The 144179-nt window shown below is 41.6% G+C and overlaps 3 protein-coding genes across 13 annotated transcripts; 1 reads left to right on the top strand and 2 right to left on the bottom strand.

Annotated features, from left to right (window-relative positions):
- Nucleotides 1-11457: 11457 nt before the first annotated feature.
- BHMT (betaine--homocysteine S-methyltransferase) lies at nucleotides 11458-29165 on the bottom strand. Of its 2 annotated transcripts, none has more exons than XM_003981100.5 (8): nucleotides 28959-29165; nucleotides 27425-27557; nucleotides 20864-20982; nucleotides 19725-19916; nucleotides 19218-19365; nucleotides 15449-15631; nucleotides 13834-14062; nucleotides 11458-12118 (listed from the first exon to the last, which is right to left on the bottom strand). In XM_003981100.5, the coding sequence occupies exons 1-8, from the start codon at nucleotides 28989-28991 to the stop codon at nucleotides 11932-11934; spliced, it is 1224 nt and encodes a 407-aa protein (XP_003981149.2). In that variant the 5' UTR covers nucleotides 28992-29165; the 3' UTR covers nucleotides 11458-11931. The 2 variants fall into 2 exon arrangements, with proteins under 2 accessions (XP_003981149.2, XP_023113573.2); XM_023257805.2 differs by lacking the exon at nucleotides 28959-29165 and adding an exon at nucleotides 28365-28496.
- Nucleotides 29166-57254: 28089 nt separating this feature from the next.
- BHMT2 (betaine--homocysteine S-methyltransferase 2) lies at nucleotides 57255-74138 on the bottom strand. Of its 8 annotated transcripts, none has more exons than XM_019835898.3 (9): nucleotides 74001-74138; nucleotides 72616-72726; nucleotides 68889-69021; nucleotides 67009-67100; nucleotides 65640-65831; nucleotides 63457-63604; nucleotides 63047-63229; nucleotides 62318-62546; nucleotides 57255-57877 (listed from the first exon to the last, which is right to left on the bottom strand). In XM_019835898.3, exons 4-9 carry the CDS (start codon nucleotides 67084-67086, stop codon nucleotides 57796-57798), a joined length of 912 nt encoding a protein of 303 aa, XP_019691457.1. In that variant the 5' UTR covers nucleotides 67087-67100; nucleotides 68889-69021; nucleotides 72616-72726; nucleotides 74001-74138; the 3' UTR covers nucleotides 57255-57795. The 8 variants fall into 8 exon arrangements, with proteins under 8 accessions (XP_019691457.1, XP_019691450.1, XP_044918464.1 ...); XM_019835891.3 differs by lacking the exon at nucleotides 74001-74138 and adding an exon at nucleotides 73742-73897; XM_045062529.1 differs by lacking the exon at nucleotides 74001-74138 and adding an exon at nucleotides 73198-73709.
- A 22-nt stretch (nucleotides 74139-74160) lies between these two features.
- DMGDH (dimethylglycine dehydrogenase) lies at nucleotides 74161-143437 on the top strand. 3 transcript variants are annotated; one of them, XM_023257800.2, is made up of 16 exons: nucleotides 74161-74293; nucleotides 75326-75500; nucleotides 84583-84681; nucleotides 86153-86317; nucleotides 88980-89184; nucleotides 96636-96884; nucleotides 99202-99400; nucleotides 106284-106453; nucleotides 107517-107670; nucleotides 109376-109541; nucleotides 110475-110605; nucleotides 111857-112074; nucleotides 113746-113903; nucleotides 116863-116922; nucleotides 136946-137080; nucleotides 142795-143437. In XM_023257800.2, exons 1-16 carry the CDS (start codon nucleotides 74199-74201, stop codon nucleotides 143008-143010), a joined length of 2595 nt encoding a protein of 864 aa, XP_023113568.2. In that variant the 5' UTR covers nucleotides 74161-74198; the 3' UTR covers nucleotides 143011-143437. The 3 variants fall into 3 exon arrangements, with proteins under 3 accessions (XP_023113568.2, XP_023113571.2, XP_044918443.1); XM_023257803.2 differs by having other exon boundaries at nucleotides 106260-106453; XM_045062508.1 differs by lacking the exon at nucleotides 116863-116922 and having other exon boundaries at nucleotides 106260-106453.
- Nucleotides 143438-144179: the final 742 nt, after the last annotated feature.

Below are 144179 nucleotides of genomic sequence, written 5' to 3'. Positions count from 1 at the left end.
GGTTAATTTACACAGCTCTGATTCATCCTGACAGTCATATGCTTCCGACAGGTGAATACCTCCGGGCAGTCACCTGGAGACACTTTTCTGTAATGATACGTGTTTCATGATGGTGCTATGTATCACCCTCATTTTCCAGGTATTAGATGTGACAGAGTTCTGGTTTCTTGTCCGATACCCTTCAAGATATTTGTATTTTTTTTTCGTGTTTCTTTTTATGCGTGTCTTAGCAATCATTTTTAGTTTTTCTAGTCTTCTCAATGATCCTCCAGATATTTCATTGTCCCTGTGGTTTTTTTCCCTTCTAGTTTGTAACACAATACTTTGTTGTTCTGGTAATATATTAGTCAAAGATGATTTCTGTAGGGCCACATAAATAAGTAAATAGTGAACCATGAAACCCTCAGGGAAAAATGGGGACATGACAGGAAGAAAACTTTAGCCAACAAGGAATAAGCTGGCTGAAGGCTGGGTTTAGGGCTGGCTGTATTTAGGTAGGTGGAGTGTATCTTTCAGCTTCTCTTTCTCTGTTGCTTCCTCATTCTTTCTTCCCTACCTGCAGCGTCCCTGGACCTCTCAGAAGCTCAGAATTCTCATGTTTCCCAGTTTCCAGGCAGGATGAGAAGCCATCTGTGGAGGACAACCTTTGGTGCATCTGCTATGCATTCCATATCTCCACCTGTTTTTCAACGACTCCCTCATTCACAGGGAGGCTACCTGGTAGCCATTCCTATATTAGACGACTCTCCCTAGCCATTGTTGATTGGGTCAGGACAGAACATCTTATCCAGACTGCAATTAGATTTTTGTCTCCACAAATCCTGATTCATTCTGAAACTTCGAGTTTGATCCAAAGCTCTCCCCTTCTTTTCAGCACACGTGAGGCTCACGGCCCCAATGGCTCACGTGTGATCTTGTGTGTTTGTGTGTCTGAGTGATGGGGGTGGTGCACTCTTTTCTCACAAAAGCCTTTCTTCCGTGATACACCCCCTCCAGCATGGGGAGAGGGAAGAGGGAGCAAGAAAAGATGTCTTCTGCGGCGAAATACTCTGCACTTCTACGGGAGTTCATTGTCTCTGAGAGGTATTCCTCAGCTGGCTGCTTGAGGTAGATTGGCAAGACAAGGGCTCACCAGCCACACAGTCCGGGCCTGAGAGGTAAGGCTTCTCCTTCCTTCAGATTCCAACCAACTTGGAGTGGTTCCCTGCAGTTCCCCTCTCTCAGCTTTGGAGAGGAGGTCAATCCACAGACCAGAGTCTCTTATCCAACCTTGTCTTTCTCCCCAAGGGGATAAGTCTTCTTTTTAGGCCTTTTCGTTATAGAACCTGGCAAACTAATCTAGTGTCTCTGGTTCCTGAGAGTATGGGAGTCTCTAGTTAGTAACCTCTCCTTTATTTCAGCTCCGAGGGTTTCTTAACTTTTTTTTTAATACAGCAGTGATTCCTGCATCCTTCTGCTCACTAGAGGGGCAGGACCAGCCCTCCAGCAGAAGCTCACATCCATGCTGCTGCCATAGCTCAAGGGGGCTTTTGCTACTTGAAACCAGAGTCTCAGCTATTATGCCATCAAATAAATTAATTCTTTTATTTTTGAACTTTTAAAAAATGTTTATTTATTTTCAAGAGAGAGAGAGAGAGAGAGAGAGAGAGAGAGAGAGAGAGAGAGCATGAGCAGGGGAGGAGCATAGAGAGATGGAGACACAGACTCCAAAGCAGGCTCCAGGCTCTGAGCTGTCATCACAGAGGCTGTCGTGGGTCTCGAACCCACCAGCCGTGAGATCATGACCTGAGCCAAAGACAGAAGCTTAAGCCACCCAGGCACCCTATGAAATAAATTAATTCTATTCATGACATGCATTTGGTAAGATTATTGCCTACAGAAGTCAATATGTGTCCCAGAGGAACGAATCTTTCTTGAAACTTTAAATCCCACCATGTTAGTGCCTTATGTGAGACTCGCTCTCCAGAGAAAGCTGACAGCTTCCTGATTTTTCCTCCAGAAGTCAGCAGCTTCCGTGTAGGAATAAAGAAAGTGTGCAGTGGGGTTGCTCCAAGGCTGGGCTTTTCAGGGAGCACAGTGGTAAAGAAGAGAATGAGGAGGTGAAGGTGGACGGTGGGGGAGCCGTTAAAGTGATGGCCCGTGAGGCCCAGGGTGTAGAGCATTAAGAGGTTCTCTCCACTTGGCTGTCATTGGAATCAGCTGCGGAGCTTTCAAAGCTTTGCGAGTTGAGTCTCTTCCCCAGTGCTTCTGAGGTCATTAAGGCAACTTACTCGTCCTGAGTGATCCCAATATTTAACGAAGGTTGCAAAACAGCAGTGTATGTAAGAAAAAGAAATGAAGGTAAGTAGGCACTGGCAGATTGAAAAGGGAAGGAAAGGTCACGGTATTGGAGATTCCCAGATGTGGGACTGAGACCTGGATTCAGAAGGGAGGCGGTTCTGAGGGTGGGATGTCAGATTGATGGTAATAACGAGTGTCTGGTGTGGCTCAGAGTGGCGGTCTCCTTGAAGCACGAGGAGGTGAGGCTGCGGGCTGGGTTACGTTTGTGGGTGCTTATCACTTTCTGGGGTACTGACCCGAGGCTGTGGGTGCAGAGACAGCGTGTGAGGAGGGGTTCACGCTCTTGCTGACTGGGGGTGGAAGATTGAAAAGCATAGGGATGGGAGGAAGATGGGTGTTTGGATGACACAAGCCGCAAAGAAGAGGCTTTTTGGGTGGCGAAGTGACGGTTGGGGGTCGGTTAAGCATTCAGAGCAGGTCATGATCTCACGGTTTAGGGGTTTGAGTCCCGCATCAACTCTCTACTGTCAGCACAGAGCCTGCTTAGGATCCTCTGTCTCCCTTTCTCTCTGCCCCTCCGCCCCCCTTGTGCCCACTCCATCTCTCTCAAAAATGAACATTAAAAAAAAAAAAAAGTGATGGTTGGAAGTTGCCAGGGGGAGTTTCAAGGAGCTGTAGCTAACCCCTTCCCTGCAGGCAGTTTAGGAGAAGGTTGGTGTATAGGAAAACTGTTTTCCACCTGTGAGTCTCCCTTTTCTTTGTGTCTCCACTACTCACACAAGACACTTCATTTCTGGCCAACAGATTGGGGGGGGCACTCTCCCCCACACCAAGCAGTTCTCTGTGACACCAGTTGGGTGTCCTATAACGTAACGCACTCCGCAGGTAGGTAGTGTCAGGTCACACAGGGTAAGGGGCTCAGTCCTACAAGACTGCCCACCCCCCCCCAACTTCTTTCAGATGCCAATAGCAAATCCAAGTTGTCACCTGTGCTTCTGACCCATGGGTTATAAATCAGAGGTAGCCATCACCCCCTCCTCAAGTTCAATTAATTTGCGTGAGTGGCTCACAGAACTCAGGGAAACACTCGTGTTTACCACTTTGCTAAAGGATATGATAAAGGATACAGATGAACAGTCAGATGAAGCAAAATAGAGGGCTAGGTCTGGGAGGGTCTCAAGAGTAGGAGTTTCTGTTCCCGTGGAGTTGGGGTCTGTCACCCTCCTGGTGGATGTGTTCTTCCACCTCTAAGCTCTTTGAACCCTGTGCCATGGGGATTTTATGGAGGCTTCATCATGTAGGCATAGATCAATCATGAACTCCATTTCCAGCCCCTTTTTCTAGGGTGGAGGCTGGGTAATGGGGTTGAAAATGTCCAGATTCTAATCAAGACTTTGTCTTTCTGGTGATCAGCCCCCCATCCAGAAGCCCACATCAATAGAACAAAAGAGGGGTGCCTGGGTGACTCAGTTGGTTAAGCAGCCAACTTGATTTCGGCTTAGGTTATGATCTCACAATTTGTGGGTTCGAGCCCCACATTGGGGCTCTGTCAGTGCAGAGCCTGCTTGGGACTTTCTCCCTCTCTCTCTGTCTCTCCCCTGCTCTCTCTCTCTCTCTCTCTCTCTCTCTCTCAAAAAAAAAAAAAAAATGCTCCTAGTGCTCTTATCATTTAGGAAATTCCAAAGGTTTCAGGAGTTCTGCACCGCCAGAAGCTGGGGGCAGAGACCAGTGTGTATTTTCCATGATCTCACAGTAGGGAAATGAACAGTTGTCATAAGACAGAGCTGAAGTAGAAGTGAGGTCCTGGAAAAGAGCCTGATTCTTCAATACTGTTGAGGGTATTACTGTTTTCCAGATGACTGAGGATTTCTGTGTAAGATTATACAGAATTGTGACTGAATAGATTGTTTAGGATGTGTGACTCAGCCTGGGCCACACAAGGGTCACAAACTGGCTGAATTCAGGCTCATTTTGTTTAGACCACACTAAGGTTTGGGAAAAAATTTGAATTTGAACGTCTTTATGTAGAGTCTATGGTCTCCAGTTTACCCCAGATCCTACCATTAAGTTTTATATGAGCTCCTTCATACATATATATTGCGTTCTTGGCACCGAGATTTTTTGCTTCCTTAATTTTTAAATTGTGTCATTTATTTTATTTATTTTTATTTTTCATTTCATTTTATTATTTTTTTTTAAGTAGGCTTCTCGCCCAGCATGGGGCTCAATGTGGGGCTTGAACTCATGACCATGAGATCAAGACCTGAGCTGAGATCCAGAGTTGGATGCTTAATCGACTGAGCCACCCAGGCACCCCCTTAATTTTTTTTTTATTATGAAAAATTCCAGAATACTCAAGAAAAGAGAATGGTATAATGAATCCCCCAATACCATCCTTCAGACCTGGAGACTGCTGTCAGGACCTTTGAGGAGGTAAAAAGAGCTGCATGATCTTTTTTTTGACAAAAACTTTTCCTTGGGGCACCATGCTTCACTCTCACCCGTCCCTGGCTTTCCAGTCGTCCTTTGTGTCTCTATGGAAGCAGTGTCTTTTTATATACTTTCCCACACAGTCATTCAATACATATTTGTTGAACCCCTTAGGTGTGCCACGCCCTCACATAGGCCTTGCAGCTAGGGCAGGGAGCAACACAAGTAACTCAGTGTCTAAGCAACGGGAAGGTTTTGAATTGAGGAGGGACATGATCTGCTTAGTTTTTGTTTATTTTTTATTTTTTAAATGTTTATTTTTGAGAGAGAGAGAGAGAGAGAGAGAGCGAGCAGGGGAGGGGAAGAGAGAAAGGGAAACACAGAATCCAAAGCAGGCTCCAGGCTGACAGCACAGAGCTGGATGCGGAGCTCAAACCCACAAACTGTGATATCATGACCTGAGCCAAAGTCAGACGCTTAACCAACTGAGCCACCCAGGTGCCCCATCTGCTTAGTTTTTAAAAGCATCACCAAGGATACTCCATGAAGAATAGATCTGAGGAAGCAGAGTGACTTCTGGAGACACTTGTGTGATGGTTGCTTGGTCCAGGGAGTAATGGAAGGAAGGAAGGAAGGAAGGAAGGAAGGGAGGAAGGGAGGAAGGGAGGAAGGAAGGGAGGGAGGGAGGGAGGGAAGAGGAGGGGAGGGAGGAGGAAGGAAGGAAGGAAGGAAGGAAGGAAGGAAGGAAGGAAGGAAGGAAGGAAGGGGTCAGATTTTGGATATACAGTATTTTGAGTAGATCTGACAGATTTTGTTGATGGATTGAAAATGAGTGTGAGAGAGAGAGAGAAGTGAAGGATGGCTCCAAGATCTTGGCTTGGGCAACTGGAAGATTGGAGCCACCATGTTTTAAGATGGAAGATACTGTGGCAGGGGCAAGTTTAGGTGAACAAGGGAAGAGCAGGACCTTGTCCCCACCATCAAGCTGGGCTCCCCCTAGGGTGTAGAGGGCTCTGGGAAATCTTTTTATGGAACACCTGTCTATATAAGTAATTTGATTTAAACAATGTATTTGATTTTAAAATGTATTTAAAAATTCATGAGCTTGGGGCACCTTGGTGGTTCAGTCAGTTAAGAGTCTGACCCTTGATTTTGGCTCAGGTCATACATCCCACAGTTTATGAAATTGAGCCCCACGTGGACGGCGTGGAGCCTGCTTGGGATTCTTTCTGTCCCACTCTCCCTCTCTGTCTCTCTCTCTCTGCCTCTCCCCCACTTGCACATGGGCGCGCTCTCTCTCTCTCTCAAAATAACTTAAAAGTTTAAAAAAAAAATTCATGAGCCTATGTGAGGTGTGGTGATCTGCCATGTGATTTAGAATAGTGGGTTGAAAAGAGGCACGTCTGTATTTGCTCCTTGTCCGACTAGTGTATGCAAAGAGTACCACCATCTCTTCCTGTTGAGGAACAGGGACCGTCTCTTGTAGTTCATTATTGTCACATGTGCTACCTTTCCTATTTTCCATCAGGAGAAAGAGATAGCCTGGTATTATTACTCTCAATGCCACGGTTCTTTGGAAACTCTTTGTATTGAAACAATATAGATCTTGTGTCTGCAGTTCCCTAATACCATTTGGTTAATGCCGATCTCATTAGTCTTCTTGATGCCACGTCACCCACAGTGCAGCCTAGGGATACTGGCTTCCGTGACCCTCAGAGATGACTCCTGTGCTTTGCGGATGACCACAAGTGCATGTCTTCCCCAGAATATGGGGAAACATGTGAACGATAATTCATTTTACGATAAATTTGCTGGTGGGAATTTTAAGGCGTAAATGTAAAGGAGTACATCTTGCAAACATGTTGTTAGGGTGTAAACTTCCTTCCCAGAATGTAATTGCTTCCCATCTTGACTGGGTTCCTGCCTTCAATACACATGCACCAGTAGCCAGAGCTGGAAGAAAGGTTCCATTCACTGAAGGCATGTCCATCCCTTGTCTGGCATGACTTAATACCAAGTTGGGAGACTAGGACAGCCCCATATTCATAAAGATGCCAGAGGACATTGATGGAAATAGCCTGTTGACATTGCGAAACAATTTCTGGAAAACCCTCAGAGGATGAGGCATGGCCACCCCTCTTGGAGGTCTGACCTTTGTGGCAGAGCCTGTGGAGAGCTGAGTTGGGCTGGGGGAAGTGGCAATGTCTGCGGAAGGATGCACAGGGTGATGAACAGCCATTGCCACCTCTGATGTTCTTGGCTTCTGTGCAGTGTGACTAGTGCTGAGGTGGGAACCCCAACAAGTGAGAGCCAACATGGGGCCCCTGCAGGCTGCTTAAATCAAGGGTTGGCAGAGATCTTTGATGGCCCAGAGCCCTGAACTTGTCCTGTGTCTGATATGAGTCATACAAAATCAGTGTTAGCACTATACTGGCCAGCCCATCTCACTTGATTCTGGGACATTAACACTGCATCTGCCAGTGGGAGCATCCTGTCCCCAGGTGCCACTGCTGGAACTGGGGCCAAAAAAGAGTCCCAGACCTCTTGAGGGACTTGGGTGCTCCAGGAGTGGGGTGGAAGTATGAAGAGGGGTACAGAGGATCACTGGGCACCCAACAGGGAAGAAACAAGGACCAGGTCCCATGTTGACCTGTCCAGGCTTGGGGCACCCCCCTCCTGGATGGCTCAGCTGGCCCTGACCAGTCTTAGCCACTACAGACGGACTTAAAAATTTAGGGGGAGGGCATCTCTGGTCACCAGGTCCAGTTTTGGGGCATCTTCCTGGACAACCATGGGTAGGGACCCAGGGTTCAAGGCCCAGGGCCCAGGTGAGGGACTGGCCTGGGTCTAACTGTCAGGCTGATGTCAAATACATGTTCTTGGGAATGGTTCCATCTGGATATCTAAATCTAGGAGCCATCAAGCTTCTGAAAATGGCTTTATGGAAGGAAAAAGTTCTGAGGCTTCTAGCTCCCAAACTCACCACTTGATTATAACATGTGAGAAGGCAGTTCTCTTCCTTTTTAGGTAGAGGAAAAACTCTAAACAAGAATTATTGACTTAACAGTTTCTAGAACTTCCCTAGCTTATGGAAACCTACAAAGAACTCTGAGTCCTGAAAACAGAAGCAGTTCATAATATGAAAAACCACAGACCCGAATCTCCCTAGGATGCAGTACCTGTGGGAAGGAATGACATTTTTCATTTCCCAGTGCCAGACCGAGTCTAGGCTAATAACATTTTCCCTGCCCTCTCAACAGTGTTATTTGTTTTAGTCTGCTGTCTGCGTAGCTAGGGGAATAATTAATTAACAGTTAAGTCTGCTGGAAGCACACGACCAAGTGGCACTCGGTAAATATTTGTTCACAATGATGAGGCTGTTGCTTATCTATACCATCAAGTTACAAAAATGAAATTGTGGTTTTTCTTCATGAGGTGGTAGAGATTTGTCATCTTATTGATGAGAAAATTGAAGGTCAGAGGAGTGAGGTGATTTCTCCAATGGTGTACAGTGTGACAGGGGCCAAGCAAGCCTTGTACCCCAAGCTCCTGATTCCAAATTTATTCATTGCTTTTTCTGCTACATTGCACTAGTGTTTTGGGGGAGATGGCTGAATTCCACTAAGCAAATTCACATGTTGAGACATTAACCTTTCCAAAGAACAGTAAAATCTCATTAAGTCAGAATAATTGGAAGAATGGCCAGGATGAATTGGGGGAAAAGTTTGAGCTATTTTCAGAGATTTTCAGCTTTTTCCTTTCAAGGCTGTGTAGTAAATTGGAGCAAATAACCACAAAAAGGGGCCAAATAGAGGTCACACTGAACCTGTGTGAAGGAACAAACAGGAATAATTTATAAATTGCATGTAAGTGATGACTACTAAAAATATTATAGGCATTTGGGGAAATAAATTTTGGTTAAAAATAAGCTAAATGTTTCCCATGAAATCTCCTTGCAAAAATTTACATAGGGACTTTCACAAATATGTCAAACCACGTGTTAAAATTGTTGTGCCTCTGATTTAGTGGCCTGTAAATCAACCGGTTTGATTTTGCTGTGCTCAAACCGGCATTATTTCTATAGCTCACAGCCGCACAAATGATGACATCTGTCTCTCGCTTTCCATCCCCTTGATTTCCTCCTCTATCCAAGGCCCACAGAATGCCTCCCGCTGCCCTAAAACTGAAGCGTTTTGTCTATTCCTTTCCCTGACCACACTCCCACCAATTTTCACCAAATGACCCTGCCCTTCCTGCCACCGCCTGTGAGAAGTCCTCATATGTGGCCGCGTTTCAGGTTTTCTGTTCAAACACTAACATGAAGTTGTTCCTGAAGGTGTTCAGAAGTGCTGGGCCTTGGCTTTCTCTAATTCTGTTGTTTATCAGAACTGTCAGGCATACTACTCCCTGACTAACGGGAGGCTGTTTGGGAAAACAGTCTGTAATGATTTCAGCCAAGCTATGTGCGAGCCGGGAAAAAGAACGATCTTGGGGGGAAATGGACACATGTTAAGGCTTTCTTTGCTGGGCGAGTTGTGCTGGATGGGATTCAAAGATCCATGCATCTTAGGAAAAAACTGACCAAAACAAAAAACAGGGCTCAAGATACCTCTGCCATGTCGTGCTCGTTTATTCTGATGCAATAACTTCACTTCAAAGCAAACTGGGGCTCCTCAGGCCTTCCCTGCCGGTGACCTGCTGCCCCCCTCTGGAGAAGTTGGAAACGGAAGCTTTTGATTCTTTCCCGTACATTTCGGTCTCCATTATGGGTCCGTTTTCTCAGGGCTTTCTTACCTAAAGTCACTTTGCTGCAGTGTAAAGAAGTGTAGGGCCATAAACTGCAAACCATATATTCAGTGAGTTTACAGTGACTCTGAGTAATGCAAGGATCTTTATTTCTGGGTTGGAGGATGGACTGCCTAATTTTGTGAGCTGTATGTCCTGGTTCCACCCTCCTCCCACCACCGATCCACGCTAAAACCGTCTTTCTCAGCAGTCTGGGACTAGCAAAAAGTCCTTTCTGACTTGGCATCCTACCTTAGGTATCTTATCCTTAAAAGGGAGAGTTTGGACTCCTGATCTTTAGGGTCCCTCTGGCTGATTCCATAAAAATACGTTTACCAGTGAGAAATGTCTTTAAATTTATCTTGAAGAAACTCCTAGGTATTATTAAACAAGCCTTCCTTTTAATGAGCAAGATTGTAGGAAATGAAACTAATACACTTGGTGCAAGGGTTGAATTTCAAAAAAATTTTTCAGTATAGGAAATATGCCGCTAGGAGGCAGTGTTGGCATATACTTTTATTCAAGCACATCCAGTATAGTTCCTTTTGAGGAAAATATTTTTTAAATCAAAGGATATAAGAATGATTAGAAATTATAATGTTTTGTGTGGCAATAAAGTTCTGAAAAGAGTACTAAAGGGTCATCTATCTTATACCATAATAGAACAGTAAGTTGAATAGAAGTTTCTATCATCTATGAATGAAGTATGAGATACTGAACCTGATTTGTGAGAAATGGTAGATAGCAACTTTTTTTTTTTAAATGACATTCATTCTCCTTTTATTTCACCTCAACCACATGCAGCCTCTGAAAGCCATATTCCTTTGGCTTTATTTCTATGCACTGGAAGATAAGGATGGATTACTAATTATCTTAGCAAGAAAATTCTGGAAATTTCTTTCCCCTTAAATACTGCTGCCTTCTCCTTTAAAACTCAAATACTTGTGAAGTAGGAAGGTTGTTATTTTTTAAAACAGATGAATAAACTGATGCATAGAAATTTCATGTAAAACTTAAGCAAATTAGAGAATGAAAATAAGAATCAAGGTAGTCTCACTGCTCTTCTTTTTAAATAGCTGAAGAAATTACATTTCAAAACACCTAACCCAAGAATGTGTAGAAAGCAGCATGAACTTTTCATACATTGAGAATAGCCATGTTTATGCTAATGTCTTGCATCTTCAGGGGTGAGGTCTCATGGGAGAGTAGATGTTATCATGTAAAAATATCATAGTTCTCAATCTAGGCAACTTGGATAAGAGTTTGGAGAATCCCTATTTTTTTCTTCATTATACTTACAAAAATTTTTTTAATATTCATTTGTTTTTGGGAGAGAGAGAGAGAGAGAGAGAGAGAGCACCAGCAAGGGAGGGACAGAGAGAGAGCGAGACACAGAATCTGAAGCAGGCTCCAGGCTCTGAGCTGTCAGCACACAGCCGGTTGAGGGGCTTGAACCCACGAACCGTGAGATCATGACTTGAGCTGAAGTCAGATGCTCAACTGACTGAACCACCCAGGTGCCCCTATTATACTTTTTTTAAACTAACCGATGTAATACAAGCTCACTGTTCCTCAGCCTTACTGACTAAAGGCATTTAGGTGGATCCATTTTTGAGCACGATGGAGAAAATCTAGATACTGATGCCTCCTTTCCCCTCCCCATTGGTCTATACATTTTTTAGCAGTAGAAATGGGTCAGGAAAGAGAGAGAACAACTCTGGAACTCTGAGAGCAGGATTCTGGTCTTTTGATACTTATTGATCAGGTCCCACATGAGTGATTTGCTAAGAACAAACTTAAAGAACTGGCAAAGTCCCCATATCTCAAGTGTTCCATAACAGTTGTTTTTCAAACCGTGGGTCAAAACCCACTAATGGGTCATAAAATCAATTTGTAGTGTCGCAACTAGCATGTTTTATCAGTGAGATAGGATGGAAAGGAATAGAATAGAAAATGCCAAAATGGATCTCACATTTTATTTCATTGGTTGTATAGTATGTGCTTTACTGGGTTATTCGAAAACTTTTGTTTCTTACTAAGGGTCATGTTCAAAAGGACTTGAAAGTCACTTCCCTATAGCACTTTATCTGTCATGACAGCTCCTGTCTCATTCTCCTTACTAGAATGCAAACTTCTTGAAGTAGGAATGAATATCTGAATAACTTTTCCTTGGCCACAGTGATTTCCCTAATACCTTATACATGGTATAAGGGAAACTGTTTAAGATGTACTTCTTATTTATTTTGCTTGCAAGTAAATTTCTAAACGATACTTTTAAAATCATCAAGTGCTATTTATAGTTCTGTGTTGTTCAGCTCCTACCAGTTTTATGTGTAGCCTAGCATTAACATAAGCATTGCTGTTAAACCGTCTTTTCCTGATTTGGGGGAACTGTGGCCCAAACATAAAAGTCACTAAAGATGGTTTCCACTGAGGTTACTGTGCAGATTTGAATTTCTGTTTTTCAAAGAGCTCTCTGAGCTGCTGCTCACTGGTGGCTTCTTTCTGCTGCATCAGCTCAGCTGTTCCTTTGGTCACCCCCCAGGCATCAGGCTTTGACATTGAAGGGTTGTATGGCCTGCCCGAGGCTATCCGAAGATTCTCCCAGTATTCCTTCCTGGCCCTGGGTGAACAAACACACATTAGACTCCTTCCTGAGCATCTGTATCTATGTCACTGAGCTAGAATATACCTCCACAGAGCAGTCTTTGGACTCTTGAGAGTATGTCCATTAAAACACATTTATTAATCTGAACTACAATTTTTTTAAGGCTCTATAGGCTAAAATTACTTTGAAATTATTTTTTTAAATATATGCATACAAATGGGGTGCCTGGGTGGCTCAGTTGGTTAAGCGTCCTATTCTTGATTTCTGCTCAGGTCATGATCTCACAACTGTGAGATCAAGCCCCGTGTGGGGCTCCACCCTCTGGCATGGAGCCTGCTTGGGATCCTCTCTTTCCTCTCTCTCTCTCTCTCTCTCTCTCTCTCTCTCTCTCTTTCCCCCCACCCCCCGACCCCTGCCCTCCTTCACTACCTCCCTACCCTGTTTGTCTTCGCTCTCAAAATAAATCAATAGACATTTAAAAAATAAAAAAGAAATTCTTCACCCTCCTCTGCCTTTTGCCCTCCTGGGCCATTAGCTCAGACCCCATAGCACCTGTGCATATCTTCATACTTGAACTTGGTAAGCCAGCTTGAACTTGCTAAGCCAACTTGAACTTGCCTGTTTGTCTCTCTACCTACTAGTCTGTTAACTCCTTGGGGACAGGCTTGTGCCTTGTTCTTGCTACTTCAGTGTCCACACCCGTGTCTTGACATAGTTGTATACAGTCAATATCAGTTGAATGGAGTGGAACTTCCCCTCTGCTTGGTACTCGTCCCCCACCCTCTTCTTTATCTCGTGGCTACTTAGCCCTTCAAAATACAGCGCCCCAAAATCCCTTCCTCTAAAATATCTTTCTATTTGGCAGAAATGGCCATTCCTTTCTCTTGTCACTTTCTAAATCTGTGCCTCTACCAAAGCAGTTACTGCAGTATAATACATTGGCTTTCTTACCCATTTTCCCCAGTAGACTGAGATTCTCTAGCCAGCTTTTCATGTGTATTTTCCCAGTGCCTTGCACATTGCCCAATGTAAAATATTTGTTTATTGTTCATCTCCCCCACTGGGGTGTAAGCTCTGAGGGCAAAGACCTATTTTATTCTCCACTGTATTCCCAGCTCCAAGATTGGGGTTGGCACAGAACAAGCACTTAATTAATATTTTTTACATTTAATTTATACTTAAATCTTTTTACTAAAACACTTTTTACGTTTATTTATTTATTTTGAGAGAGAGAGAGAGGGAGAGAGAGAGAGCATGAGTGAGCAGGGGAAGGGCAGAGAGAGAGGCAGAGGAGGATCCCAAGCAGACTCCATGCTTTTAGCATGGAGCCCTATGTGGGGCTTAATGCAAGGCTCAGCACAGGGCTTGAACTCACAAACCATGAGATGAGCTAAAACCAAGAGTCAGATGTCCAATGGACTGAGTCACCCAGGTGTCCTAACTTATACTTAAATCTTAACAACCAATCGGTTAAATGTTGTTCAGTGTCTACCACATGGTTCTAGCCCAGAACATGAAATCACACTTCATTGCAATTTATATTATTTATATTCTAAAGCCAGAGATCACTACATAGGCTATTTTATAAACATGTCTATGAAGAATTGAAGGAGGATAACATTATTTATCATCATGCAGCAAATTATCTATACTCTTTGTTGTGACCTCACTTGGACATACTCATAATCCAAATGAGTTTGGTTTGGCAAATACAGTTTAAAGGTTCTTACCTGGCTCTAATCCATGGTTTGGTGTGCATATCCAAACCACTTCCCCAGCTGCCATGCTTTTCTGAAGCTGGCGGCAAAAATCCCCTTTCTGGGGCCAGCTCTTCTGCAATCGCCCGGATGTGGTAGGGCTCAAATCCACAGCACCCGCCAATGTATCTGACCCCCAGCTTGTAGGCCTCTCTGGCATATTTCTGAATGTCCCATCTTGTTGCAACTCTGGGCTCCAGTCCTGTAGTAATGGAGTGAATTCTTTTTTTAAAAAAATATTCAAAATAAACAGCTATAATAAGTATGTAATTTTCAAGAACTGAATTAAGTAAGTTGTTAACATTCGCTTCTTTATTTTTTAAAATTATTAGCTAATTGGCGTTTACATGCCCATTTTTAAATGCTGTGATAGCCAACCTTCAAGATGGTTCCCAATGATTCCTGCCCTCTTATGTTTTTACCCTGTGTAGTCCCCTCTCATATCAGGTTGGTCTGAGAGACCAATAGAATAGGTCAGAAGGCATGGTTGGTGACTTCTGAGGTTAGGTTATACAAGGCATTACAGTTTCTGCCTCAGTCTCTCTTGTTCTCTTTGAACAACTGCATGTTGTGAGAACACTCAAGCATCACAGTGGAAAGGCCAATAATTTAAGGAACTGAGGCCTCTAGTTCTGTTTAATAGAACAGCAAGACACTAACACCTATTCCCAACAGCCAACAAAGGGAGCTTGGAAGTAGATTCCCTAGCTCTCATCAGGTCTTGAGAGGACTACAAACCTGACCAGTATCTGGACTGCAGCCTCATAAGGGATGCTGAGCAAAAACTATCCAGCTAGGCTGCTCCCAAATTCATGACCCACAGAAACTCTGAGATATAATAACTGTTGTTTAAAGGCACTAAATTTTGCGATAATTTGTTCTATGCCAATAACACAGATGCTTTGCCATTCTTTATCCATGGTTCTTCTAGATGGATTATGTTATAATACCTTACTTCTCTGAGGGTCCCTATAAAATATAGTATCTAAGGACCTTAGAATGGAGTAGAAGCTGGCCAAACTCTGGCCCTGGTGATCTCTCTGGCTGGATTTTCAGGTGGACACACTCGACTTCCCACACATGCTTGACCCCTTTTCCTAGACTGCCAAGTATTCCCTTCCTGCATCTGCTCAGCCTCTTCATTCAAAGTTGTTACACAGTAACCTAGTGATGGTATCTTCTCCTTGCCCTCAAGAACAGGGGAAAAGTAACTTGGACATAAACCGGTCTATCCTTTTAATTCTTCTGATGAGAAAATTAAGGTTTAGAACTAAGCGGTTTTGCTAAGGTTACATAACTCGGCGACAGAGCTGGAACCAGAACCAAAGTCTTTGCTGATCGCACCCGGAAGGGCATCCTTTTTACCAGCCTACAGCTAAAAGGTTCAGAGATCTTTTTTGCTTGTCGGTTCCATCTTTTCCTTCTACTGTGGTCAAATATCAAAGGGCTTTTGGCTGCAGGGAGAGACACTGAGGGCAAGAGATGAGATATGCTGCCATTTCTTTGCTGTGACAAAGCTCTATGGCTATAGATTTGGAATTTGTCAAACATCAAGACATTGATATAATTTATAAAATGTCTGTCTTACCAAAGGGGAATTCTGGTAGATCAATAAATCCCTGCTTGTTGCAGTCAGGAGTGTGGTAGGCCAAGGGCTGACTCATCAGGTGGGCTTTCAGTCGGGCAGCCTCCAAGCCTTCTTTCATGAGCTTCACTGTTTGTAAACTAATTGTGGGGTCAAAATGGCAGTTCACGCCAACGATGGAAGCTCCTGCAAGTGGGAAGAACAACTGAGCTTTAGGGATTCATCAGATAACCGGTGGCCCCAACTCTCCTCTCTTAATCAAGGAGTTTTATTTGAAACAGTGAATTACAAATACAGCCTTTGATTCTTGCTTCCTTGCGAACCTAGCTTACCTCTGCGTGGGAATGATTACTAACAGGCAGCAAGGGCTTTCTGGGAAAAGTGTTGTGAAGAATCTGTTACAACTGAAGTGTCATTTATGTACACTTGGCTGTCCATCTTTTTTCCAAAAAATCATTACTAAAGGTTGTTTTTTTTTAACTACAAATTTTAGAAGTCAACTTTTCAATCTTGACACAATAATTTTTTAACACTCCCAGCTCGTGGTTACCATACCACTCGAGGATCAGTGTTCCCTTTCATCAGGCCAATTTAAAAATATCACTAATCCAGATTCTGGGAGCAGCTAAGCTGATGCCATAAGCCACAGCATCCAGCGTTCAGGGGCAAGCATCTCAGTGGTTTTCACTGAGCTGGGTCTGCTGTTTGCTCCTTCATTCTTGTTCCAATCCTCCCTCCTGTTATTTCTCTGGATGAGTTTTTTGTCCAAGAGCACCAGTGACCCTGACCTTACCAAATCCAGTTGTCGTCCCTCTGTTCTCATCTGATGCAATGTCTGGGCAGCCTCATCCTAGTGGGCCATCCCCTCCTTCATCAACACTCCCCTTCTCTTGGCTTCTCATGCTCTCTCAGTGGTGCTCCTACCTCACTGGCTGCTTTCTTTGGGCGTTAGGTGCCGACCCCCTCAAGGTTGAACCTTTCAATCTTGCCATGTCCTAGGATCCCAGTGGGCCATCTTTTCTTCTCCTACATTTCCTTTCCAGTCCCAGGGCTTTCAGTATGATCTATATCCAGAACTCTCCAAATTTCTCTCTCTAACCGTGACCTCTCCTTTGGGTCCCAGACTTAAATATTCAACAGCTTACTTAATATCTTCACTTGGATCTTGACCACCTTTACTTTCTTTCTTTCTTTCTTTCTTTCTTTCTTTCTTTCTTTCTTTCTTTCTTTCTTTCTTTCTTTCTTTCTTTCTTTCTTTCTTCTGCTGCTTCTTTTCCTTCTCCTTCTCCTCCTCTTTCTTCTTCTTCTTCTTCTTCTTCTTCTTCTTCTTCTTCTTCCTCTTCCTCTTCTTCCTCTTCTACTTTTTCTTCATCTTCTTTTTTTGGATGTTCTGCTGCCAGAGTTTCCCTTTCCTTGTTTGACTTCATTACACTAATGAATTAATCCTATGTTGGTTACCACTTGGATATCTGTTAGGTATAAGGGTCCTTTTAAGGGATTATAGAGAAATATAAATATAGGACATGGTCCCTGACACCAAGGGTTTCATAAGGTTTGACACAAAGGGCTTCCTTAGGTTTGCTCCCTGAAAACAAAGTTCTATGATCACTTGTGAGGAAGTAGCTGTCTACTATATCCCCTTCTTGGAGACTGCTGCTATACACAAACATATCAAAGGCTCTGAGAAATTCTGTGTATTTTTCCAATTTTAGTATATGCGCCGCGTAAGCGAACACTAAGGCTCTGAGAAATTCTGTAGTAAAAGGACCTGTGTGACTTGGTTTAACACAGCACTTTCTAAATATATTTCACTACAGAACCCTAATAATGTTCTCACAGATTAGAAGATGCTGACTGAGGATATTCCAAATGAGTGGTGTAAGTAGAAAGTGTTCTAGTTGCTGAGAGGAGGGAGTGTTTACTTGGGGTATGTGTGGTGATGTATGGGGATGTGGAGGTAGAATGTGAGCTAACATTGGAAGATGGACTGGAGTTATTAGGCTGATATTAATTAAGGACCTATTTTGTGCCAAGTGCTGTGCTAGGCACAGGGCACTCAGTGCTGAGCCAGACAGACACAGTCTCTGCCTTCTTTGACCTTACAGTCTAGTGAGTCAGACATTAAAGTGATACACAAACGAGATAAGTGGCACAGTGATGTCAAGCACCGTGGCCACCTACCTTGAATGGAATGGTGGGGGAAGAATTAGACGCAGGCCACGAATCTCTGCCAATTAACAATAGGTGTCATGAAAGCCTCTTCTGATCTTTTTGAAACAAGTTAACATGCTTCTCCTCCCCCCCATTGTTACATTTCCCCCCCAAAATTTAGGATTATATAGCCTCATTCCTAAATCTAAATAATTGTTATTGTTAATGACAAGTATGAAGTGACTTTTATGAAATATCAGGAATTGGATAAAAATCAGAAATGAAACATGGCCAAACATAGTGTCTCTGTTCCTCAGAGTGAGTTGGACTCTTCCACTGATCCTGAGCTATGCCTTGCATTTAAAATGAGGCAGCTTTGAGGGGCTCCTGGGTGGCTCAGTGGGTTGGGTGTCCGACTTCGGCCTGGGTCATGGTCTCGCGGTTCATGGCTTCAAGCCCCACATCGGGCCCTGTGCTGACAGGTCAGAGCCTGGAGTGTGCTTTGGATTCTCTCTGCCCCTCCCCAGGTCGCCTGCCTTCTCTCTCTCTCTCTCTCAAAGATAAACATTAAAAAAAAATAATAAAGTGAGGCAGCTTTGAAAACATTTTGTGAGTTTTCCCTAATTGAAATGAAACCCAATGTTAGGAATGGAAATTATTGAAAAAGATAAGTTAGTATTTCATACCAAATTATTTTAAGTTCATTATACCAATTACAAAAAGCAAAGCATATCAGAAATTTATGAAAATGGAAAAACTCGGGGCGCCTGGGTGGCTCAGTCGGTTAAGTGTCCGACTTCAGCTCAGGTCACGATCTCACAATCTGTGAGTTTGAGCCCGGGTCGGGCTCTGGGCTGATGGCCCAGAGCCTGGAGCCTGCTTCTGATTCTGTGTCTCCCTCTCTCTCTGACCCTCCCCCATTCATGCTGTGTCTCTCTCTGTCTCAAAAATAAACGTTAAAAAAAAAAATTAAAAAAAAAATAAAGAAAATGGAAAAACTCTGGCAAAGAAGGCAACTGAACTTTTAAGTCCGTTATGCTTTGCTTTTTGTATATGTTTAAAGGCCTCAATTTAGGTTTAAAATAAAACATGTTTTTCTAATGCTCCTTTTGATTTACTGAAACTCTTCTCATTTCTAGGTATTAAACCTTCAGTGTAGGTCTAGTGGCCCCTTTGAAAAGGCAGGTGTGTGTACTTCTTACTTTATTTTACTTTTTTCTCTTTTGGACTCAATATTATTATCAATACTCCTAGAAGAGCAAATTTTTAGTTTTCCTTTAAGCAAAAGTAGTATATAGGACTAACAGGTGGACCTACATTTGTATGTAATTTTATTATTTGTTTATTTTATTTTTTGAGAGCAAGAAAGAATATGCGTGTGAAAGCCAGTTTGGGGGAGAGGCAGGGAGAGAGGGAGATGGGGGATCCGAAGCAGGCTTTGCGGGCTCAAAGCCCAGAGGCTCATGCGGGCTCCAACCCAGGAACCGCACAGTGAGATCATGACCTGAGCGGAAGTAGAACTCATAGGAAGTAGAACTCATAACCAACTGAGCCACCCAGGTGTCCCTTACGTAATTTTAAAAGACTCACTAATTGCAAACTGGTTAAAACGCGTCATCACCTGCTTTAACAAGGCGCACTGCACACTCGCCGGGGCTGATGCCATGCAAATCTCCCTCTGGGCCGATGCACATAGTAGCTGCCACAGGTTTCCCGGATGCTTTCAAGGCTTCGACTGCCCACACAGCCTCTTCCACATGTTCAAAATACTGAAATAAGATCAGGTTGACGTACTTTTAATCTTGTTTCTCCCCAGTTAGAAAACGTATTCTACTGCTTAATAATTATCGCTAGTTGAATCGTCTTCACGTTTTGAGTGTGACCCATTAGCATTTTTTAAATGCCACAGACGGTTGATGACTGTGAATTGCAGTCAAAAGGTTTGAAGAACACTTTATTAGATTAAGTGAATCAAATTCACTAGAAAGCTTAAATTGGAAAAAAGATTTTAATACTAAATATTGCCAGCCATGATTGGCACCTAATCTCACCTGCTCCCCACGAAAGCAAAAGGTAGAGAAAATGTACTAAGCATCTATGTCTCATCTTTGGTGATATCTTCGTTTACCTCTGCAATCAAGAAATCCACGTTCTTCTTCAAAAAGACCTCTAACTGTTGCTGAAATACTTTCTTAACTTCAGCTTCACTCTTGCAACTAAGGTACGAAGGCGTCTGGCTCACACCTCCTGCCACCAAAGCGTCTCCCTCGTCAGCCACTTGCCGGGCAATGTCACAAGCAGCTTCATTGACTTTCTGCCCCTAAAATGGATGATTATATGATATATCAACATTTTCACGTGAAGTTCAAACCAAATTATTATTCAAATATCCACATCTCAGTTGTATGTTACAATAGAGATTTTATTCTAGAAAATAACAGGGACAGAATAGTTCATATTACCAAGTTGAGCAATTTGCAATAACAACACCAATAGTAGTAATGAAAACAATAAATCCAATGATAGCATATAGGATATTACATACCAATGATCTGGGAGAGGGTAAAAATCTTAAATAAAAGGACCTGGTATCTTCTAATGCCTAAGCTACACTTAGAGAAATACCTAGCAAATAGTGGTGATGACAATGTTGATGATGACATCATTAAAATGATGACAGAATTCATGACTTTTTGTCATTATGTATTTTCTTAATTAACAGATAATCACAAGGTATTTTCTAATTACGTAGGCATTAAAAATTGACACTTGTCTTCACTAAACCCCGGTGCTGTAAGTCACACAGACTCATGGAATGTTGGAACTTCTTTTTCATTTTAGGGATCAAGAAGTTGTCGCTTTGATGGCATAGTTGAATGGTTTGCCCAACACAACAAGGTTGATTATAGCTGAGCCAGGAAGATTCCAGGGTCACTGCCCCCTTGTGCCTTTGACCCTTCCCCTACACTGTGCCACATTAAAAACCTTTAAGGGTGTAAGAATTTGTTAGGTTACCCTCTCAGCATCTTAGGAGACTGAGAGAATCTCTCATCATTAACCACCCCCTTCTTTGACCTGCTTCATTAAATGCTTTTCTGTCAATTCTGAGGACTCCAGCTAAAACCTAGAAGAGTTATTCACACATATCTCATTTCTGTATTATCTAAAAACCCTGAAGCGGCACAACATTTTTCTCTATAAGAACTTCTGTGATGACACATGTGTCTACTAGGCCCTTCTAAGAATGCCATGTATGGTTTTACTCACGGATATTTTCTCTGCAACATAGTTTCCCCTGTTCTCCAGCTTGTCTTCACTTGCATAAAAGGTGAAGGTTTGCATGACATTGGATCCAGCTCTGAGGAACTCTCGATGAAGCTGGCGAACTGGGAGATTAAATGAGGAGAGGTATTAATTACTATCAGTTTATCACCCGTGATGTTCTCAAAAGGCTATCACATAAACAGATGTGAAAACATCTGCTCACATTCCTGGTTGCTGGGCATTGGTGCATGCTGGGGGCTAATGAGAGGTAGCTCTGGGGTCTCTGGTTAAGAAGAAGAGATTATTTCTACCATGCACGTGGGGTGAAGGGAAGAGGGAGATCCCACAAGGGAGGAATCATCATTTGAACATTTTTGCTGGGCAGAGAAGGTGGGGAAAGGCATTCCCTACAGAGGTAAGGGCTTGAACAAAAAGGAGGCAGGACTAAGCTTGGCATTTGGGGGTGCAGCACGTAGTCTGAGAAGCTGGAGTTGAGGATGTATAAGAGAAGTAGTAGGAGAGGCAGGTGGAGAGGTGGGCTGGCTGACAGAGTACCAAGGGCCTAGAACATCATCCTAAGGAGTCTGGGCTGCAGACCACAGGTTCAGGGAAACACCAGCAGTTTGTAAGCAATTGAGTGATGTTATTAGTTCACTGTTTTTGAAAGATAATTTTGGTAGTAGGGTGGACTAAGAATTGGAGCAAGGTTCCCAAGCATAGGTCTGTGGATGAATAGTTTTTACAGGCTAAAGAAAATATGGGGCTCCCCCCCCCCATTTGATCAAATAAACTCATTTTAAGGAACTACCTTTGCTTTAAATAGTAGTCCTAAATTCTGGTTCCCCATTAGACACTCTGCAAGCTTTTTAAAAACAATGGATGCTAGGGCCAAATTCACAAATATTCTAATTTAATCGGTGTGGGGGCAGGGCATAGATTTTGTGTGTGTGTTTCTCGAACTGATTCTTATCTGAAGTTTTGTTGAAAACCACCAAAATGCTCTACTTTATTTTGGGAAATAAAGACTAGGACTGAGAAAATGCTCTATTTTATTTATTTATTTATTAAGCTGATATTTTATTTTTGAGATAGAGAGTGCACAGGGGGGTGAGGGCAGACAGAGGGGAGAGGGTGGAGGGTCTGAAGTGGGCTCCAGTGACAGCAATAAGCCAGATGTGGTACCTGAACTCAAGAACCATGAACCACGAGATCATGACCTGAGCCAAAGTTGAACACTCAACTGACACCCACCCAGGCAACCCTATTTGTTTATCTTAGAGAGAGTGTGAGCCAGGGAGAGTGGCAGAGAGAATCTTAAGCAGGCTCCACACTCAGCACGGAGCCCCAATGTGGGGCTCAATCCCATGGCCCAGGGATCGTGACCTGAGCCAAAATCAAGAGTTGGATGCTCAATTGACTGAGCCATCCAGGTGCCCCAAAATGCTGTTTTTATAAAATGATAGTGAGACTTCACAGGTGTTCGTTTTTGTCAGGAGAATCAACTGGGCAAAGTAAGAAGTCAGCAATCCTGTGTCAGCCCCTGAAATCTATTTTGACATTTCAGAGGCCTTTAAAAGTAAGAAGGTTAAAAGTCAAAAGGTCTGGGAGGGACTACATTAGAGGCTAGGAAATTATTAGGACACTGGAGCCCTTAGCCCTTTATGGAAGAGGAGTCTGGTGTCTTTGCATCCTAGCTACCTAGTAGAGGGCAGAGAACATAGGAAGCTCAGTTTTGTTTTTCAGTGAGCAAGAAAGTGAAGCAAAAAAGCTTTTGAATTTCAGAAAATGGGTTTCTAAGCCTGGAAACTCTAGTCCTGAGTGGGAACTTAGAAGCTTGCCTAAATGAGGAAACTTCAAACTTGTTTTGTTTTTCTTTTTTGTTTTTTGAAGTTTATTTATTCTGAGAGCGAGAGAATCCCAAGCAGGCTCCGTGCTGTCAGTGTGGAGCCAGACGGGCAGGGCTCCATGTGCAGATTGAACCCACCAACTGTGAGATCACGACCTGAACTGAAACCAAGAGTTGGAGACTTAAGCGACTTAGCCACCCAGGCGCCACTAAAAATTGTTTTAATTAGCAAAAGGCACCAATTAACAACACTTCATACACAGTCCCCGTTTATTACAAACACAGAGCTGTTGTGGTTGGAGCAGGGTGAAGGGCCTGTAGATGGGCTTTTCCATACACTAGGATGAGATGGCTTATAATTGGGAAATCTACCCAGGGGGTCCTTTGGTGGATTTTTAGAAACTCTGTTTAAAAACCCTATCTAGGGGCGCCTGGGTGGCTCAGTCGGTTGAGCGTCCAATTTCGGCTCAGGTCATGATCTCACAGCTCGTGAGTTCAAGCCCCGCATCAGGCTCTGTGCTGACAGCGTGGAGCCTGGAGCCTGCTTCGGATTCTGTGTCTCCCTCTCTCTCTGCCCCTAACCCACTCGCATTCTCTGTCTCTGTCTCTGTCAAAAATAAACATTACAAAAAAAAATTTTTTTTTAAATAATTAAAAAAAAAAAAAACCCTGGAATAGCGGGCAAATTGTGTATATGTATATCTTACACTGCGTTTTATACCCTTTTGTTAGATTTTTCCAGAAGGCAGTGACCCAACTCCTTGCTCTTAATCAATTTGATATTCTTCTATGCTTCTTAAAGCTGCAGAGCTTCTCAAAAGCATAACCCCACTTAGACTCACATGAGGGCAATTAATACGGATTCAGATTCCCTACGCCACTCCAGATCCAGCAAACCTTAATTCTTTGTTGAATTCTTTGCAAATTCCACTGGGTACAAGAACCACAATTTTTGGCATAGACTTTAGTAGGAGAATTAGTCCACTTAAAATAAGACAACAAAACTCAAGAAACAGAGGGCCAAGTGATAAACATGTTGTTTCTGCACTAATAAAAGTAAAATCAATATCAGAACAGTTTCTCTCGAACTCCTCTAATGCATAACTTAAAAAAAATGTGACTTATAAAATTGAAGCTTGTGGTTTAAAAAAATTTTTTTAATGTTTATTTATTTTTGAGAGAGACAGAATGTGAGCAGGGAAGGGGAAGAGAGAGAGGGAGACACAGAATCCGAAGCAGGCTCCAGGCTCTGAGCTGTCAGCACAGAGCCGGACATGCAGCTCAAACTCACAAACCGTAAGATCATGACCTGAGCAAGTCGACGTTTAACCAACTGAGCCATCTAGGCGCCCCTCAAAGCTTGTGGTTTAAATAAAAGCCTTATTTTATTTACATGGCAGAGTTTGCACAAAGGTAGCTTATCATTAATATCAGCTTGGCTCAAGAAATATTTCATTGAGTTTAACCCAGCAAGCTGACCTTAAGAAACAAACCATAGAGGGGCGCCTGGGTGGTTCACTCGTTTAAGCGTCTGACTTCTTCAGCTCAGGTCATGATCTCATGGTTTGTGGGTTCGAGCCCTGCTGACAGCTCAGAGTGTGGAGCCTGCTTCAGATTCTGTGTCTCCCTCTCTCTCTGCTCTGCCCCTGCTCGCACTCTGTCTTTCTCTCTCTCTCTTAAAAATAAATAAACATTAAAAAAAAAAAAGAAACAGACCATAGATATATTTTAAAACCTCATTCTTGTATCTTAATTATTCCATTGTGTTCCTTAAAACCCTTTAATGGCAATGCTTCCCAAAGCATGCTTCACCTTGCTATCACCTGGGGACAGTTATAAATATGCAGGTTCCTGGACCCACTCACAGACCTAATAGATCCAAATGTCTAAGTGGAGGCTGGGAACCTATAATTTTTAACCGACTGCTGGTACAATAAAAATTTGAGGACTACTGCTGTTTTAGCTTCCCGAGCCTACTGAATTCCTCCCTCCCTTCCTTCTTCCTTCCTTTCTTTCTTCCTTCCTTCAGGGTAGAACACAGCATTATTTCTACATTTATTTGGAAATATGAAAGTTGTATATATTTGCTGGGTTTAACAGTGTGACTATAGCTCTCTTCCTTTGAATACTATTTCAGGATAGTGTGATTTGAACACAAAATTTCTATACTCCTCTAGCAGAAATAGAGAAGTTATTATCTAGATATTATATAAGATATTATCAAGAGAAGAAACAATGACTTTAATAATAGTTAATACTTGTAGTGTTTAACATGCATTAGGCACTATTTTAAAGACTTTATATACAACTTATTTAATTCTTATAACCTTTGAAGTAGATGTCAATATTATCTCAGTTTTATAGAAGAGGAATCTGAGTCCCAGAGAAGCTAAGTGATTTCCCCAAGGTCACACAGCCTAGTGGCTGTCAAAATTTGATTCAATTAGCCTGAATCCAAAATCAGTATGCTTAATTGTAAAGCTGTACTGTCTCTCAGTTTATATGCTTTGTTAGTTTCTATCCCTTATCACTGAGTTCACTGAAATATGCTCTTTAATAAACATTGAAGACAACTGTTCAATGTGTATAATATTCACAAGAAATTTTCCTCCAGTTTCCTCTGAAAGAGTCCACTTCTTTCACAGTGTTGACTACTGATAGCTGTCCTCCGAGACCTTCTCTAGGAAGTGCCCTAAGCCAAAGGGTGCTTCTTTGCCCAGGGGCTAAGCTCTCTTTTAGAAGAGGAGAGGGTTGATAATTCGCATGCAAAGCTTGGTCTATTGGTAAGGAGAGAACAAAGATCCAGCTCCCTGGTCTCAATTTGGGAGTACTCTGAAGCACCTGTCCAACTCCAGAGCTTCCTGAGGAATTGGCCAAAGCCTCTGTTACAACTGCATTATAGTGTAATTCCTCCCTCTGCCCATTCCTGCTTCCCTCACTCCCTTAGAAGTGTTATTTCATAAATGCACTCCTCATTAAAACTCCTGAGCACAAATCTCCACTTCTGGCCAGCTGGTAATGAGTACCTAGCTCATCATGGGTGGCAGAGTTCCCAGCATGCTCTAGGGGTACAATTGTTTAAAAACTTTCACCTGTGGTGAACTAGAATGAGATGCCCTTAGAAGGGAATGTACTAGCAGGTGCACTATCTCAAATGTTTGAGAGGTTCAGAGGAAGTAGTAATTATAAAGACTTTAGAATCGGATGGCTATTGTTGGGTACCACCAACATACTGGAGAAAGGCAATGAAAGGTTAAGGGTGATTCATCACCAGTTTAAGACAACGTCTGAAAGTCTGAGGATCTCCTGGGTGGTATATAAAGAAACACCTCTTGTAGCCATAGGAAGCAGAAAAGCTGAGGATCTGGCCCAGGACTAAATTATACAGGGAGCAGAGAGTCAGAGAGGTTGAATCATCAACCACAGAAGGCTTCTACTGCCAAAGTCAGGGTCTGATCAGGAAGACATAGGACCCTGAGATTGGGGTGAAGACATATGGGTGGATTCACTCATAACTTTAAAAACCCAGATTCCTCCCTGAACTCTCTGGGACTGCAGAAGTGGCCCATTTCTCTCTTTTAAAGATTAATGTTTGGGGCACCTGAGTGGCTCAGTTGGTTAAGTGTTTGACTCTTGATTTTGGCTCAGGTCATGATTTCACGGTTCTGAGGATGGAGCCTCGCATTGGGCTGTGTGCTGACAGTGTGGAGCCTGCTTGGGATTCCTTTTCTCTCTCTCTCTCTCTCTCTCTCTCTCTCTCTCTCTCTCTCTGACCCTCCCCTGCTCTCTCTCTCAAAATAAATAAATACACATTAAAAAAAAAAATAAATGAATGCTTCCTCCTTGCTTTAGGTTGATGCAGAAGCCTTGTAAGACAGCATTATCTCCCTCATGTTCCATCTCACCTCCCCTCTTTGCATCTCCCTGTAAGAGATCTGTGGTCAAAAGAGTAAAGTGAGAATAAGGTACATGGGTATGGGTGCAGGGCAGGTAGATAGTTGAACTTAAATAGGATGGGGCTAGTATATAATGCATTTAACTAGTTGGCAAATGTACAATGGAGGAGGGCTTATCTACCAGACAGTGAGTGATGCTGTGCCATGGAACTTAAAGTGGGTAAGGAGGGGGGATGAACACGTGGGGACAGAATAGATAATAAATGCTAACATGGAAGGGATGAAGGACTGAGAATCTTGGTGAGGCTGAGGAGTGGGAGAATTAGAGTCGGCAGGAAAGACAGAAAGAAGGTGGTGGTTAGAAAATGGGGCCCTCGTAATTGAGATTTCCAAAGTAGACAGCTAGGGGTGATGGCAAGGTCTAGGAGTGCATTGCTGAGGTGGAAGGTGGAGGAAACATTCAACTGGAGATGAGATCAAGGCACTAACAGGAAGAGTTCTGGACAGATCATCTGCATGGGCACTGAAGTCACTGCAAGTGGTGAGGGAGGGAAGGGCAGAGAGGAAAGCAGTGAGCCAGGTTCTACACTCACCTAGAGCGAGGGGCAGGAACCAAGAGGCAAACACAGGTGACAGCCACAGGAAGGGCCGTTGTGATCATCCAACCTGTGACTCTGTACTTACATGCCTAGCACAGTGCCCAGCAGGCAATAATGAATGTTGGACAATGTGCCACGAATGTCTGTGTTTGATGGCATGCTCCTACACTGGTCGATGTCGCATTCTTTTATGAGAACCTAGAAGAGAGCTATATGCACCAACCTGCCTCTGGGTGTTCCACTGCGGCTTCTGGGGTCCAGGGGCCTGCCTTCACATAGCCCCTCTTCTCCAGTGCAAAGACAAACCCTCCATCTCCAATCACAACTTCTCCAGCATTTAAACGTTCTAGGATGCCCTAAAATTACAGATGGGGGTTGGGGGGTGAAGGAAGGGAGTTACTTGAGTTTGAGACAATTTTCTATTTTTAGTACTTTTGCTATGGTATTCTTGAGAAGTATGATTTCTTTAAAATTCACAGAAAGTACATGTATTTATAAATTCATGACTCTAAGGCAAACAACCAGAATGCTCATATAATGAAAATATGAAAATATGTGTATACATGTGTTAGGGGTGAGGGTCTTTCAGAACACAAGAGTTTTGAAGAATGTGGTGGGAGAATGTTATCTTTGAAGAAATATCTACAGAAGGATTAAGTGAAAATATTTTATTGTAAAGCCTCAAATGAATACTTAAGCACACATTCTTAATATGGTGAAAGCTAGTTTTATTCTAACAGCCCCTACAGTTGGCCTGGCCCCATCTGTCTGTCAGTCCCTGGGGCCCTCTGTCAGCCAGGCGGGGGCAGGGTACTTTGACACCCAAGGGTCAAGTATATTGCTTCCTCCCTCCAGCCCCAACCATAGTCCCACAGTCCGTCTGTTCCTCCATCCATCTATCCATCCACCCCTCCCCCCCCCCCCCCCCCCCCCACTCCCCAAACTAGCCCAAGGCAGACAGTCTGTACTGGAACGCTCATCCCAACTAGGAAAGAGATAGGCTTGTCGTTAATCAGGCGGTGGAGTTGCTGGGTTTTGGTTTTTCAATCTTTTTAACAGCCCTTACTCAATATCTTACAGTCCCTGTGCCCATTTTTTCCCCCGAGGCTTGAATGGTTCATTTTATTGTGATCGTAGCAATCAGACTGCGGGTGCAAACTTACCATGGCCCACCCAACGTGTGAGCCTTGGGGCTGCGGCGGGACCCGGACGGCTGCGTGCCCCAAAACGCGGCAGGTAGGCGGCCCCGGGGCCCCGCTGCACCCGTCGAGGCGTGGGCACGAAACGGTCTGGCAGCCGCGGCCGCGCGCCTCCCTGGCCTGCCCACGCAGGGCGCAGAGGGGCGCGCCCGGCGGCGCGGGCAGTGACGCGGGGTGGCCAGGGGAGCCGGAAGCCACCAGGAGCTCCCTAGTCCCGCCGCTGTCGGGAAGAAAAGTCGTGCCTGTGGGTCTAGGAGCCACACCTCTGAGGTAGTGCTCTGGTGCGGGACTCAGAAAACGTTGGGAGTCTTGGAGCTCTGGGGGTGTCCCCCCGGGTCACGTAGATCTAGGGCGCGCTCTGGATATGGGCAGGGGTGTTGGGGGGGAGCTCAGAGGCACCTTGGGGTCCCGCCCGAGAGATTCTGAGAGCACCTTTTGGTCACAGCCGGGCTCTGGGGACCCCTCTGCACTTCCTGAGGCTGGGGCGCGGGGCCGGTGGGTCGAGCCTCAGAGCCACCGCTGGGATGGAGAGCGCCCTCGGGTCCCCTGTAGACTCACCCTCTTGGCCTTTTTGCCCCCAACGGGTGCCATTTTCGAGGTGTCCGGTGGATAGTAGGCACGGATGCGGACAGACGAGGGGAGCTTTACCCCGCGCGAAACCGGGAGCTGCCCCACCGCCGCAGCCAGGCTCTTTATATCCTGTTCTGGGCGCGGGGTGGGTTTCCCCAGCCTTGGCGCGTCCAACGCGGGCCTTGCGCATGGGAACACGCCCCCCCCAGCTTTTTTATTGAGTCCCGCGGCTCGCTGGGAACTTGCCCTGTGGAGGAGAGGATCGAGATTGTTCTCTCAAATAGGTGAGCAAACAGACAAGTAAAATAAAATAACGAGGTTGCCACTCGCTCAGGTTTCTAACCTACCAATGCATGGTACCCCCCCCCCACCTCACCCCCCTCGCTCGCATCGAGGGGTTCCGACCCTGATTTATCTCTCTCTTGTCTGGGATCATGCACCGTTACCCACTTAAGTCACCAGAGTTGGCCCCTAAGAATTCCATTCATGCACAAATATTTGTCAAAGGCCAGGATACAAGGTTATTGAATGAGGAGGCGATGCCCTGGGAAGAAGTTCAGTCTGAGGTGTGATCTGGGCGAAATGCATCCGGGAGTTATGTAACGGAATACAAATATAGCATTTACAGAACGTCTAATACTAACTCTGAATTAGTGGGTATGTTCAAAATGACCTTCTGCCATTATATCCAAACATGCCGTGCAGTTCCTAATAACACAGTAGTTTTCTAGTAAGAATATCTTTGCAATATATAACCAGGACAGACTTTTAACATCTATATATGACAGTGGAAATATACCTTGGACATTTCAAAATTCAGTTCGAAAATTGTGTGTAAAGACATACAGGTACTAGAAGAACCGGGAGGAAATAGAAATGTTAATAGTAGTTATCTGATGATGGTGGAATTAGGGCTTGCTTTTATTTTATTATGCTTTGTTGTATTTCCCAAAATATCTCTACACTGAGAACACATAGATTTTAAAATAATAAAAGCATTAGTTTAACAAATGTACACCACCACAGTAAATATCTTAGAGCACAGAGTTAAAAATCCTGAAACAGAGTTCAGAACCTTTTACCCAAATAAAAGCACATAAGGAAATTTTGTATGTGGAACAGTAACTTCCATTTCAACACATGCAAAGAAGGAAATTATTGTAGCAAATGATGAGTTAATAGAAATTTAATTTTTAAAATGATGTGCACTTGAGATACAATTGAGAAAGTAGAAAAGTCCTTTTTCTTGTGTTAATTGTCGAGTTAAAATGGGAAAAAATGTAAGGATGATGGATGCGTATATTGTAATTTAAATAATTGAATGTTTCAGTTGCCCAGCAAGAATGAGGAATGAGGTAAAGTCATCCTTCCCAGTGTTTAGATTTTCGACCATTAAAGCATTGGAGTGTCTGAGAAGCTAATAGTTTAGTTAATGAATTAACTACTTATGGTTGGACCCTGATGAGTATTGGAGAAATACAGGTTCAGGGTGAGCCCGGCCGTGGCTGCAGGGAGTAGCTGTAGTGGCGGGTACCAGGCGCTAGGGGGCGGTATCAGGGCTCTGACAGTAAAAGCCGAAAGCCGCCTTCCGCAATTTCACACGGTTTCAAATTTAGCAAAATTTAGGAGAGATCTTAAACCATTAGCACTTAATTTAAAAATGAATTGCGAATTTTTAGTAGATAATGGAGATACAATGCAAAATTTTAGTCTTTCCCCAGCTACTATTCCCAGTACAAGCCCTTCCTGGAGGTAACCACTTTCCCTATTGTTCCAGAGGAACTCTATGGATATATTTAAGTATATACACATATACCTAAGGATTTGCATTTAAATGTAGGACATTTTAGTTATTTATACATTTGTCCACCTCTACCTTTTCCAAAATGATTTATGGGCAGTTGTTGAAATTTTTTTTTTTTTTTCCCACAGCTTCACAATTTGCTATCCTACTTCTCCACCCCCATCCCATTTAGGGCTGTTAATAAGAATGCATTCGCAAAAAAAAAAAAAAAAAAATGCCTTTGCCTACTATTTCCACAATAGATAAATAATAGCCACAGTTCACTGGGTGTTTACTATGTACCAGGTGCTACATTACATCTTTTACATACGCAATATTATTTACTCCTTACAACTCTGTGAGGTGGGCACCCCCACTTTGCATTCAAGAACCATGAAGTTAGGAAGTACAGCAGTTATCTGCATGACGTCTAAAGTTCCTTTGCCCCATTCCCAAAGGACTAAGTCCGCTTGGATACCACCTGGGGAGTGAGTTCTGTAATAACTGTTCTTGGGAGACTGCCCATGTCCTCTGTTGCCTGCTAGAGCCATGAGATGACGAAGGTCATAATACTGAAGTCTTTGGCCTTTTACAAGCTCATTTGGGGTTAAAAATAAATCCTGAAGGGAAGAAGGAGGGTTAGAGCTGAAGATCCACCCTCCTGAGTTTTATGACTTCCAAAGAGAGGCTGTCTGTCTTCTGCTGGTGCTTTGCTTTACTTGTAACCCCATTTGTTCATTTAATAAACCTTTAAATGTTTCATTCATACAATGTTTCAAACACTATGCTTGCCTCCGGAGGTACAGGATATCTCCTCCTTTTTTTCCAAGTGGGAGATAGAAACCATCTCATGTAAGAGTTAAACTGTCCCCTTTATCGACATGTAGATAGGAAAATGTGAGGACTTTTCATTTTCCGTTCACTTGGTATCGTCTTCAAAACGAAACTGTCTTTTCTCAGGTCGCTTTAGAGTAAAAATGTTGCATTTAGCCTTTAAGCCTTTGAAGATGTGTCATGTTTTAACACCATGTAGAGAACAGTGTTTACAAACTGGTGACATGGAAATGTAGCCAACCTCTGTGTTTCCTTTGGCAAGGCCAGTGTTTGTAGAAAATGGAAGTTCCTTTATGTAGAGCCTTCCTGTCTGCCAGTCCGCCCCACATTCCTATTCTCTTCTTGTTCACATAGTTACCTTATCTTGAAGGCATTTGAATTTTCAACTCCTGCTGTCAATAGAAGGTATAGTTGGGGTTATTAAAGATTTATGAGATGTCCTTCAGTTTGAACTCTCCCAAATGGCCCCCAAATTGAAGATTTTACTTTCATTCCTATTTTTCCATGGCTAGTAACCCCCAGCTATTTTCTGTTGCCACTGCCCAGGATCAAAATAAAGGGATGGTGGTGGTGGGTTTTTCATCTACAACCCTCTCCCCCCGGTGCACAGACTTGCCTCACTTCACGTTTTCTGGTACTACTTCATTCCCTCTGGCCTGGGAAATGGCCACACACAACACACCAGGCATACCAAATCACCTCACACAATTATCCCCTTTTTAAGAGCCTTGGTTTATTCATATGCAGAATTCAAGTTGAAACTAGGTGACTTTTCACTTTGTTTTTGTTTTCGTTTTGCAGTTGGCTTGGCATAAACTTAGCTTTGCATATACTAGAGCACAAAACAGCCTCTTCCCACGGTGTTCCCTCTGCCTTCCCCCTTGTGGTCATCAAGCATTCCCTTAGGTTGGCTCAGAAAGTTCATCTGGCTCCTGTGTGTGCCCTCCAACTTTAGCCCCTTCCTACTTTCTGGAGATACGGCAGAGTATCTCTATTTTGTTTTTTTCCTAGACTATTCAGGGCTTCCTTCCACCACAAGTAAAAATGTTTGTCTCAGCACTGGGGGACGGGCCAGCTTGTACAGAGTCTTCTGGCTTCCACAGAAGAGTCCTCCAGCCAATGTTCCTGTGAACTCTGGACACACCCAGTTTCCCACACTATCCTTCCAGCATGGTAATCCCACCCCAAGTTTTCTTTCTAGCTCTGAAATTTTCTCTCTTCTCTCTTTCTCTCTTTTTAATGTTTACTTATTTTTGAGAGAGAGAGAGAGAGTAGGGGTGCAGTGGGGGTCGGTTGGGGGAGAGGCAGAGAGAGAGGGGACAGAGGATCTGAAGTAGGGATGCCTGATGTGGGGCTCCAACTCACAGACCCTGAGATCAAGATCTGAGCTGAAGTCAAATGCTTAACCTACTAAGCCACCAGGCACCCCTCTCTCTCTTAAGCTTTTCCTTTAACACTCTCTTCTGCAGTCATGTGCCTTTAAAAAACAAACAAACAAACCAGCACCTAGATAACTGTAACTTTTTGGGCACCTATTATATGGAGTTAGCTGTGCTAAGTGCTTCAGAGGCATTATGTAACCAACCTTCATAATAACCCTAGGGGATGGGGACTTTGCCATCCCCATTTTACTGATGACAATATTAAGACGCGTAGACTAAATGGTGACTTTCCCAAGATCACGTCAATAGTAAGCATGGAGCTGGGAGGAGGGGTTTGGCCTATGCAGGATGAAGCCAAAGGTCACACTCTCCAGAGCTACTCTATATTTCATTTTCAGTAAACTGATTTTCTAAACATCTTCCCAACTCTCTATAACCTCATCCAGTTCATGCCTGCCCTCTCCCCACCCCCTACCACCACACACTCACTTGACCCAACACAGAGGTCCCTTTTCTTGTCAGGAGAAGTTCAGATTCACTGGATGTATAATTTGTCATCAACAGCAAACGGTCTGCCCTGCGCAGATCATCTCCCACAAATAAACCATGACTTCAGGATTGTGTCCAACCCTTGGGTTGTCCAGTCCCTCGGAAACTTTATTATTTTCAACGGGTTTCAGAGAAGAGAAGCCATGATTTCCTGAGATGATCCATCAAACCTTGGTTTCTGTCATCTTTGTGACCTACTGAAAGATGAACTACCTCTTTGAATGGGAAAAGGTGGAGTAAAGGCTACAGATCCCCTTTTTCTCATGGGGCCGCCACAGGATGTCTTTGTAGTACGTCAGCTCGAGTGTGTAGCTCCCGATTTCAATCCCATGTCCTGGTTTAGAACCTGTGGGGGATATCACACCACATTGCTGGTTGTGGTGGTATGAGATAAGGGGTCCAGCCCAGGGAAGGGTTAGACAATCACAACATATTTCTTTTTTCTTTCAAGATTTTAAAATTTATTTATTTTAAATCTACTTTTATTTTTTTTATTATTACCATTTTTTTAAATGCTTATTTTTGAGAGAGAGAGGGAGGGAGAAAGAGAGAGAGAGAGTGAGCAGGGGAGGGTCAGAGAGAGAGAGGGAGACACAGAATGTGAAATAGGCTTCAGGCTCTGAGCTGCCAGCACAGAGCCCGACACGAGGCTCAAGCTCACAAACTGTGAAATCATGACCTGAACCGGTCAGAGGCTCAACCGACTGAGCCACCCAGGTGCCCCCAAAGTTTATTTACTTAGTTTGGAATAGAGAGAGAGAGAAAGGCAAAGAGACACAGAGGGAGAGAGAATCCCAAGCAGGCTCGACACTGTCAGCACAGAGCCTGATGCAAACCCATGACCGTGAGATCATGCATGACCTGAGCCAAAATCAAGAGCTGGATGCTCAATTGACTGAGCCACCCAGATGCTCCAATAACATGTTTCTAAGTGGCAAAATTGGCATCACCCACTAGCTTCTGAACCTCAAGAATATAGTAATATACTGTATTTTTCAACTTAACATACACGTACAATAAGAACGCCAAAGAGTAAAAAAGGGCATGTATAAAAAATAAGTTTCTCTCTAACTTCCACTTCTCTAGTTTCAACTTTTTTGGTACTTATAACTTAGCTTAAAGAATTAAAAAATATATATATGGTACACTTTCCAATGATACCAGTACACATGTACCAGAAAAGCTGAAATAAAAAATATGAGCTGCTAGGGCAGATGAAGAGCCCCCAGGTACTCTCACCACTGTTGGTAGGAGTATAACTTGGTACAACTGTTTAGAAAAAATTGTTTGGTAGTATCTTTTAGAGCTGCACTCTACATCAAGCACTTCCACTCCTGGTTGGTATGTAAGTTTTCCTCAAAAAGCGCTTACACGATTGCTCATAGCAACCCATTCATAAATGGCCCAAACTGAAAACTACCCAAACACTTATCAGTGATGGAATCGATCAATGAATTGTGATGTAGTTACACAATGGAATGCTACGTGCAGTGTGAACAAATTCACTTATAACTACATGCGGAGATATGCATGAATCTTACCAACGGTGTCGAGTAAGAGAAACCAGACATGAAAAGGCAATACTATAAGATTAAATTTATATAATGTACAAAAACAGGAGAAACTAAGCTATCCTCTTAGAAGTCACAGTATTGATTACTCTCTGGGGAGGGAAGAGTGACAAGAAGGGAATGAGGTTGGGATGCTTTGGGGATGCTGGTAATGGTCTTTCTTCTTTTTTTTTTTAATCTTAGTGTTGTGTACCTAAGCGTGTTCAGCTTATGACTATTCACTAAGTTGTACCTTTATGAATACACACTGTTATTTGTATGTATCTTACACTCTAATAAAAATTAAAAACAGATAAAATTGACATAAAACAGCTTCTTGGACTTTTGTATATCCTACAAAAAGCCCAATAAACTAAATAAACTAAAAAGTCTAAAATAAGCCAGTCTAGAGGTGTCTGGTGGTTCAGTTGGTTAAACATCTGACTTGATTTCAGCTTACGTCATGATTTCAGGATTGTGAGATTGAGTCCTGAGTCCCTAGCCCAAGCCGGTCTCTGTGCTGACAGTGTGGAGCCTGCTTGGGATTCTCTCTCTCTCTCTCTCTCTCTCTCTCTCTCTCTCTCAACAAACAAACAAACAAACAAACAAACAAACAAACAAACTTTAAAATAAACTAGTCTGAATTTTGAATACAGTCTTTTTACTGGTCGTAGGGAATGATTCAGGCAGACAAAATTAACTCTGATTGTTTTCTTATTATAAAAGTAATCCATTTTGAAAAATAAATTCAGTACTTAATATATACATACGGTACCCAAAATTCAAAAGGTCATTAATTGTTAATGAGATTAAGTCTACCAGCATGATCTAGAATAAACAAAAAGAAAAAATTAAAACGCTATTTCAGGGTGTCAGTTTCATTTTATTTTTAAAAGACTGTTACATCAGTATTGCATAATGTGTAAAAATCCATTTTTCAAAAGTTAATTTCATTTTAATTAATGAGTTAATTAAAATAGATAAGACATTCACTTGGTCCAAAATTCAAAAATTAAAAAAGGGCATCCTGTCCTTCAGGTACCCGATCCCTCCAGTCAACCAGTGTTCCAGTTTTTGGGGTCTATTCAGAAATATTTTATGCACATACAACAAATATGTATAAACATTTTTTGCCCCCCCCCCCAATTTAACCAACCAGTAGAGCACTGTTGCTATCTTGCTTTTTTTTTTTTTTATTAACCTAAAAACCTACCTTCTCAATCATTTCACATTAATAGACAAGGAGCTTCTTCTTTTCCTAATGGCCTAATATTTTATTGTACAATATGGCAGGATTTATTTCATCTATCCCTATTGATCGGTAATAACATTATTTCCATGCTTTGCCACTTCAAACTGAAATGAACAGCTTCCACCTATGTTATTTCATATATTTGAATAAATATCTACCTAGTAAATCTAGAAGACAAGTTAACTTTGCATCATCAATATTCATTTGCTTTCTCCACTTAATCATTTTAGTTTTGAACTTAATAAAAAGTGAGTTCTAGAGTTATAATGTTTTTCAGGTAGAGTTTGATTGACCCATGCACTCCTTAATTTCTTCAGCAAATAATTATTGAGTCCTACTTTATTCTCCCTGATGAACAAAAGATGCCACATTTCCTGCTGTCCTGGTGTTTACATTCTGGTGTGTGTGTGTGTGTGTGGAGGGCTGTGAGTAGAGATAGGAGACAGATGACACCCGAAATGAATATGTTATATAGAGGTCAGGAAAGATTAAATAATGCTCTGTAGAAAAATAAACCAGTGATGGGGAGTAGGTCATGTCAAGAAGGATGTCGAAAGAAAGAAAAGAAAAGGAAAGAAAGAAAAAGAAAGAAAGGAAGGAAGAAAGAAAAGGAAAAAAGGGGGCGCCTGGTGGCTCAGTCGGTTAAGCACTTGACTCTTGATTTTGGCTCAGGTCATGACCTCACCATCATGGCATTGAGCTCTGCATCGGGCTCTGTGCTGGGCATGGAACCTGCTTGAGATTCTCTCTTTCCCTTTGCCCCCTTCCCTGCTTGTACTCTCTGTCTCTCTCTCTCAAAAAAGGAAGAAGGGTGTTGCCACTTTAAATAGGGCCAAGGGGGCCCCTGTAGGGACTTGGCATTTGTCCTGCATAAGCTGGAGGCCGTTGCAAGATTTTCCCCACCATTATGTTTTTTTCTTTTGTTTTAAAAAATATGGTTTTTATTTTGAAATAGTTTTAGGTTTATAGAAAAGTTGCAGGAGCAGCTGGGTGGCTCGGTTGGTTGAGTGTCTGACTCTTGACTTCACCTCAGGTCATGATCCCAAGGTCATGAGATTGAGCCCCATGATAGCTCCACACTGAGCATGGAGACTGCTTAAAATTCTCTCCCTCCCTTGGGGTGCCTGGGCAGCTCAGTCAACTGGGCGTCTGACTTTGGCTCAGGTTATGATCTCACAGTTTGTGAGTTCAAGCCCCACGTCATGCTCTATGCTGACAGCCTGGAGTCTGCCTTGGATTTTGTGTCTCCCTCTCTCTCTGCCCCTCCCCTGGTTGCACTCTCTCTCTTTCTTTCTCTCAAAAATAAGGAAACATTAAAAATAAAAAAAAAAATTTTTAAAGATTCTCTCCCTCCCTCCCCGCCCCACTGTCTGTCTCTCTCTCCTTCTGCCCCTCTCCCTCACTTGTGCTCTCTCTCTCAAAAATAAGAGACAGAGCACAAGCCAGGGAGGGACAGAGAGAGAGGAAGACAGAAACTGAAGCAGGCTCCAGGCTCTGAATTGTCAGCACAGAGCCCAACACAAGGCTCGAACCCAAAAACCATGAGATCATGACCTGAGCCAAAGTCAGACACTTAACCGCTTGAGCCACCAAGGTGCCCCTCTAAAATAAAATTTTTAAAAATTAGTTTTAAAAAGTTGTAAAGATAGTAAAGGTAAGGGGCGCCTGGGTGGCGCAGTCGGTTGAGCGTCCAACTTCAGCCAGGTCACGATCTTGCAGTCCGTGAGTTCGAGCCCCGCGTCGGGCTCTGGGCTGATGGCTCAGAGCCTGGAGCCTGTTTCCGATTCTGTGTCTCCCTCTCTCTCTGCTCCCCCCCCCCAACCCCGTTCATGCTCTGTCTCTCTCTGTCCCAAAAATAAAATAAACGTTGAAAACCAACACACACACACACACATGCACATAGCCACTAACCATACATCACACTCTGCTAACATAAAAAAAAAAAAAAAGATAGTAAAGGTAATTCATCTTTTCATCCTAATCATCTAGGTCCTAATAAGAGCACAGAGGTCTTTATAACTTAGCTACGAGGATTTCTAAAAGCAGGCTGACTTACCCAGTTTCAGTTTCTCCTGATGTTATTATCTTACATTACTGTGGTGCTTTTCTTGAAACTGAGAAACCAACATTGGTATACTCCTATTAACTAAACTCCAGACTTCAAAAAGTTTTCACCAGTTTTTCCATTAATGTCCTTTCCTGTTCCAGAATCCAATCCAGGATACCTCATGGCATTTAGTTCTTAATGCCTCCTTCATGTCCTCTTATCTGTGACAATTTCTCAATATATCCTCGTTTTTAGTGACCTTGACAATTCTGGGGAGTACTGATCAGGTATTTTGTAGACTGTCTCTCAGTCTAGATTTGTCTGGTGTTTCCCTTATGATTAGAGGGAAAGAATACTAAAGAAGTGAAGTGCTCTTTTCCTTACAACCTATCAGGGCCACCCGATATCCAGCTGGGGAAGTGATGCTAGCCTGGTCACTTGGTTCATGTGGATTCGGGTGGGTTTCTCCACTATTACTTAATATTTTCCCCTTTCTATTCCTTATTCTTTGGAAGCTAGTCACTAAGTCCAGCCCACACTCAACTGATGTACATTTGAGAAGCCTTACTCTGGTTGCTTGTTGAGACTAGATTGTAGAAAGACAAGGGCAAAAGCAATATACCAGGTTGAGCTGGTGCACTGGAACCATTGCAGCCACATGAGAAATGCCTGGCTTTCATTTCTTAATTTCTGAGCTGGGGGATTCTGAGCCAGTTATGTAAGGATGTGAGGATACATAGGAATGTAACAACAGACTACCTGAAATCATTTCATTCTTGCCCCACAGGGCTGGGCTTGGGGCTTTATTTCGTTCCCTTTGCATGTTACTTGAAGAAGGTTTTAACTGTAGTTGAGAGTTACTCTCCAAATTTCATAATTTATATAAAGTGCAGGGATACAGAAGTTGTTTTTTTTTTAAATATAATTTATTGTTACTGACAACAAACTGAGGGTTGATGGGGGGTGGGAGGGAGGGGAAAGTGGGTGATGGGCATTGAGGAAGGCACCTGTTGGGATGAACACTGGGTGTTGTATGGAAACCAATTTGACAATAAATTATACATATAAAAATAATATAATTTATTGTCAAATTGGCTAACATACAGTGTGTAAAGTGTGCTCTTGGTTTTTGGGGTAGATTCCTGTGGTTCATCGCTTACATACGACACCCAGTGCTCATCCCAACAGGTGCCCTCATCAATGCCCATCACCCATTTTCCCCTCTCCCCCACCCCCTCATCCACCCTCAGTTTGTTCTCTGTATTTAAGAGTTTCTTGTGGTTCGCCTTCTTCCCTCTCTGTGTTTTTCCCCCCTTCCCTTCCCCCATGGTCTTCTGTTAAGTTTCTCAAGATCCACATATGAGTGAAAACATATGATATCTGTCCTTCTCTGGCTGACTTATTTCATTCAGCATAATACCGTCCAGTTCCATCCACATTGCTGGAAATGGCATGATTTCATTCTTTCTTATTGCCAAGTAGTATTCCATCGTATATATAAGCCACATCTTCTTTATCCAGTCATCAGTTGATGGACATTTAGGATCTTTCCATAATTTGGCTATTGTTGAAAGCACTGCTATAAACATTGGGGTACATGTGCCCCTGTGAATCAGCACTCCAGGGATACAGAAGTTCTAAATAAATGATACTTTTGTACTTGCTATTATTTTTCACTTGCTCAACAATTATTAATGGAAAGTCTATTGTCTATTTCAGGTGAAAGTAAGTAATAATTATTGGATGAAAACATAGCACAGTGCCTGGCTCTCAGTAACACTTGTTAAATCAGCCAGAAGAAATTAGGCAGCAACTGACTGACAAAAGAATGGCCGCTTTTGGGGCGCCTGGGTGGCTTGGTCGTTTGGGTGTCCGACTTCGGCTCAGGTCATGATCTCACGGCCCGTGAGTTCGAGCCCCGCGTCGGGCTCTGTGCTGACCGCTCAGAGCCTGCAGCCTGTTTCAGATTCTGTGTCTCCCTCTCTCTCTGCCCCTCCCCTGTTCATGCTCTGACTCTCTCTGTCTCAAAAATAAATAAACGTTGAAAAAAATTTTTTTTAAATAAAAAAAAAAGAATGGCCACTCTTGCCCAATGACCTTGGCAGGAGCTCCAGAACTCCTCTACTCCTTTCAAGGTCATCACTTGGAATTTCTGCTCTTCCTCTCCTTTTCCTTCTAATAGCTGCGTTTTAAGGCAATCCCTTCACTTTCAGCCCATGTTGGGTCAGATGGCTCTGGAGTTGGTTTGTTATGCTATAGAAAGCAAAAAGCCCTAAAGAAGTTAAATCTTGAAACGGCATCACTCATCCAGTCTTATTTTCTTCTGAAATAAAGTGAATCTTAGTTTGCTTCTTCACTTTGAGTCTCTAATAATCTTCCTCTGGGGGTGACAGAAGAGTTATTCTTTTTTATCCTAGAGAATGAGAATGAGCTGGGGAGGGGCAGAGAGAGGGAGACAGAGGATCTGAAGCGGGCTCTGGTCTGACAGCACAGAGCCCGATGTAGGACTCGAACCCACAAACCGTGAGATCATGACCAGAGCCGAAGTCGGACACTTAACTGACAAAACCACCCAGGTGCCCCCACCCCCATGGTTAAGTTTTAAAGAGCTGGGTGCTTGTATTAGCCCCTGTATAGTTGGGGTGAAAGCTGAAACTGTTCTCTGTTCTGTTGTTCTGCTACCTACAGTGGGCTTCTTGTCCTTATATTGCTGGGAACCCAATCACATTCTGAAGTAGGAGAATGTATTTCAAGTCTCAAAGTATTCATGAGTTTGTAAACATACTTTAGAACACAACTACCAACTGCTTATATTTTAAAAAATGGTAAGCTATAAAATATTAAAGAAATTAATATAAAGTACAGATCATAATGATTTTTGTTTAAGGTTTATTTTTATTTTTATTTTAAGAGAGAGGTAGAGAGCAAGCAGGGGAGGGGCAGAGAGAGAGGGAGAGAGACTACCCTAAGCAGGCTCCTCACTGTCAGCTCAGAGCCTGGTGCAGGGCTTGAACTCATGAACTGTGAGATCATGACCTGAGCTGAAATCAAGAGTTGGATGTTTAACTGACTGAGATATGGTTTTGGTTTCAGGTAGTTTATCTGGGACATGACTTAAGGCAGCTGAGTAAAGAAGTGGGAAGAGTAAGACAGGGAAGGGGTAGGGTTCCTGTGCGGTGTCCTAGTAAGGTTGCTAGCTTTAGGCAGTGGGGTTGCATTGCCTCTTCTGTAGCACCTCCTGATAATCATTCAGAGTATCTATTGGACTTCTCTGCTGGGAAGGACAGGATTCAGGAGCATGAATCCACTGGACCTGTTTGGCACCAATTGAGGGTTGCTTTGCAGATGTTAGCTCCCTTACACTTTAGGTCTTTTGCCTGTGGGAAGAGAGGAGGCATCGGTACAGGTGGGGGCAGCACTAGAGGAGGGTGCTGTTGGGGGCAGGTGAGTCTGAGGTGCAGGTGAATTTCAGTCAGAGGTGTGGAGGGAATGGGACACAGGGTGCTGGAGCTGCCTGCAGTAGTTCTATGAGGAATTGAGTACACAGAATGGTAGGCACTGCTGTGACTTGAAATTCCGGTCTGGGACTCCTTACGGTATCAAACGGGGGAACTAGTTCTGGGTCCTCATTACTATTAACTTCTTGTACAAGGCCTCAGGTCTGATTGCATAACAACTCTGTGAGATATTCCAGGCAGATATTGTTCTCCTGACTCTTTTTTTAAAAAAATTGTGGTTAGATATCCATAGCACAAAATTTGCCATTTTAACCATTGCCATGTGTGCAATTCAGTGGCATTAAGTACATTCACATTACTGGGTAGCCATTACCACCCTTCATTTCTAGATCTTTTTTAATTTTCCCAAACTGAAACTCCACACCCATTAAACAGTAACTCCCTGTTCTGCCCTTCCCCTTTTTCCTGGCTGCCACCATTCTGTTTTCTGTCTCTATGAATTTGACAACTCTGAGCCCCCCATACAAGTGGAATTGTAAGTATTTGTCCTTTTATGACTGGCTTATTTCATGTAGCATAATGTCTTCAAGGTTCATTGATGTTATATAGCATGCATCAGAATTTCCTTCCTTTTTAAGGCTGAATAATATTCCACTGCATGTATATACCAGATTTTGTTTATCTATCCATCTGTTGATTTCTACTTGGATTAGTTTTACTTTTTGGATATTGTGAATAATGCTGCTATGAACATGGGCATACAAATATCTGTTCGAGTCCCTGCTTTCACTTTTCTTGGGTATATACCCAGAAGTGGAATCATATGATAATTCTATTTTTAATTTTGTAAGGAACCACTATACTGTTTTCCACAGAGCTCTACCATTTGCATTCCCACCAAGAGTTCACAAGTGTTCCAATTTTACCACATCCTTGTTAACACTTGTTATTTCTAATGGGTGTGGTTTTGATATGCGTTTCCCTAATGATTAGTGATGTTGAGCATCTTTTCATATGCTTGTTGGCCATTTGTATATCTTCTTTGGAGAAATGTCTAATGAAGTCCTTTGACAATTTTAAAATCTGGTTTGTTGTTATTTGAGTTCTTTAAACTCTGTAGGGGTGTGTGTGTGTGTGTGTGTGTGTGTGTGTGTGTGTGTGTGTATTCTGGATATTAACCCTTAATCAGATATATAATTTGCAAATATTTTCCCCCATTCCAGTTTGCCTTTTCCCCTGACTTTTTGTTAAAAAAATTATTTTTAATGTTTATTCATTTTTGAGAGACAGAGAGGGACAGAGCGTGAGTGGGGGAGGGGTAGAGAAAGAGGGAGACACAGAATCTGAAGCAGACTCCAGGCTCTGGGCTGTCAGCACAGAGCCCGACATGGGGCTTGATCTCATGAACCATGAGATCATGACCTGACCAGAAGTCAGACACTCAATCGACTGAGCCACCCAGGCACCCCTGTTTATTTGTTTTTTAAGTGTTTATTTATTTATTTTGACAGAGAGAGAGAGAGACTATGTGAGTGGGGGAGGGACAGAGAGAGAGAGGAGAGAGGAGAGAAAGAATCCCAAGGAGGCTCTGTGCCGTCAATGCAGAGCCCTACTCAGGGCTCAATCTCATGAACCATGAGATCGTGACCTGAGCCAAAATCAAGAGTCAGATGCTTAACCCACTGAGCCACCCAGGCCCGGTTTGTTTTTAAGATATTGGGGCTTAGAGTGATTTAGTGACTTGTAAAGTTCACAAATATCATATTGGAGCCACTGGGACTTGAACCCAAGTGTCCTACCCTTTACCTAGTCTCCTTTTTTTACTGTCTCACTCCACTCCCTAACATTTGGTCACATCAACATAGGGAGTAGTTTGTCTTGTATAGGCAAAGTACCAAGTAATGCAATTCAATTGGTCCTTTGTATGACCCAGGCTCTTGCTGCTCTCCCCAAGTAGTCCTCCTCTCCCACCATCAGGTGCTGATGCTTACAGAGATGCAGAACACACCTGGGTGCCTTTAGTTATGTTAATTAGCCAATTAATTAAATTTATTTTCTTCATTGCTTCCACCTTAAAATGCTCTATTTTGTTCCTTAAAATGTTTTTAGGAATCAGAACATGTTTTCCAGAGGCCATTTTATTTACTTGAACAACTGCTTGCTATTTTACAATGAAGGCAGCTGATGGGTTTTTCTACCACATTTAAAGAAGAGACTTTTATTAGATGGAGCAAGCTTCCATCCATTCCAAATTAATCCTAAAGCATTGATGCTAATAAATGCAGGCCACTGCTGAGTAGAGTGCCTGACACAAAGTAGGTCTCCAATAAACATTTGTCAGATGAATGCCGCGATGCCACAAAGGGGGAGGATTTATAGGGGAAGCAGGCTCAATTGTTTGATTTGGCAGGGGAAAAGAAGCAGTATTTTCTACGTTATGGCTTCTGTGGAAATTGGTTTTATTTGTCTCATTCTTCATGTCTGAGGCTGCGGGACACAGCATCCTCAGGAGGGGGCAGGAATAAATCTCTGCAGAAGAACACAGCAAGCTGAAGTAGCCTTTCTGGATGGATGTTTCAGGGATCCTAATCGTGGGCCCTTTAGATCAAAGCGTCCTGCTTCCCCACTGTATTGTGGGAAGCTCTGAAAAAGGATTCTTGAAAAAACAAGGCAACTGTTTGGACTTTCAACATGATTTCTTTTCAACAAAGACCCTTTGAGTAAATCGCTAAACTTTCCTGGGTCTCAGTTTCCTTTCAGCAGCAATAATGGAGTTGGACCAGAGGAGCTACTTTCCTGGGGCTCTAAGATGCCATGTTTCTAGTTTAGTATTCACTGTGCAGGAAAGTCTAGAAAAACAACTTGAGCAGATCTGAGAGTTAAATGTACATATTTTAATTTTTTTTAATGTTTGTTTATTTTTGAGAAAGAGACAGAGTGTGAGTGGGGGAGGGGCAGAGAGCCGGAGACATAGAATCTGAAGGAGGCTCTAGGCTCTGAGCTGTCAGCACAGAGCCCGATGCGGGGCTCAGACCCAAGAACTGTGAGATCATGAGCTGAGCTGAAAATGGACGCTTAACCAACTGAGCCACCCGGGGCACCCCTAAATGTACATATTTTAAATCAGATCCAAACTGTCATGGAAGTTTCTGGAAAACTTAAACAGATCATTTTGCCTGCTTTTTAGTTTTTATTTCAACAATTATCTCCAACTTATAATCTCAGCTTATAACTTCAGTTATGCGTTAAATATGATTAATATCTTATGCATATGATTATATTTGAGTGTGATAGCATCGTAGTTAGTCCATGTGAATACTTGATTTCTGTTTGTTAATGTGGTAATGTTGTCTGGCTGCCTACCGGTCTTCAAGTATCCTTCCTATGTTTTGGGGTAACTTCCCATTTTAAGAGGCTTGTCCCTCCAAGGCAGAAGCCCCAACACTCGCTTCCCCAGCTTTCCAAATGGCAGCTAGGATGTGGCAGCTTTGTGACTTGGCTGCTCGGACACAGGAACTTGAGAGTCTGAGAAGCAAGCAATGTGATGGGATATGCCTCAACATTTTTTGTCAGTAAAAGAATATGACTGATGCTTTAGTAACAGTTATTTATTCATTCAACAAATCTTATACTCAGAGCTGAAAAGGATATGGTGATTAGTTAAGATACAAGCCCTGTCTCTGAAAGCTCACCTGTTTTAGTATGTATGTATGTATTTATAATGTTAATTTATTTATTTTTGAGAGTAAGAGAGAGAGAGAGAGAGAGAGAGCAGGTGAGGGACAGAGAGACAGGGAAAGAGAGAATCCCAAGCAGGCTCTGCACTGTCAGCACAGAGCCCCAGGTGGGGCTCAAATTCACAAACTGTGAGATCATGACTTGAGCCAAAATCAAGAGTTAGAGGCTTAACCGACTGAGCCACCCAGGCACCTGTTACCTCTGTTTTAGAGCTAAGCATCTATCTTTGGGTGACAATAATTATAAAAATACTTAACCTTAACGAACATTTGCCCTGCCCCAGGCACATGCATTAACTCACTGAATTGTCCCAACAACTCTGAGAGTAGGTACCCTTACTGTTCCCAAGTTAAGTGACTTGTTCAAGGCCACATAGCTACTGAGAAGCATAGCTGAGACTCAGAGTCAGGAGTCGGAGCCCAGACTGCACATCCTTAACATCACTCTATGGCAGTATGTTCATGTTATGCAAGAATTTTGATTTATATGACACCATTTATATTCTTCATGTTTGAAACTACTCTTTCATTATAAAATTGAGAAGGAACAGTCATAATTGAACCAGGAAAGAGTAGAGATTCCTCCCCTTTTTTAAAACATAAAACTGAGCCCCTAAAAGAATTGTAATCTTTCTGTCAATTTCCTTGGGCAAAGCTGAGAGGGACTAGAACTTTAAAAAGACAACTTTAAGGGGCTCCTGGCTGGCTCAATTGGAAGAGCATGCGACTCTTTTTTTTTTTTTTTCCAACGTTTATTTATTTATTTATTATTTAAAAAAAAATTTTTTTTTTCAACGTTTATTTATTTTTGGGACAGAGAGAGACAGAGCATGAACGGGGGAGGGGCAGAGAGAGAGGGAGACACAGAATCGGAAACAGGCTCCAGGCTCTGAGCCATCAGCCCAGAGCCCGACGTGGGGCTCGAACCCACGAACCGCGAGATCGTGACCTGGCTGAAGTCGGACGCTTAACCGACTGCGCCACCCAGGCACCCCTAGAGCATGCGACTCTTAATCTTGAGGCTGTGAGTTCAAACCCCAAGTTGGGTGTAGAGATTACTAAAGAAAGAAGAAGAAGAAGAAGAAGAAGAAGAAGAAGAAGAAGAAGAAGAAAGAAGAAGAAGAAGAAGAAGAAGAAGAAGAAGAAGAAGAAGAAGAAGAAGAAGAAGACTATTTAAATGCTACACCTCCCTGTCCCATTGTTTCCTCTTTGTGGCTTATTCTTAACACAGCAACCAAAATGATCCTGTCCCTTCCTAGGTCAAAAACCTCCTGTGCCTTCTCATATCACTGAGGGAAAGTTGGAAATCCTTGCTAAAACTGACATGTCCTCACATAATCCGACTCCTTGTTTCTCAGGTCTCATCTCCTGTGATTCTCTTCTCTCTCACTCTGTTCTCAGCAACTCTCGCTTCTTGGCTGTTCCTTGTGCACATCTGATAGGATAGCTGCCTGCCTCAGGCTTTGACCTTTCTGGATTACTCTTCTTCAAGAAATGTATGTGGCTATTGTTGTTATCTAATCCAGGTCTTTTCTTGAAAGTAACCTTTCTAGCAAAGGCTTCCGAGGTCCCTCTCCATCTAAAATCTCAACTCTGTAGGCTCTGGCATGGCCAACATTGGCCCAGGAGAGAGGGCTCTCGCAGCACACAGGACTTTCAGTGCTAAAACTGGGTTTGTCCTGGGTAAACCAGTCCAGTTGGTCGCCCTGTAGCGTCTCAGCACTTACAACAATGCCTGGCTTATAACAGCTTTAATAAATATTTGTTGAATAGAAGGAGTAAATGAATAAATGAATGAGCAAGTAGGTAAAAGAAAGACGTATTTTTAGTGGGAGTATGTGGGGGGATATGTATTGCCCCTAAAATCAGAGTGTATATATATATATATATATATATATATATATATATATATATATATGTTCATCATAGCAACTTGTAAGGCTTCTTCAGCATGGAAAGAAGCCCAGCTTTCATGAATGGGGGATCAGTATTTCTTTCTTTCTTTCTTTCCTTTTTTTTTTTTTTTGGAGCGGGGGTGGGGGGAGAGACTAGTGTTTCTTAATCTCCTAATGAGAAACATAATTTACCAATTTTGCTGCTACTGAAAGTGGTTTGGAATACAGTGTTCCACACTCATCTTTTAGAAAAAGTTAAAATGGCTGTATTGGCTTTATTGTTTTTATATGTTAAAATGGTTTCCATATTTTAAATGGCAGTGATGCATTTTTAAATGTGCACTTTTTCCATTGCTAATGATCCCGGGTCCTAACTCCCTCCTCTATCCTAATGCTTCCTTCAGCTCTTGCAACCTGGACCTTCCTGGGGTTGCTCCCTGAGCTATTCTGTTCACACAGCCTACCATTCCATTTACTGATGCCCCCTATTTCCTCCCACCAGTCTCCCTAACTTCAGCTCCTTTGAATCAGCACAATCTAATAGTGGTCTGTCATACATCATGTTCTTGTTCTTCAAAATGTTTTTGGCAAGAGGGTGCCTGGGTGGCTCAGTCATTAAGCATCTGAAGTTAGCTCAGGTCATGATCTCACAGTTTGTGAGTTCTAGTCCCACATTGGGTGAGCTCGAGCCCTGCTTCGGGTAAACACAAGCCCTGGGTGAGTCCCGCTTCTCCCTCTGTCTCTCTCTCTCTTCCTGTCTCTCTCTGCCCCTCGCTCACTTTCACCCTCTCTCTCTCAAAAAAATTTTTTTTTTGGCAAGAGAATTCAACAAGGCAGCATAAGACAGTGATGTATTCCTCTTTGCATCCCTTGACCCTACTATGGTTTATACATTCATTTATTCATTCAACACATCGTTTTTGAGTCCTACAATGTGCTAGGTACTGGGAGTACGACAGTTAACAAACTATTTTCTCTGGCCCCTCAAGTAGGGTACAAGCAAGGAATGATCAAGAGAATATTGACATTACATTGTGCTTATTTATGATAAATATTGAGTACTATCAAGCATATAGGAAGGGTGCAGTGACTATCATAGGTCAAACACTAAGTAAATGTTATTTGAATCATGAATGGGTGAGTGAGTGCCTGAGTGAATCAATGAATGACTGAGTGGATATAATTGTTACGAGAGCACAGACCCTTAATGTAAGTCAACTGCAAAGATGCTTCTCCAATTTTTCTGTTTGGAAGAGGCCAGTTCATCTGTATCTGTATCATGGAAATTACAACTTTTCTTTCCCTTTCTCTCCTCTTCTCTCCTCTCTGCTCTGACCAAATAACAGTGTGAAATGAAAGGCGCCCACAGAGCACCAACAATGCCAGTCAGCACACCCCATCTACTTTGCTCAGGACTCGTTAATAAAAGAACTCTGATGTCAGGCAAAATTGTACCCTTCTGAAATTCTTTTCAGCATTTTCATTATTGACTAAACAAAGTATGTGCTGGTCTTCAAGGCAGCTGATTGTACAGCCAAAATGGGTTGCTTAACTTTGCTTACGATTTTGCATAGGGGGATCAAATCCTGTCTGCTCATCGTGAGGTGGGAATTGTTTTTCCAGTGAACTTCGCCCCTTAGTTTCCGCACATCTCTTCCATCCCTTACAGCTATTTGCTGGTTCGCATTGTTGATTCTACATGCAGCACAGCAGGGTTTATCAGAGGGCCATCTACTCTTCTCAGTAACTCCCTAGTACAGTAAACATCTGCTGTGGAACTGGAAAGAGCTGGTTCAAGCCAGTTTTTCTTCGTTTCACAGAGCAAAAGTTTCTTAACTTTTGACAATCACCTCTTTCTTAATTTCCCCCTACCGCATCAGAACCTGTAGAAAGTTTGCTTTCTAAGGAAACCCTCACTTTTATATATTAAAATATTTAAAGTAAATTACAAATAGGAATTATAACATTTTAGAATGCATTCAAAAAATTAATAAGTATCTCTAATAAGTGAGGACATTTTCCTACATAGCCGTAATTAATTCTGATTCCTTAATACCCAGTCTATACGCAGATTTTCCCAGTTTGTACACAAAAGGTCTTTTATGGTAGGTTTGTCAACACTAGGATTCAATTGAGGACTATGTATTGCATTGGTTTGTTATATATAGATGAGTTGTCCCAAGGTACTTGATGTGGGAAACAAAGGCAGAAGGAAATGGCAGATAAAATTAAATTTCCTTATAACCTGCAGCCCATTGACAAATACTTGAGGCTGGTAGAATAAAACTTTTCTCCAGGAACTCCCTACTGTCTCAATGATTTGCAGGAGGGAAAAACAACTTTAGTTTGACAATAGCCAGGCCTCCAGTATCCACAGTCTTCTTTAGCACATGAAAGTCACTTTGGAATCTTCCCCTTCACTTTACCTCCTCCAAACTCCCAAGTGTATAATCAGTCTCTCTTCATGGTCTGGGGCAGCTCTTCCTGCCCACAGGTCCCGTCCCTAGGCTTTAATAAAATCACCTTTTTTGCACCAAAGATGTCTAAAGAATTCTTGGGCATTGGCTCTGGACCCCACCATCACTCCAGAACCCCCTCAGTACTGACTGGTGGAATAGACCAGACCAGCTCTCCTGTAGCATATATGATTCACCTGATTGTTTCCTTCTGGTGTTATTTACCTTATTCCTGTGTCACTTGTATTCCCTCTGAACTGAAAGTGAAATCTAAAGACTTGTTTAGATTCTACTCAGGGACTTTTGGCTGCTATACCATCACTGATGATGCAGTGTTTCTAATTCTGTGTCACAACAGGAAATTCCTGATGTCTGATGATCTTGTTGCAGGACTCTTTACCTCAATACCCGGAGTTTGTTGTCCCACCACTTTGAAGAACGAAGAGGTAAACAGAATAAAATGAGCAGCAGGCAAAAGTTTATTGGAGTATAAGATTAGAAAGTAGGAGTAGCATGACAGCTCTCTTTACTGAGAGGGGGTGTTTGAGAGTTAATGCCCAGGGGGTGCCTGGGTGGCTCAGTCGGTTAAGCATCTGACTTCGGCTCAGGTCATGATCTCGAGGTCCGTGAGTTCAAGCCCTGCATCAGGCTCTGTGCTGATAGCTCAGAGCCTGCAGCCTGTTTCAAATTCTGTGTCTCCCTCCCTCTCTGACCCTCCCCCGTTCATGCTGTCTCTCCCTGTCTCAAAAATAAATAAATGTTAAAAAAAAAAAATTAAAAAAAAAAAAGTTAATGCCCAGGACAAAAGGCAAAGGATTTTCTTTTTTAAGGTTTTGGTTGGCACCTCCCTTCCCTTCCCCCTTATTCCTTCTCCCCTGTGTCTTCTCACGTCCTATCCTTATTGTCTAGGTAACTCTAAATGCCTAGTCATTTCTTTTTGATTGGCTCATTTCCGTTGTATGAGGCATGGTTTATGGCCAAATCGGTCCTTGTGGGTCATATGTTTTATGGTCTAACTAAAGATAGGTCTTTTGTCAAATTCCTGAGGGAAACCTGAGGGGGAGTTGGTGTCCGTTAAATTCTTAAGAGGAAACTTACGCCCTGGGGGTTTTGCTGTGGTCAGATGCTCCCAGCATTGTCCTAAAATGTTTTTCCCCACCCGGGAACCTCAGGTCCTAACTTTTCCCTCTCTGCCTATTTTATCCTATATTTTTCCTATCATAATTTATCCTCTTGCAATTAGAAATCTTGATATAAATTTTGTTAGTTTTTCTCTTTTTAAGTTTATTTATTTATTTATTTTTGAGAGAAAGGGAGAGAGCATGGCAGAGAGAGAGAGAGATAGAGAATCCCAAACTGGCTCTGCACTGGCAGCATGGAGCCCTACACGGGGCTCAAACTCACAAACCTTGAGATCATGACCTGAGCTGAAACTGAGTTGGCCAGTTGGACTGACTGAGGCACCCAGGCACCTCAATACAAAGTTTAAAGTTAATTAATTTTTTTGAAAATAACTACCTTTATTAACGCATTAAGATACTAAAAAAAAGTATCAGAGAAAGGGAAGTCTTCCTACTACACCATAGTTTTGTTAGGGTAGGCAGTAGGTTAGGTTCTAAAAGGTTCCCCGGGGGCTACCAAAGAGGAAGTCATGGGCAGCTATTGGGAAAGTCAGAGCTCTGTCCTGGCAGCACTCCACAAGAAGCCAGATCAAGCCAGACAGGCCCAAGATGGTGGGTGCCATGACAGGAAAGAAAGGAAAGTAAGGAAAGAAAAGACACCCCTGCTTCCAAGAAATCCCTGCCCCAGGTAATGAATATTTCATCCCTTAGTTAAAGACTGTCAGTGAAAGATAGAAACCCAACCCCCAAGGCAGGAGTTCTCTCTTTCTTGAGTTCTCCACTCACATCTTAAGAGTGTACTTTTGCTTTCACAGACTTTGTGTTGCGTGTCTGTCCTTGAATTCTTTCTTGTGATGACACCTGGCATCTCCCCAGTTCACCTGGCAACAGTTTCAGCCCCTAGTCTCCTTTTCATAGGAGGGAAGCATTCCTCCTGGAAATATGCTCCACAAACACAATAGGAGCACACTTTCATTTAATAGTATATATAGGAGATCTTTCCATTTCAGTACATGTTGACTTAGCTCATTCTTTTAATGGCTCCATGGTTTATTGTCCTGTAGATGTTCCTTAATTCACTCAACTAATGTTTCATTATGGACATTTTGGTAATCTCCAGATATGCACTTTTGCACAAATAAGAAAATAAATATAGGTTACATTCCCAGAAATGACATTGCTTGTTTAAGAGTGCATGAATTCTTTGCCTTTTTTTTTTAATGTTTATTTTACTTTTGAGAGAGACAGCATGAGCTGGGGAGGGCAGAGAGAGAGAGAGAGAGAGAGAGAGAGAGAGAGAATCCCAAGCAGGTTCTATGGTAGAGCCCTGCCTTAGGGAATGTGGTGAAAACCTCAAGACAGGGGAGGGCAATCTGGCTATATGTGCATATGTGACATTCCTCATAACTCTGTAACATAAATTGCCCAATCAGACTGTATGTCTCTATGTTACCATGTACAGGGGACAAAGAGGTAGAAATTGTATAAAAGGTTACATATACCGCCCCCCCCCCCCCCCCCCCCCGCTCCAAGCTTGGGGCTCAGTTTTTTGGGTACAAACCCACTGAGCCTGTGCTGGTACAAATAAAGTTGCTTTCTGGAAAGAAAAGCCTCGGTGTCACGACTCTCTGTATGAACCTCAGTCCCATTACAGTTCCACACTGACAGCAGCAAGCCTGATGTGAGGCTTAAACCCACGAACCATGAGATCATGACCTGAGCCCAAGTCAGACACTCAATCAACTGAGACACCCAGGTGCCCCAAGAGTATGTGAATTCTAAATTTTAATAGACGTGGTCAATCTTTTCAAACAGTTTGTATCAGTTTACACTTCTACAAAAAGCATATGTGTGGTAGTGTCTTTTTCACTATGCCCTCATAACCAGAAGGTATTATCAATTTTTTGTTTTTTACCAATGGGAAGTAGACAAAGATATTTCATTGTTTTAATATGCATTTATCTAATTTTGAATGTGTTGTATATCTTCGTCAACATTTCATAGGTGAAGGAAATGTATTTCCTAATCTACAGGGTAAGGAAATTCTCGCCTAGTTTATCTAATGTATGCAATATTTGTGGCAGGATATTAGCATTCAGATTGCTTTAATCTGTAAATTTATTACCCCCTTCCCTTTTCCTGCACTGCAAAGATATGAGGCACATATTTTCCTACCTTCAATAAAGATGTCTTTTAGGAAAATGAACCTCATTTTTCTCTTGATTTTGGTCTACAGTCCTATTATAACCCATAGAGCAAGAGGAAAAAAGCGTTTCTCTGAAAACCTTATAATGTGTGGGCATTGAGGGAAATGGGGAGGAGGCCATATGATGAGCAAGTGGGCAGGGCAGGAGCTGAGAATTGATCCCCACAAGTTGCCCAGCAAGGGAGAGGGTCTGCTGCCTGGGGAAGGAAGAGTCAAGTTGGTCCTGCCAGGTACCACGTTATGAGGTAATGTGTCAACGTTCAGAGCTGTCTGAACCCTCGGCCAGTGCCTGCAGACCCACTGCCTGGAACCTCACCTCTACCAGGTGCACTGTGCTTCCTGGGGCAGCTGATTCACATATCCTATCCTACACTGGAATAGTGATTGTCAAGCAATGGTGATGATGCTAGTGCTGACCCCAAGGCTTTGCTAGGCCCCCAGCTGCATACATCTCCATCTCATAATTCTTGCAAGTGCAAGAAAATGCGGTGAAATGGAGTTCTGGATGCCAGTCTCATAGGTGAGCCCCACCTTCACGTTATCTGCATGCATGGGGAGAGGGTTGAACTAAGACAGTTCAAGACCCAGTCCTGGAATAGCAGTTATTAATCCTTGTTACACATTATTCCCATTTGACTTCATCTTTGTTTATAAAGTATTTTGAGTTTTGTGCATGCATTTAAATGTTTTGTTTGGTAAAATTTATGTTTTTCTTCTTTTATGGATTTATGTTTAAAATGTAGATCAAGCATGAACTTGTTTTAAGAGTCCCAACTTTTTCTTTCCATATGATTGACCAAATATCCATCATTACTAAACAATCCAGCTTTTCCTCACTGACCTGAAATGCCCTCTTTATCATACATTAACTTCCATTGGTCTTTTTTTTAAAAAAAAAATTATTTATTTTTGAGAGAGAGAGCGAGCGTGAGCAGAGGGGAGCAGAGAGAGGGAGAGACAGAATCCCATGCTGTCAGCACAGAGCCTGATGCAGAGCTTGAACTCACAAACCATGAGATCATGACCTGAGCTGAAATCAAGAGTCAGGTGCTTAACCAAATGAGCCACTCAGGCACCCCAGATCTTTATTTTTTTTAATGCACATATCCAGCTATGTTACATATAGCGATTATTTGGCGAGGCTACACCTTCCTCACTACCTATCTTTTTCTAATTTTCCCATAACCCCTATTTTTTCCCCCTGATATGAACCTGAGAGTTTGCATGTCTATTTCCCCTCAATCCTGATGATATTTTTCACTGGGATTATATGGCATTTATTAATCAATTTAGAACAACTATGCCTTTGACAATATTGTGTCTTTCTCTTTATAAGCACGTGTAGATTTATTCGTATTTATGTATATTTGGTCTACAGACCACAGTTATTAATCTGCAAAGTAGATGAATGACTTTCCTCTTCCTAAAAGCCTAAATGGACTGCTCTTAGCATATATGGTCCTTAAGTGATTTTTAGTTGTTACAGACTGAGGGACCCAGGTTTAATGTCACCTCTTTACCACCTACCATATATAATTCATGTTTATTTGTTACATTGCTTCTAAACCATATGGCCTGAAACAAAACAAAGGTTTTAATTGTACGGGTGTAGACCCAAGGAAGGGGCTTACAGTGAAAGATAGCTCCCCTTCCAGATGTAGCCTCTCAGTTCTTGCTTTTTGCCCGATGCCATCCACTTTCCTTTTCACATAAACTTCATCTGTCAAACAAGCTGTTGTCCAAGCATCCACTCCTGGAGTGTGGTGTTCAGGACCAGGCACTAAATTTGTGCAGAGGCTTTGATGCTGGAGTGTGGCCAGAAGAGAGTCACAATGAGGATGAAGGGATTGGAAACAAAGTCACGTAATTATATTACACTACACAATGTACACTGAGTGCTTACTATATTCCAGACACTGTTCCTAACTATCTCAATCCTAACTGTTCACTCAGTCCTCATAGTACTCCAATGAGGATGGTTCTATTGTTATCCTCATTTAACAGAGGAGGAAATTAAGACAGAAAAGTTAACTGTCCACTATCGCAGTGCTAGTATGGCAAGGCACATCTTACAAGTCTATGCCTTTGGTTGGAGGAAATGAGGAGGAGTAAGTGTAGGGAAGCATGACACTTACCTTTAAATTTTTGAAGAGCTATCACATGGAAGAAACCACCCATTTGTTTATGGGTGCCCAGAGACTAACATGTGGACAAACAGGCAAAAGTTGTTGATAAGTAGGTTTCTGGTTAATGAATACAATAATTTCCAAAGAATGAAATATATATCTTAAGAAAGAATATGTGATCTTGCATGGTAGTGAGTTACTACTGGAAAAGTCCAAACAGAGACTGGCTGGTCCTGGTTGGGGATGCCAGCAAAATATTCAGGCACATATTTAGTGATTTTTATTAGTCATCCTCAAGGAACCCCAAGGCCTTGAGATGATGGTAAGTGGTTCACCTTTTAATTTTCAGCATGCTGGGGTTATGTATTATGGGTAGAGTGGCAACATTTTATTTATTTATTTATAGAAGGAGAGAGTGGGAGCAGGGGAGGCACAGAGAGAGAGAGGGGGGACAGAAGGTCCCAAGCAGGCTCCAGACTGACAGCAGAGAGCCTGATGTGGAGCTCGAACTCACCAACTATGAGATCATGATCTGAGCTGAAGTTAGATGCTAACTCACTGAGCCATCCAGGTGCCCTAGAATGGCAACATTTTAATGAGTTCCAGGTTATCTACTTTACAGAAATAGGATTGAAAGGCTGATTCATATTAAGCAAAGCTGATAAAAATACATGAAACTTCACAACAGAAAAATTTGGATAAAAATCTGATAAAAGCAGCCACCGTGCACGTGATAGAGGTTGTGAAGTATAGTAGTTGTGAACATGGATTCCAGAGACACACATGTAGGTTCAAATCCCAGTTCTGTCGTTTACTAACTGTGTGACCTCAGGCAAGTTAACTTAGCTCTAGTTTCCTCCTACATAAATTACTGCGTTAAAACCACGATCTCATTATTTAATCCCTGTAAAGGACAAATGAATGTGGATGAATGGATAGACAGACAGATAGATAGATAGATAAAGTGTGAGAACAAGAGTGAAGCAATAGCCTGGAACATAATAAGGAATAAATGTTTGCTATTATTTTCCAAAGAATGTCCATGATGTTTTAAATATTCAAACACTATCACAGGTACATTATTTTTAATTTTACTAATTGTCACAAATTGATACATTGTTTTGGAAAAAGCAGAGAGATATTGGCACATGGCAACTAACACAAACATAAGTCAAGAAAATATTAGACCAAGATAGATTAGAACAGATTTTCTCAAAAGTCTTCTAAAACCGTTGATTTATTTTTACTCATTTTAACAATCAAAAATAAGAATTTCATTGAGCATCTATTATTATGCCTAGCACAGTGCTAAATACTTTAAGGAAAAATATATGAAGCACAGCAAATTGTCCTTGTCTTTAAGTAATTTATAATTTAGCTGTTTGTGATCATAAAGACACATTTAAGAACATTCTAGATCCTAACACCTTTTTTGTTTTTAAGGACCTAACACCTTTAAGTAAAATCATTTTTTTTTTTATTTTTTTTTTCAACGTTTATTTATTTTTGGGACAGAGAGAGAGCATGAACGGGGAAGGGGCAGAGAGAGAGGAGACACAGAATCAGAAACAGGCTCCAGGCTCTGAGCCATCAGCCCAGAGCCTGACGCGGGGCTCGAACTCACGGACCGCGAGATCGTGACCTGGCTGAAGTCGGACGCTTAACAGACTGCGCCACCCAGGCGTAAGTAAAATCATTTTTGAAAGTAATCACTTACTTCAATAACCCTGCCATTGCTCAAAACATTTTTTGCTTCTCTTCCTTGGGATTGCCCTTGGAGCCATCATACAAATCATGTAAGAGAAGCAGACTCATTGTTCCATCTTCCTCAAACACCTAGCTTGATTGCCTGAATGAATCACTAGGTTTGGTGTTCAGTGACTTCTGGTTATTTTAAAATCTCAAATTCACCCTAAAAACAAGTTTCGCTATTATTCTTTTTTTAACGTTTATTTTTGAAATAGAAAGAACCCAAGTGGAGTAGGGACAGACACTTGAGAGGGGCAGAAGATCTGAAGCGGGCTCTGCACTGACAGCAGAGAGCCCGATGTGGGGCTCGAACTCAAGAACCATGAGAGCCAAAACCAGATGCTTAGCTGACTGAACGACTCAGGTGCACCACGTGTTGCTATTCTTGATGACCTTCCAAAGAATGTAGCACAGCATTACTGAACAGTAAGGAGCCGGAGGACCTCTATGCAGAGGCCCTTTCCCATCACCTCTGCATCTGCTGCAGCATCCAGCTGGGTGTCTGTCCACAGTGGGAGCATAAGATGTGTATGTTGGATGGAACCGAAGGGCCAGCAGCACATTAGCTGTTCAGCAACTGGAGACAGCAAGGTGGGCTGGGGGTAAAGGCGGGGAAGAGTTCCAGACGGGGGTGGAGGGGGACTTCCTTCCGTTCTGTTATTCTGAAACAGCACTACTCCTTAGACGTCCGGCTGTGACAGTGAAGGACAGAAAGGTCTGCCCGAAGCTGGCAGCAGATTTTCCCAATACTCCCTTCTGGCCCTGTGTTTAAAAAAAATAATTAAAAAATGCATACCTGTTTCATAAGTCTAATATATATATATATTTATATATATATATGTGAATATAAAATAAATTAGTACATATGCATGTATGTATTTGCCAAATACACATAGGTTTGGTAGATGATCAGGCAGAACTTCAGTTTCAACACACAGACTGAAAAACTATGTCCATCAATGCTCTTCTCACATTTCTATCAAAAACAATCACTGGGTTTCACACCACCTCTCAGAAGAAGAATATGTGTTTAAATTTTACATGTTTTGGTGAACTACATGTATTCTGAAATTTCTAGCAGGGTCCTTCTAGCTCTATTCAATATTTTTATATAATGACAAATATATGAAGACGGGGTTTTAAAAAAATGGTTATTTTGTGTGTGTGTGTGTGTGTGTGTGTGTGTGTGTGTGTGAGAGAGAGAGAGAGAGAGAGAGAGAGAGAGAGAGAGAGCGCACAAGCAGGAGAGGGGCAGGGAGAGAGAGGGAGAGAGTTGTAAGCAGGCTTCACATGGTCAGTGCAGAGCCTGATGCAGGGCTCCAACCCATGAAGTGTGAGCTGAGCTGAAATTAAGAGCTCCAACCCATGACTTGAGCTGAAATTAAGAGTCGGCCACTTAATTGGCTGAGCCACCCAGGTGCCCCGAAGCTGGTTTTTAATGTAAAAACACAGTGTAAGTCTTCAAAAGTAACCAGAAACTGAATACAAATTATTTTGTTAATATTTGTTCTTGTTTTTAGACAAAGAAAGAAGTGTACAAAGGTTCCTGGTCACAGACCTTTGTAGTAAATATATTTATACAGTTTTTTCCACTTTATTTACAAAGCAATGAATATATTGACATTTTTTGGATGATGAAAATGTCAGAAATCTGGGATGTCTATGGGTTTTGGTGTAATCACAAATTGTTGTGAACATCAGTATGTTTGGGAGTTCAAGGTACAAGGAATGTCTGGCTTTGTTCTACAGAAAAATGTTTTCTCTTTACCTGGTAATGAATTTTAAGGATCCCTAGATAATAATTAAAGCCATATCTCACTTATTTGAACTATTTTAATCATCGCCAAAGTTTGCTCTCCTCATCTTTTAATTATATTTGTATTACTTTGTCCTAAGTATGATACCTATAAAATCAATTTTCTCTGATAAGCATCCATATCTCCCAGAAGAAATGTTTGGCTAAATGATTTCTTGCCTGCTTTTACAATCTAAATAAATTTACGTTAGGGATGTTGTTTCAGGTAAAAAATGAAGAGTGTTCTAAATCCCACTGAAGGGGCGCCTGGGTGGCTCAGTCAGTTACGTGGCCAACTCTGGATTTCAGCTCAGGTCATGATCTCATGGTTTGTGAGATCGAGCCCTGCATTGGGCTCTGCACTGACAGTGTGGAGCCTTCTTGGGATTCTCTCTCTCCCTTGCTCTCTGCCCCTCCCCTGCTCGCGCATGCACACACATACTCTCTCTCTCAAATAAATAAATAAATAAATAAATAAATAAATAAATAAACATTAAAAAAAATCCCGCTGAAATGCATAAAGAAATAAAAAATGGGTTAAATACATAACAGCACTGAAGAAAGACGAGGAGACAGCAGAGAGTTTGGTTTCTAAAAGAGGGAAACGGGATGGCATTGTATAGAGATAGACGAGAGAGAGTCAGAGATGCAGTGATTCATAACACAACAGTCATTCAAGAGGTCCTCAGAAAAATGTCTTCAATAACAAAGTGCATTGACAAAAAAGCATGATTTGTAAAAATTTATAACAAATAGTATAATTTAGAAGTTGTTAGACCTTAGAGAAAGTAAAGGCCTGTTATTCATCTTTCAAGGATGACAAAGGAAGTTAATTAGAAGTTCCTAGAACACCAAATGTTGTACAAAGAAAGTCACAGTCTAAGTATGAAACAAATTAAGATACGGCATACATGTGGACTACAGATGAAATGAAATATGACAGAAGGGAATTGATTTGAGCTTGATGCTTGGAACATTCTCCCACAAGAGGCTCAAGTGTCTTTAAAAAAAAATTTTTTTTTTACGTTTATTTATTTTTGAGACAGAAAGAGACAGAGCATGAACGGGGGAGGGGCAGAGAGAGGGAGACACAGAGTCTGAAACAGGCTCCAGGCTCTGAGCTGTCAGCACAGAGCCCGACGCGGGGCTCGAACTCACGGACCGTGAGATCATGACCTGAGCCGAAGTCGGCCACCCAACCGACTGAGCCACCCAGGCGCCCCTCAAGTGTCTTAAAACAGAATTATTTCTCTTTCTCCATAGTTCCATGCTTATGTCTTGGTTCTAAGAGAACATTTAGAAAATCATTAATGTATCAGGATATTAGACTGGAAATCTTATTGGCAGCACCAAGATATGGCAGACATGAGGTATCAAGGTCATAAGACAGACACTCTGCAGAAGTTTCAAAGGAGGTGGCCAAGAGCCAGTCCCATGGCTCACCTGAGTCTACCCTGGACAATCTAGCTCACAGACCAAAGGGTCAGCTTCTCTGATTGAGAGCAAAGAGGATGCCATTAAGTTGGGATCAGACCACACTCTCATAGTTTGTTTACATGAGGGAAGAGTGAAAGGTCCTCTAGTCGGTTGTGGCCCCCAAGTGAAAGAGAGCCAGCCTGGAGGTGTTCAAAATCCGGAGGTATTTAGAATCACCAGGAAGGACGATGAAACCTCTGAAACAGGGTGTTATTTGGAGTGACCTGCTGAAAAAGCCAGGATCTGAAGGGGGAAGTGGCAGTGAGAGAAAGCGATGCCTGTGGCATCCCAGGGGAAGGCTGTGAGGAACCATGGCAGTGCTCAGGAAGACCTGCCAGGCCCAGAAAATACAGTCTTCCTGTTAGGCTGTTGGGCAAGGAGGAACAGTTAAGTCCCCTTTCCATCCTCTCTCTTCTCCCTTTCAATCTGAAGAGGTCAGGAATCATGGTTAGCAAGACGGAAAGGGAGGATTGAAAGCCTAAGAGAGAAAGAGAAGGACCAGCCTGACTTTCCCTAGTTTCCTGCCTATTGAAGGCAATGGATGGAAAACAGGAGGAGATGTAAGCTTTATGTGTTCCAAGTTTTGATTTTACATGGAACTGTACACTTTAATTACTGAATTAAGACTGTGTTTGCTAAATAAAGTGGTCGCAGGGCTTTCTATTGCCTAAGACTACCCAACAAAGTCCTGGGGCATGTCCATATTTTTAAATAGGGACAGAGAAAAGAATTCACCCAATGAGCAGGTTTAAAGAGACAGAGGGAGACAAAAATAAAGTTGCACTCTGATTATTACATTTCATGAATCCTGTTTGTTTAGTATGACAATTACAATAATAGTGTAAATGTTATTTACTAGATTTACATTTTTTTTAAAGTTTATTTATTTTGAGATATAGAGAGAGTGCAAGTGGGGAAGGGGCAGAGAGAGAGAGCAAGAGAGAGAGAATCCCAAGCAGGCTCCTCATCGCCAGTGCAGAGCTTGGCACAGGCCTCAAACTCATGAACCATGAGATCATGACCTGAGTGACATTGGACACTTAACCGACAGAGCCACCCAGGCACCCAGCTTTACGGCAGAACTCAATCGAGCAGAACTCAATGATGTAACTGTCATGGAACACCTTAAAGAAACCAAGCGGTAGATGAGGGAGAGAGAGTAGAGGGGAGCAGAAAGAGTTAATTGTTAAAAAAAATTTTTTTTTTAATGTTTATTTATTTTTGAGAGAGGGAGAGATGGAGCATGAGCTGGGGAGGGGCAAAGAGCAAGAGAGACATAGAATCTGAAGCAGGCTCCAGGCTCTGAGCTGTCAGCACAGAGCCCGATGCGGGGCTCAAAGTCACAAACCATGAGATCATGACCTGAGCCTAAGTTGGATGCTCAACCAACTGAGCCACCCAGGTGCCCCGAGTTAATTCTTGTTTTACAAAGTGGAATTAAGAGATACTGCTTTATAGCAACGGATTAAGAAATAGATGGCTAAATAGAAAATTCAAATTTATAAAGGTAACCAAAAGAAGAAATAAAAATGTAATACATCAAAATTGGGAAAAGTAGATCAGGAAGAAAAGGGGAATATTTTGTGATTTAAATGCCTCAGTTTTTTAAAGGGTTAGCAGTAATTACAGCTTAAAATTGCTAAACCAGAAATAAGGTATAAGATTTCAAAACACAAGGGAGGGAGACAGAGGATCTGAAGCAGACTCCATGCTGACAGCAGAGAGCCCAACATGGGGCACAAAGTCACAAACCTGTGAGATCATGACCTGAGCTGACGTCAGATGCTCAACTGACTGAGCCACCCAGGAGCCTCTAGTTTTAATTTTATATACTTGTATATTTTTTCAATTTTTATTGCATGCATAGTGTTTATAACAATAAATAAAATGAGATTCGAGCAAAATAGTAATGTCAATTAGAAAATTCCTACCTGGCTCTAATCCAGGGCTTGGTGTGCATATTGAGACTGCTTCCCCAACTCCCATGTTTGTCAGAAGCAGGAGGCCAAAAGCCCCTTTCTGGGGCCAGCTCCTCTGCAATCGCCCTGATGTGGTAGGGTTCAAATCCACAGCACCCGCCAATGTACCTGACCCCGAGTTTGTAGGCCTCTCTGGCATATTTCTGAATATCCCATCTGGTTGCAGCTCTGGGCTCCAGTCCTGCAACACAACCATCACAGCATTGCTGTTACTGTCCTTGTATTCAAATCACAGGTGCTCTGATGGGCATTTTTTACAATTAGAAAATCACGAACTTTATTTTATTTTATTTTATTTTTTTAATTTTTTTTTCCAACGTTTATTTATTTTTGGGACAGAGAGAGACAGAGTATGAACGGGGGAGGGGCAGAGAGAGAGGGAGACACAGAATCGGAAACAGGCTCCAGGCTCTGAGCCATCAGCCCAGAGCCTGACGCGGGGCTCGAACTCACGGACCGCAAGATCGTGACCTGGCTGAAGTCGGACGCGTAACTGACTGCGCCACCCAGGCGCCCCGAAAATCACGAACTTTAGATTCTGCTCATTTTTCATTAACATTGAACGTTTTTGTCTTAATGCGGTCTCTATTTGTAAAACCGTACCATAGCTATTTATTATAGCCGTTTCCATGTTGTCAGCACAGGAAAACACAAGGACCTCTAATATGTGGCTGGGCTTACCAAAGGGATATTCTGGGAGATCCACAAACCCTCCTTTGCCACAGTCCGGTGTATGGAAGCCTAGGGACTGCACCATCAGATGCGCCTTCGACCCTGCAGCCTGTAGGCCCGCCTTCATGAGTTTCATCGTCTTCAAGCTGGTGCTGGGTCCAAATCGGCAGTTCACGCCCACAATCGCAGCCCCTAGGCAAAGAAATAAAGGACTTATATATTTTATTTATTTTATTTTTCAGTTGTTGGAAATTGCCTTAGAAATTAGCTATCCTTCTCCACCGCCCAAGTTTTACAAATAAGGAAACCAATTCCAGTTAATTCTGTTAGCAATGAACTGCTCTCACAATATTAAGCAACCTTTGTTAAATTTTATAAACAATAGCTGAACTGCTAATCACACGATGCATCCAGATTACCTGCCTTCACCAGCTTAACGGCACATTCTCCAGGTGATACACCATGCATGTCTCCGTCTGGGCCTATGCACATGGTAGCTGCCACAGGTTTACCCAACGCTTTTAAGACTTCCACAGCCCACATGGCTTCTTCGGCATGCTCAAAATACTAAGAGAAATTTCACCATTTCTATTGGTCCAAATGTAAAGCAGATTTTGAAAGGTGGAATGCAAATGTTGCCAAATAGTTATAAAAATAAATAAATATATGTGGTAAAACTTGCTAGGAACAGGTATTTAGCAGACTAAAGAATACTTTTTTTAAAAGTTTATTTATTTATTTTGAGGGAGAGAGAGAGAGAGAGAGAGCTCATGCGAGCAGGGGAGAAACGGGGGGGGGGGGTTGGAGAGAGAATCCTAAGCAGGCTCTGCGCTCAACACAGAGTCCAACATGTCACTCGATCCCATGACCCTGGGATCGTGACTTGAGCCAAAATCAAGAGTTGGACACTCAACCAACTGAGCCACCCAGGCACCCCTAAAGAATGCTTTTCTAAAGTACACATTTTAATTCCTTTAACAATAATATATAGATTTTCATTTGGAGATCATTGATTCAGCAAGATGATGACTGTTAGGAAAAAACAGAAGCAAAAACCACAAAGGTTTTTAAAATAATTGAGTATTTAAATTCATAATTTTGAAGGAATTTTATTAATAAACTCTTTTATGGAACTGGGGTAATCTCCAAAAAAAAATTGAGTAGTGTATTATGCTTAATACTTCAAAGTGATTTTATATTCACTTCTAGTTAGACATTCATAAGTGCTCCATGAAGTAGGGAGAAACATGATGATTTCTGCCCGGTGAGAACGCTGAGGCACAGGGCAGGGAGGAATAGCTACCGAGTTTCTTTGCCGAGGGTGGACAAGACACCTTGTCTGGTAAACCCAGGCCATTTGCAGGGGTGCTTCCCAGGAATGTCTTTAAGGGCCGTCACTGAAAAGCTGACCTTAAGTAAGTGAAGAAAAGTCAGCAAAAATCTCCCTGTCTTCTTCCTTCTTGACTGAGATTCTGCAGAATCAGTGTGTGGGGAATGGCAGAGGGAGTCCACAGAGAGGCTCTTGGAAAACAAACTGGTGTCCTCATCCATCTGGAGAACCTATCAGGTGGGGTTTGTGACCGTCTCTGCAGATGATTCTTGCCAGGTGTGTCTGTCAGGCTTGGCTGGCCCTGAGCCTTAGGAAGGTTGACCAAGCAAGGACTTCAATAGGTTCAGAGAGTGGTTAGGGAAATAGCAGTTGGGAGGCTATTGTCCTTGTTGAGGGTAGAGATTTGGGTTGAGAGCTTGACCTTACATGGTAACAAAGGTGGGGAATGGGGAATGAGGGCTTTTTTTTTTTTTTAATGTTTATTTATTTTTGAGAGAGAGAGAGAGTGCAAGCCAGGCAGGGGCAGAGAGAGGGGATCCAAAGTTGGCTCTGTGCAGACAGCAGTGAGCCCAATGTGGGGCTCGAACTCATGAACTTTGAGATCATGACCTGAGCCGAAGTCAGACGCTCAACCAGCTGAGCCATCCAGGTGCCCCAGGAATGAGGGCTTTTTAATTTTTGGAAGTGGAAGGAAAAGAATGTTCTGGGCCTTTATGTCCAATCAATGATCAATTCTTATTGATTTTTTTCTTCAAAATATCACTCACATATCATAGCTTGAGGGAAAGCCGAGGGATTGGGGTAAGTACAGCATGAACAGAGGAGGGCAACGAAACTACTTGGTACTGAGTATTGTTAGTGGGGCCTGCATGAGCCCGAGCAACCATCTACCTCCTAAGCTTTGCTCTCACAGCCTCTAGCTCACGCACACAGCCCCTTCCTGCCCTGCCCCTCCCGCAGGAGAGACTGCTTCCTGAATCACCGTCCCCTTCTCACCCAACATTGCACGGTCCCCTGTGAGTCAGCTGCTACAACCACCCAAAAGAACACGAAGGCTACAGGTAGGCCTGTCCTGGGTCTGCCCTTTGGCTTCACACAGAACCTAGCACACAACTGAGAGGATGTTTGCCTTGATTACAGTGCATTTAAACAAACCTTTGACCCTGTACCCCGAGGAAACGAGGGCACAAAGCAATCCAATACCCTCCTGAAAGCTGAAGACTATGCAGTTGTATTTGTCAAAATAGCGTTTCCCTAAAACACGAGCCTTACCTCGGCAATCAAGAAGTCCACATTTTTCCTGGCAAAAACATCTAGCTGGCGTTGAAAGAGTCGTTTAACTCTAGCTTCATCCTTGTGGTGTGTGTACGCTGATGTCTGGCAGATCCCCCCTGCCACCAAAGCGTCACCTTTTCCAGCCACTTCCCTGGCAAGGTCACAGGCAGCGGCGTTCACATCTTCCCACTGAAGTTGGAGAGCAAGAGTTCAGATGGTGAGCCTGGCGTTTTAGAGGTAAAATATTACAAATAACTAAAGGGGCAATGAGCAAGTAAGACGAGTTCAAGGTATGGGGTAAACTGCAAGTTGGGAAGACCAGCAGAGTTGGGTACCTTCTCCTCTACTACCAGTGAGCATATAGTTCCATGACTGGACTTGCCACACTGGATCTTGGTAAATGTTTGTTTGCCTCCCTCACTTGACTGTGAGCCACTTAGGAATCGGGTCTGTGGCTTTCTTTCATCTTTGTTTCAAGCATAGAGATTGGACTATAGCAGGTACTCAAGAAATGCTGGTTGGTTGAATACATGGGCATGAACATTTGCAAGTATTAACACTTTTCACGTATGGAATATCTCACAATACTTCCACATTCTTCTCCTTATCTACTTTTCTCAACAACCCCATGCATTTAAGCATAAATTATCTCTATTTGCAGAGAGAAAACCAATGCTCCCTGCAGTCAAGTGTCTTGCACAAAGTCACACACCCAATAGATGGCAAAGTTGAGTATCAAACCCAATTCTTCTCATTCCTAGGCCAGTGCCATATTCCCAAGCACCATCCTGTCTCCAGATGGACAAGTCAGAAGAGAAGACAGTGAAATAAGGGAAAAAGGCATCTATAAAATAATAGCACAGAAGGATGACCATGTCCTTCCAATGGCTAATTCCTTCCCAGTCCTATCCTCCCCACATACCCCAGCTAAAGAGGCAGAAAAAAGTTCATTTATTTAGTATATATTCATTTACATAATAATTAATTCTTTAATAGACATTTTGTGTGGAGTTTGTAGCAAAGTATAGTAACACATCAGGTCAATTCCATAGCTTCCCGTCAAGAGGTTACTTTTTTTTTTTTTAATGTTTATTTATTTTTGAGACAGAGAGAGAGAGAGCATGAACAGGGGAGGGTCAGAGAAAGAGGGAGACACAGAATCTGAAACAGGCTCCAGGCTCCAAGCCATCAGCACAGAGCCCGATGCGGGGCACGAACCCACGGACCGTGAGATCATGACCTGAGCTGAAGTCGGACACCCAACTGACTGAGCCACCCAGGCTCCCCAAGAGGTTACTTTTATTACAGATGATCCCTGACACTTTCCTCCTCCCTCCCTTCACACCTGCCCCCACACCAAAATTACCTTGCTCTCCATATTGTCCTCACTGGCAGAAAAGGTGAAAGTCTGCATGACATTTGATCCTGCTCTCAAGAATTCCATGTGAAGTTGACGAACTACAAGGTAGATTTTGAATTAAAATTAAGAAGATAAAAACCATAGGAGCTTTCATTTATAGCAAAAGTAGCTTACCCACTCACATCTCTTTTAATCAGACGCATTTCAAACCTTGTACTTATAAAAGATTGCAGATTACGGTCAGTAGAATTCAAGGACAGAACAAGGCAAAGTCAATACCAAACTGGGGCTATTTGGAGCAGCCTCATGTTGCCCTGTCGATGAGCCTCAACAGCCTGGTGCAGTCGCAGGAAGAGATTAAGGCCTGGTTGGCCAACTGCCCCCTCAATCTTTTGGTCTAGAGAGGGTTTATTCATTTGCCTGTGTTGTGAGGGATGTGGCTGGTCTACTTATAGTCAGCACTGGGAGCCCTCAAAAAAGGATGAGGAAATTCTCAAATTGGACAGAGTGTATGTGGGTTGTGCCCCCATCAAACAGATTCAACAGCAAGCGGCTGCTAAGGTGCCATCAGAGAGCTTTTGTTGGCCTATCAGAACACCCTTTCCTTCTCTCTCTTCATCCTTGTTATTTCAACACTTTCTGGTTTAGCCGAAGAATCTTCTAAAATGAAGAACAGGGGCACCTGGGTGGCTCATTTGGTTGTGTTTGACTCTTGATTTTGACTCAGGTCATAACCCCAGGTTCGTGAGATCAAGCCCCTCGTCGGGCTCTGCGCTGACAGCACGAAGCCCACTTGGGACTCTGTTTCTCCCTCTCTCTTTGCCCCTCCCCTGCTTGTACATGCTTGCACCACATGCTCTCTCTTTCTCAAAATAAATAAACTTAAAAAAAAATAAATAAAATGAAGAACAAGTTTTCCTTGGGCCAGATGAAAACTTCATGCTAAGCACCAGAGAAATAAAACCTGGTCCCACCACATAACTCTGGGTGTTGGATGAAACAATGCAAATGCCATCAGGGACTTAGGACACGTGGGACCCTTCACACCGGTTAACTCACAAGTCCTGACAACTAGCCCATCTCACACCCTCATGTGGCATGGATCAAGAAACTGACCCTTGGGAAAGTCAAATGACTTGTCCAAGGTCACACGGCTGGTCGGCAGAAGAACCAGGACAGGATCCCAGGCTTCTCAGATACACCGTGCATATATGAATAAAATCAGAGCAAACTGAAAGTTCCATTCCCAGCTTGTATCCATTTCATTCTTTCACTTTATCTTCCCCTTTAATTTAGGACCTTGCTCTCAATAAAGAGTAAAAACAGAATTAAAGCTCCAGTTTGATGTTACTCACCAATCCCATCCCAGTTTCTACCTCCAACTCATTGTTTTTTGGGGTTTTTTTCTAGCTAAGGGGATGAGGTGAAACTATTTATTTCTTCACACCCCTCTCCCCCAGCAAACCCAAAATGTCTACTCTCTATGCTCTGTTAATCTGGTGGTTACCATTAATCATCTTTACCAAACACGGTTCTAGTATAATAAGCAAATTAGCCAGAAGGATTAACGTGAAGCCATAACACATTAGGTTCAGGAAATTCTTGACTATCCACAAGGTGAATATTCCTGGAACAAATATTTCGGTGTATAATTTAACACCTCCTATATATGAAGATGCAAGCGTGTGGTGGTGGGCGGGGGGGGGGTGGGAGAGGACATTTTATTCTATGTGCTTCAGCCATGTACTGTCACCGTCTACATCTTGGTGATTCTGGCAAGGGAAACAGTCCTTAGAAAACACTGAGAATTATTCCTTTATATTCTCTCAGTCAGATTTAAGCAAACTGTCACCCAGATAAACGCTGTCGGGGCTGCTGACACTGACCTGCATTGGGATATTCCACCACGGCTTCTGGAGTCCAGAGCCCCGCCTTCACGTAGCCCCTCTTCTCCAGAGTTAGGAGAAAGCTGCCATCTCCAACCACAACCTCCCCATTCTCCAGACGTTCCAAAATACCCTGGAGAAAAGAAAGAAAAATCACCCAAGATGCCTCTTTTTTTTTTTTTTTTTTTCCCTTAAAGCAGTTTCCAATTTTAGGAAAGGTGGTCCTATGTTCGTATAGATCCAGTTCTGTCAAAATCCTCAATGTCTAACAATATTCTAGAAAGACTGAGTATACTATATTTCCTGGACATTCCAGGTACTTGTGTTGTGCAAAGTGCTGTGACTGTTTTTTCTCAAATAATGTTTACACTGAGTCAAATTATAGTGAAAGTGCTGATTCTGCGATATACTGTTTTCTCAACATGTTTGTGGCAGACACTGATAGTTGCCTAATTAGTATGTATTTCCTCTTCTCTTCTTTGTTAATGTATTTCATTTGGGGAGACAATGTCCTCAACTTAAAAAAAATTCTCTGGCGGAGGGGCAGTGCACGCCTGAGTGGCTCAGTCGGTTAAGTGTTTGACTTCAGCTCAGGTCATGATCTCGCAGTTTGTGGGTTTGAGTCCTACATTGAGCTCTGTGCTGACAGCTTAGAGCCTGGAGCCTGCTGCGGATTCTGTGTCTCCCTTTCTCTCTGCCCCCTCCTACTCTCTCTCTTTCTCTATCTCTCAAACATAAACAAACATTAAAAGAAAATTTATTTAAAAAGTTCTCAGGATGCCTGGGTGGCTCAGTTGGTTAGGCGTCTGACTCTCGGTTCCTGCTCAGATCATGATCTCACAGTTTGTGGGATTGATCCCTGCATTGGGCTCTGCAATGACAGCATGGAACCTGTTTGGGATTCTCTCTCTCCATCTCTCTCTGCCCCTCCCTGGCTCACACTTTATCTTGCTCTCTCTCAAAATAAATAAATACACTTAAAAAAAAATTCTCGGGCTCCCTTCCGCTGGGGGGAGGTGGGCATATTACATAGAGCTGGCCAATGAGACATGGGCAGAAGCCAGTTAAAGATTTCCGGCAAAGTTTTGCTTTCCTGATATAGATGGGCACTCTCTTCCATCCTGGCACTTTTTCTCCTTCCTGACTAGAATGTCAATATAAGCCCTAGAGGTATACCAGTCATCCTGCAGCCCTGCCATTGAAAGTCACACACTAAGGCAGGTGGAGCCCACTAACAGTTGCTGTCACTCACAGCCGCAGGGTTTTAACGGCATCTTTGCGTAGCTGCAGCAGCCATGGATTGTTAGGCCTCACGTTAGGGGAGAAAACTAGTCTCTTTTTTGGGCATAAACCACTAAACATAATCCTAAGGGACACAAAGTTTCATAACTATGCCCCTATATTTTCCAACATGTTCATATATGTTTTCATTTGGTACTCCCGACAACTCTGTGAGCTAGGCAGGGCAGATGGTTTTTATTCCCATTTTATAAATGAGGAAACTGAGGTTCAACGAGACTAAGTGATTTGTCCAAGATCACAGAGCTAAGAAAGATTACAAAGCTAAAGTGGACTTCAGATCTTCTAAATTCCTAATCTACTCTCTTTCTAATCCCACTTTTCTGTTTGGCCCACCCATACTTGAATAAAAGGCTGTACCCAGAGCAGTTCTCCAAGGGCTTACAGTTTCCATTGTCTAAAACGTGCCTCCCCAAATACCTGCCTCCCCCAAATACCTGCATGGCTCACCATCACATTCCTTCAGGGCTTTGGTCAAGGGTCATCTTTTCAGGGAGGCATTCCCTGACCATCCTATAGGAAAACTGCAAACACTCCCATGGTGACCCCTACTCCTCTTGTAAAGATTGCATTAGCTGAAGATACAATCTTTTATTGAAAATTCAAGGCCAGTTCACTTCAGCCCTGTCTACAGCTAGACACACAGCAATGCATGAGTGGGAGAGAAATGCCTTCAGTTGCCCCTTCTAACCAGCCATATCTGCAGCCCAGGAAGGTACATTAGAAAGAGTTGCAGTGGAGGCCACCATATCTAGAGCATCTCCATTTTTGTGTGGAGGGAAGTGAAATGGAATACAAACTGTGTTAGCTATATTAACCATAAACACTGCTTTGACTCTGGTTATTTTTTCCATATTTTATATCTAAAGATGAATTTTAGTTGAATGTGGAAGAAATGTTAATATTTATTATGATTCTTACCTAGTTCTCTATTCCTTCCAAAATATGCAATTTGCTCTTTTAATGTTGTACTTTTGAAACATAAAAAAAGACTTCAGCTTTAAATTTTCATGCGAACTTTCCACATGCCAGGTATAGTTCCAGGCAAGAGGGATAAACATTGGACTAAGACAAGGCCCCTGCCCTCAAGAAACTCAAAGTCTGCCCACCCGGAGGAAGGCTGATGGGTCAAAAAATCATCACAATATATGTAATAAAGAAATGCTGCAGAGGAATACAGAACAGAAAATCAGAGATATAGTCATCTGTATAAAATCTCATCTTGGAAATCTAACACTTCAATTATAAGCTAAGATTCAAATTTAATAGTACACACCAAACAATTCTAGAGGGGAAAAACACTGGCATACAGTTTAGGTGTTATAGGTTAGTATCTCACCTACCACATTCAACCTGTCTCAGGGTTATGCCAAGTGTATCTATTTAACACTTCTTAGATACGTACCCACATCCTTACTGTCCCTGGATTATTGAAATGGCCTCCAATTCGCTCCCACAGCCCACTCTGTTGTATCTTCCACTGCTGCAGACTAAAGCCTTGCCTGTCTGACTCTTACTTGTGATTACTTCCTCCTTTGTGTTCTGCTTCAGGTCAAACACCCTCCATTCCTGCATCTGTCACCTGTAGCTATAGTATCTGGTTACTTACCTGTCCCCTCTGTTTGGCTTTAAAATGCTTGAGGCTCAGGTGACAAATCTCATTTGTCTGTACCCCTACCACCTCAAACAGCACCTAACAAACTATGCCAAGAGTCAGCAGACAGATAAGATTTTTGAAACTGTCACTTGTGTCTTATGTGCTAAAAGTTTAGTCCTGAGGAGAGAGAGAGAAAAAAAAATGACACTCTTTAACAGAAAATTAGCTAGTTAGGGTTTTAAGAAAATTATAGTGCCTATTTTGATTGTGATCTTCACGATAACAAGTTAAGCCATTTTGATCTGTTATCTAGATGTTTGTCCAAAATTTTAAATTTTGCCAGTTTTCTTAAAAAGCCATTAGCAAAATAGCTATATTATCAAGACTTGAATTCAGAGCACCTTTAAGCCTCTCCTTCACTGCTCTATCTACCACCCTAGTTAATTACTACACCAGCTGATCTAAAGATAGCTCCAGAATGACAGGGGACTCTGTAAAATAAAGAGCAATGTAAATTAATTTGCAGTACATTTATATTTTCAGTGCATCCTCCCTTTCAGTTTGGCAGTGAATCTGCCTTGGATCTGGTAGTGAGCTCTGAGAGGCATTTATGGTTCCTTGTTGCAGATGTCAGTATCTAGACTTCTGGATTTAAGGTATGGCTTCAGGGCACCTCTGATCAGACAGATGAGTAGACCAACTTCATTCACCCTCGGCCAGACGCTGCCAGAGATCCAATATGCCTGAAGTTGCCACTAGGACTGCTCTTGGGGATTAATGAAGCGATTGGAAGTGTCCCCTGTGGCAACTAAACGAATTCTTAAAATGTACCTGTTGGCTGACAGGAGAGGTGAGATTAGCTGCTTCCCACTAACATTTTAACTCCCAGGTACACATTAACATGGTTATCATACGATAATCTTGGCGTTGCAAGAGCAGAGGCTGGGAAGAAATTGAACAGGGACAGCATATTTTAAAAACCTTTTACAAAGTGAGCCAAAGGTGAACACAGTAATACAGAAAATTTAGAGAAAGAAATCAGCACAATGTCTTTATCTTTTATTAAGCTCATTTACTTCAGTGCCCATATTTTACTTTTATAAAACATATCCAAAGATTTTTTTTTAATTGTTAAAGTCATATTCCACATCTTATGCAACTATTACCATTATTATTTCTTTCCTTTCACTGCATATATAAATATTTACACAGTTGGGGTCGGTCTGTATAGTATAACTCCTTTTGTAACTTAACTATTGTCAAAGCAGTTTGCTTGTTCTCATACTTAGCTTCTTAATTGGCTGCCTAATAACTTATTAAGTGGATGCACCTTTATTTAGGGAGCGCACCATCATTGGGCATCTTGATTGTTGCTAACTTTTTAGGAGAAAAAGATCAGTGGTGCATACTTACATGCCTATATAGCTTCTCCCTTCCCCCCTCTGAGTTTCAGGGCACAGCTGGGTTGCTTTGAGGGATCCTGGAGATGTTCTGCGTCCAAGTTCATGGACGCAAGTTAATTTTGTTTTGTTACCCCTTCCCCTCACCAAGAAACGTTGGGGGGTGGGGGGACAAAGCTGACACTTGGTGAACAGAGAGGGAAAGAGGCCTAGAGAAGGAACCAGGTAGCCGGTCCTACTGAAAAGGCAGGCAGAGCGCCGCTACCCCACTAACCTGCGCACTTCTCTACCCGCCCCCACTGCGCGGTGGGGGTCTAGGAGCATCTTGCACCCTGGTTTCAGGCCGGCCCATCAGTTGCAGGGCCAGGCTGCTACCCTTCCCAAAACGCCAGAGAACCAAGCTCTGGAGCTAGTTGAGCCCAAGACCTGAGGTAGGCTGAGGGTAGAAAATGTGAGCGCGGCGCCTGAGTCCGGAGCTAGACTTCAAATCCCCGCTCCACCCTGGACTAGATGGGTGACCTTGAGCTAGTGGCCTTTCTGGGCCTCAGTTTCCTCACCTGAAAAATGGGAATAATTGTGCGCAGTCCGCGAAGTGTGGGGCACCGAGTCCGGGCTCAGTAAATTATCTAATCCTCACGCCAAGGCGGTATTGTCGCCCCGGGCAAGTGGCGATCGCGTGTACTGAGACACAGAGCCCTCCAGGTGCCCGGCCAGGGCCGCAGAGCTCATTCAAGGGTTGAAGTGGGGTCTCAACTCAGGCGCCGGGAGCCCCGCGGCGGGGAGCGCTGAGTACCTCGCCGACTCCCGGAAACTCACCTTTTTGGCCCCGGGGCCTCCGGCCGGTGCCATCTCGCCGCGGCTGTGCGGCCGCCGGGTCCGCGAGAGCGCGCCAAGCTCTGGAACCCGCCCCTCGCCCGGGGGAGGGTCCCCCAGCAGAGCTGCCGGCCCCGCTGCCCCAGGGTGTCCGGTGGCCTCGGAGCAGGCTCCCGCGCCCTCGGCCTCCTCGGCCTCGCCATGCTCCGCCCGGGCGCGCAGAGGGGCCTCCTGCTGTCGAGTCTCCGGCTGCAGGGCTCCCCCGGCCGCCCGCGCTCAGCCTGCGGCCGCCAAGGGTGAGTGGGGGCCCGGCCGGCGCCGAGGCCCGCGGATGGGCTGCTGCCTGGGTGGGAGCCAGGGCCTGAGGCAGTCTGCGGGGTCGGGGGACCCTGGGCCTCAGAGAAATGGGCGTTCGGATTTCTTCTAGATGTACGTGTTTTCTTTTACACGCGCTGGTGGACAAAGTGAAACAGTATCAAAGGGTTCCTAGTGCGAAGTTACTCCTATCCCTATCTCCCAGTCAACTTGTTAACAGTGTCTTCTGTATGTTTCCAGAGATTGTCTATGTGTAAGCAAACATAGGAAGATATACACCACACACACACACACACACACACACACACACACACACACACATATATATATATATATATATATATACATATATATATATATATATATGGTGTATATCTATCTATGGTATATAGAGATATATATTCCTCTTTGCCTTACTTACACCTTGCTTTTTACAACGTGTCCTGGAGAGGCCCACGATCCTGCTAGGTAGAAAGTCACGCAAATAAATATATTAGACCACTGAGCAGTAACTATAAAATTAGAGGAGGCTGTACGTGGTGAGGAAGTTAAACGAAGAAGAACATTTAACTCCGTCTGGCTCTCCGCAGCCTGGAAAGCATTGGATGGAGGAGATGATCCAAGACTTACAGGAGCTAAAGTTCATAATAATGGTTTTTCATGGAATAGAATGATTATGTGTGTTCTCCAAGTAGACTGAAAAAAAAAAAAAAAACTACTCTTTAACTCTTTTGGGGAAAAAAAATAGAAGTCATGTTCAATTCTTTAGCTATATTTGTTATCTACAATGGACCAGAATTATATGGAATGGGTTTCAAAGTCCTCCTCTTTCCTCCCTTAACCAGGTTGCTTCAATCAGGGTTAGATGCCCCAATGACTAAATCAGCGCTATGCAACCCTCACGGGCACTGTTAAGATACTAGAGAAAAAAGGAGAAGAGACAGGAAACAAGTCAGAAAAACTATAGCTGCCATAGCCTAACAAAACTACCATTTACAAAAATTGTCTTCCAGAGAGGAAAACGCACCTTTGTCTGCGGAAACAAGATGGAAAGACAGAGCAGAAACTGTGATAATTGGAGGTGGCTGCATTGGTGTGAGTCTGGCTTATCACCTGGCCAAAGCAGGGATGAAGGATGTGGTCCTCCTGGAAAAATCAGAGCTCACTGCTGGATCTACCTGGCATGCAGTAAGAAAGGCCCCTCCACACCTTTTGGGATGAGCCCTGGGTGTTGTATGGAAACCAATTTGACAATAAATTTCAAAAAAAAAAAAAAAAAAAAGAAAGAAAGAAAAGCCCCTCCAAACCGTCACCTACCCTGAAGTGTGAACCAGTGCAATCAACTTTCTTCCCATCACAACTCCCCACTTTGAGCTCTTTAGAGTGAGCGTCCCTTCAATAGTGTTGGAAAGTGCAATTGCAGTCTAGTGATCAAAATATATAATATTTTTATCTTGAGCATATAGCTTCTGGATTCACTCCTGGCTCTGCCATTTTCTACCCATATGACTTTTGGTCAGTTTCCATTTCCTGATGTGCAGAAAGGAAATATTAACAGTACCTCGCTGACAGGGTTGTGATGAAGATTGAGTTAATATGTGTAAAGGTATTAAACACATGGTAAATGTTTAGCAAATGTTAGCTTTTGTCTGGAAGGATGTAGCTGGATGATTGCACATATAGCCAGAGACCTGCCCTAAATTCCCCTCACCTGGGTTTTGTGGTCTTTTTAGTTTCATTTATGATTTTAATGCTGCACTGTGAGACAACAGCTTGGTGTCATGAGGCTGAGAACTGTGAGGGCTGAGAACATGTGATGTTGCTTTTGTGTTGTAGTAAATTAACACGCAGCCTCTTCCGTTGGGCAGACTTAATAATACAAATAATTGTTCCAGCACTACACAATAATTGGGCTTAAATGGAAACTTACTCAGGTGAATGAAGTGACTGACACTGCTCTCATAGCATTATGCCGTATCAATGATTTCTGAAGTCAGTTAAGGAAGAGAGAGGAAGTTTTTGTGACTGTCGGTACACATTTCTTTTGGAGAAGGAATTGGGCAGTGTTAGCCACTGCTCACCATCCCTTTCTGTTGTGAGTTTTCCTCTGCTAAGTCAGGAGGAAACCCTGCTTTCCAGGGACTTTAGAATCTAGAGCCTGCTCTAGGTTTGGGGGGTGTTAAGCACTGAAAGGGCTGCCTGTGTCCTGTGGAGATCAGGGGACACCGCAGCCCAGACTTAAGCCCCCCTGGCCACTGGGTCCTGGTGGTCTCAGAGTCAGACTACACTTATGGTTGGATGGAAGCTCCTAGAAAAGTCACACCAAGCCCAGTTCCTCTTCTCTGTCTCTTTTCCCTCCAGTCCCCTCATTTCTGGGTCTGAGAGGGAGGTCCAGGCACCTGGTCCTCCCTGAATGTAATTTCAGAGCCTTCATAGACATACTGTCTCTTGTTTCACCCTGTCCCTCACCTCACTTCCTCCTACCTGGAGAGAGGGGTCTGGGAAGCCACCAAAACTCCGGGCCCTTCTCCCCTCCTCGAACTAGACTTTCTATTCAGGCTTCACATTATCACGCAAAAGGAAGCCTCAATTTCTCCTGTAGTTCTGACACTTCTCCTTCGTGGACAGTCACTCAGCCTTTCAACAAATATTCACTGAGAGCCTATATTGTGTCAGGCCAGCCCTGGTCTGAGAGGTGGGGACACAGCAGTGAATAAAGCTAAGTCCCTGCCCTCATGGAGCCACATTCTGGTGTGCTAAACAGGAAACACACAATGCCTGAGAGTAATCGGTGCCTCGAAGAAGAGCAAACTGGGGTAGAGGGGTGAAGAATGACGGGGTGCAGGAGTCAGGAGGCTACCTTGAGGAGGTGACATCTCAGCAGAGACCAGCAAGAAGGGAATGAGGTGCTGGTGAGGCTGTCCAGCAAAGAGCATGTAGGCAGAGGGAAATTTAGGCAAGTGGAGATATCCTGAGAGGGAGGCTTATACCCTTTTAATACTTCTGGGTTGTTAAACAGGGCATACACCTTAATATTTTAATTACTTATTTGCTCATTTAGATTTCATTGATTTGATGTGACCTACATTTTAGAAGAGATTGCTGGATTCCCTGCATTATTACTTCTTAGACATTTCATGAACAAAAAAAAAAAAGCAACATACTCTTAACCTAAGTTTTTTGGAGAAAAGGGGGCAAAGTTTTTAAGATGATAGCTTCTGGTTAAATGTTAACTGTGCCAAATATGTCTTCTTCAACCAGAGAGATATCAGAGTGAGTGGAAAAGGCATTCTCCTACTTTGTGCACAAGGTTTACGCTATGGTTTACAAAATGAGATTCATGCAGTGCGAGCTCAAGATGGACTTGGGCATCAGAAGCCAGGTTATTTGGCCCACTGGGAATAAAGGAAAAGGAAAGAGGGTTGCCCTGGGAAGTCGGTCCCAGGACCTTTTGCAAGTCAGGGAGGCCTACCTCTGAGGAACAACATGAAGAAATTCTACATGTTGGGAATTTTTAACATAGAAATATTTGGAGCAGATATGAGAATGTAGAAGTTTGGGGAGCCAGCTAAAGGAGCAGACTACAAAAATCAAGGTAGCCTCACTGAAGTATAACATGTACTTAAGGTTTATATCTGCAAAGTGCAGGAATCAAGTGCTTAGTGAGGAAGGCACAGCTTGCAAAGTGAATATTAAAAATGGAGTCACACTGGGGCGCCTGGGTGGCTCAGTGGGTTAAGCGTCCGACTCTTGATTTAGTCTCAGGTCATGATCTCACAGTTCGTGGGATCGAGCCCCAAGTTGGGCTCTGTGCTGACAGTGCAGAGCCTGCTTGGTGTTCTTTCTCCCTCTCTCTCTGTCCCTCCCTCTCTTGTGCTCATGCTCTCTCTCTTTCCCTCTCTCTCTCAAGATAAATAAACACTTTAAAATAAAATAGGGGCACCTGGGTGGCTCAGTTGGTTAAGCGTCCCACTTCAGTTCAAGTCAGGATCTCACAGCTCATGAGTTCAAACCCTGCATAGGGCTCTGTGCTGACAGCTCAGAGCCTGGAGCCTGCTTTGGATTCTGTGTCTCCCTCTCTCTCTGCCCCTCCCTCACTCATGCTCTGTCTCCCTTTCTCTCTGCCCCTCCCCTGCTCATGCTCTCTCTCTCTCTCTTAAAAATAAATAAACATTAAAAATAAAATAAAATAAAAATGGGGTCACAAATCTAAAAACCCTGAGGTTTTGCCATATTTTAACAACACTGCTTTGTCAGCAGGTAACACTACTACCAATGTAGAGCATTTCATGTAGGATGGACAGAAAGGGGAGAAGATGGAGTGAGAGGCAGCTTTGGAGCATGGGGTCCCCAGGAGAGGCAGCCCTTGGGGATGGTGCCAACATGAATGTTTTGGAGAACTGAGGACTGAAGATCTAAAGATGCAGGATGATCTTTTTGGGGTGTGGGAAGACAATATTAGAACTTTCTGTTTACTTTTATCTACAAATGTAAGAAAGGGATGAAGATTACTCGTCTTTATAAATAGCCTTTACCTTTGATGCAGGTGACATACTGGGTATGATTTCAAGGCTGACTAAAAGAAAGGTTGGCACACCACGACAGAGGCAGCCTCGTACTTTCTTTTGTCTTTCGTCTACCGTGACATACTGCAGATCACGTGCTATAGGACATCATCGTTGCGATGCATTTTATAGAGACAGGGCTTTAAATAATAGAATTCGTGATGAAAGGAAGAGGGAATGAACTGGAAGGTGTTGTGCTCCATGGAGGTTTGTTGTTTATCTCATGCAGTAATTAAAAGGGTTAGTGAGACAAAGTTTTTCTTTTACAAAAAGGCCAGTGTTTTAAATTTGGTGACCTTTAGAGTGATTCAGATGGCTACCAGTCATTAGGAGATACATATAAAAAATACCACATAGCAGATACATACAAGAAAATAAACGCAATCTATGCTTTCAAAGTAAAGCTGATGGTATAGGTGAGAAATGACTGCTTTTTGCAAAATAGTTCTGTTGGAAAGGGTACGTTTTGAAAAGGAATATTTGGAAATGTTGGTATCATCAATAGATTTTCTGGTCAAAATGATATGCATCATGTAGAAAAACTCTCATATATACAAGAGATAAATTTTTTAATGTATCTAAAATTTTCCCAAATGGTGAGTTTAAGTGGGGTTTGTACCCATTTATTTAAAATATAAAAACGTGGGGCACCTGGGTGGCTCAGTCTGTTGAGTGGTTCCTGGTTTCTGCTCAGTATGATCCCAGGGCTGTGGGATTGAGGGCACGTGCTGAGCGTGGAACCTGCGTGAGATTCTCTCTCTCTTCCTCTGCCTCTCTCCCCTGCTTGTGTGCTCTCTCTCTTTCTCAACAAAACAAAACAAAACAAAACAAACAAAAAAACCCCAATACCTTCCAATTTGCTTATAACAACTGACAGACAAGAGAACATGAAATGTTAATAGTCAAGTTTGAAAAGAAACCTTTGTGTGAGTGGTGATTGGGGTGGAGGAAGTGGTGTCAGGATGCAGAGTACAGCCCAGAGAGTCTCCTTTTCCCAGGAGACTCTACAAAGTAGACCTTTGTATCATTGACAGGTAGCGTCTTCAGCCAACAGAGCCATTCAAACCAGTCTCAAAATAAAACAAACCTAGGATTAGGCATTCAAGTTGCTGTTTTACCAAGGTTCATCCTGTATATATTTTAGTAACAAAGCATGTTAGTCACCTAGATTTACTAAAATATTAATAAGTAAGTTGACTCTTCAAAAGCTTTCCATATAATAAATTTTAAAAACTCAAAACCTTTCTTAAATAAGCGAATTTTTAAAATTTGAAAGCTTTTCTACACAATAAATAAAATAAAAATTATTTATAATATTTAATTCATTTCAAGTTGTCTTTGTATGTTTTATGATCTCTGTTAATATAGTAATACATATTTATATATCACGTGAGAACAAAGATATACACGTATTTTAGTGGGTATGCTTAAACTTAAAAAAAAAATTTTTTTTAATGGTTATTTATTTTTGAGAGGGAGAGAGTGCGAGCAGGGGAGGGACAGAGAGAGAGGGAGACACAGAATTCGAAGCAGGCTCCAGGCTCTGAGCTGTCAGAACAGAGCCCAACATGGGGCTGGAACTCATGAACCGGGAGAAAGGATTATTAAATACATACAGCATCATTGGCTTTAGTGACAGTTGATGGTTTTCTAATGCCATGTTTCCTTTCATATTCATTCACTGTTAGCCTACTATAAGGAAGAGATTTTTTCTTCTCCCTATTTATTTGCGTATGTATTTATTTACTCAACAAGGATTCATAATTCTTATTTTATTCAAAGAGTTATAGTTCCTAATGATTATTCATGTCTCTGTTTCATCTTTCCTCTTTTATTTTCTCTTCCAACAATAATCATTTTCTTTCCTCAAATAAAAGGTAGGCCCCTTCCTGTCCTCCTTATAGACTTGTGGCTATTCTAGCACCTTCTCTTCTCTCAGTTCTTAGGTCTTTCTCTAAATGCTCTGGCACTTAATCATGTGCTCTTGATTTCATTGTTTGGTACATGAAAGTTTCAAGACTTCAGTCAGGCCATAACATCTTGAAGGATAAGAACAATGTTTTCTTCTTCAAAATTCCCATTTAATATATCCTTGCTGAAGCCCAGAACACAAACACATTGTACCCTTCTTACATTCCATGTCATAGGATTGGCGCATAAATTAACAATAAATACCACGTATGATACTACATTCAGATATCTTACATTAGGGCACCTGGGTGGCTCAATTAGTTGAGCATCCAGCTCTTGGTTTCAGCTCATGTCATGATCCCAGGGTTGTGGGATCAAGCCCCATGTCAGACCTTGTTTTGGGCTTGAAATTCTCTCCCCCTCCAACTAGAATGCCCGTTCTCTGTCTCTAAGAAAAAAAAATCTTACAATAAAAAGCACAGATATATTTGACCCCAGATTTTATTACTAATTAATTAATTAATTTTGGAGTTTTATTAAAAAAGTTTTTTTATTCTCGAGTTAGTTAATGTATGGTGTAGTCTTGGCTTCAGGAGAAGAACCCAGCGATTCACCACTTACATATATCACCCAGTGCTCATCCCAACAAGTACCCTCCTTAATGCCCATCACCCATTTACCCCACCTCACACCCTCGCACCCCCATCAACCCTCAGTTTGTTCTCTGTATTTAAGAGTCTCTTATGGTTTGCCTCCCTCTCTGTTTTTATCTTATTTTTCCTTCCCTTCCCCTGATCATCTGTTAAGTTTCCCAAATTCTACATATGAGGGAAATCATGATATCTGTCTTTCTCTGACTGATTTGTTTCATTTAGCATAATACCCTCCAGTTACATCCACATTGTTGCAAATGGCAAGATTTCATTCTTTTTCATTGCTGAGTAGTATTGCATTGTATATATATATATATATATATATATATACCACATCATCTTAATCCATTCATCAATTGATGGACATTTGGGCTCTTTCCATAATTTGGCTTTTGTTGGTAGCACTACTATAAACATTGGGGTGCATGTGCCCCTTCAGATCAGCATTTTTGTATCCTTTGGATAAGTTCCTAGTGATGCAATTGCTGTGACCCCAGATTTTAAACACAGATTAAAAGAGAAAAGCTAGCTGATAAAAAAATACAGGGTACAAAAACATTAGTAAAGGGACTCCTAGCTGGCTCAGTCAGTGGAGCATGCGATCCTTGATCTCAGCGTTATGAGTTTGAGCCCCACGTTGGGTGTCGAGATTACTTTAAAAAATAAAATCTTTAAAAAAATAAGTACAATTTTTATACCTGAGAAACAAATTAAGCCCAGCACTTACTTCTGACTGTCTTAGCAGCAAGGAAGTGGAGGGAGTAGGAATTGTTCGGTAGAAATAAGCATACCATTTTAGTAAGAGTGACTAACTTTTCCTTAACTAGGAATTCTAGAAGAATTTGTTCCCTAAATAAAGTTCATTGGGCTAAATGTCTTGAATAACAATTTTGCAAAAATTAACCCACGTGACTCTTTCCAATGCAAGATCATTAATTTATAATTCTATGAAGATAGCCTTCTGGGGTGGGGAAGAAGAGGACTGATGTAGTGTAGATATACAATTTTTTGGTGGCCTGGTTTACCCCAGGTTAAGCTCAGAGGATCTTGAGTATATGGTGAATGGAACCCTACACCACTGCTTATGAATATCATTGTTTTCAACTGACAGGAGATACACGGAAGACGTATCTAGTAGACACCCGAAGCTTAGGGATTCTCCATTAATGATCTGGAAAGTCTCGTATTCAAATGAGATAGCTGAGCATGTAACGGAGAGTGGAATATTTGAGAGTGAAAGAGCCTGACTTGCACTTCCGTTAGAATGGCACTTGGCTGTGAGAGCACCTTGAAGCTCAGCCAGCATCTTTCTCAAGAAAACAAAAACAAACAAACAAAAAGCTGTGCATATGTTCAGATGTATGAACAAGTATTTAATAGAAGCCCCAGGGTTCTGGCCCATAAAGGACGATTAATGAACTATCAATGGGGTGCTTTTGAGTTCAGGAGAACCAAATAACCTACCACTATCATAGAAAAACCTTATAAATCCTTCCTAAACAGATTTTATTTTGAACAGACTGTGTTCTGACGAGCTTTCCAGGATAAATTAGCTGCAAAATGGGGCCCCAGATACTTAATTGAGAGAACCTGCTTCATATAATTGCTTAGAATTCTTTTTTTGGATACTACATTGCATTTGCCAGAATTAATAAAAGGGTTTTGGCATGCTACTATTTAGATATTTTTTGTGACTGTAATTCATAAGGATTTTTTCAGCAAATATTTGTGGGGTATAATCAATGTTTATCACACAGGTTAAGCTTCAACAAAAGTCTGTTGAAAGTCTGTTTCACCAATTATCCAGGCTCTAATTCTCAGGAATTTTCCAATTCTTTTGAATTTTCTTTTCCAATTTTCTTGAATTTGGGAAATTTCGGGAAAGGGAACAGGAGGGCTGTTCCATTTAAGGGAATGGCGGGGATTGGGTCAAGGAAAACTTTGCCAGTCCATGTTCCTTCTCCTCATGGGAACACACGTGATTTGCTGGTTTGGGTCCATGTTATATACCCCCCTCCCCATATTCTTCTTAACAGCATATATTACTAAGCCTCTCCTCCAAATCATCCCATATCTGAATCTGCAAACACTCTTTCCTTAGTAAGTTTTAGGGACTTAAAATATATGTTCATTGGCTGACTCTCACATTACTTATATGGTTCAAATTGGTTCTCATAACTCTGCCATGAGTTTTATGCCCCGGTGTGCTCAAACTGGAGCTGATGTGTTCTCATGTCAAAGAGCTGGCTCGTGCTTCTCAGTTTCTTGCCAGCAATAAATTACTGCTTAACAGATAAAGTACTAAAACTTAAAGAATGTTGTTGGCAAGGATATGGACAAAAACGAACCCTTGTGCACTATTGGTGGGAATGTAAATTTGTATAGCCACTGTAGAAAACAGTATGGAGGTTCCTCAAAAAATTAAAAGTGGAAATATCATATGATCCAATAATTCCACTACTAGGTATTTACCCCAAGAAAACAAAAACACTGATCTGAAAAGATATATGCACTCTTATATTTATTGCAGCATAATTTGCAATAGCCAAGATACAGAAGGGTGATGTATATGTGTATATATATATATATATATATATACATATGCATACAGTGGAATATTAAGCAGCCATAAAAAAGGATGAGATCTTGCCATTTGTGACAACATGGATCGACCTAGAGGGTATTATACTAAGTGAAATAAGTCAAATGGAGAGAGACAAATACCACATGGTTTCACTTATGTGTGGAATTTAAAAAAGAAAACAAATGAGTAAAAAAACAAAAAGCAGAAACAGATCCACAAATGCACAAACTGATGGTTGCCAAAGAGGGTGGGAGTAGGGGGAGGGCAAAAGGGGTGAAAGGGGTGAAAGGGAGTGAGAGATACAAGCTTCCAGATTATGGAATAAGACGTGGGGATAAAAGGTACAGTGTGAGGAATATAGTAAACGGTACTGTAATAGTGTTACATCGTGACAGATGGTGGCTACACTTGTGATGAGCAGAACAGAATGTATAGAGTTGTGGAATCTCGATGTACACCTGAAACTAATGTAACACTGTGTGTCAACTATACCCAAATAAAAAAATTAGAGAATGACAGGTTTTTTTTTAAGTATTTTCTCTCCTTCTCGTTTTAAGGCAGGTTTAACAACTTACTTTCATCCTGGAATAAACTTGAAGAAGATACATTATGCTAGCATCAAACTTTATGAGAAATTGGAAGAGGAAACTGGACAGGTAGATGTATTTAACTTGAAATTTCTTTTAGGTCGATTTCTCAGAACTGTGTAAGATTTCTGAAGAATTTGGACATATTATCATGTGTGTAGTGACATTAATGGCATGTGAAATATTTAATGTGGTAGAGAAATCTAATGAATGTGTAAGGTAAGAACCCCTCGAGTTTGCTCTGTTTTTGGTTTAATTTCTTGAAGTACATTTCCCATGCAGTTCGCCACTCTTCTTGATTTTTTAAATAAGGAAAGGATAAAAAGCAGCTTTCAAAAATATCTTTCATCAGTTACTATATCTAGAAACTCAGAAATCAGAGTATTTCAGCAACTGGATTACAAAGGATCTGATGGCCGTGCCTGAAGATTGTCACACAGCTTTGAAAAGTACTTCACTAAAAGCCCCTCACTTTTATTTTTATCTCTTCTCATGCTTACATTAGTATTCTCAAAATAAAGTCACAGGCAAACACTACCCATAGCCTAAGATGGAAGTTTACTTAAATTTTTCATGCTATTTTTCCTTGCCTAAAACTATCAGAGGGCCCACAGCCAAAGGCCAGAGGGGGAGAGTCTTCATCAAGTGAACCCTGCTTGCCTTTCCAACGTTTTCCCTTGCCACTCTTTGCTATGCTCATACGCTTCAGTTAATCTTAATTACATATAGCTCTGGAATGTGCTGGGCTCTCTGCCTGAAACAACATTTTCTCTGGCCCCATCTCAACACTCACCCTTTACCCTTCCCTGAGGTCACCCCCTTTGAGAAGCTGTCTTTGACTTCCCCCACCCACCAGTCAGGACAGCTAAGGGCACTTCTCTTGGCTCTAACAACATATGTATGTTCTTACAACGTTCCTTTAACACGAATCTCTCCCCCCTGCCCCCCACCCCTCCCTGTTGTGGCATTTGCTTCACTGGTTGATCTTCCCTCGGGACTATGAGAAACTTGAGGGCAAGGAGAAGATCTTTTATTTCTGTAACCTAGGGCCTAGCTGAGTCCTTGGCCAACTGAAGGACATCAAGAACTGTCGCATGAATGTTGTTTTCACTTCACGTGAGATCTCATCACTGCAACATTCTGATTCTTTACATTCCTTCCTCAAATCCTTTGTCTTTCTCTTTGTCACACAGTTTTCTTTTACTCTGTACATGAACCCTATCCCGTGTTATTGCAATTGTGCTTTCAGCTGTCTGCCTTCCCCTGTAGACCATAAACTCCACGCAGAAGGGTCTTTGCTTCTTGTTTGTAACGCATCTCTGCGGCTTAGCATGGTGTCTGACACAGAGGAGACAATTAGTAAATAGTTGCTGAATGAGCGTCTTTTTGTAAGAGGCAACTATTTGATACAGTTATCTCTTGCACGGCATAGACCAACTCTTTTCTTACACACTTGCATTTTCATCGTGCTGAAGGAGAACCATGTTTGAATGCCAAATAATGATTTATGTATGTGTTTGTCTTGGCATTATTGTCACAGGTGGTGGGGTTCCATCAGCCAGGGAGTATCAGAATCGCTACCACTCCTGTAAGGGTAGATGAATTTAAATATCAGATGACTCGGACTGGCTGGCATGCAACAGAGCAGTATATTATTGAGCCTGAAAAAATTCAAGAGATGTTTCCGCTACTCAACATGAATAAGGTATTTATCTGAAGGGTGTTTTCGCCATCCATTAACTTGAAGTAAGAGTAGAAAAAGTTGCTTTAAGAAGCGTATTAAAGGTAGAAAAACTTTGTGCGCACGTCTTGAATGGTGAAATCAGATGGTTAATGCTAGAATTTGGGTACGTAACAAGGTGGGCTATTACGTATGCCAAATTAAATAAAAAAGTAATGAAAAAGGGTTTTCTACCTGGGACAGCTAACGAGACATTTTCACTACCTTTTTATTACTATGTCCCCCAGACCTAGGGGTTTCCATACATAAGCTTCTGTTGGGAACTTCAGAGAAAACAATGACCTGGTATGATAAATATATAGAGAGAAAGGTTGTCTTATTGAAACTTTTTACAAAATCAAATTTAGAGGTGCCATGCGATGTTGCTCTATAAATATCTTCTAGCTCATAACTGTACTGCCAGTAGGCTCCATACCAGATATTTATCTGGTTTTAACCATTTGCTTTTGTTTTGCTAGTCAATACTCCCATTCGAATAGTAAGAATGGCTAACACTGTGCTACATAACACTATGACACAGATTTATGTACCAGGTACTACTATGCTAAGCTTTTCATAGGCATAATTTTATTAATATTCACAATAATCTTATACAGTATCTATTATTACTAAACAGGAAACTACAGTGTAGATAGTTTACATAATGGAACCAAGCTCATCCAGCTAGAAAGACCTGGAGCAGAGACTTGAAGCCAGGCTCTCAGACTCCCTTGTACTCACTACTCAAGTATACCACCAGGTGAGGCTGTCGAGGAACATAGAGGCTTAAAGTTTCTCCCTAGTGACTGCCTGTAACATCTTTGAACTGTAGCAGCACCTTGTATCACTGAGGGGGTGCTGGGGCTGTTTGCCCTCGTGAGTCTTTATAGGCTGCTGGCACTCTCTTGTCTATAGTTTTGTGTGATGACAGTGTGGTGGCAGAGTGATGTCGCACTGCATCGTCTGCATTGAAATTCCACCCATGTAAGAATATGTTATATGTGTTTATATGTCACCCTCGGAGTGCTTTGCTGGAAGACCTCACCATCACAGTGTGTTCTCAAAGGTATTGGACAATGGAAATACGTGGGAAGAGTATTCTCTGGGTCTGGGGCAGGGTGCCAAATCAAATAAATACAGGATTACTTCAATGAGGACATATCCATTATAAAATACCAACATGACATTTGGAAGTCTACAGTAATATGAATTCCATTAAAATCAAAACAAGTCTCTTGCACTAAAACTATAACAAGAGATTGGATTAGTATAATCAAAAGCTACCCACAAAGAAAAGATTAGGCCCAGATGGCTTCACTAGTAAATTCCACTAGACATTTAAAGAAGAATTAGTACTAATCCTTCACAAATGTTTCCAAAAATAGAAGAGAAAACTTCCCAACTCCTTCCATGAGGCCAGTATTACCCTGATACCAAAACCAGACAAAGACATGACAAGAAAAGAAAGACATATTGTGAATATCGGTGCAAAAATCCTTAAGAAAATACTAGCAAACTGAATTCAGCAACATTTAGAAAGGATGATGCAGCACGACCAAGTGGAATTTATGCCCCGGTTGCAGGGTTGATTTAACATCTGAAAATCGATGAATGTAATATGCTACATTAATAGAATAAAGGACAAACACGCACGATCATTTCAACAGATGCAGAAAAGACACTTGACAAAAGCTCCTTGTTTGGTGCTCAGTAGATTTCTGTTGAATGGATGAGATCTGAGTATAATACTGCACAGTGTTCCTTCTATCAACTCGGTTCATCAGACTGTCATTCTTCTTTGTTTCCACGTGGTACCCAGACTGAAGTCCTAGCATAGCATAGGTATTCAGGTATTAAGCTGTTGAATGACTAAATCAAGTATACATTTTCCTGACACTTACATATATTTAACAAGTGAATTTATTAACAGTATTAAACAATTCAATATAAATAACTGATCGGTTAGTATTAGATTAACTGAAAATGTTAGAAACCAAAATGATAATGCTTAGATAAGATAGAAGATAATTTCTCTTTCAGTAAGGCAGTGCAGGATTTGAATGATGGCTATTTTCCACAAAGACTTCAGGAACCCAGTCACCTTCTAGATCATTGCTGTTATTCCTAGGGTGTGACTCTTGTGTTCTTATTCGAAGATGGCAGCTAGAGCTCCAGCTGTCATGTCTGCATTCCAGACAATGGGATTGAGGAAGGCCAAAGAAGAAAGGACAAAGGGCATATGCCAGTGGCTTTAAAAAAAAAAAAAAATTCATGAAAGCTGCCACATGATGCTTTCATTTATATTTCACTGACCAAAACTTAGTAATACTTTTAGCTACCAGTTGGAACTAATAACTGCCAACTATTGGAAACTGTTCTTAGTGGCCATGTGTCTACATAAACATTCAGTTTACATTGCCATGAGGGTTGGGGGCGAGAATGGATATTGGAGACAATTGCAAACCTCTATTAAGTAGCCTGTCTACTTGACATTCAGTGTGAATCCTGCCCTAGTTTGAGATTTGATAAAGGGAAAAGAAGTACAGATTGATCAATCTGATGCCATGATACACTTTTACAGTCCAGTTTTACACAGAATAATGGATATGTATTTGTTTAAATATTGACTCTTTTATGATCGATTTAGATTTTAGCTGGACTGTATAATCCTGGAGATGGTCACATCGATCCTTACTCTCTAACTATGGCCCTAGCTGCTGGGGCTAGGAAATATGGTGCCCTTTTAAAGTATCCTGCCCCGGTGACTTCTCTGATACCCAGGTCAGATGGAACATGGGATGTTGAAACACCACAGGGATCTATGAGAGCGAATAGAATTGTGAATGCTGCAGGTAAGCATTATATAAATAATTCTATATATGTGTAATTAGTAGGTTTTTTTCAAGTGGCAAAGAAATAAGATATTTGGCCATAGAGTAATATCTAATATTTTACATTATGTACATTGTTAGGGAACACTGTAACATTCCCAAGGTGAACATTTTGTCTGTTTCTAAGCTACAAAGCCCTCCCTCCATCACTTTGCTTTTGGTGTATGAGATGCCACCCTGTCCTTGGTTACCCATAGAAAGTTGGTGTTCTTCTCCATTCTCTGTTTTCTTCTGCTCCAGATCATTTTTTGCTAATGATGCTGCTTTTTCTATGTTCACTCATTCTTTATTCTACTTTTTTTTTTTTTACTTTTTTTTTTAACGTTTATTTATTTTTGGGACAGAGAGAGACAGAGCATGAACGGGGGAGGGGCAGAGAGAGAGAGGGAGACACAGAATCGGAAACAGGCTCCAGGCTCTGAGCCATCAGCCCAGAGCCCGACGCGGGGCTCGAACTCACGGACCGCGAGATCGTGACCTGGCTGAAGTCGGACGCTTAACCGACTGCACCACCCAGGCGCCCCTCATTCTTTATTCTAATAGCCAAAGTCTAGTATTCAAATTTGTGAGCATCCTTTTGTTCTCAGTTTACTTTTGGGAGCAGATCTGATCATTTGTGTGCTCTCTCATCCTTTTCTGATTCACTGACTTCAGTCAAAAAACGTTTTAACTCTTTTCCTTTCAGAACATTATTAAATCTATTTCATAACCTTGATTTTTTACATTGTTCTGTTACAATTTGGACTCAGATTAGTGAAGTCAAAAGGGATATTTGAGTTAATCTCACAACCCACCCATTTTTCCACTGTGGAGACCAAGTTCCAGAAATGTCATGTTACTTGGCAAAGCAGCAGAGTTATGTTGGGGCCAGGTTTTGGACCTGAGTCTTTTGATTCCTGAGTTAATACACTTTCCAACAGGTCATTTACCTGTGAAGTCATTTTCAATTATCAGACATACAAAGGTAAGCTCTTGTGCAAAGGAAAATGCTTATGCAGTCTGAACTGGACTAATAATTTGTATTTACCTGTAGTTCATAGTGGTTAATTTAAAACCCAAAGTAAGCAAGAGCCAGTAACTGATTTTCTTGTGGTCTGCTCTTGGAGTCATTACTTAAATTATAAAATGAAACCAATCTTTATTATTTACCAGATCAAATTATATTTAAGAGTTTAAGTTACTATTTTTGAATTTTTCTAATCCATGTCCTCCATTTGAAAAGCATAAAAATCTTATGCTTTCTTTAATATTATTTGAAATTCAAAATAATGTAAAAGGACTTGCCTACACAGTAAAAGCAAAGGAACAAAACATTGCTTTGTTTTTGAGCTTTGCCTCCCACCCCACCCTACCCCAATCCCTATCTGGTAACCCATCACCATCCTTGGGCACCACTGATCTAAATTTTGTGAGAAGATCTAAGGCAATGAAATCATTCATATTTTCTTCTGCATGTAGCAAGGATTGCTTGTAATCTTGTAACTTTATGGTCTCACAAAATTATTGTCTAAATCCGTTGAACTGTTTTTATAGTGATAGCAAACGAAATAGATGAAACAAACACACTCTGACCTCCATACCAGACATCACTAATTGATCACTGCACTTATTTCAGATGGGCTTGGGCGTGTTCTCCCATGTCTCTCAACACAGTGCTTCAGGCAGCCACACGCTCCCAACTGATATTTTGAGAAATAATGTAGAAGAACTTAATTTAACATATTTTTTGATGTTTTCCTAAGATGGTAAGCTTTTATTTACATAATTCATTGCCACTGTAATACATTTTTCTTTTTTTTTTTTTAATGTTTATTTATTTTTGAGAGAGAGAGAGAGAATGCGAGCTGGGGAGGGGCAGAGAGAGAAGGAGACACAGAATCTGAAGCAGGCTCCAAGCTCTGAGCTGTCAGCACAGAGCCTGATGTGGGGCTCGAACTCACAGACCACGAGATCATGACCTGAGCCGAAGTCAGATGCTTAACAGACTGAGCCACCCAGGCACTCCTGTAATAAATTTTTTCTAAACCATAAACTGTGAGGAATAAGGAATCACTGAAGATAAAGATAGAATAATTCTCAAAGACACCTGACCTAAACCCAGGGCAGTGGTTACCAGGTGAAGTTTTCTATGCAACTGTGAAATCTTGTGTGGTTGGGTGGGGGAGGGCTGTGGCAGGAGGTCCTGGAGTACAGCTTTTCTGGTGCCGGCCTGGGAAAAAAATCCCTGGAATTAGGTTGACAGTGTGGCCCTGCATTTACCGCTCCATGGGACCTAATTTTCTCCAGCCTGGATTGTTCTCCAGGATGCCCTTCTTTGTTCTTTCTTCCGGAGGCGTTTTACCCGGCCACATCTACTCCCTCTCGCATCCTCAGTTTTTGGTAAGCCAAGCAGCTCCTTCTTGAAAATTGTGTGAAGAACTGTGCTGTCTCAATGTTCAATTCTTCATCTCATGCAGGTCGTATCTCTGGCCCATAATCTTGTTTTTTTTTTTTTTTCTTTTTTCTTTTCTTCCTCGATCTCTTCTCTTCCACTGGGTAAAAGTTACTGGAGAAAATCTAACTGATTGCATATTTGTAGTCCATGGAAGGTGTGGAGAAGTATGTGTTTAATTATTTCTAAGTCTGCTTAAAAAAAAAAAACACCTTATTTGCAGTATAGAAGGTAAGACTCAGTAACTGAGGGCAAAGGTTTGGGTATGCTCGCTTCTAGAACTGAAATTAACAGAGATCAGTTTTATGAATAAAGCATCTGCAGAAAGCATTGTGTTAACGTGATTTGAGAATGCGTGGCTGACAGATGTATCCCAGAGTTACTTAGCGAGACAAGGATGCCTCACAAATTCAGGCAAGGCCTTCAGGCTAGCTCTGAAATCTAATTAAAGCAACCAGGATATAGACTTGGAAATGTGACCGAAATATAAAAGACGTAAACACCACCATTATGGTACTCAACTGTACCATAACCTGCTAGAAGTTTCTTTATGTGAAGTCGTAACAGAAGGCAGCTGAGTCTTTAGTATATTCATGAAGTAAAAATGTGTCCGTTTGGGGTGCCTGGGTGGCTTAGTTGGTTAAGCGTCGGACTTTGGCTCAGGTCATGATCTCGCAGTCGACAAGTTCGAGCCCCGCATCAGGCTCTTTGCTGATGGCTCGGAGCCTGGAGCCTGCTTCGGATTCTGTGTGTCCCTCTCTCCCTGCCCCTCTCTCGCTTGTGCTCTGTCTCTCTATCAAAAATAAATAAACATTAAAAAAATTTTTTTTTAAAATTAAAAAAAAAAAAATGTGTCCGTTTGCTGATGTGTTTCCAGCATTGTCCAGGTCTATGGGGCTCTCTGGCCCAGAGACACACGTATTGCCAGCCATGTGACCTGGGCAAATTACTCATTTGTAAAACGGAGAGAATAGTTCTCATCTCAGAAAGCTGTTATGACTGGTAAGTAGCTAATAATGTAAAGTACCCTGAACAGAACCAGTACCACACAGTAAGCACTAGAAAAAATAAGTCTAATAATTATGATTATAATTGTTTCCTTGAAAGCTTATCTGCCCCTCCCACCACCCCATCCCGTGAACACTAGCATCAGTTTGCTATAACTTCTGGGCACAGGCTTTTAACCTTACCCACCTCCTTTCACTTGTTCCATTGTCACACAGCATTCATTCTGTTGGTATATTTGGTTCTCAAACTGATGTACGTATGAATTGCTGTGGAAAGTTTCCCAGATTTCAAAAGATTCTAATTTAAGTGATCTGGGTGGGGACTCAGAAGCTCTATTTTAAGCAAGTACTCCAGGTACTGTAGTGTCTGTTCCAGATGGTCTGCAAAACATCTTTAGAGAAACACTATTACATAGATGTTCCTAGAGGAGAGAGAACGTAGTAACTTTATTCTTTTACATTTTTTTTTAATGTTTATTTATTTTTGAGACAGAGAGAGACAGAGCATGAATGGGGGAGGGGCAGAGAGAGAGGGAGACACAGAATCTGAAACAGGCTCCAGGCTCTGAGCTGTCAGCACAGAGCCCGACGCAGGGCTCGAACCCACGGGCCGTGAGATCATGACCTGAGCCGAAGTCGGAGGCTTAACCGACCGAGCCACCCAGGCGCCCCTCTTTTGCATTTTTTTTAACTTTGTTTTTTAATGTCTATTTATTTTTGAGAGAGAAAGAGAGAGAGAGAGAGAGAGAGAGAGAGAGAAAGAGACAGAGCACAAGCAGGGGAGGGCCGAGAGAGAGGGGAGACACAGAATCTGAAGCAGGCTCCAGGCTCTGAGCTGTCAAATCTGTCAGGCACAGAGCCTGACGCTCAGAGCCCGACGTGAGGCTTGAACCCAGGAACCACGAGATCATGATCGGAGCCAAGTCGGAAGCCTAACTGGCTGAGCCACCCAGGCACCCTGTAGTAACCTTATTCTTGAGCAAGCAGAGCTGAAAACTAGTTTTGGACACTTGTGACCTCTTGGGATAAAATAGTCTAACTTGCCTTTGGTACCTGAAACTGCTCAGGGGCATGAGAAGATATTTTATTATCATGTAAGTTTTTTCTCTGCCTGGTGAAGAATGTTTCTCTTGACTCCTTTTCTACTTGACTCATTAAGCCTGAGATAACTTTATAAACTTTACTTAAGACTTTTCTTAATATGGTAAATCAGAAATATGATTGGATCATGCCAATGTGAATCCCAGTGTTCGGCCAAAAGAGAATTGCTTAATTTTGCCTGACACTCTGCATCAGAGAATGCCACTGTATAAACAAACCATCACTGTCACCGTATAAACCACCTTGTACAAGTAAACTTGTCTATGAACCTTCAGTCTTCATTTTAACTCTATTTCTATTAATCATTGCATAAAAAAAAAAAACAGAAGCCATTTCCAATAACTATTTTTATTGACCCTTCTGTTGTTTCTCAGGTCATAATGGTAGATTTTAGTGATTCTTCCATATTTGTCTCTCTTACCTTTGAACTTGGTGGGTGGGTGATGTAGCGAGAGTTGAATTACAACCACACCAGAGTTAGGTTAACTTGCTTGACAGAAAGAGGAAGAAAATGCCAACAAACACCACCACCATAGGGTAAAACAGCATTGGGCTTGTTTTGGAGTGTAAAATCATATAGTTCTATAATACTTACGCATATGTTCCCACTGTATTTTAATGATCAAGTGCATTAATAAGCAAGCAATTAGACTCAGAAATTCATAAATATGTTTGAATAGGAAAGAATTTATTTTCTTCAATTTATGCTTTTAATTGAAATAAGTGTATTGAGGATATTGGAGTGGTTTGAATTGCTAGGCTAAATATTTTGGCTTTTTATATTTTAAATCTGCTGTGGTGCATATAAGTAGCATTTATGGCTTTCCTATATTTTCTTACAAAGTTCTTCCATTGAAAATTCACTTCTTCCTACTAACAAAAATAAATTAAATCCTTAAATTATTAAAAGACCAACAAGAGGCTCTAATGCCCACAAGTGAGATTTTTGGTTTGCAAATAGACATCCAGTTAGGGGGCTATTAAAGAAGTATGGCCAGGGGACCTGGGTGGTTCAGTCAGTTACGCATCTGACTTTAGCTCAGGTCATGATCTCACAGCTCATGAGTTTGAGCCCCACGTCAGGCCCTGTGCTGACAGCTCAGAGCCTGGAGCCTGCTTCAGATTCTGTGTCTCCCTCCCTCTCTGCCCCTCCCCCCCACCTTGTTTTCTCTCTTTCTCTCTCTCTCTCTCTCTCTCTCTCTCTCTCTCTCTCTCCCCCTCTCTATCTCTCTCTCTCAAAAATAAATAAATATTAAACAAACAAACACTTATGGCCAGTTTAGCCATTAGGCCAAAGCAAAACAACAAAGCCCAAGGATGACGTTTAGATAGTAAAATAGAAATAATTAAAAAAAATTTTTTTAATGTTTATTTTTGAGAGAGAGAGAGACAGAGTGCAAGTTGGGGACGGGCAGAGAGAGAGAGGGAGACAGAGAACCCGAAGCAGTCTCCAGGCTCTGAGCCATCAGCACAGAGCCTGATGCAGAGCTCGAACCCACAAACTGTGAGATCATGACCCAAGCTGAAGTTCGGTGCTTAACCGACTGAGCCACCCAGGCACCCCAGTAGAAATAAATTTTGACACATAGGGTACATAGTCTGGGTTCCCAGACTGATTCATAATCGATGATCCTGTATTTAGCTCTGAACCTCACATAGGCTTCAGAACTCTTTATTAGATTCCTAAAAAAAGCAGAAACAGAAATGGTTAAAAAATTGAGTACAACCTCTAAAGAAATAACTTGAATAAGATTCTCTAATCATTTGAACGATTACTCAAAATTATTCTGAAGCAAAGAAGCAAATAGAACCTCCTTCCCCCAAATAATCTGCTGATGGGTCAGGCAACACCATGTCCCTGCCAAATAATCATTCTAGATTCTAAAATACCTTTATGCAAGTGAAGGTGTCTTGGATTTTTAAAACAAAATCTTCCCATAGGAAGAAAACCAATAAGGTATGATGATTCCAAGGTCTCCCAGTGTGACATTGGGCATGTCTCTTTCCTTCTCTGGACTTTAGCTCCACATCTGTGTACTGAAGAGTCAGCTGGGGGAGAATCAAGGGTCCTTTCAGCCACAATCTGGTTTTTTCTTTTGCAAAGGTAAAAATAACATTCATCCCCACCGGTAAGACAGTCTCAGTACACATTGTGAACTGAGATACATTCTCATAGAGGTACTCCCACTTACCGGACTCATCGTTCCTTCATGCCCGTTGCAAGAAAGGATCTTACAGAGGTATTCTAGCCAAGCGTTTACAATAACAGATAAAACTTACTGTGCTATCTCTCCCAAAGTATATACATTTTCAAAATTTGAGTTAACACAACAATTCTGTATTTGCAGAATCTTAGGCATCAGTAATGTGGGGAGAGGAGGGTCTGAGGGATAGAGGGATTGCCTTGGAAGGCTTTCTTGTGCACAATTATTATACCGATCAACACAGGCCCCTCTATTGTTTGATCATTTCTGTTTCAGGAGTAGGGTCAGTCTATTACTGTCTTTCTTATCAATATTTGTACATTTTATATATTTGGGTTGTTTGGTTTGTCTTTCAAATAAATGTGTTTTCCTGCCTGCCTCTGCTTATAGACAAAATATTTTTTCAGGAATTACAAACTCCTGAAAAACAAGTATGTATCTATTAGATTATAGGTGTCTTCAAAACGCTGGGGCAGGTAAAATACTCTCTTCCCCCAAGTTCAGTTTTGTAATGACAAAAAATTTAAAGTTGTTATCACATTCTTTAGACTTTCCATGAGTACTGAAGTCTTCTCGATAGTTTATCTGAAAATAAATTGCCATATCCGTGTCAGGTGTAGTATGTTTACGTATGTGGTAGCGTTTTAAAATGACTTTTTTTTCTTTAAGGATTTTGGGCTCGTGAAGTAGGTAAGATGGTGGGACTAGAACACCCTCTCATTCCGGTCCAGCATCAATATGTTGTGACATCAACTATACCTGAAGTGAAAGCTTTGAAACGAGAACTCCCTGTGCTCCGTGACCTGGAAGGATCCTATTATCTGCGACAGGAAAGGGATGGGCTTTTGTTTGGTCCATATGAAAGTCAGGAGAAAATGAAAGTGCAGGACTCGTGGGTCACCAATGGAGTCCCTCCAGGTGGGTTCCACAAATGCAAGTGTGTGCAGGTCGGGCACATATGTTTTGTCTTCTCTGTGGCGGGGGCTGGCTGTAGACTAAGATGACACCGTAACATTAGACTACTGGATACCTGGGACGCTGGAGGTGAGGGGTTTGAGGTCAGCTCTGTTCTCCTGTCCCTTATCACCGATCACAGCAGGAAGTAAGGAAAGAGAGAAGAGGCAGTTGGTGATGGAGAAGCTGAAGAAACATATCTTCCGCTTCCCGGTAATTTTTCACCTGCCCGCACCAACCTCCTTCCTCCCCACTTTTTCCTCGCTCTCTCACCTGCCTGGTCTAGTTTCCAGATTTGGATATAGCTGATATTGTGCTTTGACGGTTGGAAACATGGCAGGTAGCAGAGACAGGATATCCGGCCTACTAAGAATGAAAGCGTCAGAGTCTGTCACAGAGCAGGATAGGTTGCTCCTGCAAACTGATGCCCTCCCCTACTCCATAAATAAATGTAGAAAAGCCCTATGCGAAAGCGGGAGGAACCATAGTTTCTGTAAGGGAGGTGGACCCGTTTTGTTTTCATTGAAACATTTCTACAGAGCTAAATTAAAGATGGAGGTTACCTAAGGAGGTAAACAAAACAATCTATAGAAAATACTAAAATGTCATTGGGGCACTGAAATATTATAGGGGATATAAAGAAATGGAGGAAATTGTACTTCCTAGAATTATACTTTGATAAGCTACTTGGGATAGGGACTGAAGTTCTCCCCTACTCCTCAATACACATATGCCCATGTGACCAAGAATGATCATTAAACTGCCTTGCAGAGAAGTTGGGCCAGCTAGCTGAGGGCTTTTGTTTTGTTGAGTTGGCTCTGCACATTTGGGCTTGCATGGAAGAGCTCCTGATCTCAGGAGGGCTGACGGCCACCTGAGAACCTTCCTTTCTGTTCTTCCCTCCTGCTGGCAGCCTGTCTTCCAAATAAATGTTTTGTTTTTAAAAAAATTTTTTAATGTTTATTCATTTTTGAAAGACAGAGAGACAGAGCACAAGCAGGGGGTGGGGCGGAGAGAGAGGGAAACACAGAATCCGAAGCAGGCTCCAGTCTCTGAGCTGTCAGCACAGAGCCCGATGCAGGGCTCGAACTCACAAACCGTGAGATCATGCCCTGAGCCGAAGTCGGATGCTCAACCGACCGAGCCACCCAGGCGCCCCATCTTCCAAATAAATGTTGAACAAATATTTTAATTTCCAAATTCCAAGTTGGAGGGAGAGCCAGATTGTTAGCTGGCCCTGGGTGCGTAGATGTCCTGGTCCAACCCTCGTGGTCTGCAGGCCTCCGTGCAACTGACCCAACATGCTTTTCACAGGAGGAACAAGAAGCTGGCTGACTGCTGTGTGGGAAAGTCACCAGTATTGGTGGAGAAGTTCTTTTATTTTTTATTATTATTATTTTTAGAAAGATTTCCTTCTTTTTTTTTTTTCTTAACGTTTATTTATTTTTGAGACAGAGAGAGACAGAGCATGAACGGGGAAGGGGCAGAGAGAGAGGGAGACACAGAATCGGAAGCAGGCTCCAGGCTCTGAGCCATCAGCCCAGAGCCTGACGCGGGGCTCGAACTCACGGACTGTGAGATTGTGACCTGAGCTGAAGTCGGTGGCTTAACCGACTGAGCCACCCAGGCGCCCCGAGAAGTTCTTTTAGAGGCTCATCTGTGGTCCTGCCTTCAATCACAGTACCTTTTGCGAATGAGGAAATTAATGTGTTTCAAGACCCTGACTCTTTTCTAAGAATCTAGCTCTCAATTACGTATGGGAGCGGGCGTGAGGGAGGAGGCCTCCATGCCATTCTTTCTGTGCTGAGAGCTAAAAGGCATCTAGCATCCATTATTCTAGAGCCTGGAGTAGTTTTCTGTTTATGCCCTGTGTTCTGACATGACTTTGCAAGCTCCCATTTGCCCTTAACTGGGAGGATAGATCAGACTTTTAGGGTTAATTAAAAGATAAAAGTTCTCTCTTGACAAACCAGTTATTGTTTGTTTTTTAAAATTATGATTGGTTTACATGTTGAAAACTGTTGATATACCTAGATTTATATTTATTATTAAGAGGATTAACTTTCATGATTTTATTATTTCAACAAAAATAAATTATTATTGTCAGAAATGTGATGGGTACTTATCTGTTGATAGTGAATATTAAGTTTAGACTTAAAAAAAAAAAGGAAGTACCTTCCATAAGACCATCTTTAAATGTAAACTGATTCAAACTTAAGTCACTTTGGAATACCTGTCAGGGCAATTGTGGCATCCTGACCACAATGGTATGTCTCTTCAGGGTTTGGAAAGGAGCTCTTTGAGTCTGATCTTGACCGAATTATGGAACATGTGGAAGCTGCCATGGAAATGGTTCCAGTCTTGAAAAAGGCTGATATCATCAATATCGTCAATGGTCCTATCACCTATTCTCCTGACATTCTGCCTATGGTGGGGCCCCATCAGGGAGTCAGAAACTACTGGGTGGCTATAGGCTTTGGGTAAGTATCTCTTTTTTTATTTTATTTTATTTTATTTTATTTTATTTTATTTTATTTTATTTTAATTTTCAAGAGAGAGAGCACAAGTGAGGGAGAGGGACAGAGGGAGAGAGAAAGAGAATCCCAAGCGGGCTTCACGCCGAGCATGGAGCCTGATGCGAGGTTCTATCCCATGATCTGAGCTGAAATCAAGAGTTGGGTGTTCAACTGACTTAGCCACCCAAGCACCCTGAGTATCTCCATTTAATTCAACATTTATTATAGAGTCAAGTATCTTTTTTAATAGAGTCAAGTATTATAGATAAGTCTTGTCTCGTAATCTCAGTCCAAAATGGAAAATGAGAGACGGGCAGAGAGTTTTCTTCCTTAAATGACCATTGAGATATGAAGAATAAGATATTTCAATCTTCGGGTGCCTGGGTGGCTCAGTCAATTAAGCGTCTGACTTCAGCTCAGGTCACAATCTCTCAGTTGGTGGGTTTGAGCCTCATGTTGGGCTCTGTGCTGACAGCTCAGATCCTGGAGCCTGCTTCAGATTCTGTGTCTCCCTCTCTCTCTGCCCTAACCTGGCTCGCTCTGTCTCTCTCTGTGTCTCTTAAAAATAATAAATAAACATTAAAAAAAATTTTTTTTAATTCACTTTTAAAATCCTGACTTTATAATGGTTTAATCACTTGTATAGATTTTAAAGATGATCACATAGAAGGGCAGTGATTTCCTGGAAGCCTCTCTTCGCATATTTCCTGCCATTTCCATTATTCCTGTCTCTTTTCATGCTGTGTATGTTCATATTGGTCAATTTGCCCCAATTTTACAAGGCTGTTTTCATAACACAGTGTGACAAACATAATACCAAGTATCAAATGAATAACGTATATGATGCCTTTTTCACCATAATTCAGGTTTATCCAACATAATTTGTTTCTTTATGATTCCTCAGGTTGCTTACTATTTACGATTCTGTTACCCATTTGATGCTTCATCCTTAATATATGTCCCATTAATTTGTTGAATATTAATGTCAAGCCCACTTTACTATCATATCACAGCTTCTAATATTCTATTTTTCTTCTCCATTTTATTTGGCCATGTATTCAACTAATATCTCACGTTTGCCAGCTCTGTACAAGGTCTCTTTGCTAGGCACTGGGCTACAGCTAAAAACAAGGCAGTGAGGTCCGGCCAGAGGTGTGTGACTGCTTGGGGTGCTGTTCTGCCAGTACAGTAGAGGGGCTGTGGTCTGAACTGAGGGAGCAGCAGCAGGGACTGAGAGATAGGAGATAAAATTATTTAGACTTGATGATTGATTGCATTAGGTGTTGAGGAAGAGAAAAAAAGCAAACGATGGCTAACTTTCTAACTTGACCCCTGGTTGGATGCTGGGGCCATGGGGACAGAGAATCAGGAAAACTATGAGTTTCATTTTTGAAAGGTTGGGTTTGAAGTGTTAAGTTGATATCTTTGGGACATCCAGAGGGAGAAAACCAGATGGAGACAGAGGACCTGTAAGGTATAAAGTAACTGAGGGTTTAGGTAATCACCAATAGCATCCGTGTGCAGGCATGTGTATGTAGGAGTGTTTCTCGTGTACATTACTTGAATATCTTCTTTAGAGGAATGCTTATTCATATACTTTGCCCATTAAAAAAATTGATTATTTGTCTTTCTGCTGTTGAGTTGTAGGAGTTCTTTATATGTTCTAGACATAAGACCTTTATCAGATACATGATTTGCAATTTTTTCCTTTCATTCTGTGGGCTGTCTTTTCAATTTTTTAATGGTGTCCATTGAAGCATGAAGGTTTTTAATTTTGATGAAGTCCAGAATGCATATTTTTTCTTTTTTTTTTTTAGCATGTAGTTCATATATAAAAAACCATTTTCCAGTCCAAATTCATAAAGATTCATACCTATGTTTTCTTCTAAGAGTTTATAGTTTTAATTCTTTCATTTAAATCTTTGATCAATTTTGAGTTAATTTTTGTATATGATGTGAGGTAGGGGTCCAACTTCATTCTTTTGTGCATAGCCAGTTGTCCCAGCACTGTTTGTTGAAAAGACTGTTCTTTGCTCATTGAATTATGTTGGCTTCTGTGATATCTTTTTTCTGATACCACTTCTGATACCCACATTCAATTTTTCAATTTTCTAATTCTCTGACACCAACTGGGTGTCCAACAATTCAATTGAATTCTGATCTTAACTTCCAGAGTTAGTGGTTAAGGACTCAGTCCCACAAAACTGCCTCCACTTCAGATACCAGTTGCAACTCCAGGGATCACCTATACTTCTGACTGGCTGTAACTTTGCGAGTTCCTACAACCCCCTTTTCAGGCTTGACAGTTCACTAGGATGGCTCACAGAAATCAGGAAAACACTTCCTTTTACCCATTTATTATAAAGTATACAACTGAGGAACAGCCAAATGGAAGAGATGCACAGGGTGAGGTGTGAGGGGGAGGAGTGTGGCAGAGAGTTTTCATGCCCTCTTTGACACACCATCTTCCTAGCACATCAGTGCGTTCAGAACCTGAAAGCTCTTTGAAGTCTGTCATTTAGGGGTTTTTATGGAGGTTTAATTACATAGGCATAATTGATGAAATCATCGACTATTTATGATTCAACTTCTTGAACCAGCCCCTATTTAAGCCCCCAGGTATCACTCACTCCACCTTGAGTCATCTCATTAGCATACAAAGACTATAAATTCCAGAGGTTTTAGGAGCTCTGTGCCAAAAATTGGGGACAAAGACCAAATATTTATTTTTTATTATACCACAACATCCTTGACAAAAGTCATTTCACCATATGTGTATGGGTTTATTTCTGGACTTCCAATTCTGCCATTACCACATTTTTTTTTTTTTTAGAGTTTATTTTGAGAGAGAGAGAGTACTTGCATGCATGTGAGTGGGGGAGGGGCAGAGAGAGAGAGAGAGAGAGAGAGAGAGAGAGAAGGAGGGACAGAATCCCAAGCAGGCTCTGCACTGTCAGCACAGAGCCCCATACAGGGCTCTATCTCACGAACCATGAGATCACCACCTGAGCTGAAATCAAGGGTCAGATGCTTAACTGACTAAGCCACCAGGCACCCCCACACTGTTTAGATTACTATGGGTTTGTAGTAAGTTCTGAAATTGGGAAGTGTGAACTTTTGCTCTTTTTCAAGATTGTTTTGGCTACTTTGGGTCCCTTAAATTTTCATGCAATTTTTAGGACCAGTTTGTCAATTTCTGCAAAGAAGCCACCTAGGGTTTTGATAGGTATTGCATTAAATCTGTAGATCAATTTGGAGAGTATTGTTATAACAGTATTAAGTCCAATTCATGGACATGGGATGTCTTTCCATTTATTTAGATCTTTTATTTATTTATTTATTTATTTATTTATTTATTTATTTTTGAATTTTTTTAAGTTTTTATTTATTTTGAGAGACAGAGCAGGAGCAGGGGAGGAATAGAGAGAGTGAGACACAATCTGAAGCAGGCTCCAGGCTCTGAGCTGTCAGCACAGAGCCCAGTGCAGCGCTCAAACTCACTAACCATGAAATCATGACCTGAGCTGAAGTCGATGCTCAACTGACTGAGCCACCCAGGCTCAGTCTTTTAAAATTTCTTTCAGCAATGACTTGTAGTTTTTAGAGTACAAGTTTGCACTTCTTTTGCTAAATGCATTCCTAGGTCTTTATTATTTTTGATTCTGCAATTGGCTGAATCATAGAATTATTTAGTCAATGAATACATGTGGATCATTGACCATGAGCCATGCTCTGAACAAGCAGACAGTATCCCTGGCCTTATTATATTTATATGTTAATGGAGCATCTGTTACTACTTGCCAAGGAAATTAGGAAGTTGATTTCTTTAGAACACCAGTTACTTATTACCTAGAAATTGTATGTACTTGCATGGGGCTAATGTTGCATTCCTGCTCTGATTGTTCTGGGTAATTTTCCCAGGTTGTAGATGTCGGGAGATGGATAGGGAAGACGACAGGTGGGGGGCAGGCAAAGTGCCTCACACTCTGACAGATTTGGTCTGAACAAAGGACTTGTTGCTATCTTGCTAAGATATTTCTTATGTAAAATGGAATGCTTACATTGGCTGCCCCTGCTGGCTTGCATCAGTGATCCATTCCCTGGTTCTGGAGGCCAGTGTTTCCATACCTGGCTGAGCAGGAGAATCACATGCCCATGTTAAAAAAGAATCTCAACCTTGTGATTAGTCACTTATGTATGCTTCATCCTCCTTTACATCGTATCTGTGTAATTCCTATTTGTCAGGAGAACCCATGAAGTTGTGTTGAATTGGAAAACTATAAGCAAATGGATTCCCAGACACTACTCCTATAGGTTCTGAATCAGTGGTCTGGGGAGAGGCCCAGGGATCTGCATTTCAATGTGTCTGTTATTCTGATACAACCGTCCAGAGAAGTTGGGGAACTTGCAAACTGTGTACATATATGCCAGTGCTCATTTACCTTACTCACAGATCACCCTCAGTCAAAACTCTTTTACTTTTGTTTTGTCACAATTCTAACAAAAGGTTTTTTGCTTCTAGGTGACACCATGTCAACCAACATGTTTAATGGATTGTATTGAATTGAATCTAGTTTTCTTGGCTTAGAGCACATTATAAACAGGAAACTTAAGGAGGGGAGAGTGCTGTAAGATATAACATCTGACAGTTTAACGGAGTTATCCTGAAAAGCAGACACAAACACTCAAAAAGCATAGTCACTGGGCCATTTAGAAGCGGGTTCTACAGATTAATGTTAGCGACAGAAGAACCTAACTCTCCTTTCCTTATTAAGTTCCCTTCCACTTCCATGCCACACAAATTACTTGGTATGAAAGTCTTATCAATTGGGCATAGGCATACTCTGTTACTGGTTGTATAGGGGCCTAACAGCAAGCATGCATTGCTGGCCTACTATGTGCTTTCAATGTCATGCCAATGTTCTCCACCAGAACCATAAAGGAAGTGTGCATGAAAGAAGACTAAAGCTCAGGGTGGTCACACAACTTGCCCATGGCTACACAGCTAGTACTGGCAGAAATGAAATCATACCCAGAGCTCTCTTACTTTATGCTTGCTTTTAGCTACTAAGCCAGGGGCTCTCAATGCATGTTTCATAACACTCAGTAGTGTGGCATTTGACACATAGCTTGTTAATGGTTAGAGAGCTGAAGTTTGTAAAGTAAACACTTTTTGAAAACAAATTATCCTTGATTCAGGATTCTCCCCAATTGACAGCACTCAGCCCCATTTGTTAGCTCATATACACTACTGAAAGGGAAAGAACATGATGGCATAGCAGTGAGGCCACAGAAAACCAAGCACAGTCCTGGCTATTCCCAAGAGCCTGTCAAGGATGTGAACGCTGTCTGTCATGTGTACCTTGGCTGAAAATTGGGAACTGTTGAAGAGGTAAAGTTCAGTAAGAGAGAGTGTATGCTGAAGTCAGTTGATGGAGTCTGTATCCTGACCTTTATTGCAGTGTGACCTTATTTAATTGCTAAGTGGGGACTGGCTTTCCCAGTGGTAAAATAAAATTGCTAAAGAATAAATCATCTGGTACATGTTAGGTGGAAACAATTCCTGGCAAATAGCAAGCACTCAATAAATGTCAATAAAACTTTACACAATTTCAAGTCTTATCAACAGTATCTCTAGATCTCAAAAATGACAGCTTTTGTATATCATACATTGGGCCTGGTTAAGTGAATTTTAAGCATACATTCAATAATTTTTCTTGCTTTCTTGAAACTTAGTGAGATTGTTTGTGGGTGATTTGGATGACCAATGTCTTTTTTTTTTTTTTTTTAACTATTCGGAGAAGTATATAAATTGTCGCCTTTTTATTCTACTTGAGAAATATCCTCGTAACAAATTTAGTCATTCATTTTTGTTACATGGCAAAACTGGTATCTTGTGGGAAAATAGTTAACATTTAAAGTCTTTGCTCAGGTGCTCCCAAGCTCTTAGAACCGTGAGTCTGGCTGTTAACTTGTGGTCATTCAGGATACTGGAATTTCTTGCATTTTGAGGTCTGCTCATGTAGCTCCGTTTCTTGGTCATCCCCCACATGACTTTCTGCTCATCTCATTCCTCAGAAGCTTGTCTTGACTTAAACCACAGATAAACCTATAGGAAAGTCCTTCACTAGGCAAAAGGGAATGGTTAGTACTGCACATGGCCAATGTTAAACTGTGAATCCTTCATCTGATAGCAACTGATTTGCCACAGTGATGTTCTTGGTTTTAAAGCATCATCATATAGAAATGGACAGCAAGACTACCCTCATCACCAAGTGACCCATTAGTTGCAAAATACAGGGGACAGTGTTCCTTTTCTCTCCTCCCCACAGCCCCTGGGTGAGTGCCTCTTCCTCTGAATGCTTCTAAGATAAAGATTCAAGGTCCTTGCACAGAGGTCATCGCCTAAGGGGACCTGAACTAAGTTGAGTCTGAGAAGAGATGTGTCACTGGGCAGTGTACAGTTTCTCCTGCAAGGTTCCCATCAGTCAGGATAATTCTAGATCAGAAGGGCTGCTAAGATAACCACATCTTCCTCTTTTCTTCCTTTCCTCCATTTTCCTAAAGTGAGCATCTTTTCTAGCTAAGAGTTGTAGGCTATTTTGCAGGTATGCATCTCTTGAAACTGTGGAAACAAACTAGCTATCAAGTCAGGTACATTTAATTTGGATGCCCAAACATGTATTTTTCCCGAGGAAAAAAACTATAGTATAAGCATTATGTTGACTGTCTGCTCTGAAGATCACAGAACACTCCAACTTGGAGGCCCTGTAGAAGAGTTGGACATGTTTCATTATTGGAAAACAACATGTGTTCATAACAGGGTGTTTATCTCTGTATTTGAAAGATACGGCATAATCCACGCCGGTGGGGTAGGGAAATATCTCAGTGACTGGATCCTGCATGGAGAACCTCCTTTTGATCTGATAGAATTGGATCCTAATCGCTATGGCAAATGGACAACAACTCAGTACACTGAGGCCAAAGCAAGAGAGTCATATGGATTCAACAATATAGGTAAAGTGCAAATTTACTATTGTCTGTAAAGTGTGTACAGAATTGACCTGCAGCGCCATTGATTTTAGATCTTTGTTATTCTGTGCTTTGTGGTGGGAGTACTTAGGGATTCTAATAAGCATTATGCCTCTAAGACACAAGAAGGAATCTTACATGAGTTTGTATATTTAATGTGTGGAGTGCTTCCGTGATTTCAAGTTTTTAAATTTTTTTAAATGTTTATTTTTGAGACAGAGAGAGAGAGAGACAGACAGACAGACAGACAGACGGACAGACAGACAGAGCATGAGCTGAGGAAGGACAGAGAAAGAGGGAGACCCAGAATCTGAACGAGGCTCCGGGCTCTGAGCTGTCAGCACAGGGCTCGAACTCACAGACTACAAAATCATGACCTGAGCTGAAGTCGGATGCTTAACTGACTGAGCCACACAGGTGCTCCAAGTGATTTTTAAGTTGCCTTTTTTTTTTTCCAAGTGATTTTAAGTTTTAAATTTACTTTTACTTTATCCTTGGATAGCTATATGAATGACAGTCTGGCTTTTTTTACATAATTTAAAAAAATTGCAGTATAGTTGATTATATATGTACACATATATGATATTATGTTAGTTTTAGGTGTACAACATAGTGATTTGAGTTTTTTTTAAATTAATTTATTTATTTTGAGAGAGAGAGAGAGAGAGAGAGAGAGAGAGAGCACGTGGTTGCCTGTGGGAGCAGGGGAAGAAGAGACAGAGGAGAGAGAGAATCCTAAGCAGGCTCCCTGATGCCAGTGCAGAGCCTCACGAGGGCAGCTGGATCCCATGAACCCTGAGATCATGACTGAGCCAAGATCAAGAGTCTGACACTTAACTGACCGAGCCACCCAGGCGCCCTGTGATTTGACATTTGGTAACATTGTGAAATGTTCACCCCAAGAAAGCTAGTTACCATCTTTTACATAAATTTCATACATATATGTGCTTCTGGATGTTAAGAACTATGTTTTCTACTTTCTGAATCCCTTTGAAGTTTTTTACAGTTTTGGTTATATGGTACTTAGGTACTAGTTTTCCTTTTTCAGTTGGTTATCCTAAAGAAGAGCGATTTGCCGGGAGACCAACTCAGCGAGTCAGTGGGCTTTATAAAATCCTGGAGTCTAAGTGTTCCATGGGGTTCCATGCAGGCTGGGAGCAGCCACACTGGTTCTACAAACCAGGCCAGGATACTCGGTATAGGTAGGTGAATGGCATGACCCGCCTGTGGCTCTGAATGTAGAACGCGATTTTGGAAGTTGAATGGAGGGACGTCGGAGAAGCGCTGCCCCTGCGCCCCCAAAGAAGTCACTCCACCCTTTCCAAAGAGCATTGAGCCTTTTCCTACAAAAATGATTTTCTGGCAATGGAGGCATTAGTCTATCCCACGTGACATTGGCTCACATCTCTAGGACCCATGTGGCCTCCAGAGTCGTACAGCCAGCTCAGGTGAAGCCTCCACTTGGCATTTTCCAGGAGCTCAGGGGAACCTTCCCCATCCCCTCTTGATCCCCACATGGCTTCAGGTGGCTCCTAAAGATGTGTCCTGCTTTAGGATGCTTGGACGAATCACTTTGTATGGAAATAGTCTAGAAATATGGATTTTCTATTTATCAAAGATAGTTCACAGCAACTGCTTTCTAGTGTGTGTGCACTGAGTCATGCAAAATATATGTACCATTGATAAATTAGGGGAAAGGATCATTTACTTAGCATTTTAGGTTAAGCTAAAGCATAAAGCATGTCACTGAAACAATCCTCTGAATTCTTCTAGTGTTGTTACCATTGTTATACTTGGATTTTGAGCCATTGTTGTCATTTGGGGTTAATAATGCTTATATATTTTTTTCTCATGAGAATCCATAAACCAAGAGAAAACAAATAGCAAATCCAGAAATTGTTACCTCTTTTTTTTTTTTTTTTTTTTTTTGGACTTGTCATTTTGCTTACTAAACAGGTTTTGATGTCTACTTTAAGACTAGATCTAAATGGTACAAAGTATAGTAGAGGCCCAGTTGTTGATTAATGAATTTGGGCTCAGTAGAAAGTCTAGATTATCTGGGGGCAAAATACTGGTTTGGTTTTTCCTAAACGACTTGGATAAATGCCAAATCTGTTCTTCACCTTTGCTCTTTGGATTTGACCTGTTCCTTCCATTATTTGAATAATTAAACAACTGAAAACTCATTTATCAGACAGAATTCTGCTCTGCAGTTAAAATACCACATTGGAAGTTGACTTTGCCGAGTGGGAAGAACCGTGAATGAGTCAGTAGACTTTTGTTCCAGGCCAAGCTCTGGCATTTACTAAGACAAAGGCCCTGGAAGTCACCTTGTACCTTTTCTCTAAAAAAATGCAGATGTTGGACCAGGTTCTTGCTTGTAACAACATGAACATCACTTGGGAGACTGTTAGAATGCAGGATATAGGTCTCCACCCCAGACCTGCTACATTAGAACCTGCATTTTAACATTTGTAAGTGATGTACAGTTGCATGAGTGTTTGAGAAGCACTGGACAAGATAGCTCTACCCCGTTCTATTCTGATTTAATTAGGTCCAGAAAATGGGTATTTTTTTAAATGCTCCCCAGGTGATTCTAATATTCAACCAAGATTGAAAACCTCAGGGCTGGTAGACTTCTATGCTTTCCTCCAGACCTGAAAGCCCACATGTCCTATCTTAATTTCTAGTTAATTAATACTTCGTTCACTACAAAATGGGTCGAAGGAATAGAAAAGTAACTTTAAAAACTCAGCTTCTACCATATATGTATCATTCAGAGAACAGAATTTTAGATGTTACTTCTTTTCCCAAATAGGATTTTCTAGATCAATAGGGTTTATTAAAATACTCTGTAATTTTCTGAAAATGAATGACAGTTGTTTTACCACAAACATTGTGTTTTAGGCCAAGTTTTCGCCGCACAAACTGGTTTGAGCCTGTGGGATCTGAGTATAAACAGGTTATGCAAAGCGTAGGGGTTATTGACCTGTCACCATTTGGCAAGTTTAACATCAAAGGCCAAGACTCTGTTAGATTGTTGGACCATCTCTTTGCAAATGTCATTCCAAAGGTAAATAACCTTATATGGGTACAAGGTTCAGGATTCCTGCCTGCTTAATTCTCCATCCTCTCATTTTTAAATTTCCTAAAATGTTTCTATTGTTTATTTTTGAGGGGAGGGGGGAGCAGAGAGAGAGGGGACAAAGTTTTTGAAGTGGGCTCTGCACTGATAGCAGAGAGCCCAGTGCAGGGCTTGAACTCACAAACTGTGAGATCATGACCTGAGTGGAAGTTGAATGCTTAACTGAGCCACCCAGGGAACCCTCATTCTTAAATTTTATTTATTTATTTATTTATTTATTTGTTTATTTATTTATTTATTTTAAAGTTTATTTTATTTTGAGAGTTTGTGTGTGCGAGTGAGTGAGGGAGGGGCAGAGAGAGGGACAGAGAATCCCAAGCAGGTTCCATGCCGTCAGCCCGGAGCCTGATGTGGAGCTCAGACTCACCAACCCTGAGATCGTGACCTGAATTGAAATCAAGAGTTGGGTGCTTATCTGACTGAGCCATCTAGGCACCCCATTTTTCCTCTCATTTAAAACAAAAACAAAAAAACAAAAACAAAAAAACCCAGTATGTTATTTTAGTCCACCTAATGGTTTCTGTATGAATCCTATAGCTCTTCAACAGACCATGAATAAATATTCTAGCTGATTTTCTAATTACAATTTTTGTTGAATGAATTGTCATCCAAGGACTCTATGACTTTGCTAAATCCTGTCAATAGAGAACTGCAAAATTGACTGAAGTGTAATTTTGATGACAAATAATTATAATTACCCAAAATTAATCTTGGGTTTAGGTTTAAAGATAGTTCACACGATTGATATAAATGATAAGATTCAGATACGTTTCACTGACACTTGTTTATTTCCATGTTGTGCTAAAAGGATATGTAAGATTTTAATTTTATATTGAGTTAATTTTAAATTCTTTTGTGTAGGTGGGTTTTACAAATATAAGTCACATGTTGACACCAAAAGGTCGAGTGTATGCTGAATTGACTGTTTCTCACCAAACTCCTGGGGAATTTCTACTAATAACTGGTTCTGGATCCGAGCTTCATGATCTTAGGTAAGTGCACAGCTAATAAGAAAATTTTATATGAATTATATATTGATCTAAACTTTCACTGAGCTTTTCTTTTGCCAATAGTTGAAAGTACAACATATTCTCAAACCGTATTCTTTCCAATAAACTTCGTGTCTTTTATAGGAAATTATTTGGAGTGAGGGACCCTGTCCCCACTCCTCCAAAAGGTAATTCATCCATAGGGTTTACTGGTTCTAATATTAACTCCTGATTATTAGGCATTATCAATGTGTCAGAACTCTTTTTAGACATTATCTCAGTTAATCCTCTTAATAGACATATCTTCAAGGTATATATTATTCCCATTTTCATGTGAGGAAACTGAAGTTTGGGTTAAAGTAACTTGCTTAAGCCAGTCCTTTTGATTCTGATGCCCACATTCAGTGCACTTCAGTGAGCTGCCTCCCTGGGTTATCTTCCTCCTTTGCCGTGCCTGTGCCCTCTGGCCCACAGCTAGATCTAAGTCTTTGAGCTGCCAAGTCAATCCTTCACATGAATCTTTAGGCTGTGATTTAGTCTACTATAAAATCTGTAGTTTTTAGTATTCCAAAAATATTTGGAACATTAATGTTTAATAAATGTCTTGCTCTGAGATCCTCACTCTGGCTGTAAAACGATGCCAATGATATCCACCAATCCAAGATGTATCTTAGTAGCTAGCTTTGTGTAAATCCAGATGATCATTTCATGTAGCTCCAGGGACTACTCAATAAACTATAAACAAACCCTAAGACTGGGTTCCAATAACTCATCAAGACTTAGAAATTGAAACCAGTCTTTAGAGTTTCTATCGTTTCCTTGTGATTGCCAAAGCAGTTAGGTGTCTGGTGGCAGGCACATTATTAACCTTTAGCAGCACAAATGTGCCTCCATGTATAGGTATTAGAGAAAATTTGGGTTTAAGTTAATTTTTGAAGATTGAATCATTAGTTTAAATGCAATAGGGCTGTCACTCTTTAAAAGAATTATATGGCAGAGCTTATTTAAATTGAAGGATCCTTCTGTACTGTGAAAAATTACCCCCCAAATTTATGAGTGGGTGGTTTAAAGAGAATCACTTGACATCTCTGGGACTCAGTTTCCTCAGCTTAATAAATTAGGTTATTATATGAAATGACACTCTGGGGACTTTCTGGTAATTCTAGACACAGAGCATGTCTTCAGAGAAATCATATGTTACCAACATGTGTTATTCAAGCAAGACTTAACACAATGTTTATGACTCAAATGCAGATGGATTGAAGAAGAGGCAGTCAATGGTGGATATGATGTTGAAATTAAAAACATAACCGATGAGCTTGGAGTTCTTGGGATTGCAGGGCCGCATGCAAGAAAGGTTCTTCAGAAACTGACCTCTGAAGATCTTAGTGATGATGTTTTCAAGTTTCTTCAGACCAAGTCTTTAATGGTTTCAAACATTCCTGTCACTGCTATTAGGATATCTTATACTGGTAAGAATTGGAAAACGATTCTCTAAAATTTAAGAGAAAGTCTCTGAAATTCAAAAGAAGCTGCCAGAAATGAACCTGTGCACATGCATGTGCATGCGCATGCTCACATACACACTGACTTTTGTCAGTATAACTTTGGAGGAATATTTGTCCTGTCCAACTCTTACAGTCTACTCACTCCTATGCTGGGAGAGTCATTTCCCAGATTTCCAGTTGTTGTTCCAATCTCATAGCTACTTACTACTGGGAAGGATGGATAAAAAAGTTGGAGGAGGATAGCTGTTAGAATAGTTGGAAGGGTTGACAGAGTATTCAGGTCAGCTGACTCTATCTAGGAACATTCAAGGTGGTCTCCCATAGATAGAATCTCTCCTAGAGACCATCTTAAATGTATCAGGCACCTGTCTTAAGGCATTACCACTAAGACTCTTTAAGTGCATTAGGGAAGTCTTCATGTAGCAGCTTCTCGACTTTCATTCTAGACTCTGAGTGCACTAGGGAATTCTTCATATAGCACCTAATCGTGCACATAGTAGGTATTTGAAATAGAGATGAATTAATGTTCTTCAGTTCCCCATTGGTGCTGTAGGCTCACTTCCAACTTTCTCTAGACCTCCGTGCTCTTTCATAGAAAGGATATTTGGTGCCCAGGCGTTCGTTCAATTACATGTTACTCATGTTCTGGTGGTGTCCTTGAAAAACACATCACCGGGGCGCCTGGGTGGCACAGTCGGTTAAGCGTCCGACTTCAGCCAGGTCACGATCTCGCGGTCTGTGAGTTCAAGCCCCACGTCAGGCTCTGGGCTGATGGCTCAGAGCCTGGAGCCTGTTTCCGATTCTGTGTCTCCCTCTCTCTCTGCCCCTCGCCCGTTCATGCTCTGTCTCTCTCTATCCCAAAAATAAATAAACGTTGAAAAAAAAATTAAAAAAAAAAAAAACACATCACCATCAGCCCTCAACATTGGGGAACAAGGAGAACGCATAAAGTATGAAGGCTGTTGCTCTTCTCTGGGCTTCTGCTGTACACTTTCTCCCTCCTTCTTTCACCTGACCTTGGCAAAATGGTAACCAGAATAAAGCATAAGCAGAATAAAAAATAAACAAGACTATTTGGGTTGGGTTTCATTTCATTTGGTTTTAGCCCACAGCTCTAACGATGAATAATATGACCAAATGGGGAAGAATATGGGGGAGCATTAGAGATAATGGTTATCCCACAAAAAAGACCATATGAATAATTGTCAGTTGCCTATATTTTTAAGACTTGTGATTTGGAAGCAAGGAGTTGGGGGTTGAGATTTCTAAACGTTGAACCCTTTGTAATGATAAACTAAGCCGTACTAATATGTAATTACTCACATAACATTATGAAGCTGAGGCAGGAGTCCAGATAAATTCCTATATTAACATCTTTCTGTGTCATGAGGAAAGGTGTCCCAGTTACCACTCTCTGGGAGATGGGGCATGAGTGCATCTGTGATATGGCAGGCTCCTTTGTGGGGAAAGGGGTGGGTATGGTAGTTGCAGCTTTTTTGTGAACTGGTCTTTTAAAACTCAGCAATGTCTGTATTGCATACGTGGAATCTCCATTTATTTTTGTTTCAGCTGATGCTCATTAGACCTGGTGATCACTGTTCTTACCCTAGTGTGGTACTTGTGGGTTTGTTTCAGGTGAGCTGGGTTGGGAGCTGTACCACAGACGAGAAGATTCTGTAGCCCTTTATGACATTATCATGAATGCAGGCCAGGAGGAGGGAATTGACAATTTCGGAACATACGCCATGAATGCCTTAAGACTGGAGAAAGCTTTCAGAGCCTGGGGGTCAGAGGTTTGAAATGCCAGCAACTTCATTAAAATTTCATTTACTGTATCTGATTTTTGTATGAGGGCTAATTTTAATTGCATTAACGTTGGCTCTGACTATACGAGAAACTATGTGTTATTAGATAACCCTACTTAATTAAGTGAAGATGTTTTTCTCCTCCATTTCTCAGTTGAAAGTTCAGTGGAATTATGGCACACTGTTTATTCTGCTTTAATTCCTCCTGCGTTTCAGAGAGCCCTGGACATCCATCTCTGTGTGGAGCTGTGTCTGCTTTAGTGGAGCCTGCTGACCCTACAGTATTTGAGGAGCACTTTTCAGATTCTTCCTCTTACTCTGTCGTGTTGCCCATCCCCATTTTCTTCTTATCGTGTAGCTTTTGGGGGAAATAGCAAGAAAAAGTGTCTTTCTGCGGAGCAGGGTTGGTGGTCTAGGATGTGTTGGTCCAGCCTACTTGCACCATTGATAACAGGAACTAAGGGTTTCTGACCAAGTTACACACCATTTTCATGTGCATGATTTATTTTACCTTCTCAACTCTTCCTGAAGATGGTATTATTGGTGGGTGCCTGGGTGGCAGAGTCGGTTAAGCGTCCGACTTCAGCTCAGGTCATGATCTCCCAGTTGGTGGGTTTGAGCCCCAAGTCGGGCTCTGAGCTGACAGCTCAGAGCCTGGAGCCTGCTTCGGATTCTGTATCTCCTTCTCTCTCTGTTCCTCCCCTGCTCATGCTCGCTCGCTCTCTCTCTCTCTCTCTCTCTCTCTCTCTCAAAAATAAATAAAGATTAAAAAAAACTAAAAAAAAAAACAAGATGGTATTATTGGTGATTTTTGGGCAAGGAGTTCGGAGTTGGAGGCTATCTAAATCATCCCAATTCTATATATAATCACACTAAGAAACAGTAAATAACTTGGTCCAGATAACACGAACGTGGCCAAACTATAGTTTAAACTGTGTTCTGTTTTATCTCCAGTGACAGGCTATCTGTGGATACCTAATTTTTTTCATATTCCTACTTGTTTCCTTAGAAGTTGGTTCCTTGAGGTTTGAGGCCTGAGCAGTGACATAAAGGATAGTAGTAACAGATATACTTCAGGGTGGGGTTTCTTGGGTTTGAATTTATCTCCATCACATATTAGCTATATGGACTTAACCTTCCAGAGCCTCTGTTTACTATTCTAAAAAACTGAAGATAATTTTTATCCTACGGAGTTACTGTAGATATTAGATAAAGTGCCTAGCATGTGATAGAATGAATTTAATTGGAGGGAAAAGTGGGTTTGAAAGCGGGGGCCCTTGGGACATTTAGACGGTGAGCAGAAATGTGGGAGAAACAAGGTGGAGAGGCAGTGCCCTGGAGTCACTGAAAGAACAAAGGCTCTGGGGCAAGTTACCGGGGTTTTATTTTGCAGGGGAGGCGCTCTCCAGGGGGATTCTCAGCCTTAACCTGGGGCCTTCGATGAGGCCAATGCAGGGAGAGAAATAGAGGACAGCTCTGTCCCCAAACTCCTCAGGGAATGAACTGCTGATGCAGCCTTTGGGAGTTAGCCATTTCTCCACACTCCTGCGTTTCATTTTCTCGAGCTTGCTCCCCTGGGCCCTCCCCTCCCTTAGCGTTTCTTCCTCCCACATCCCTCTGATTTCCCAGCAGTGCCAGCACGCCCTCTAGTGGCGTTACAGCAATCTTCTGTGCTGTGTTTTATTTTCTTCCTGGAGAAAATCTGAAAATACAGTAGATAAAAAAATCAGTTTACATTTGCTCAGATTGATTAGGAAATGTGAGACCAAATTTTAGAGCATATAAAACAAGTTTATAAATTATATGAGTTCTGTGTTGTCTTTTAAAAAGTTTGGCTACTTTTTATGGAGTTTAGACCAGTTCTCTTAGCACAAAAGGGAACAATAATAACAAAACAAAAACTATCAACTGCAGGTCTAGTCTCAAATAGAGGCTTTAGCTTAAAGTATATTGTAGTTACTCAACCTTATATGAAAAGATTTGAGATGCGATCTCCGGTTTCCTTTTCTCTTTCCTGAACTCTGTCGAAGCCAATTTCCTACCATCTGCTTTCTCATCTACTTGTCCTGATTTCTGGCCAATTGTAAGATAAGTAAATTACTTAATAATTTTTCAAACCTAACTATGTAAAATTATTATATAAAAACACAGTAAAGTCTTATTTCAGGGAGGAATAGCATGTTATTTTATCCCTCCAATATTTATTATCAGTAAAAGAGGGGCGCCTGGGTGGCTCAGTCGGTTAACCAGCCGACTTCGGCCCAGATCATGATCTCGCGGTCCGTGAGTTCGAGCCCCGTGTTGGGCTCTGTGCTGACGGCTCAGAGCCTGGAGCCTGTTTCAGATTCTGTGTCTTACTCTCTCTGTGACCCTCCCCCATTCATGCTCTGTCTCTCTCTGTCTCAAAAATAAATAAACGTTAAAAAAAATTATTATCAGTAAAAGAGCTATGGAAACAAACTGAATTTTAGTGCTATTCAAATAGTATTTGCTGACAGGCTACATTTAAATTTCAGAGTAAAAAAATTACTTTTGGGGACCAGTCTGTAATTTTCCTATCAGAATCTATTTTCACAATCCAAAAGTGTTATCTTCCCTAAGAAAATAATATATGAAGGTGATGTTACTGAAATGATTTTCACTCGTCTAAGATTTAAAATGTGTGTTTCCAGGGGCATCTAGGTGGCTCAGTCAGTAGATCATGTGACTCTGGATCTTGGGGTTGTGAGTTCAAGCCCTGTGTTGAGGATAGAGATTACTTGAAAATAAAATCTTTAGGGGCATCTGGATGGTCCCGTTGGTTATGTGTCCAACTCTTGATCTCAGCTCAGGTCTTGATCTCAGGGTTGTGAATTAAAGGCCTGTGTTGGGCTCCATTCTGGGTGTGGAGCCTGCTTAAAAAAAAAAAAAAAAAAGCTTTTTAAAAAACTGTGTGCTTCCCTTCTAGATGAACTGTGATACAAATCCCTTGGAAGCTGGACTGGACTATTTTATAAAGCTAAATAAGGTATGTTTATACTCCGAAGGGTACTTGAAGTACATCTTAAAATTATGATGCTGTTTCGTGACAGAGCTATGCTTTAAAATTTAACCAAGTGTGATTATAGGACAAATGAGTTGAACATAAATACTAAGCATTGCTCATATGCTTTGTATTAAGCTTTTGTCAAAATTAGGTATCAGTTCAAGCCATTGCAGTATGCTCATAGATGTAAGATAGCAGAATCCAGCAACTTCAAAGACTGAAGCTAAATTCCGGGATAAAAATTAGTAAGGATAAGATGTCAGTAGGCATTCTTGCAAATCCTGGTGATTTGTGAAGTCACACGTTAGCTAATCACACATAGAGCATTAATTGACTCTCCCTGGGTGCTCACAGTGTAAAGCAGCCATGCCAGCAGATCTTCCCATCTGCTTATTAAGCACTTTCATGTGTAACTGCGACATCTGAGTGTAAGCAAATGACACATTTCAAGTGTTTAGCATAAAATGAGTATTTACTGAGAAGCCAATACAGGTATGATAACTGAAATTCACATTCCAAAGGGAACCCCTGCATTAGGAGCTCTCACCTCAGACAGATAGCATCAGCATCATTTGGGAGCTTGTTAGAAATGCAAATTCTCAGATCCCACCCCAGATCTGCTAAGACAGAGTCTCTGGGGCTCAGGCCAAGAAACCTGTGTTTCAACAAGCTGCAGGGGAGTCTGATGCATCTAAATTTGAGAAGCACCAACCTACATAGTTATTGTGGAAACGTGTCTTACGAAGCCAATTTCTTACAGCCTCTTTCGTCTGTACAAGTCCTGCAACTATACATGAAGTGATCCCTGTGTTATGGACTGAATGATTGTGTTTCTCTAAAACGTACATGTGTTAGCCCTAACCCCCATGTGATGATATTTGGAGGTGGGGCCTCTGGGGAGTAATCAGATGATGAGGGTGGGGTCTCCACGATGGAATTAGTGTTCTTTTGAGAAACAGGAAGACACCAGAGCTCGCTTTCTGGCCTCATCTTGAGGCTATGGTGAGAAGGCGGCTGTCTGTGAGCCAGGAAGAGGACACTCACAGGGGAGCTTAATAGGCCAGCACCTTGATCTTGGACTTACCGGCCTCCACAACTGTGAGAAATAATTTCTTGTTGTTAAAGTCACCTAGTTTGTGATATTTTGTTCCAGCAGCCCAAGCTGACTCAAATACCCACCGGGTGGTGTTTTAGTTACCGTAAAAGAACCTAACGGAGATGCAGTCAGTGGTAATATTGAAGGATAGGACAGCAGCTGCTGCTGTGTAGGATACTTGTTAGAATTTCAAAAATAAATTGTCCTGTTTAGGTGCTAGTCAGCTAAAGTAAAGGCCGTTTTCCCATTCTATGGAAATATGTGAACATATGCATATGAATCAGGCTAAGAAAACTTTTTAAATGCCCCTGCATCAAGTTCCCAAATTCTAAGCTGAGATATTAACATAAACATGTATATTTATAGTATTAGATTTTAGGAAAAAGAGCCTCCTTAAGGGTTTTAAAGGGAATATCTTTCTGTGCGTTTTCCCTATGACTTTTATTTTTATGATGTACCATCTGCCTCCAGACCAGAGAAAGCAGGTGCTTAGAATTTGGGCAGACCCTTACAGCAGATTGCTCCTTCTGATAACAGAAGTCTTCGTTTAGTTGTTTAAAATAAGGATAAAAATGGCCTGACTCTTCAAAGCACTAAAGTTCTGTTGTTGGTCACCAATAGATAAATAGGTAACTGACTCTCTTGCTTCACAGTGTTTGGGTATTATTGTTTGGGGATAAGGCAGAGATAAATGAGCTCTTCGTGCTGAAATTGGGTCTTTGGAACTCTCTTTATGATTATAAGCAGGTGTGGATTGTGTATTTATTAGTTCCTTTAAATTAGTTCAATAACCCAAGCTGAGCTCAGAATTAAGTTGTTTAACAGATGATGATTTTGATTTATGGTACGTTTTTTATGATTTCTGAATTACTGGTTTTCATTCTGGTGTCACAGAGTTAATTTCTAGTGATTACGTTGGCTGACGTGCGGTGTAGCACCAGGACCTGGACCTAACTGAGCTAGTCTTTTTCAATTATGTTGACTTGGGTGGTTCATGGGTGTCACTGTGATGCCAGCTAATCTCCAAGACTGGGGAATAGGTTGGATCAACTTTGTTCAGATTCTGTATGGTGGTTTCACAACTTTATCTTTGTTTTGTAGCAGTCTATAAAATGAAACAGGTTTCTGAAAAACTAATTAACATTACAAACTAAATGATGTAATTTGATACTTTACGTTCTATGCCTAAAAATAAAAATGTTGCCCAATCTGGTTTCATACTACATTTTAAAGAATATGTAATGCCAGTTCATACTGCGTTGGAAAGTTGACAGTCTATGAGAACTGAAGCAGCAGTTAAGACAGAGGAATATTTTTTTATTCCATAAATACACCAATGAAAACAAAATTAAAAAAAATCCTGGGCATTTCACAATTGTTTAAAATCCTTTTCTTTCTCTGGCACCTGGGTGGCTCAGTCAGTTAAGTGTCCAACTTTGGCTCAGGTCATGATCTCATGGTTCATGAGTTCAAGCCCCATGTCGGGCTCTGTGCTGACAGCTGGGAGCCTGGAGCCTGCTTCGGATTCTGTGTCTCCCTCTCTCTCTGCCCCTGGCCCCACTCACGTTCTGTCTCTCTCTTTCAAAAAAGAAATAAACATTTAAAAAAATTGTTTTTTAATAAAAATAAAATCCTTCTCTTTCTTTCTCTTTGAAGCAAGCATGTAGAATTCTCCGCTTGGCCCTTGAGTGTTTACACAACAATTGTATAAGCCATAATATTAAAAAATTGTATAGGACATAGGCTGTGTTGGACCTAGGAGGCCCCTGAAGGTGGCTCAGTACCCCTTCCTCATTTATGGGTGAGGAAACTGAAGCAAGGAAAGGTGTAGTGACCTCTGACCTCACCACAGTGCTCTCTCACCCACCACTTTCCCCAACAAAGTCCTTTCTCCTCATGGGCTTTTCAACCTTGAATAACTGCCCAGGAATGTTTTTCTGGCAACATATCCTAAAATATGCATGGACTATGTTTTATTAATTGATGCCTCCCACAGTCATGTTTTTGTTGTAACTGGTTTTGCGTTTTATGTTAGGATCAGAATAGCTGATTTAACCACATTAAGGAGGAAAACGGGTGTCTGAGGAGATGGGCCATCAGGCCTCTTTGGAGAGAACTGCGTTGTCGTCAAAACCAGTGTAAAAGTAGGGAAAAGAAAAATGGAGTATTGAAGAAATCTTAGATGGCAAAGGAAGATAGTGCATGCTGCTTGCTTTCCTTACTTCTGAGAGTTGTTTGAGCTGCAGCCTTCCCATGGCATTGGCTGATGTTGATGAGGTTTTGGGGTGATGCTGGCGGGGGTCCGGAGCCGACAACCAAGAAAGAATTCTTGAAGACGTCTTTGGTGCAAAAAGGTGATTTTATTAAAGCATGGGGACAGGACCCATGGGCAGGAAGAGCTACGCTGGGGTTGTGAAGAATACCTGGTTTTATACTATGGAGTTGGGGAGGTAAAGTCAAAAGGGAGGCCTCCCAAGGGACTTTGATCTGTTAAAGAGGGCTCCTAAGATACCTGAGGCCTTGCTATTGTCAAGCGAAGGCTGTTTTCCCTCTAGTAAGGCATTTACATTAGGACACTAGGGGGTTCCTGGAGAAATGTCATATTCTGTATTTGCCTCAAGTATTTGTCAATGGCCTGCAGGTTATAAGGAAATTTAATTTTACCTTCTTGCCTTTGTTCCCCATATCACTATGGAGGGGTGATATTGGGGTTCCAGGAAACAGTCTACAGGCTTCTGGAGGTTGGCCTATTGATACAATTGCCTTTTTCTTCTAATTTACTAAGATATTTGTGCATTGATGGAGACCCATGTTCTGCATGACTGATCTCTATCAATCGGCCATTTGTTTTCTTTCCTTTGTCCTTGGGCAGCCAGAAGTGCCTGAGGAATATCACACACATCCCATTTGGTGGTGGTGGTGGGGTGTGTGTGTGTGTGTGTGTGTGTGTGTGTGTGTGCATGCGCACACTAGCTTGCACTTTGTCGTCAGCCCGCCCCACTCTCCCGCATCAATGTGAAGTAGTTGTGCACAGGCTCAGTCTCCTTCTGAGTCAACATTGAGTAAGTACCATTCATTAAATACCGTGCTAGGACACAGGTCTAACAGTTAACGACATAACTCCTGATGGCTCTCCTATCTCATGACGTTTGAAGCAAATGGCATTTCAGGAACTGAAACTGTAGGAAACATTCTTAATACTCTGAAAATATCGATCCAGGAGGATCGGCTAGCAGTACACAACAGTGCCATCTTGTGGACAGTGAGCATAGAGCCTGGAAAGGAAGCGTTAACCAGAAGCGTAATACAAGTAGAAATAATTAAATTATTTCTTTAAAATCTCAACTAAAATCCCTTTACCCGCCAAAAAGTTACATCATTGCTATTAGTGGTATTATAATTTCAATAGAAGCTACTTTTTGGGAAAAATTAGTGGTTCTGGCTTTTGGTTTTTTGTTTTAGAAATAAAATGCATTAGTCAAGAGCAAAAGGAAAATCAGCTGCCTTAGAATGGAATCATAAGTATTGGAATTTTCCTCCTGGAAATACTGAGTCTGTGTCCATTTAGAGACAACTTCTGCCAAGATTCAGAGACTGAAGTAACAATGTAACATGTTGAAGCAGCTTAGGAGATTTTTTTCTTTTTGATATTTATTTTTGAAAGAGACAGAGTTCAAGTGGGGGAGGGGCAGAGAGAGAGGGAGACACAGAATCCGAAGCAGGCTCCAGGCTCCCAGCTGTCAGCACAGAGCCCAACGGGGGGCCCGAACCCACAAACTGTGAGATCATGACCTGAGCCGAAGTCGAATGATTAACCAACTGAGCCACCCAGGTGCCCCAATAATTTTTTAAAGATCCTTCCCACTCCCAATTTCTTCCTTGGCTTCTCTTTTCCTGTCCTAGGCTTCTAACCAGTAGAGACAGAATAAGGTGATAATAACCACAAGTGAGAAGACAATGTTGATAGGAAATACAGAGTCTGTCTTTGCAGAAAAATTATTTAAGGCGTAACTAGTAAGTAAAACAACACAAAAACAAAGAGGCAAAGCACCACCAGGCTTACTACATTCTAAGTATTCAATAAATGTTAGCATTATTAAAATACCAGAATGGAAATAAATAATTACTCACAGACAAGTCAGAAAGGAGTTTCTAATATGTTATAGTGGTATAAGTATCCAACTCTGGGGAAATTTTAGGTAAATGGTAATAGGCATTGAGGCAGAAAATTTTCAGTGACTCTCAGTCTTGGCGTACATTAGAATCATCTGGAGTATAATTCTTTTAAATCATGAAATGATTAAAAAATTTCTGAGGTTCATGCTGCAACCCACGTCAATTTAAAAAGAGCCTCTGGGGGCGTCTGGGTGGCTCAGTCGGTTGGGCGTCCGACTTCTCAGGTCATGATCTCTCAGTCCGTGAGTTCGAGCCCCGCATCGGGCTCTGTGCTGACAGCTCAGAGCCTGGAGCCCGTTTCAGATTCTGTGTCTTCCTCTCTCTCTGCCCCTCCCCTGCTCATGCTCTGCCTCTCTCTGTCTCAAAAATAAATAAAAACATTTAAAAAATAAAATAAAAAGAACCTCTGAGGGTAGGAACTCAGGCATCAATTTTGTTTTGTTTTGTTTTAATTCTCCAGGTGATTCCAAAACAGATGGAGAGGGATAGTGCTAGACCAACGCTTTTCAACTGGCTGTACATCACTAACTTGGAGAACTTTTTAAAGATTGCCCTACCCTCAGTGGTTCTCAGCTGTGGTTCACAGACTGGTAGCATCAGTGTTAGCTAGGGATTGGTTAGAATTGCCAGGTGTTGAGTACCATCCCCGAATCGGAAACTCTGGGGATGGGCTCAGTGATCTGCTTTAACAAGCCCTCCAGGTGATTCTGATGCTCCCTCAAGTTTAAGAATACTGCCTGGAAACCAGTTGGATTAGCTCTGCAGGGAGGGTTTGGGTTTCTTGGTTTTGTTACGCAATGAAGATTGAGACCCACTCTCTGAGTTCTTTACCTTTATGCCTGTGTGGTCCTATAAATAAACAGAACTTAAAACAAGTGGTTTGGTTAAAGGAGGGTGCTATGGAATTGGTAGTGAATTGCAAGTAAGTAAATCTGTCACCTACTCTGGCTAGGCTACAGTTAATACATTCTGTCCCAAATTTCTCTCTCTGTCTCTCTCTCTGTCTCTCTCTCTCTGTCTCTTTGGAATTGGACAGTAAGTGAATGTTTTTTTAAAGTCATCAAATTTAAGTGTGTGTCCTTGGGAAAGCCACTTAGTTTCATTTTGCACCCGAGACTGCTAGTCTATAAAATGAGGGCTCCTTACATGTCTAAAACCCTAAGAAATACCACCTAGCGGAGTAATTGAGGACGTTGTTAACAGTTATCCATATGAGCCACATAATTGTAACACTTTAATTAAGCCATCCTTATTCCCTTACCCATTTCCATTGCTAAATGATAAAGGAAAAATGAAAGAAAAGAAGTAAAACCTAGGCTGAGATAGAGTTTATCATGCCTAAAACATTTATCAGAGCATATTAAGCTACCAGCTATTGAATCAGTATCCTCATATGTATCCAATTTCTGTTAGGAAACAATGTTCTATTTCCACCCTAAAAGTGTAAGTGTGCTGTTTAGATGCCTGCTTTAAAATTTAGAAGTCTCTGGAAACTCAGGACTAGGAATAAGTTGAAATAATTCTTTAGATTGCTTTTATTATATTTTTATTTTAACAGCTTAACTAAACACGTAATAAATGGACATATTGAAAGTGCACCATTGGCTAAAGTTTTAAAAAATATTTATTAATGTTTATTTTTATTTTTGAGAGAGAGAGACACACACACAGACAGGGGCAAGTGGGGGAGGGACTGAGAGAGAGGGAGACACAGAATCCAAAGCAGGCTCAGGCTCTGAGCTGTCAGCACAGAGCCTGACGTGGGGCTTGAACTCACAAACCGCAAGATCATGACCTGAGCCAAAGTCGGACGCTTAACCTACTGAGCCACCTAAGGGCCCCAGGTTTTTTTTGTTGTTGTTGTTTATTTATTTTGAGAGAGAGGGAGGGCATGAACACATGCACCTGGGGCAGGGGCAGAGAAGTGGGGGGGGAGAGAGAATCCCAAGCAGGCTCTGCACTGTCATTGTGAAGCTGGACACTGGGCTTGAACCCACAAACTGTGAGGTCATGCCCTGAGCCAAAATCAAGACCAATCAAGTGGGTCCCTTAACCCACTGAGCCACCCAAGCGCCCCACCATTTGCTAAGTATTAATGCACGTATACACTTGTGACACTGTGACCACAATTGAGGATGGTAAGCCTATCCCTCTTCCCAGAAATTTGTTCAGGCCTTTTTGTATTTCCTAGTTCCCAACCCTCCCTATACCCTCACCTACTTCCCAAGGAACTTTTTTTTTTTTTTTTAATTTTTTTTTTCAACGTTTATTTATTTTTGGGACAGAGAGAGACAGAGCATGAATGGGGGAGGGGCAGAGAAAGAGGGAGACACAGAATCAGAAACAGGCTCCAGGCTCTGAGCCATCAGCCCAGAGCCCGACGCGGGGCTCGAACTCACGGACCGCGAGATCGTGACCTGGCTGAAGTCGGACGCTTAACCGACTGCGCCACCCAAGCGCCCCGGAACTTTTTGTCACTATAGACAATTTTGCATTTTCTAGGGTCTTCTATAAATGGAATCCTATAATATATTCATAATATATTTTGTTTTGGTTTTGTTTCTTTCACTAAGCATAATTATTTTGAGACTCATCTGTGGTATTATATGTATTAATAAGTCGTTCCTTTTAATTCTAAGTAAAGGATTCCATTGTATGTATATAGCACAGTTTGTTTATATACTCAATGAACTTTGGGGTTGTTTCTAGTTTAGGACATTTCTCTTGGGTAAATAGGAGTGGAATGGCTGCATAAAATGGCACGTATATGTCAACTTTGTAAGGAATTGTTTTACACAGTGGTGAACCATTTTATATTTTACATTCCCACCACTAGTTAATGAGAGTTTCTGTTCCTCCAAATCCTCACCCAACACCTGTCATGCGCATGGTCAGTCTTGTTAACTTGAGTTACTCTATGAGGTAAGTAGTAGGGTCTCATACTTTTGATTTCCTCAGTGACTTGATGTTGAAAATCTTTTTATTTGTCTGTCCACCATTCCTATCTCTTCATTTATGAAGGAAGAGCGAGTGTGCACCAGTGGTTCAGGGAGAGGGCCAGAGGGAGAGAGAGAATCTTAAGCAGACTCCACACTGAGCATGACTCTGGGGTGACTCTGGGCTCGATCCCACGACCCTGGGATCATGACCTGAGCCAAAATCAAGAGGGGGATGCTTAACCGACTGAGCCACCCAGGCACCCCTCTTTTACTCCTTTTTTTTTTTTTTTTAAGTTTATTTATAGTGAGAGTGAGAAGGGGAGGGGCAGAGAGAGAGGGAGAGAGAATGAATCCCAAACAGGCTCTGCACTGCCACCAAGGGCCTGATGTGGGGCTTGAACATAAAAACTGTGAGATCATAATCTGGGCTGAAATGAAGAGTTGGGTGCTGAGAAACCCAGGTGCCCCTCTGTTACTAATTTAAAAAAATGTTTTTTTAATGTTTATTTATTTTTGAGAGAGAGAGAACGAAGGAACAAACGAGTGGGAGAGGGACAGAAAGCAGGTTCCAGGCTCTGAACTGTCAGTACAGAGCCTGATGCGGGGCTCGACCTCACAAACCACGAGATCATGACCTGAGCTGAAGCTGGATGCTTAACTGACTGAGCCACCCAGGCGCCCCTTTTACTCATTTTTAATGGGGTTGTTTTTGTTTTTTTTTGTTTTTGAAAGTTCCTAATGTATCCTAGGTACAAGTCCTTTATTAGATACATGCTCTGCAAATATTTTTTCCCACTCTGTCTTCTTTTCATCTAATACATCTGATAGTGTCTTTCAAAGAGAAGTTTTATTTATTTTATTTTTTTAAAGGTGCCATTAGTTAAGGTTTATTTATTTTGAGAGAGAGAGAGTGAGTATGAGCGGTGTAGGGGCAGAGAGAAAGAGAGGGAGAGAGAATTCCAAACAGGCCCCATGCTATCAGCACTGAACCCAATGTAGGGCTTCAACCCATGAACTGTGAGATCATCACCTGTGCTGAAACCAAGAATCAAATGCTTAACTGCCTGAGCCACCCAGGCATCCCAAGGGCAGAAGTTTTAAATTTTTTAATATTTAAAGTCCTTATCAACTTGTTCTTACCGATTATGCTTTTGGTGTCATATTAAGAAATCTTTGCCTGGGGCGCCTGGGTGGCTCAGTTGGTTAAGCGTCTGACTTCAGCTCAGGTCACGATCTCGCGGTCCGGGAGTTTGAGCCCTGCGTCGGGCTCTGTGCTGACTGCTCAGAGCCTGGAGCCTGTTTCAGATTCTGTGTCTCCCTCTCTCTCTGCCCCTCCCCTGTTCATGCTCTGTCTCTCTCTGTCTCAAAAATAAATAAACATTAACAAAAATTTAAAAAAAAAAAAAAAGAAAGAAATCTTTGCCTAACCCAAAGTCGTACAGATTTTTTTGCTGTTTCCTCCTAGAGGTCTTACCAACTTTTTACATTTAGGCCTATTATTTATTTTTAGTTAATATTTATATCTAGTGCCAGATATGAATTAAAGTTTATGTGTGCGCATATACCCACGGATTTGTTTCCATTACCATTCATTGGAAAGGCTGCACATTCTGGACTGTATCACCTGTGTACCCTTGTCAAGAATAAGTTGTCTATAAATGTTGAAGTCTCTTTTTGGACTCTTTTTTTTGGACTCTGTTGACTCATATGTCTTTCTTGATTCCTGTGTTGTATTGATAACTGTGGCTTAAATCAGGTTGTGGTAGCCTTGCAACTGTGCTCTTTTTCAGTCATTTTAGCTATTATAGGTCCTTTGAATTTCCATGAATTTTAGAATTTATAAAAACATGGGAATTGTGTTGCATCTACAGGTCAATTCAAGTCTTGCGCTCATGAAAAACACGTATCCCTCCATTTACTTAGGTCACCTTTAATTTCAAAAATATTTTGTAGTTTGCAGATTTTGCATATGTTTCTGTAGATTGATTTATCCCTAAGTATTTCATATTGATAATGTTTAAATGGTATTTTTGATTTTCATTTTACTGCTAGTATATAGAAAACAGTTGGTTTTTATGTATTGATCTTGTAATTTGCAACTTTGCCAAACTCAGTAGTTCTAGTACTTTTTTGAACTTTTTGTAGATTCCATGGACTATCATGTTGTATGCAAATAGTTTGTCTTTTCTAATTTAGATGCCTTTTATTATTTATTTATTTATTTATTTATTTTTCTTGCATTACCACAATGACTAGTTCCTCCACTGGCTGAACTTTCAACAGAGTTAAATAGAATTGTTGCTTGTTCCTGATCTTAGGTGGAAAGCATCGAGTATTAAGTGTGATGTTAGTTGTATGTTTTTCATGGATGCTCTTTATCAAGTTAAGGACATTCCTATCTATTCTGAGTGCTAAAAGTTTTGTTTTTAATCAGGATATCAGATTTTGGCAAATGCCTTTGCTACATCTACTGAGATAAACATATGGTTTTTCTTTTTTGCTTTGTCATATAATGAAGGACATTTACTAATATTAAAATGTTAACTCAACTTTTCATTTTAGTGGCAAAATCCACTTAGTAATGATGGGTTATCTTTTTCTATATTGTTGGATTTCACTTGATATTGTTATTTTTTTAATATTTATTTTATTTTTGAGATAGAGCATGAGCTGGGGAGGAGCAGAGAGAGAGAGGGAGACTCAGAATCTGAAGCAAGTTTCAGGCTCCGAGCTTTCAGCACAGAGCCTGACGTAGGACTCGAACTCACGAACTGTGAGACCATGACCTGAGCTGAAGTTGGCTGCTTAACCAACTGAGCCGCCCAGGCATCCTTCATTTGATAATTTTTAAATTAAAAAAATATTTTTAACGTTAATTTTTGAGAGACAGAGAGACAGAATGCAAGTGGGGGAGGGACAGAGAGAGAGGGACACAGAATCCAAATCAGGTTCCAGGCTCCGAGCTGTCAGCACAGAGCCCGACCTGGGGCTTGAACCAACAGACTGTGTGATCACAACCTGAGCCAAAGTCAGTTGCTTAACCAACTGAGCCACCAGATGCCCCTATTGATCATTTAAAGAATACATTTTGCACCTGCAGTATCTTTCTCGGATGTATCACAGCTTACAATTATTTTTTTTTCCTTTTTCTTTTGAATGGAATGTAAGCTTCTTGAGTACAAGTTCTGACAGGACAAAATACATTTTGTTTACTTTTTTATTCCTAACACCCAGCTCAGGGGTGGCATATAGCAGGTGCCCAGCAAGTAATTTGCTGTTGAAAGTAGTGCCAAGAGCTGATGCTGGAGAAGTACTGAGACCTCGTCATGAAAGGTCTCATCTGCCAGGCTAAGGAATTTGGAGTGAATCCTGGACACGCTGGGGAGCCACTGAACAATTTTGTGTAAGGAATGACCCACAGATGACGGAAAATAGACTAAAAAGGAACTAGCCTGGTGACTGGGAGAGCATTTCCCAATTACTGAAAAAATGCAGTGGAGTGATGTTGAGGGCTTCAACTAAGGCGTTGAACATAGGACGGAGAAGAAAGAGGTGTGAGTGATATGAAGAAGGTAGGATGGAGACCACGTGAGGGACTCTATGTGAAGGGAGTGGAGAAGAGGACTTAGGATACTGATCACGAATGGGGAAACACAACGGGTGTAATTGGGAGGCTGGAAGGACTGGTGGGGTTGAGGGGCTGGGGGACAGCCAACCGACAGCTGCACATGTGTTTGGGGACCTCTGCTCTGAAAGTATGGATTTGGATTGTTCATGTATAGGTGGTAATGAAAGCCAGGGGAGTGTTGTGAATCCCCTCTTCTTCTTCTTCTTTTTTTAAATGTTTATTTATTTTGAGAGAGAGAGAGAGAGAGAGACACAGTGTGTGAGTCGGGGCGGGGGGGCGGGCAGAGCGAGAGGGAGACACAGAATCTGAAGCAGGCTCCAGGCTCTGAGCTGTCAGCACAGAGCCTGACGCAGGGCTCGAACTCACGAGCTGGGAGATCATGACCTAAGCTGAAGTTGGACACTTAACGGACTGAGCCACCCAAGCACCCCTGGGAACCCGTGCTCTATAGCATGCTGTACTTAGCTCTGTAGTGATACTTGGCATATCCCATAATGTCGGCTGCTTCAGCTAGTCTGTGAGCTTCTCCAGGACAGCTGGAGAATCCTTAGGCTAGTGCTGTGTCTGGTCATTAGTAGGACTTGAGTATTTGTTGAAGGGTTTGAGTTATGGCTCTGCCACTTGCTCTGAAAGTAAACAAGTTGCTTAACCTAACAAACCTTCAGTTTTCGTATCTGTAAAATGAAGAAAATAGCGACCTCATTCGTTTATAAGAGGAGTAAAAAAAATGTGGTATCTCAATAAATATTAGTTTGTTCCATCTTAGTGAAGTGAATATAAAAGTATCTAGGGAAAAACAGCTGTAGAGAAAAGCCTTTCCATTTTTTTAAGGACCCCAGCAAGAAAGATCTTGTGTCCCTATTGAGGACTCATTTATTCATGTGTTTCTTGTTGTATTTAATAATTATTTACTTTTCATTTAGGCTCGAGTGCTAAATGTGAAATACCAGATGGGTAATTGTTCTTCGCTTGAGTCTAAAGATGAAAACTATCATGAAAAGTCTATATCGTGATTAGTAGTAACGCAGTTAAACATAAAAGTACATCTGCCAAAGTCACAGGTCTGTTGCATTCCATGGCTGTCCTTTCGATTATTGGACTCCAAAACTGAAAAGTAAATATTGGGGGCACCTAGGTGTCTCAGTTGCCTAAGTGGCCGACTCTTGATTTTGGGTCAGGTCATGATCTATGGTTTGTGGAATTGAGCCCTGCATTGGGCTCTGTACTGACAGTGTAGAACCTGCTTGGGATTCTCTCTCTCCTGCTCTCTCTCTTTGCACCCCCCCCCAACTTGAGTGCGTTTTTCTCTCTCTCTCTCTCAAAATAAATAAACTTAAAAAAATAGAAATGTAAATATTCTTGTTAAAATGGAATCTAGTAGAAGTCCTAACATACATGTAATGGGGGCTATTTCAGTTTCGAAAAATTTAGTTTGGTTTGAATGCTAACTGTAACCTAATTCTTGGCCTGGCTTAATATTATAAATAATATTTTAAATATTTTCTCTAGGTTTCTGTTTATCCCCAGCTTTCTTTTAGTTAAGAGAGTTGCTTTTCTAGTTATGGTAAATACTTTTTTCGAGAAAGAATACTTAACTGATTAGTACTTTTGTTGAGAAAATGCTAGATGAGGGGGGCCTGGGTGGTTCAGTCAGTTGAGCATTGGACTCTTGATTTCAGCTCAGGTCATGATCCCAGGGTGGTGTGTGTGGGATAGAGTCCCACGTCGAACTCTGAACTGATAGCTCAGAGCCTGCTTGGGGTTCTGTCTCTCTTTTTCCCTCTGTCTCTCCCCAGCTCACTCATGTGTGCGTGCTCTCTGTCTCAAAAAGAAAGAAAGAAAGAAAAAGAAAGAAAGAAAGAAAGAAAGAAAGAAAGAAAGAAAGAAAGAAAGAAAGAGAAAGAAAAGAAAATGCTACTTTGTTTTACGTTGCCAAGGGCAAAGAATGAAAACTGTGTAGGTGGGAGCCAATAATAACAGATGTAAGTTTCTAAACTAATAACCTAACATTTTGCTAATAAAGAGATAGTGAAATTGTAGTCATTATAAACATACACGGAATGTTACCAAGCTCTGCATAGTGGAAAAAGAGTCAAGAGTTGAGAAGCTTGGGTTCAAGGTTTGGTACATTTTTCACCCCAGGAAAGACCCTTATGTTTTCTGTCTGCTTAAAAACTGTGATTCTAATGATGAGAAGGTGAAAGGAATGATAGTCTACTCTGTCTTGATGGGGTGGTGGGTCAGCTGATTCATCCCCTAGGTGAATGCACCCGTATACAGTTTTATCAGTTGGACTGTGAGACAAGCACAGATGTACCTGATATTCACCACCTGATGGAAGAAAGTTAAGATTTACATAAACGGTCAGTTAGTAATGGCCACATGCCCTGAGAGGGAGTCCTATCGGGACTGTGTTTAAATGATGGTCCCTGAGCCCCATTTAAAATAAGATACATTTCTAGAAAGTACTGGGGGACAAGTGGCAGAAATCTGTCACCTGGATTTCCATCTCTACTCGGCCACTTACATTGACAGTTGACTAACTGTTCTCTCTGCAACCCTCTCCATCCCTGTCAAAGCAAGAACATGATTTTCCCACTAGTGCTGCCCCTGGTTTCTAAGGGGAGCTTTCTGGGACCCAGGATGTTACCCCAATTATTGCATTTAGTCTTTGGAGACTTTAGATATGTAGGTTTAAAGGATTTGGGACAGTTAAATGAAAACGATGACTTCCTTGAATTTTCTACCCTGACTCTCCATATCAGAGCCTTCTTAGCACTGCTTGTGTTAAATTCAGATTTAACTACATCTCGGCCAACTGTGCATTCACCTAAGAATCACAACCCAAACTATGCTGGTTTAATTTATTTCATTTCCATATGCTTTGAGGTAATACAAGTGCTTTTAGTAGAGCTAATAAGATGAGTAATTTTATTTCACTTAAAATCTTAATGTTATCATCTTTGTGGATGTTATATTTAGTATATGTTACAAATAGCTATTTTAATTGCTTTTACTCTTTTGTAAAATTAGTAGATTAAGAAACATAAGCGAAGACTCTTTTTGAGCTATATTCTCAGTGCCCCCAGAAATTTGTGTTTCTCAAAGATATTAACAGCTGTTTATATAATTAAGTTGGCAGTGATTCATTAAATATATTTTGTTCTCAGGTCATCCTGATAGCACCAATTTTAATCATAGCATTTATCTTCAGACATATTTTCTTCTCTCATGTATTAAATCTACAATCTTGGAAGAAAAGCCAAGTAAAGGAGAATGAAATGCCACTGCCCTATTTTAAATCTTTCTGTGTCAGGCACAAGGTTAGCTTGGGAAAAGAGAATTGTCTCCAGGGAGAGGTGTTACTTTTTATCTGTGTTTTAACTGTGTGTGCCTTACTTTTAATTAGGTTTTTGTTGTTGTTAGAGTATTTTCTTTTTTTTTTTAATTTTTAAAAAATGTTTGCTTGCTTATTTATTTATTTATTTTTAGAAAAAGAGCATGCGCGCATGGGGGAGAGGCAGAGAGAGAGGGAGAGAGAGAATCCCAAGCAGGCTCTGTTGCTGTCAGTACAGAGCCTGACGTGGGGCTCCATCCCACAAACCGTGAGGTCATGACCTGAGCGGAAATCAAGAGCTGGATGCTTAACTGACTGAGCCACCCAGATGCCTCATCGTTAGAGTATTTTCATTCATATCTGAGGACAATATTGCTGACCAGATCAGTTCCTGATTTAAGGATATACAGATACAGATGTCAGATTTCATTAATAGTAACCTTGAGAGTGTTTTCAAATCCTCCTCGGTAGTTCAAAAATACTGTGTAGTGAACATCCTTCAAAACAGGTTCAGAGTACCCAGAAATAATTTAAAAGAAACATTCGTTAGAGGATTTACATACCCTAGACCTTCCAATGATAGACTCTAGGTATAGTCACTTTAAAAAATACATGGATAAAATCTAAAAGTGAAGTCTTGTGTGGCCATGTAACTGAGCCTCAGGAAAGACCCTTAACTTTGTTGGGCCTTTCTCTCTCATAAACGGGGGATAAAATTCTTTATCTCATAGGAATGTCATGAGGATTAAATGAGGTCATTCAGCATAGTGTCTGGCACATAGCAAGTGCCTAACAAATTATAAATAGTATTTAATATTTATTTTCACTGAATTTATTTTTCTCTTTTAAAGAAAGTTTTCTGAGGCCCCTTCCCCGCTTTTCCTATTTCTTGTGATGAGCTGATACCTTATGTTCCCTCTTAGACTTTGGTTAAATTGTGATTTTGGCAAAGGTGGAGTTAGGCCCCTTCTAGCACACCTTTTTCCTCCCACCCCTCAGCACATGCCTCAGGAGCTCTTGTCTAGCATCACAAAGGGACCCTTTTTAAATTTTTATGGTTTAAAAAAAATTTTTTTTTACATTTATTTATTTTTTGAGAGACATAGAGACACAGAGCACAAGTTGGGGAGGGGAAGAGAGAGAAGGAGACACAGAATCTGAAGCAGGCTCCAGGCTCTGAGCTGTCAGCACAGAGCCCAATGTGGGGCTTGAACTCACAAACCGTGAGATGACCTGAGCCGAAGTCGGACGCCCAACTGACTGAGCCACCCAAGCGCCCCATGGGACCCTTTTTTTATAATGTGAAAAAAATTATATTTATATTTAGGCAGCTGGACACAGTTTAGATGACCCCAATTTTGTTTGCAACATCCAAAACATCATAGTCAGGAGCCAGTCGAACATATGACTTCTCTCCATCAGCCCTGATCAAGGTGTTGATCTTGGCCTTGTCAGTGTCATAGAGCTTCTTCACAGCCTGTTTGATCTGGTGCTTATTGGCCTTGAATCCACAATGACACAAGTGTGTTGTTGCCTTCTGTTTTCTTCATGACTGATTTGGTATCAGGGGGAACTTGATTGCATCATGGTCAAGCTTGTTTGTCCTGGGGGGACCCATTTCTGAAAGCTTTGGTCATGGCCATCTTTCACCACAGCCACTCCACAGGTGTAGCAGATACTGGCTTAAGTGGTTCAGGATTGGGCATGTTATGATGTGGAGAGAAGGAATGACATTTCAGGGACCTCCTAGAAACTACAAGAACATATCTATGTATCTCTGTATGCCTTCTGCATACACAGCAGGGGGATAACAACAGTTGAGTAAATAATTGAAGGAAAATTCTCTTAATATGGATGCAGGAAGACCCAAAATCTTCAATATCTAAATGAATCTCTAATGGGAAAGATCCAGATTCCATTATAGGAAAGTATGATCTCATGGCACTCCACAAATCATACAAAATAGCCCATTTGCCTCTCAGTGTTGTTGTAAAATGCTTCTCTACACAAAGTGTGAGACTTTTTTCCCCATTTTATATTGATTGCTATATAGACAAGAACTCTAAATAGCACCCCTTGTTGGGGCACCTGGGTGGCTCAGTCAGTTAAATGTCTGACTCTTGGTTTTGGCTCAGGTCATGATCTCATGGTTCACGGGTTTGAGCCCTACATCGGGCTCTGTGCTGACAGCATGGAGCCGGCTTTGGAGTCTCTCTCTCCCTTTCTCTGCCCCTCCCCGACTCATTGTCTTTCCCTCTCTTTAAACAAACAAACAAACAAACAAACAAACAAACTTTAAAAAATAAAAGTAAGAGAGGCACCTCAGTGGCTCAGTTGTTTAAGCATCCTACTTGGGCTCAGGTCATGATCTCATAGCTCGTGCGTTCAAGCCCCATGTTAGGCTTGCTTTGGATTATGTTTCTCCCTCTCTTTTTCTGCCCCTCCCCTGCTCACCCTCTGGCTCTCTTTCTCTTTCAAAAATAAACATTAAAAAAGTAAATGCAAATAAAAATAGGAAAAATTAAAAGCACCCTTGTCACTATTTTTCCATGATAGCAAGTTGTCTTTGAAAAAGATCATGAAAATTTGTTGAAGTTCTTTCTCTATTTAGATAGACATGTTTTAAGTATAATGAACTTTGGTTTTATTACCGGACAGAACCAGTTCTGAATTCAGCACCCCTGAGTGGCTGCTTGCCACTCAAAAATCAATAATGGAGAGACAGGGATGGTGGGAAAGGAAAAGTTGCTTTATTCAGGAAGCTGGGAACTTGGGAAGATGGCGAACCGAAGTCCCAAAGACCACCTTCCCTGTCTTGGCAAAAGCAGAGGGTCTTAGAGGGGAAGGTGAGGGACATGGACGGGGCTGAGTGGGCTCCCTGCAGTGGAAGTGGGTGCCCAGGTGGTTAGTTGTGTGTGGACATGACCTCAAATAGATGTGCTAGCATGAGCAGTGGCTTTTTGCAAATGTGGTTAGTCCTTCTCTTCCAGGAAAGTCTGATTCTTCACTCCTCAAGGCCTATGGTTTGCAGATCTCAAGGGAAGTAGATTAGTTTGGCTACAGACTACGGGACTTAAATCAGCAAGCATGGGGTGCATAAACTTGAAGCCACTCAATCCTTAAGACGGATTGAAGGGCTGTTACAGTTTGTTATGACTTGTTACCAGGAATTTCTCTTACATATGAATTCAAATGAATCAGGCTTTTTCTGTGGGTTGGTGGTTTTGTTTTTTCCCCACCAGTCTGGACTTAAATAACATCGGGTCCAGCTGTCTTTGAATTTTTATCTGGCTTCATAATAAAGCTTTATAGTTGGTTCTCACCATCTGGATCACACTGGGGAAGGTAATCGGACTTTCATTTTGCAATTATTTTAACCTTGGCCAATGGAAACTGACAATGGAAACTTTCAGTTTCCTGTGAAGGTCAGCAATTTAAACTTGCAATATCTATAGAAAGCATACTTCATTGTGGGCTTAGCCTAAAAGATCTGAACCAGTAAAGGAGTAAACTGGGGGGTGATCATCAGGCAGAGGGTATGTGAGAACCCCTCCCACTGTTTCACTGAGCAGTTAAGGGGATTCATTGCACCCAATCCTAAATGTTTTGTGTGCAGAAAGAGCTGTATAAATCCTAAATGTTGATGGCAGAGGACATTTTTGGCATGAGATATTATTTCCTTTCTTCTTTGGCCAATGAGGAAATTAAAATTGTTTGCTTTCTTCTTTCAGAGTATGGTTAGTCTGTATATGGGAACTCTTTTGAGAATTTCCCCTCTCACATTATAATCTCTAATTAAATCTCCTTCATAGAGATGTGATTTGTGTATCACAGATACCCCCTTCCCCTGGTAAGATAAGAGATGATTTGGGGCTCCCTTCAGTAGAAACCTTAATCCACACCCCTCCTGGGTCAGCCTTCCCTCCTTCCACTGACACTGCTCTTGGCCTCTGGCTAGCTTTTCAGTCTTACCTAGTATCCCTGGCATTCTGGGTAGGTAGAATTGTGCCTCTTTATTAGCTAAGTGTCTCCACTGAAGAGTCATCACTAACCTGTTTGTTATGAGGTGTGTGAATGGACTGGAGGTTATCCCTATAGCCATGTCACTGTCACTTGCGTTGCATTAGGAATAACTCTGAGTGTGACCAGGGGAACATATTAGGAATAGGAATGTCATCTGTCATGTGTTGCATCGAAGGAGGAAAAACAAGTTTGAAAAGCATTGTGTTAGACTTTTGATCAAAGAGCTTATTCTCTATCTACTCTTATAGCCCACGCAGGGGTAAGCATGTCTCACACATAGTATGGGCTCAATACATTCCTGAATGAACTGAGTACAACTCAACAGTTGGTAAATTTCTTGGACCATTATTCTGAGGAGGAAAGAAATGTGCAGCGTTTTGGGGTTGTTCTGACATCACACATCAAAAACATGAATTTCCTTCTTGTAAGTGTCCTACTGTAGGTGGAAATTGAGTAGTGCTTTGCTCACCACCAGCCAGTACTGCTGTCCAGAACCATTAGATACAAGGGTCGCTTTCATAATCCACCATCGCAATATCGTGCCTTATGTTTTTCTGCCTAGGTGGTTCTGGTAAAATTGTTATCACAAGTTATTACCCTTCAGTCTAACCTATCTGAAGGAAAAGCTGGCTGATACTGTCATTTGAGGACTAAGAAATATTTGTCTAGACGTTTGATCCAATCTGTATTTTTATTTGATGTGTAATTGGCGAGAAAATCGCAAAGACAAATTTAAATGCTTGCATCTCTAACCTTGTCACAGTGTCTGAGCATTCATTCATCATCATTATCTTGGATTCCTGCAGCCAGCAGACTTCATAGGAAAGCAAGCACTGAAACAGATTAAAGCCAAGGGGCTGAAACGGAGACTGGTCTGCCTCACCTTGGCAACGGACGATGTTGATCCGGAGGGAAATGAAAGCATCTGGTATGATGGCAAGGTGAGTGCTGAGGACCTTGTGGCTAGGGGCCACTGCAGCTTTTCTGTACCAGAAACTCTCCTTGTCTCTATTTCCTTTTAGGGTTTTGTTTTTTGGTTTTTGTTTGCTATTTACCTATCTTTTGGTTGGGTCATACACTTTGATTTCTGAGCTGTCATTCAAGAAGCAGAAATCATTTAACTGAAAGGAAAATGAAATGCTACTCATTTTAAAAAACAAAATTCTCCATGCTTTGATTAAAGAAAATAAAACCAAGGGCTTAAAATTCAATGGGCAATGAGGAAGGTACGAGTTAGAGGGTAAAATGATCTACGTGCTCACTCCACATCCATATCTGTGAATGCAAGAGATGAATTTTGTAAAGAATTTGGCATGATGGTTTAGCTTCTAAGACATCTTTGAGAAAGAGGTAATTCTAACCTGAGCACGTCAGAAGAAAAAAAAATCCAAATGAAAATATCCATGACAACAGAGAGTAGAGCCTTGGAAAGTAAAGCGAGCGGTAGAAACCATTTAGTTCTTCAGAAAGAGTAAATGTGCCTTCTTCCCATTTGGGTATGTTAGGTTTTATTCTATCAGTATCCAGTAAAACCAGATAACTTACCAATTGAACTTCATTTCTTTGAATTTTTACAACTATTTGTAAAACCCAGTTTGGTTTAAGATTTTGCTGTGTTCTGGCCAGTGTTAGCAGGCAGATGTGGGACTCTGCTTAGACCACGGGGTAAGCACGGGGCCTTCAGAGCTCATCCAAACAGCTGCTCCATATTGAACAAGATCTGCTTGGTCCATACCCAAAGACTCAGAGATTTGGTGCCTGGGTTTTTTCTCAAGCACTGCAGCCTACTTGATACTTGTTTCCATTTTCTTCTTCTCTTCAGTGACAAAAAGAGCCCTGGAAGTGAGGAAAGCCAGTGGCATAAAATCTCAGCCTTTGGGATCAATTGGCTCTCAGCCAATGGCCATTTGGACTGAGGCATGGGTTCATTTGATGTAGAACAAACATCTGCAGAGTTTCTACTATGTGCTGGATATTTTTTGTGTACTACTCTAATTTTATAACACCCCTCCCAGATGGGTATGATCATCTCAATTTAGAGATTAGACTTTGAGGTTCAGATCCCAGCTAACTTGCTTGAGGTTGCACAGTGACTGACAGAGCTGATTTCTGATCTGGGTATAGGCGGACTTTGAATTGCTTACCCTTTCTCCTAAGCCATGCTGAGTAGGCCAATTTGCTCTTGTCTCTGTCTCTGCTGTCCCACAGTATTCTCTTTAGCACTTAACCATAGGTCCACAGTTCTTGTACATCCCAAAGTGGGTGGATGTTATTAGACACTATGAAGCCAAAGATTTTTTTTTTTCAGATTTCAAGTTCTTTCTTAAGAAACTCTTCACCTTTAATTGTGCTAAGATTGTTTACCTGTTTCAACCATTCTTACCTCACTGTCTCCCCCCTTCTTTTGGTTCTAAATCTCTGGTTCAGACTCCTTTTTTTTTTTTTTTTTTAAGTTTATTTATTTTGAGAGAGCGGAGGGAGGGGCAGAGAGGGAGGGAGAGAGAGAATCCCAAGCAGGCTCTGTGTTGTTAGTGTAGAGCCCCACACGGGGCTCAATCACAGAAACCACGAGACCATGAACTGAGCCGAAATCAAGAGTCAGATGCTTAACCTATTGAGCCACTCAGGTGCCCTGAGACTTCTTTTCTTTTTTTAATTTTTTTTTTTTAACGTTTATTTATTTTTGAGACAGAGAGAGACAGAGCATGAACGGGGGAGGGGCAGAGAGAGAGGGAGACACAGAATCGGAAGCAGGCTCCAGGCTCTGGGCCATTAGCCCAGAGCCCGACGCAGGGCTCGAACCCATGGACCGTGAGATCGTGACCTGAGCCGAAGTCGGACGCCCAACCGACTGAGCCACCCAGGCACCCCAGACCTCTTTTCTTAATAAGCATTTCCTCCAACTTCACATTCACCTGCAACTTTCAACTGATACACACCTCTGCCATTAACTAGCTGCTTGACCTGATCTTAGCCTCTCTGGACCTCCATTTTCTCATCCTAGAAAATGAGCTGTGTCAAGTTTCCCCCGCCCCATCTTCCGTTTTTCCTGTTTTCACTCTATTTTCATCCAGCTTTCTAATAGGGTCCACGCCCACCCTTGCGCTGGCTTTCCGTTTTGGCCGTAGGTTGCAGATTATGCCGTCGTGTTCTGTATGCGACCCCAAACCAACCCTGATAAACATGGTGTGAATCTTGACACGCAAATTCAAGTTAAAAAGCCTGGAAACTTGTACCTTAAACTTACACAACATTACATGCCAACTATATCTCAAAGCTGGGAAGGCGGGACCTGGAAACCCCAGTTCCTTTTTGAATTTTACTTCCTTTGCTGTTTCTGTGCACTGAGTTTACATGCTATATTTTTCATCTTTCTTCCCATATGCCATCTGCTTACAGAGCTTTTAATCCGGTTGTAGTTGGCTTTATAAATCAAATATCCCTTGAATTTCCTGATATCCACTTGTCTCCTCTTTGTTGCTCAGTAGGGTGATCGTCTCATCCTGCAGATGAATCTCCTGGATCCTCTTTATACTCTGGAATGAGATGACATACTTTTTGTTCTTACTTCCTGACTTTGTTGAGACTTGTACTGCCTTTGGTATTTGGTATTCTATTCTTTTTTTTTTTTAATTTTTTTTTTCAACGTTTATTTATTTTGGGACAGAGAGAGACAGAGCATGAACGGGGGAGGGGCAGAGAGAGAGGGAGACACAGAATCGGCAACAGGCTCCAGGCTCCGAGCCATCAGCCCAGAGCCTGACGCGGGGCTCGAACTCACTGACCGCGAGATCGTGACCTGGCTGAAGTCGGACGCTTAACCGACTGCGCCACCCAGGCGCCCCCCTTGGTATTCTATTCTTGCAAATATTTTCTAGGCAATGGGGATGCGGCAGTGCATAAAACAGACAAGCATCTCTGCCTCCATGGGTCTTACGTCCCAGGGGAGAGAGAGTAGACAATGAACATACTAAATGAAATAAAATGGCACATCTGAGGGTGATGAGTGCCCTGGGGAAAAGTAAAGTCCAATTGAGAGATGGGCAGTGATGGAAGGAGAGATTAGGATTTTAAATAAGATTTAATTTTTGAAAAAGAGTGGGCATGCAAAGGGCTTCTGTTATAAAAGCAGCTTTGCTGGGAAGTTTTAAAGATGTGTGGTAGAAATGAAGTTTGGAGAGTTGAGAAAGCTATCTTTTTTTATTATTTACAAACGAAAACACACAGAGACAGCCAAAGAAACACCATGTATCATCCAATTTAAATTATGTTCTCTCTTTCAAAGGCCACCTACCATGTTACCTCCCCTAAGCCAGAGGTGCCTTTAATTCTCACAAAGGGAGGAATGAGACAAGGCTAAACATAAATGAGGATTGCTTATATTGGTAAAAGGAGAGCCTGTGATTAACAAAGAATATGAAAATCTACTAGGCAGAAGGTGGGCACAGGTTGTTCTTGTGATTCACTGAGCAAAGAGAAGAAATAGATTTAATTGAATCTGGAATATTTTAAGGTAGAAGGATATAAAACTGTTGCTAGGAAAAACCTTTCCTTAGAGATTTCATAATGAGATAAAAGGAAAGGCCAGACTTGGGAAATACTCGGGTTACTCAGCACTGAATTAGAGAGAAATTAAAGGGGAAATGAAAGTAATCTAGCAGAAAGCAATGCATTCAATAAATATTTAAAAAAAATAGCACTCTTGCAATAAATACACTATTTCTTTACGTTACTCATGCAGGCATAACTGCGAGATGAATCACTGCTGGGATTTTAAGAGATGGGAAGGCCTGGGGAATCTCTGAAGAAGGATGTGGGGTTTTGACCCATTGAGTTAGGGGCTTTGGCCAAGAGACTTGGTCTGACCTCTTCTTATATTCTTAAGAGGCCCAAGCAAATCAGGTCACCTCTCCAGGGCTCCAAACACAGACCTCAGGTTTACAGACTAGGAAGTGAAACCAAGATTACCCAGAAAGTCTTTCAAGGAGCTGTGATTAAAACTCCAACCTTCCTGACCCAAAGCCCTGCCTTATATTACTTAACTATGATCTAAAAGAGAAAAACCGTTTTAAAGCATATGTGTTCTCTCAGCAATATCTTGGCAGTTAATAACCTGCCAGAGAAACAGCTTTTACTAATGAATGCATTCATGTTTGTTTGTTTTTTAATCAACCAGTTCTCCCCATAATAAGTTCAGAAATGATATGGAGAGGTTTCTGATTTGGGGATTCAGTGAGATAATTACAAACTGGGACCACAGAGCTAGGAGTCTGTACTCACTGTCATAAATGTGTCAGCATCTCAAAGACTAGAAATGCTATAATAAGACTGTTGATTGTAGTGGACTCTTTGCTGAGGCAGCTGAAAGATCACTGGCCGATTCATGTCCATGAATATTTTTCAGCACCAGCTACAAGCAGCCCACTGTGTGAAACAGGGAGGCTGTAAGGATTAGTGCAACGCTGTGTAGCCAGGAGAAGCCATTTTGAGTAGGGCTATTTATCATATTTTGCTTTTGTTGTCTTCCTTTTACATTTTTTCAAATGTGGTGTTTTAACCTGATGTTGTTGTATTGCTTTTTTTTTTTTTTTTTGCATTATACTGTTTCTCTTTCATCTTTTCCTTCAGATCTAGTTTCCACTCATTCTCTTATCTTTGTAAGAAGCCTGATGAGATTTTTTTTTTTTTTTTTTTTTTTTTTTTTTTTTTTTTTTGCTGCATAAAGGCTTTGTTTTCATCTCCTAGGTTTTGTTTGTTTGCTCAGTGCTTTTCTCCGGTTTACCATCCCAGTTTATTCCATTTCAACCTCCCTAATTTTGATTGCTCATGCCTAATTCCATGTCTCCACTCGTCCTGCAAACTTTCGTCCCCCTTATATACCTACTAATTCCACCCACCTTCAAAATGTAGAACAAATCCTGGCTTAATTATGTTGACTTTCTTGGCTCCCTGGTTATATTTTCCTGCATCTCTGTGTTAATTTCTCAGCTAGGCTAGAAGCTCGTGAGGGTAGGAACCAGACCTCAGTCATTTTCTAGAATGCTCAGCAAAATGTTTTCTACCTGGTAGATCTAGAGAGGGCAAAGTTGACATTAATTTAAGGGCCTCGCCATCTCCAGGAATCGCTAAATGCTATATATTCATAGAGAAATTTCGCTTCACATTGACTACTGATGTATCAATAGTTTATTTCACCACTATTTTGGCAGGCCGTATCCTAAACCACAAGAGGAACACTTGAGTAAATTTACATTTGGATTATTAGGAATTTTCCCTTGTATCTATTATTGCCAAGCTGGTTGGAAGATAGTGCTTTTCAAATTTAAAGCAAAAATATTTGAGTCTTCCTCCCATCAGATCTCTTGCCACCAAACTGAGCAAAATAGTGCCAGCTACTCAAAAAAACCAGGTGTTCTTACCTAAAAGTGAGAAGTGTGAGAGTACTGTTGATGATTTATTTTGAGAATTATTTTTCATAATTTGTAAGCCTAAGTTCACTTATGAGAATATTTTCTGCCCGCTGTTAGCCCCATAAACAGTATCCCCTAAAACTTTCAGATTGTAAGGCAAACCTATTTTTTCAGAGTTCAGTCTGGAGAGGAGGAGCACAAGGCTGTGGCCAAGCTGCTGAGGATGGCTGGGTCTTGTTTTTCAGGTGGTTGGCAACACGACGTCTGGAAGCTACAGTTACAGCGTCCAGAAGAGTCTGGCGTTTGCCTATGTGCCTGTTGAGCTAAGTAAAGTAGGACAACAGGTGGAAGTTGAACTGTTAGGCACAAATTATCCGGCAACCGTCATACAGGAACCCTTGGTATTGACAGAACCAGCCAGAAACCGGCTTCGGAAGAAAAATGGAAAGGACAAAATTTGAAAAAGACCCTCAGCAGGCAATTGAATTATGTTTGCTCTATGACTACCAAAAATCATAACTGAGTTTTGGGGGGGAATACAAGAAACCAATAATTCATGGGTTCATTCAAATGAATAATTTGAATAATTCATTCAAAATCATCAAAATCTAGATTTCTCATCTTAATAAAATAACAATTCTTTTCTAAACAAGGAAGAAAAATGGATTAGTGCTGTACTTTGTTCTTTCAAATGAAGGTATTTGAAATGAATGTTTTTATTACCCTATATTGTTTATGAAATTCAGCAAAACATTTAGGTGTTTGCGAATATACAATCACTATTATAACTGAATTAGAGGAAATTATATAATTGTAAGAGCATCTGCATATGGTTCTTGTTACCTGACAACAAACTAATTGTTCTACATAAAAACAAATGCAATACTATTCATTGGTGTGTTTCATTAGGAAACAGTAGTTGAATAAGGGATAGTTTTAATTTTTATAACGTATTACAGTGAAAACAGTAAAATTTAATATTGATACATAAATTGTTATTCAACTCTCTGAAACACTTATTTTCCTAATGAATTCCCTGAAAGCGGTATTATGGGACATCATTATTGTCCTTCCAAAGGTTGTTTTAAAAGAGTGGTTGCAAAAAGAACAGGCTTCCAAAGGAAGCATTGCTTGAAGACCTTTTGAAATGAAGCTGAAACATAGATTGTGCCAGTAAAAACACAGTTTGAATACTGAACACCTCTCTTTGGGAAAGAATTAATGCAAGTTGACATCACATGTGCCGTTCTGAATATCATTTCACGAAGCATCTGACAAAGCAGGTCAAACAAGAGCTAAAGAGATGACAGAATGGCCCTTAGCACTATGTACAGCAAGAAAAAAATCCATTTCGAAATAATTCCCTCATAAATTTTTTGAAATTAAATTCAGTGGACTGAACAAATCAACCTTTTTTTGGTAAAAGGTAACTTATCACTTAAAATTTGTTAGACACACATTTGTTAAACATTTATTGAGCTTTTCCTGGGTATTAAAGTTGGATGTGAGACGTAAAATTCTGTAATTAGAACAGATTATAAAATAATTTCTTAACTTGTAAGTGTTGCAAAGATGCCAAGCATACATACGTTTAAAATGTTTCATTAAAGCAATCATATATTAGAAGTCC

Source organism: Felis catus, chromosome A1 (assembly GCF_018350175.1).
Source record: "Felis catus isolate Fca126 chromosome A1, F.catus_Fca126_mat1.0, whole genome shotgun sequence".
Lineage (NCBI taxonomy): Eukaryota > Metazoa > Chordata > Mammalia > Carnivora > Felidae > Felis > Felis catus.
The sequence above is the reverse complement of the archived record's forward strand: the minus strand, read 5'-3'. Positions and strand labels throughout refer to the sequence as shown.

Coding starts and splice junctions, on each gene's coding strand:
- BHMT2 (XM_003981099.5), bottom strand. CDS start 74,033: ATGGCACCGGCCGGAGGCCCCGGGGCCAAAAAG. Junction 63,605..65,639: donor TGGACTTCTTGATTGCCGAG/GTAAGGCTCGTG, acceptor AATTTCTCTTAG/TATTTTGAGCATGCCGAAGA. Junction 62,547..63,046: donor TCTCCCAGAATATCCCTTTG/GTAAGCCCAGCC, acceptor GTTGTGTTGCAG/GACTGGAGCCCAGAGCTGCA.
- BHMT (XM_003981100.5), bottom strand. CDS start 28,991: ATGGCACCCGTTGGGGGCAAAAAGGCCAAGAGG. Junction 15,632..19,217: donor AGTGCGCCTTGTTAAAGCAG/GTGATGACGCGT, acceptor TCCCACTTGCAG/GAGCTTCCATCGTTGGCGTG. Junction 12,119..13,833: donor AAACCATGGATTAGAGCCAG/GTAAGAACCTTT, acceptor TTGTTCACCCAG/GGCCAGGAAGGAATACTGGG.
- DMGDH (XM_023257803.2), top strand. CDS start 74,199: ATGCTCCGCCCGGGCGCGCAGAGGGGCCTCCTGCTGTCGAGTCTCCGG. Junction 74,294..75,325: donor TCAGCCTGCGGCCGCCAAGG/GTGAGTGGGGGC, acceptor ATTGTCTTCCAG/AGAGGAAAACGCACCTTTGT. Junction 99,401..106,259: donor TGGGTGGCTATAGGCTTTGG/GTAAGTATCTCT, acceptor TGTTCATAACAG/GGTGTTTATCTCTGTATTTG.